Source organism: Pristiophorus japonicus, chromosome 9 (assembly GCF_044704955.1).
Source record: "Pristiophorus japonicus isolate sPriJap1 chromosome 9, sPriJap1.hap1, whole genome shotgun sequence".
NCBI classification, from domain to species: Eukaryota; Metazoa; Chordata; class Chondrichthyes; family Pristiophoridae; genus Pristiophorus; species Pristiophorus japonicus.
In genome coordinates, this window is record NC_091985.1 from 217,781,673 (window position 1) to 217,914,604 (window position 132,932).

General features: G+C 47.0%; 2 protein-coding genes and 1 long non-coding RNA gene across 12 annotated transcripts; 2 read left to right on the forward strand and 1 right to left on the reverse strand.

Annotated features, from left to right (window-relative positions):
* Window positions 1-8,037: 8,037 nt before the first annotated feature.
* LOC139273712 (uncharacterized) lies at window positions 8,038-83,843 on the reverse strand. Of its 10 annotated transcripts, XR_011595312.1 has the most exons (9): window positions 83,737-83,843; window positions 82,453-82,539; window positions 81,941-82,054; window positions 79,422-79,510; window positions 47,719-47,907; window positions 36,297-36,648; window positions 28,651-28,816; window positions 25,969-26,123; window positions 20,734-22,725 (listed from the first exon to the last, which is right to left on the reverse strand). It is a non-coding gene; the product is annotated as an uncharacterized lncRNA (long non-coding RNA). The 10 variants fall into 10 exon arrangements; XR_011595318.1 differs by lacking the exons at window positions 20,734-22,725; window positions 25,969-26,123 and adding an exon at window positions 8,038-8,076; XR_011595313.1 differs by having other exon boundaries at window positions 25,969-28,816; window positions 36,567-36,648.
* Window positions 83,844-87,472: 3,629 nt separating this feature from the next.
* Window positions 87,473-107,424, forward strand: LOC139273699 (zinc finger protein 551-like). The gene is made up of 3 exons (XM_070890723.1): window positions 87,473-87,597; window positions 88,287-88,452; window positions 103,412-107,424. Exon 3 carries the CDS (start codon window positions 103,752-103,754, stop codon window positions 104,424-104,426), a length of 675 nt encoding a protein of 224 aa, XP_070746824.1. The 5' UTR covers window positions 87,473-87,597; window positions 88,287-88,452; window positions 103,412-103,751; the 3' UTR covers window positions 104,427-107,424.
* Window positions 107,425-107,433: 9 nt separating this feature from the next.
* LOC139273700 (histone H4-like) lies at window positions 107,434-112,267 on the forward strand. Its single transcript, XM_070890724.1, has one exon. It carries the CDS (start codon window positions 109,965-109,967, stop codon window positions 110,277-110,279), a length of 315 nt encoding a protein of 104 aa, XP_070746825.1. The 5' UTR covers window positions 107,434-109,964; the 3' UTR covers window positions 110,280-112,267.
* Window positions 112,268-132,932: the final 20,665 nt, after the last annotated feature.

The window sequence follows — 132,932 nt, forward strand, 5'->3', positions numbered from 1 at the left end:
TATGGCTCGTAGGCTTTCGATGGTGGCAGTGGATGTGCTTACAGACATTATTACACACTCAATCCATTTCGAATAAGCATCCACAACAACCAAAAACATTTTGCCTAGAAATGGGCCCGCAAAGTCAACGTGGACCCTCGAGCATGGTTCGGAGGGCCATTACCATAAACTTAGCGGTGCCTCCCTGGGTGCATTACCCAGTTGAGAGCAAGTGTTGCATTGGCGCATGCATGACTCCAAATCTGAGTCGATGCCTGGCCACCACACATGGGATCTGGCTATAGCTTTTATCATTACTATGCCTGGGTGGATACTGTGTAGGTCGCGCTTGAACATATCCCTGCCTTTCTTAGGCAAAACCACGCGATTGCCCCACAAAAGACAGACTGTCTGTATGGACATGTCGTCTTTGCGCTGCTGGAATGGCTTGATCTCTTCATGCATCTCCGCTGGGACGCTGGACCAGCTCCCATGGAAGACACAGTTTTTTTAGAAGGGACAGTAAATGATCCTGGTTGGTCCAGGTCCTGATCTGGTGGGCCATAACGAGTGACTTTTCGTTTTCCAATGCATCCATCACCAAGAGCAAGTCTGCAGGCTGTGCCATTTCTACCCCAGTGGTGGGCAATGGTAGCCAACTGAGAGCATCAAGCGCAGTTCTCTGTGCCTGGTCTGTGGTGGATTACATAATTATATGCAGACAGCATAAGCGCCCATCTTTGGATGCGAGCAGAGGCATTGGTATTAATCCCTTTGCTCTCTGAGAATGGTGATATGGTTGGTTTCTAACTCAAATTTGAGACCAAACAGATACTGGTGCATTTTCTTCACTCGTAAACGAATGCCAGAGCTTCTTTTTCAATCATGCTGTAGGCCCTTTCGGCCTTGGACAAACTCCTGGATGCATAGGTGACCAGTTGCAATGTTCCCGATTCATTTGCTTGTTGCACACACCTGACCCCATACGAAGACGCATCACAACATAGCACTAAACGTTTACATGGGTTAGAAACATAGAAACATAGAAAATAGGTACAGGAGTAGGCCATTCGGCCATTGGAGCCTGCACCACCATTCAATAAGATCATGGTTGATCATTCCCTCAGTACCCCTTTCCTACTTTCTCTCCATATCCCTCGATCCCTTTAGCCGTAAGGGCCATAGCTAACTCCCTCTTGAATATATCCAATGTACTGGCATCAACAACTCTCTGCGGCAGGGAATTCCACAGGTTAACAACTCTCTGAGTGAAGAAGTTTCTCCTCATCTCAGTCCTAAATGGCCTACCCCTTATCCTGAGACTGTGTCCCCTGGTTCGGGACTTCCTCAACATCGGGAACATTCTTCCCGCATCTAACCTGTACAGTCCCGTCAGAATCTTATACGTTTCTATGAGATCGCCTCTCATCTTTCTAAGCTCCAGTGTATAAAGGCCCAGTTGATCCAGTCTCTCCTCATATGTCAGTCCAGCCATCCCTGGAATCATTCTGGTGAACCTTTGCTGCACTCCCTCAATAGCAAGAACGTCCTTCCTCAGGTTAGAAGACCAAAACCGAACACAATATTCCAGGTGAGGTCTCACCAAGGCCCTGTACAACTGCAGTAAGACCTCCCTGCTCCTATACTCAAATTCCCTAGCTATGAAGGCCAACATACCATTTGCCTTCTTTACCGCCTGCTGTACCTGCATGCCAACTTTCAATGACTGATGAACCATGACACCCAGGTCTCATTGCACCTCCCCTTTTCCTAATCTGCTGCCATTCAGATAATATTCTGCCTTCGTATCTTTGCCCCCAAAGTGGATAACCTCACATTTATCCACATTATACTGCATCTCCCATGCATTTGCCCACTCACCCAACCTTTCCAAGGCACCCTGCAGCCTCGTTGCGTCTCCTCACAGCCCACACTGGGTTTACATGGGTTATACAGAACAAGCAGTTGTTGGAACATAACAGATTTCTGGCTTTCTCAAAAGCAGCTCCTTGTGATTTCCCCCATACCCAGTCATCTCCCTTGCATAGCAGCACGTGTAGGGGTTCTAGCAAGGTGCTTAACCCAGGTAGGAAATTACTAAAATAGTTGAGGAGTTGCAGGAATGTCCGCAGCTCCGTCACATTCTTCGGTCTTGCTGCGTTCTTGTTGGCCTCGTTCTTGACATCAGTGGGTCTGATGCCGTCTGCCGCGATTCTTCTCCCCATGAACTTCACCTCTGGCACCAGGTAAACACACTTTAAGCATTTCAACCTGAGTCCCATGCGATCTAGCCAACTTAGAACCACTTCCAGGTTCTTCAAGTGTTCGATGGTGTCCCGACCTGTGACCAGTATGTTGTCCTGAAAAACTGACTTTAGCAGACTCTCCATGTTCCTTTGAAAAATTGCCACGGCCGATCAAATCCCAAACGGACATCTATTGTAGATGAACAGACCTTTGTGCGTGTTAATGCAGGTGAGCCCTTTTGAAGATTCCGCCAGCTCCTGTGTCATGTAGGTCGAAGTCAGGTCCAACTTGGTGAACGTCTTTCCTCCAGCCAGGGCCGCAAATAGGTCATCTGCCTTGCGTAGGGTGTACTGGTCCTGTAGCGAAAAATGGTTAATCATTACTTTGTAATTCCCACAAATTCTGACCGTGCCATTGCCTTTGAGAACCGGAACAATTGGATTGGCCCACTCGTTGACCTCCACCGACGCGATGATGCCTTCTCGCTGCAGCTTGTACAGCTCAAGTTCCACTTTCTCTCACATCATATATGGCACTGCCCGTGCCTTGTGGTGGATGGGTCGTGTACCGGGAACCGAGTGGATCTGCAGCTTCACCCCCGAGAAAATTCTGCTGCCTGGCTCAAACAACGACAGGAACTTGCTCAGAACCTGGGCACATAAGGCATTGTTGACGGATGAGATTGCTCGGATGTCGCCCCAGTTCCAGTGGATTTTTCCCAGCCAGCTTCTGCCGAACAGTGTGGGGACATCTCCTGGTACAATCCATAGTGGGAGTTCGTGCACTGTTCCATCATAGGAGACTTTTAATACTGTGCTGCCAATTACAGGGATCAGCTCTTTAGTGTAAGTTCTTAGCTTGGTATGAATGGGGCTACGCTTGGGCCTGTGTGCCTTGTTGCACCACAGCCTGTCGAAGACGTTTTTGCTCATGATAGACTGACTCACACCCGTGTCCAGTTCCATGGATACTGGAATTCTGTCCAGTTCGAATTTTAGCATGATTGGTGAATATTTTGTGGTGAAGGTGTGTACCCCGTAAACTTCTGCTTCCTCGGTTTGAGTCTCTAGTTCAGCCTGATCCGCTGTGGATCCATCCTCCTCTGCAACGTGGTGGTTTGCAGGGGTTGCACATTCGCTGGAGGTGTCCCATTGTTCCACAGCCTTTGCACATATAGTGTTTGAAGCGGCATTGATGGGCTCGATGATCACCTCCACCGCGCCAACAAGGTGTTAACTGCCTCGCATTAACGTTTGATGGCAAACGTTTGATGTCTGAGTCATCTGAGGTCGTGCAGCTGCAGGCGTGTACTTTCTGCCATATCCATTTCCTGCCTGAAAACAATGTTACTTTGCGTACAGTACTTGCCGAAACCTCTTTATGCTGCAAAATCTGTTTGGTGTTATCGCTGGTGGACATAAATGTCTGGGCTATCATTATGGCTTTGCTCAGGTTCGTGTTTCAACAGTCAATAGTTTGCGAAGGATAACCTCATGGCCAATGCCAAGCACAAAAAAGTCTTTTAGCATTTGCTCAAGGAATCTATCGAATTTACAATGACCTGCAAGGTGTTTTAGTTCAGCGAAGTAGCTCGCCACTTCCTGGCCTCCAGACCGCTGAAACATGTAGAATCGATACCTTGACATTAGAAAGCTTTCCTTCGGATTTTGGTGCTCCAAGACCAGTGTACACAGTTCTTCATAGGATTTGATTGTTGGCTTCACGGGAGCGAGAAGAGTCTTCATGAGGCCATAGGTTGTTGCCCCGCAGACGGTGAGGAGGATCGCACTTTGTTTGGCAGCGTTCGCATCCCCTTCCAGCTCATTGGCTACGAAGTATTGGTCGAGTCGCTCCATGAAGGCCTCCCAATCATCCCCTTCTAAGAATTTCTCCAGGATACCAACAGTTCTCTGCATTTTCACGTGGTTGTTCGTTATCTCGTCGCCAATTGTTATGCTGATAATAAAGTAATGCAACTGAGTACTGTAGACAATGTGTAAGCATGATCTTAGCTCCTTTATTCAGACTCCAGAGTGCTGGTACAGCGTGGGAGGCCTGCTTATATACAGTGCTCCCAAGGGATGCTGGGATCCCTTGGGACTCCAATAGGTAAGCTCTCTGGTGGCGGTATTATACAGGTTACCTGGGGTTGTATACATGACAGGTGGGCCAAGGCAGCAGCGTGTTCTGCAACCAATTGTGGTGCTTGAGGTTTGGATCCTGAGTCGGTCTGTCAGGTGAATCAGTGTGAACCCCTCTTAAAGAATTTATCTTTTAATAGTTAAATTCAGGTTTCTTTTGTCAACAAAACAGTTTAACATTTGTCAGTATTTTGTTTCCCTGGGGTTCCTATTATGAGTTCCAGACACTTCAGTGCCAAGTGGAATAGATGTTGAAAAGATCATTCATTTCCCTCTTACCATGTCACTGTTAGTTAAAGATACAGATTTTGATTTGTAGTAGTTAAAGTAACATCCTTCCTATTGGTAGTGAGTCACATTCTGTGCTGGAGGAGATGGCTGGTGGCATCAGCCTTTAAAATACTCCTCCACTTGTTGAAATCCCTCCAAAGCCTCACCCCTGCCTATCTCTGTAACCGGCTCCAGCCCACCAACCCTCTTAATAGGTTGGGTTTGTTTTCTTTGGAACAAAGGAGGTTGAGGGGAGATCTTATTGAGGTGTATAAAATTATGAGGGGCCTAGATAGAGTGCATAGGAAGGACCAGTTTCCGTTCGCAGAGAGGTCAACAACCAGGGGGCACAGATTTAAAGTAATTGGTAAGGGGTTTAAGAGGGGATTTGAGGGGAACTTTCTTCAACCAGAGGCTGGTGGGGGTCTGGAACTCACTGCCTGAAATGTTGGTAGAGGCAGAAACCCTCACCACATTTAAAAAGTACTTGGATGTGTACTTGAAGTACTGTAACCTGCAACACTACGGACTAAGAGCTGGAAAATAGGATTAGGCTGGATTGCTCTCTGTTGGCCTGCGCAGACACGATGGGCCTAAATGGCCTCCTTCCGTGCTGTACATTTCTATGCTTCTATAATGAGAAACAATTTACAGTGTCGGGGTCGATAACCAGGTGTTTAAAGATCATTCATTTCCCTCTTTCCATGTTGCTGTTAGTTAAAGGAACTGAGATTGATTTACTCTCATTATGCAACTTCAGTAGTTAAACAAAAATCTTTCCTGTTAGCAGTGAGTCACAGTCTGCACTGGGAGAGACGGTGGCTTCAACCTTTAAAATACTCCTCCTCTTGTCCAAATCCCACCAAGGACTCGCCCCTCCCTATCTCTGTAACCTCCTCCAGCACACCAACTCTCTTAATAAGGAGAAACAATTTTCAGTGTCAGAAGGCTCGGTAACCAGAGGACACCAATTTAAGGTGAGTGGCAAATGAACCAGATGCTACACGAGGGGGAAAAATTAAACAGACAGATGTTATGGCCTGGAACGCACTGCCTGTAAGGGCGATGGAAGCAGATTCACATGCTACTTTCAAAAGAGATAAATATTTGAGTTGGAAAGATTTTCAGGGTTATGAGGCAAGAGCAGCGGAGTGGCTTGCATCCTAGGGTCTTAAGAGAAGTAGAGGCAGGGATAGTGGATGCATTGGTTGTAATTTACCAAAATTCACTGGATTCTGGGGAGGTCTCAGCAGATTGAAAAACTGCAAATGTAATGCCCCTATTTAAAAAAAGGTGGCAGACAAAAAGTGGGAAACTAGTTAGCCTAACATCTGTGGTTGGGAAAATGTTGGAGTTCATTATTAAAGTAGTAGCAGGGCATTTGGTAAAGCAAAATTAGGTCAAGCAGAGTCAGCATAGATTTATGAAGGGGAAGTCATGTTTGACAAATTTGCTAGAATTCTTTGAGGATGTAATGAACAGGGTGGATAAAGGGGAACCAGTGGATCAGGTGCATTTGGACGTCCAGAAGGCATTTGACAAGGTGCCACATTAAAGGTTACTGCATAAGGTAAAAGTTCACAGGGTTGGAGGTAATATATCAGCATTGAAAGAGGATTGGCTGACAAACAGAGAACAGAGAGTCGGGATAAATGGGTCATTCTCTGATTGGCAATCAGTAACTAGTGGAGTGCCGCAGGGATCAGTGCTGGGGCCTCAACTATTTACAATTTATATTAATGACTTAGATGAAGGGACCGAGTGTAATGCGGCCAAATTTACTGATGATACAAAGATGGGTGGGAAAGCAAGTTGTAAGGAGGACGCAAATAATCTACAAAGGGATATAGATAGGCTCAATGAGATGGCAAAAATCTGGCAGGTGGACTATAATGTGGTAAAATGTCAGGTTATCCACTTTGGTAGGAAAAATAAAAAAGTAAATTATTTAAACGTGACAATTACAAAATGCTGTAGTACAGAAGGATCTGGGGGTTCTTGTATATGAAACTCAAAAAGTTAGTATGCAGTTGCAGCAAGTAACCAGGAAGGCAAATGGAATGCTGGCCTTTGTTGCAAGGGGGATGGAGTATAAAAGTAGGGAAGTCCTACTACAACTGTACAGGGCGTTGGTAAGACCACACCTGGAGTACTGCGTACAGTTTTGGTCTGGACTTGTCTCCATTCCCATGCCGAGGGGATTGCTACACCAGAGGGGAGGGGCAACATTTGGGGACACTGATTCCCCACCAATTCCCATTCTCCTTCTTTCTGGTGGATAATGGAGGGGCCACTGTGTGTAATGTGCAAGTCAGTAAGAATTGTGAGCAAGCTCTTTCTAATTAGAGATTTTATTCAGTAGAAACTTTCACACACTATTGTAGATATTGTACCAAAGATCAATTTAGAATTAAAGTAAAAGTTCATAATTTTATTCCAAATTGAATTTCTGTTGTGAGTCGCTAAATTAAGGGGAAATATAATACACAGCGTTTCTTAAATGGACACTGCAGCCCTGAGAACACAATCAGCAATATATCCAGAATATTAAAGTCCAGCCCAGCCCATCAACAGAAACAAACCATAACTGTCAGAATGAACATGGTTCAGTCGGGATGTGATTAACAGCAGCAATAACAGCAGATTCCAACCCCTGCAGTAATGTGAACTCGCTGGTGTGTCAGCAGGGTGGATGAATGAGTGAATCCCTTCCCACACTCAGAGCAGATGAACGGCCTCTCCCCAGTGTGAACTCGCTGGTGTATCAGCAGGTTGGATGACTGAGTGTATACTTCCTCACACTCAGAGCAGTTGAATGGCCTCTCCCCAGTGTGAACTCGCTGGTGTATCAGCAGGTTGGATGACTGAGTGTATACTTCCTCACACTCAGACCAGTTGAATGGCCTCTCCCCAGTGTGAACTCGCTGGTGTGTCAGCAGCGTGGATGAATGACTGTCTCCCTTCCCACACTCAGAGCAGGTGAATGGCCTCGCCCCTGTGTGACTGCGTCGATGAATTTCCAGCTCAGGTGGTTTTCTGAATCCCTTCCCACAATCACATTTCCACGGTTTCTCCGTGGTGCGGGTATCCTTGTGACTCTCCATGGTTGGACGATCAGTTGAAGCCTCGCCCACACACAGAACACATTTACAGTTTCTCCCCACTGTGAATGGTGCGATGTTTTTTCAGTCTGTAACTGGTTAAAGCTCTTTCCACAGTCAATGCACTGGAACACTCACTCGGGTGTGTGTGTGTCTCGGTGCTTTTCCAGTCACACTGATGTTTGAAATCTTTTCCCACAGACAGAACAGGCAAACATTTCTCCTTCCACTTTCAAAGGCCGATGAGATTCACGTCCTGAAGAATCGATTGACTCCGTCAGATCTTGACGTGTGGTTTGGTTTGTGTTTCCTGTCGGAAAATCTCCTCTTCTAAAATGCTGTAAAAGGAGATAACAAAACTCATCACTGTCAGTACAAGACAAAAATTCAGGATAGACACATCTAGTTTCCATGGAACATTCTTTCCTCTCTTGTTCTTCCAAAGCTGTAAATTCCTGTCCCACACATTGTCCCTCCTGCTGTGCTGAAATCCAAATCAACACACATTTCTAGACTGTTTCTCCAACACTTCCAGTTTTCACCATCAATTCTGGTTGGGTACAGTTATACACTCACTGGTTCCCCTCCCTCTTCTCCCCTGAAGGTGCTGACTCTGGCTGGGTTCAGTTTCACACTCACTGGTTCCCCTCCCCTGAATGTACTGACTCTGGCTGGGTTCAGTTTCACACTCACTGGTTCCCCTCCCCTGAATGTACTGACTCTGGCTGGGGTCAGTTCTACACTCACTGGTTCCCCTCCCCTGAAGGTACTGACTCTGGCTGGGTTCAGTTCTACACTCACTGGTTCCCCTCCCCTGAAGGTACTGACTCTGGCTGGGTTCAGTTCTACACTCACTGGTTCGCCTCCCCTGATGGTGCTGACTCTGGCTGGGTTCAGTTCTACACTCACTGGTTCCCCTCCCTCTCCTCCGCTGAAGGTTTTTATTTTCTCTGATAAGTTAGTACTTAGTCTTTAAATAAAGGTTAGTTAAATCAGCCGATTGCTGAGTAGTTGTTGGGTGTGTTTTCTAAGGTTTAGAGTTTAGTTCTACTTGATAGTTCCGAGTGTAACTAGAGGGACGGCAGGATAGCCCAGTCCCGTGAATTGCGCATACTGTAGCATGTGGGAAATCCTGGATGCTTTGTGCTGTCGGGACGACCACGTGTGCAGGAGGTGTCTTCAGCTGCACCAAGTCGAGCTGTGTGTTTTGGAGCTTGAGCCGCGTCTGGAATCACTGCAGTGCGTACGTGAGACTGAGAGCTTGTGGATAGCACGTTTCTAGAGATAGTCACCCCGCAGCTTTAGAGTGTGCAGGCAGATAGGGAGTGGGTGACCACCGGACAGAAGAGGAAGACCAGGCAGGAAGTGCATCTCGCTCTCCAACCGGTACTCTGTTCTGAGTACTGGTGAGGGCGATGGTGGCTCTGGGGAGTGCAGCCAGAGCCAAATCCATGGCACCACGGGTGGCTCAGCTGCACAGGGGGGAAGGAAGAAGAATGGAAGAGCTATAGTGGTAGGGGATACAATAGTCAGGGGAGCAGACTGGCATTTCTACGGCCGCAGACGTGACTCCAGGATGGTATGTTGTCTCCCAGGTACCAGGTCCAGGATGTCACCGAGCGGCTCCAGGGCATTCTGGGGGGAAGAGGATGAACAGCCAGAGGTCGTGGTCCATATCGGTATCAATGACATAGGTAGAAAGAGGGAAGAGGTCCCTCAGGCAGAGTTTAGGGAGCTCGGAGCAGGACCTCAAAGGTAGTTATCTCCGGATTACTCCCGGTGCCATGAGCTAGTGCGTACAGAAATAGGAGGATAGAGCAGATAAATGCGTAACTGGACAGATGGTGTATGCAGGAGGGCTTTTGTTTCCTTAGGCATTGCGACCGCTTCTGGGGGAGGTGGGACCTGTGCAGGCCAGAAGGCTTGCACCTCAACAGCGCCGGGACCAATATCCTCACCCGGGGGAGGGGGGAAGGGGGGGCGGGGGGTATGCTCGTATGTAGGAACATAAGAAATAGGAGCAGGAGTAGGCCATACGGCCCCTCGAGCCTGCTCTGCCATTGATTACAATCATGGCTGATTCGATCGTGGACTCAGGTCCACTTCCCTGCCCGCTCTCCATGACCCTTTATTCCCGTATCATTTAAGAAACTGTCGATTTCTTTGTTACATTTTTTCAATGTCCCAGCTTCCACAGCTCTCTGAGGCAGTGAATTCCACAGATCAACAACCCTCAGAGAAAAAAATTCTCCTCATCTCAGTTTTAAATGGGTGGCCCCTTATTCTAATATTACGCCCCCTAGTTCTAGTCTTCCCTATCAGTGGATCCTCTCTGCATCCATCTTGTCAAGTCCCCTCATAATCTTATACTTTTCGATAAGATCACCTCTCATTCTTCTGCATTCCAATGAGTAGAGGCCCAACCTACTCAAACTATCCTCATAAGTTAACCCCCTCATCTCTGGAATCAACTTTGTGAACCTTCTCTGAACTGCCTCCAAAGCAAGTAAATCCTTTCGTAAATATGGAAACCAAAACTGCACGCAGTATTCCAGGTGTGGCCTCACCAATACCCTGTACAACTGTAGCAAGACTTCCCTGCTTTTATACTCCATCCCCTTTGCAATAAAGGCCAAGATACCATTGGCTTTCCTGATCACTTGCTGTCCCTGCATACTAACCTTTTGTGTTTCATGCGCACGTACCCCCAGGTCCCGCTGTACTGCAGCACTTTGCAATCCCCCAACAATGTGAACTTTTATCTTGTGCAGTAACCTTTTTTGTGGTACATTGTCAAATGCCTTCTGGAAGTCCAAATACATCACATTTACTGGTTCTTCTTGATCCATCTTGTTCGTTACATGCTCAAAGAATTCCAGCAAATTTGTCAAACATGACTTCCCCTTCATATAGCCATACTGACTCTGCCTGACCAAATTTTTTTTCCCAAATTTCCTGCTACTACTTCTTTAATAATGGACCCCAACATTTTCCCAACCACAGATGTTAGACTAACTGGTCTATAGTTTCCTGCTTTTTGTCTGCCTCTTTTTTTAAATAGGGGCGTTACATTGGCAGTTTTCCAATCTGTTGGAACCTCTCCAGAATCCAGGAAATTTTGATGAATTACAACCAATGCATCCACTATCCCTGCCGCTACTTTTTTTAAGACCCTGGGATGCAAGCCATCAGTTCCAGGGGATATATCCGCCTTTGTTACCATTATCTTACTGAGTACCACCACCTTAGTCATTGTGATTGTGTTAAGTTCCTTCCCCCCCCCCCCCCCCTGTAGCCCCTTGACTATCCACTGTTGGAATATTATTAGTGTCCTGTACTGTAAAGACTGATACAAAATATTTGTTCAGAGTTCCTGCTACCTCCATGTTCCCCATTACTAATTCCCCGGTCTCGTCCTCTGAGGGACCAACATTTACTCTAGCCAATCTTTTCCTTTTTATATACCTATAAAAACTCTTGCTATCTGTTTTTATATTTCATGCTAGTTTACTTTCATAGTCTATCTTCCATTTCTTAATCATTTTCTTATTCATTCTTTGTTAGCTTTTAGAAGCTTCCCAAACCTCTGTACTACTACTTGTTTTGGCCACATTGTATGCCTTGTTTTTAATTGGATACTGTCCTTTATTTCTTTGTTAGCCACAGATGGCTATCTTTTCTCATACGACCTTTCCTCCTCACTGGAATATATTTTTCTTGAGAGTTGTGAAATATCTCCTTTAATGTACACCACTGTTCATCAACCATCCTATACTTTAATCTATTTTCCCAGTCCACTTCAGCCAACTCAGCCCTCATTCCTTTGAAGTCTCTTTTATTTAAGCTGAGTGCACTGGTTGAATTCCATCTTTCTCACCCTCCATCTGAATTTGAAATTCAACCATGCTATGGGCTTTCATTCCAAGGGGATCCATTATTGGGAGAATGTTTATTAATCCTGTCTCATTACACAGGACCAGATCCAAAATAGCCTGCCCGCTGTTTGGTTCAGTTACATACTGCTCAAGGAACCCGTCCCTTATGCACTCTATGAAATCTAGGAGGACAAGACCGGGGAATTAGCATTGGTTGTAATTTACCAAAATTCTCTGAATTCTGGGGAGGGCTCAGCAGATTGGAAAACTGCCAATGCAACGCCTCTATTTAAAAAGGAGGCAGACAAAAAGCAGGAAACTATAGACCAGTTAGCCTAACATCTGTGGTTGGGAAGATGTTTGAGTCCATTAGTAAAGAAATAGTAGCAGGACATTTGGAAAAGCATAATTTGGTCAGGCAGGGTCACCATCGATTTATGAAGGGAAAGTCATGTTTGACAAATTTGCTGGAATTCTTTGAGGATGTAATGAACAGGGTGGATAAAGGGGAACCAGTGGATGTGATGTATTTGGACTTCCAGAAGGCATTGACAAGGTGCTACATAAAAGGTTACTGCACAAGATAAAATATCACCGGGTTGGGGGTAATATATTAGCATGGATAGAGGATTGCCTAACTAAAAGAAAACAGAAAGTCAGGATAAATGGTTCATTCTTGGGTTGGCAATCAGTACCTAGTGGGGTGCCGCAGGGATCAGTACTGGGACCCCAACTATTTACAATCTATATTAGCGACTTGGAAAAAAGGACTGAGTATAACGTAGCCAAGTTTGCCGACAATGCAAAGATGGGAGAAAAATCAATGTGTGAGGATGACACAAAAAACCTGCAAAGGACACAGACAGGCTAAGTGAGTGGGCAAAAATTTGGCAGATGGAGTCTAATATTAGAAAGTGTGAGGTCATGCACTTTGGCAGAAATAAATCAAAGAGCAAGTTATTATTTGAATGGACAAAATTGCAAAGTGCTGCAGTACAGTGGGACCTGGGGGTACTTGTGCATGAAAAACAAAAGGTTAGTATGCAGGTACAGCAATTGATCAGGAACGCCAAAAGAATCTTAGCCTTTATTGAAAAAGGGATTGAGTATAAATGCAGGGAAGTCTTGCTACAGTTATACAGGGTATTAGTGAGGCCACACCTGGAATACTGCATAAAGATTTTGGTTTCCATATTTACGAAAGGATATACATGCTTTGGAGGCAGTTCAGAGAAGGTTCACTAGGTTTATTGCAGAGATGAGGGGTTGACTTATGAGGAAAGGTTGAGGAGGTTGGGCCTCTACTCATTGCAATTCAGAAGAATGAGAGGTGATCTTATCGAAACGTATAAGATTAGGAGGGGGCTTGAGAAGGCCATTGCAGAGAGAATGTTCCACTGATAGGGGAGACTAGAACTAGGGAGCATAAACTTAGAATAAGGAGCCACCCAATTAAAATTGAGAAGAGGAGGAATTTCTTCTCTCAGAGGGTTGTAAATCTGTGGAATTCGCTGCCTCAGAGAGCTGTGGAAGCTGGGTCATTGAATAAATTTAAGACCGAGCTAGACAGTTTCTTAACCGATAAGGGATTAAGTGGTTATAGGGAATAGGCAGCGAAGTGGACCAGAGTCCATGATCGGATCAGCCATGATTGTATTAAATGGTGGAGCAGGCTCGAGGGGCCGTATGGCCTATTCCTGCTCCTATTATGTTCTTATGTTCCCTTCCCTCTCTTTCCCTTAAGTGCTGATTCTAGCTGGATTCAGTTTGACTCACTGGTTCCCCTCTCCCCCGCTGAAGATGCTGACTCTGTTTGAGTTCAGTTCTATACGCACTGGTTCCCCTCCCCTGAAGATACTGACTCTGGCTGGGTTCAGTTCTACACTCACTGGTTCCCCTCCCTTGAAGGTGCTGACTCTGACGGGGTTCAGTTCTACACTCACTGGTTCCGCTCCCCTGAAGGTACTGCTCTGGCTGGATTCAGTTCTACACTCACTGGTTCCCCTCCCTTGAAGGTGCTGACTCTGGCTGGGTTCAGTTCTACACTCACTGGTTCCCCTCCCTTGAAGGTGCTGACTCTGGCTGGGTTCAATTCCAGTACCAAAATGGGCGCACATGCGCTGTGCTAATCACTGAATCAAGATGGCAGAGTGCTGAACCTGCCTTCCTATACCAAGATGGCCGCCGTTAGCCTGGGCCAGTGACCTGGAGAAAGCCCCGAAGTTGCAACCCCCGATATTCCGGTTATTATTCCAGGCTTGCGGTGCGCACCGGCTGTTTATGAAGCCTCCCCGGCTCCCCGCTGGTCCATTACTCCGCTCCGTCCCGCTGAAAGAGACACTCTGTGGAGCCTGTCCAAAACGTGTCGCCTCCGCCATTACACGCACCGCGCATGCTCCAAACACAGCCAGGGCCTGTGCCTGCGCACTGAGCTCCTGTAGTCTTGGGGAGGCACATTCTCCCCGCGGAGCATGCTGGGTACATAAGACCATGAGAAATCGGAGCAGGAGTGGGCCACCCGACCCCCAGAGCCTGCTCCCCATTCAATAAGATTTGAAGGGACAGTGTAGAAACATAGAAAATAGGTACAGGAGTAGGCCATTTGGCCCTTCGAGCCTGCACCACCATTCAATAAGATCATGGCTGATCATTCCCTCAGTACCCCTTTCCTGCTTTCTCTCCATACCCCTTGATCCCCTTAGCCTTAAGGGCCATATCTAACTCCCTTTTGAATATATCCAATGAACTGTAGAGGGAGCTTTACCCTGTATCTAACCCCGTGCTGTATCTGTTCTACAGTGTCTGATGGGACAGCGTACAGGGAAATTAACTCTGTATCTAACCAATGCAGTAACTAACCTGGGAGTGTTTGGGACAGGCTAGAGGGAGATTTAATCTTTGTGTTACCCATGCTGTACCTGCCCTAAGAATGTCCGGTGAGACAGCGTAGAGGGACCTTTACTCTGCATCTAACCTGTGTTGCACCTGCCCTGGGAATACTTGATGGGACAGTGTAGAGGGAGCTTTACTCTGTATCTAACCTGTGCTGTACCTGCCCTGGGATTGTTTGTTGGGATAGTGTAGAGGAAGAAATTACTCTGTAATTATTCTGTGCTGTCCCTGCCCTGGAGTCTTTGGGGGAGATATACTCTGTGTCTAACCTGGCTGTACCTGCCCTGGGAGTGTTTGATGGGACAGTGTAGAGGGAGCTTTACTCTGTATCTAACCCCGTGCTGCACCTGCCCTGGGAGAGTTTGATGGTACAGTGTAGACGGAGCTTTACTTTGTATGTGAGTCGGGATAAATGGGTCATTTTTCTGTTGGCAAACAGTAGCTGGAGGGGTGCCGTAAGCCTTGGTGCTCGGTCCTCAACTATTTACAATCTATATTAATGACTTGGATGAAGGGACCAAGTGTAATCTAGCAAAGCTTGCTGATGATACAAAGATGGATGGGAAAGAAAATTGTCAAGTGAACACAAAAATCTGCAAAAGGATATAGGCAGGCTAAGTGAGTGAGCAAACATTTGGCAGATGGAGTATAATGTGGGAAAATGTGAGGTTATCCACTGGGGAAGAAAAAATAGAAAAACAAATTATAATTTAAATGGAGTAAAATTGCAAAGTGCTACAGCAGAGTCGCACCTTGGGGTCCTTGTGCATGAAACACAAAAAGTTAGTATGCAGGTACAGCAAGTAATCAGGAAGGCAAATGGAATGTTGGCCTTCATTGCAAAGGGGATGGAGTATAAAAGCCGGCAAGTCCTGCTACAACTGTACAGGATATTGGTGAGGCCACACCTCAAATACTGCATACAGTTTTGGTCTCTGTATTTAAGGAATTATATACTTGCATTGGAGGCTGTTCAGAGAAGGCTCACTAGTTTGATTCTGGAGATGAGGGAGTTGACTTATGAAGATAGGTTGAGTAGGTTGAGCCTATACCCATTGGAGTTCAGAAGAATGAGAGGCGATCTTATCGAAACATATAAGATAATGAGGGGGCTCGACAACGTGAATGCAGAAAGGATATTTGCACTCATAGGGGAAACTAAAACTAGGGTTCATAGTCTCAGAGTAAGGGGCCGCCCATTTAAAACTGAGATGAGATGTAATTTCTTCTCTGATGGTTGTAAATCTGTGGAATTTCTGCCCGAGAGAGCTGTGGAGACTGGGCCATTGAATATATTAAAGGCAGAGATAGACAGATTTTTGAGCGATAAGGGAATAAGGGAATAGTGTTATGGGGAACAGGCAGGGAAGTGGAGCTCAGCCCTAGATCAATCAGCCATGATCTTATTAAATGGTGGAGCAGTCTCGAGGGGCCAAGTGGCCTACTCTTGCTCCTATTTTTTATATTATAATCTACCCTGTGCTGTACCTGCCCTGGGATTGTTTGTTGGGACAGTGTAGAGAGAGCTTTACTCTGTATCTAACCCATGCTGTACCTGCCCTGGGAGTGTTTGATGGGGGCAGTGTTGAGGGAGCATTACTCTGTATCCAACCCCGTGCTGTACCTGCCCTGGGAGAGTTTGATGGGACAGTGTTGAGGGAGCTTTACTCTGTATCGAACCCGTGCTGTACCTGCCCTGGGAGTGTTTGATGGGACGGTGTAGAGGGAGCTTTACTCTGTAGTTAACCTGTGCTGTACCTGCCCTGGGAGTGTTTGATGGGACAGTGGAGAGAGAGCATTATGCTGTAGTTAACCTGTACTGTATCTGCCCTGGGAGTGTTTGATGGGGCAGTGTAGATGGATCTTTACTTTGTATCTGAGTCAGGATAAATGGTTCATTTTTCTATTGGCAAACAGTGACTAGTGGGGTGCCACAGAGATTGGTGCTGGGTCCTCAATCTACATTAATGTCCTGGATGAAGGGATCAAGTGTAATGCAGCCAAGTTTGCTGATGATACAAAGATGGGTGGGAAAGAAAATTGTGAGGACACAAAATATCTGCAAAGGGATATAGACAGGTTAAGTGAGTGGCCAAAATTTTGGCAGATGGTGTACAATGTGGGAAAATGTGAGGTCATCCACCTTGGCAGAAAAAATAGAAAAGCAAATTATAATTTAAATGGAGAAAAATTGCAAAGTGCTACAGTACAGTGGGACCTAGGCCTCCTTGTACATGAAACACAAAGTTAGTATGTAGGTACAGCAAGTAATCAGGAAGGCAAATGGAATGTTGGCCTTTATTGCAAGGAGGGATAGAGTATAAAAGCAGAGAAGTACTTCCACAACTGTATAGGGTATTGGTGAGGCCACACCGAGAGTACTACCTACAGTTTTGGTCTCCGTATTTAAGGAAGGATTTACTTGCATTGGAGGCTGTTCAGAGAAGGTTCGCTAGGTTGATTCCGGAGATGAGATGGTTGACTTATGAAGATAGGTTGAGTAGGTTGGGCTTATACCTATTGGAGTAGAGAAGAATGAGAGGTGATCTTATCGAAACAGATAAGAAAATGAGGGGGCTCGATAAGATGGATGCAGAGAGGATATTTCCATTCATAGGGGAAACCAAGTCTCAGAATAAGAGGCCGCCCGTTTAAAACTGAGATGAGGAGGAATTTCTTCTCTGAGGATTGTAATTCTGTGGAATTCTCTGCCCCAGAGAGCTATGGAGGCTGGGTCATTGAATAAATTTAAGGCGGAGATAGACACATTTTTGAGCGATAAGGGAATAAAGGGCTATGGGGAGCGGGCAGGGAAGTGGAGCTGAGTCCATGATCAGATCAGCCGTGATCTTATTAAATGGAGGAGCAGGCTCGAGGGGTCAAGTGGCCTACTCCTGCCCTTGGAATGTCTGGTGGGACAATGTTGATGGAGCTTTACTCTGTATCTAAGCAAGACAAGTATATCCTTCTTCGATAAGGAGACCAAAACTGTGCACAGTACTCCAGGTGTGGTCTCACCAAGGCCCTGTACAATTATGGAGTGAAGTTCGAGAGAGAATTACACTGTATCTAAATTATGCTGTCCCTGCCCTAGGAGTGTTTATTTGGACACTGTAGAGGGAGCTTTACTTAGTATCTAACCAATGCAGTATCTGCCGTGGGATTGGTTGATGGGACAGTGTAGAGGGAGCTTTACTCTGTATCTAACCCCGTGCCGTACCTGCCCTGGGAGTGTTTGATGGGACAGTGTAGAGGGAGCTTTGCTCTGTATCTAACCCGTGTGTAACTGCCTTGGGAGTGTTTGGGATATTGTAGACCTGAGATTTACTCTATCAACCCTGGTAGTGTTTGGGACAGGATGGAGTGAGATTTACTCTGTATCAAACCCGTGCAGTACCGGTTGTCCTGACATCAGTAGTAGGGAAAATGCTAAAATCTATTATTAAGCACATAGTAACAGGGCACTTCGGAACTAATAACAGGATTGGGAAGAAACAACATGGATTTAAGAAAGGGAAATTGTTCTTGACAAATCTGTTAGTGTTTTTTGAGCTTGTAACTAGCAGGATAGATAAGGGGGAACCACTGGATGTGGTGTATTTAGATTTACAGCAGGAATTCGATGAGGTGCCACACAAGATTATTAAACAAAATTAGGGCTCATGGGATTGAGGTAATTTACCAGCAACGATTAAGGATTGGTTAACGGACAGAAAACAGAGAGTAGGAATAAACGGGTCATTTTCAGGTTGACAGGCTGTAACTGGTGGGGTGCTGCGAGGATCGGTGCTTGGGCCCCAGCTATTCACAATCTATATCAATAATTTGGATGAGGGGACCAAATGTAATATAATGAAGATTGCTGAGGATACAAAGCTAATTGGGAATGTAAGTTGTGAGGAGGATAAATATATGTTTCAAGGGGATATATACAGGCTCAGTGATTGGGCAGGAAGATGGCAAATGGAATATTGTGTGAAGAAATGTTAAGTTATACACATGGTAGAAATAGAAATGCAGAGTATTTTTTTAAATGGTGAGAGATTGGGAAATGTTGGTGTTCAGAGGGACCTGGGTGTCCTTGTACACAAATCACTGAAAGTTAACATGCAGGTACAGCAAGCAATTAAGCAAGCAAATGGTATGTTGGCCTTTATTACAAGAGGATTTGAGTATAAGAGTAAAGACGTCTTACTGCAATTATACAGGGCCCTGGTGAGACCATACCTGGGGTACTGTGCACAGTTTTGGTCTCCTTACTAAAGGAAAGATAAACTTACTATAGAGGGAGTGCACAAAGATTCACCAGACTGATTTCTGGGATGGCGGGATTGTCCTATGAGAGATTGAGTAGACCAGGCCAATATTCTCTAGCATTTAGAAGAATGAGAGGTGAGAGGCCACGCCCACATCCCATGAACAAATTTAAAAAGAGATGTGAGGTGTTTAAATTTGATCAAGGACACCAGCCAAATTATTAGAGACACTCCCTGTCCTTCAGGACCTGTGTCCAAGGGAGAAGCTGATGGGTTTATCTGATCATCTTTGGATTAAATGTTGTGCTCATTGAGCTAAGCATCCCGTGCCAGCATCAAACACTCTCCAGTCAGGCACAGCACGGGCTAGATATAGAGTGAACTCATCGGTCGCTCCCCGACACAGATACTGAGGGACAGGGAGTGTCCGGGACACTGACATTTCTCACTCAATAAGGTATAAATTGATCCTGTACTTCTCCCCATTAATCTTGGACTCCACACGGGCCGAGTCCTGCTCCTGTTTCCCTTCCTGTAGCAGCACTGAGCTCAACCCAGCCCATAATAAGCAGGGCTCAAGGAGATCGGTTGCTCGGCACTGTAGTGATGTCATAAAGAAGGGCCATTCAGCCCAGCGGGTCCTCTCCGTGTCTCTTTAAAGGAGGAGAGCTGAGACATCCTGTCTCAACACAATCCCCCCTGTTCATACTGAGAATCCCCAGGGAAGGCCCAAGGCCCAAGGCCCAGAGTGTGAAACACAACCCAGTGGGAAAGAGGAGGAGAGCTGGGACATCCTGTCTCAACACACAGCCCCCTGTTCATACTGAGAATCCCCGGGAAAGGCCCAAGGCCCAGAGTGTTGAACACAACCAAAAGGGAAAGAGGAGCAGAGCTGGGACATCCTGTCTCAACACACATCCCCCTGTTCATACTGAGAATCCTCAGGGAAGGCCCAAGGCCTAGAGTGTGAAACACAACCCAGGGGGAAAGCGGAGGAGAGCTGGGACATCCTGTCTCAACACACATCCCCCTGTTCATACTGAGAATCCCCGGGAAAGGCCCAAGGCCCAGAGTGTGGAACACAACCCAGGGGAAAAGAGGAGGAGAGCTGGTGCAGTGTGGAAGATGAGGGAGGAGTCTGCTCATTCCCAGGGCAGATTAGACAAAGTGCTTTGAGTGGTGAGTCCAGCAGTGAAACTGAAATGAAACCATCGGGAATAAATAAATATCCAATCCAAGGGAACAAGCAACGGGTCATTGGGCAGAAATCACAACCGGCCCAGAATTATTCAATGGGCGAGCATCGATTGCTTTTTGTGGGAAGTTCTACACTCCAACCATCCATTGAGTGAAGAAGTGTTTGCTAACATCTCTCCTGAATGGCCTGGCTCTGATTTTAAGGTTATGTTCCCTCGTCCTAGACAACCACCGCAGCAGAATCAATTTCTCTCTATCTACCCTAGCAATTGCTTTCAAAATCCCACTAAATTCCCACAGACTAGGTAGAGTATGATTTGATACAGAGTAAAGTTCCCTCTACACTGCTGCAGGGCAAACTTCGGTGTCCATCCCGACTGCGCTGCTGGCAGCTTATCAATTAAAATTCAGCAGCAGTACGATCTGCCACTGCACTGAAAACTTTCCACCTGCAGCTCCTGATCAGTTTCAGGTTAAAGCTCCCTCTAAACTGTCCCATCAAGCACTCCCGGGGCAGGGGCAGCACGAATTAGATACACAGTAAATCTGTGTCAGAGGAAACTGTACCCCAGTGAGAGTCAGTGCCAGAGGAAACTGTACCCCAGTGAGGGTCAGTGCCAGAGGAAACTGTATCCCAGTGAGTCAGTGCCAGAGGAAACTTTACCCCAGTGAGAGCCAGTGCCAGAGGAAACTGTACCCCAGTGAGAGTCAGTGCCAGAGTGTTAGGGAAATAAATTCCACAACAAGTCCAAGTACGGTGAAGGAAAACGTCACAGTTTATTCGTACAGAGCGCTCTCGGAGAAGTGGGGAAACTCCGCAGCTTCGCCACACCTCCTCTCCGAGCGAAGTTTCCAAGTTACAATTATACCTTTGGCGGCGGTCCCGCCCCCTTACACCATTGTCCAATTATCTAACATTTTTGTAACGTCTTACCGTATATGGTAATGCTATGACAATCTATCTTTACATTGTGGTAAGTCAAAGGTTAACTAGCATACGCACACACAAATGGGGTTATTTTCCTCGCATCAGCAGAAAAACAAGGAACTATCTTCCTGTTATTAATACAAGCGATATACATCTGTTTGCCTCTCCAACCATCCATTTCCCTACTTCCCCTATCTTCATGACTCAGGGTCAACGAACTTTGGAGACTAAATGTGTCTTTTGTTTTAAGCAGGCAATTTGTTGCTTGAACGTTTACATAGTACAGTACCAAAAACAAGAGTATTATAAACTAAGAGATAATTCTTCCACAACAGTCCCTTCTGTTGATCTTTTCCCATCTCATGCGGATAAGAACAATCCAATCTTATATCCGAGCTGCCTCATCGTCTTGTGCCAGGGTCCTTGGGCAAGCCTGGAGCTGGTGCTACTGCTGCAAATGGAGGTGCTGCTTCTGATATGTTGCGGGTGGAAGTCGGGTTGTTGTATCATTGATGTAAATTCCGGCAGCTATGGGTATCGTGATACATAACTTGGACATACATATCTTAATCATCATTACCGCAAGGTACAAGGCCAGGCATATGCCCACAATCAAAATCAGCCCCTGTATAATACTCTGTCCCAACTTACAGACATCCATCCCCCCAGCCAGCCAACTTCACCATCCGGGGTGGTTAGTTTCCTCACTTCTCTCCTTATATGGTCGGCTAGGTTGGTTATATTCTCCGAATTATCGGGAATATAAGTGTAACATTCGGCCCCAATCAATGCGCAAGTGCCTCCGTTCTGGGCCAATTCGTAATCTAGGGCCATTCGGTTCTGAAGTACGGTAGTACATATGGCTACCATTTCAGCTGTTATGCTCTCCATCACCTCGGCAGTGTTGTTAGCTATTTGTTCCAGAACCCTCTCTACGTTTCTTAGTTCATCCATGGTGCGCTCTATCCTGTATGGGAACATCACAACTCCAAAGAGTCTTTTTACCGGGGTAATCGCTCGTCTTCGTCGACCTGGTGTACGCACCTCTGCCAGGGTACATACCTGTCTGACAAAGGGGACCACATATCCCAAATAACAGGACCCTGTCCATCACCTGGGTAACCATAATATGTGGCGTTATACGCTGCCATTTCATATATTGTGTCGGGGTCCCAAGACTGGGCCCACAGACCTCCACCTGTTTTATTCGGAAGGCGTGAGAGGATAGTGACCCGTGCGCCTGTTGTGATATTGAGGTTGTGTGGGCAATTGCTGTACCCTACGACACGTTCCCTTCCGCTGGTGTCATTTCGGGTTAAACATATGGTCCCGGTTGGTCCCCCAATCCCCGAGGTATTGGTCAGAACTAGGTGTGGGGGTTCCCTTTTAAGGTCATAGGGTGGTTGGTACCATCCCTGGAATGTTTGACTAATGGGGTACCCAGCACTCTCCCACTCGGTGACGTCCCCGTAGTTGTCCACACGGTAGCGGTATGATGGTCCTCCTCCTATCTGTGCCGTTCTGGCTCAGAAGCCACTTAACAGTCTCAGTTAGGGTCAGTGGAACGGGGCGGAAAGGAATTCCCCCTTTGGAATATATAGGGATATGTGAGCAGAACCAGCAACTAGAAAAGTTCCCATTTTGCGCATAAACATAAGACATATTCAAAAAGGTGTTTACATGGAGCTCTCGCTTCCGTCTCGCTTCCCACGCGCTGCACTTGACGTACACCAATGCTACTATACAGACTGTGGCACACAGTTTCATCTTATCACTTTATATTAACAACTAGTCAAAGGCAAAATGGCCGTATATGTTGCTTGTAGTGTCTCTATTGACCTGTGGGCGAATCAAAGAATGGTGGATACTACAGGCATTAATTTTTCGGCTCAAAAACCTTAAGCTGGGTTCTATGTTTCCATTGTCCTTTTCCCCTAATATCAATACAGGCGCATGTATCTCCACTAATCATAACCTCGTACGGCCCTATCCACTTCGGGGCGAACCCGGGTTTTCCTGGGAGAACCTTCACCATCACGTGCGTTCCTGCTTGAGGTATGTCCGGGAAGGCGGCGGACTCCAGTTTTTTTTAAAATCACATTGAGCCTGCCTTTCTCTGGTTTGCTTTCACATTTCCTGGAGACTATTACTAATCTCCAATATATATGTCTCCGAATTCTATCCCGTAGGGGTCCTACATCCGCTCCTCCCATAAAAATTCCTTCTGGGAGTTGCATCGCCCTTCCCGTCATTAACTCATAAGGGGATAAGCCCGTTGTTCGATTAGGGACCGCCTTTAGTTTCATCAGAATGATGGGTAACACATCAACCCATGTAGTCCCCAGTTTCTCGGATTGCCTTTGCGATCATTATCTTAAGGGTTCGATTCATCCGTTCTACCATTCCTGAACTTTGGGGATGGTATGGTATGTGGAATTTCTGTTTTATTCCCATTAGTTGATATACGACCTTTATTACCTTCCCGGTGAAGTGGGTGCCTTGGTCCGAGTCCATTTGCAATGGTACCCCCACATCTAGGGATTATTTCTTCCGCCAGAATTCTAGCTACCGCAGTGGCCGTACAGTTCCTTATTGGGTAAGCTTCCACCCATCGGGTGAACTGGCCTATTACCACTAAGCAATGTCATTTTCCCCGTTGTGACGGACCCCCTGCGTCCCCATGCTATCATATAATCATGTACAACTCCAAACGCATAGCGACTATCTGTATAGATATTAACAGTCTTGCCCCCTGCCAGCTTCAAGGCTTCGGTTAAGGCCACAATCTCATCAACTTGGGCTGAGAGTCCCCCATCTAATCTGCCAGATGCCACGGTTCGTAACTGGCTATTTACCACGGCCCACCCGGTCCGTGGTGTCCCTTCGACATACTTTCTAGACCCATCCACGTAGAGGGTCATCTGTGCCCCGGTTAAGGGTTCGTCTGCTAGGCGACCTTTTGTATTCTCACTATGCACTTCCTCACACTGCTGCGGCTTCACTGCCCCCAGGAGGCCTCTGCCGGGTTTTCTCCTATGTCCCTCATGTTCGGGCCCTGGGACGTTAACCGGCGTCATGTCAACGAGGCCCGTGTCCTGCTTTGTTTTGGCCCATACCGTCTCTAGGGCCTCGCATATCACCCCGTCTACCCCCGACTCTTATCCCTAATCCCGGACCAGTGGTTTAGCACTGCCTATTTTCGCAATGTTTCGTAAGGGCGCGGAGTACTTGCTTTTACGTCCATCTGCTTGTGGCCAGATTATTTTGTTATGCTCGGTGTCTAAGTTCCCTTATTAAGTCTGTTCCTAGAATAATTCTTTCATTATTTGTATCAGGCGAGTATTATTACATGGGCTAGTTCTGTTTTATTTTATTCTGACTATCCCACCATTTCCTTTATCTGTCAGGTGAGTCTTCTTTATTCTATTAAGAAATTCAAATGAATAATGTCCAATATAAAACAGTTGTCAATGGAAAGGGTTAACTTCTTTACAGGTTTGTAAGAAGGCCTGATGTCATTACGTGACTTCACGTAATCATCCGAATTTAATTTTTTTTAAGTCTTTGTGCTTTCAAAACTTGCTTAGAAATTAGGAATCCGTTAAAACAGCAGAAATCATTAGTAAAGTCGTCATAATAGAAGTCTTCTCATCAGGACAGACAGCATTTTAGATTAAATTTCAATTTTTTCCTTAACTTCGAATTCAAGTACTTACCAAAGATTTTTTTTTTAAATTCATTTAAAACGATACCACACATTTTCAATAGTTATTTTGTTTACTGAACTTCAATTTTCACACAAGCTGTATACATTCCAACATTTCCTATAAGAATTTTAAAATCAGTAAAATTTTCTAATTCCCAATTTTTCTTTCTGTGCTGAGTTCTCATAGCTTAGATCTCTTCTTGTTATTTTGAAAAACTCCTGCTTGTTTAGACTGTTCGGGACTTTTCTTGATAAACACGTCTATTCTGGAAATCTTTTCAAACTGCAATGAAACTTTCTTGTAATTTAAAATCATTTTCAATGGAGAGTGTCTTTTACCTCTTCCAAAAATCTTTTCAATTAAACCAATATCTTTTTTTTTCACAGCCAATATCAACGAGTATTTAGTAAGTTATGTCCTTTTTTAAAATCTCCTTTCTTCAAATTAGGTTTTGGTATTTTACACAGAGGGCTCATCTCTCGGTAACTTCGTTAATTCAGACAATCAAAGACACTTTATCTTTCAATTTCGTTCAATTTCTTTTCTTTCAAGGCTGCATCTTTATCCTTCCTTTTCATAACTAGAATGGAGTCTAGCACGCAGGCTTTGAGGGCTGCTTTTCGTCCTCTCAAATGTCCCAGTTTTTCTTTCTGCTTCTGCATCTCCCACCACTCTCTCTGTTCTTTCACACTTTTTTTTTTCACGTCGGGGCCCATCCCTCCTTTCGGTCCTGTATAGTCTGGTGAGGGACCCTAGGCGGGGCCCTCTCCGTTTCCTTACCACTCATCGTAGTCTCACGTCATGGTCTCACGATTGTCAGAGGTACGCCTGGTCTTACTCACTTCTACCAGGCGGACTTGCAATCTTTATCGTCAGAGGTATCTGATTACAAGTGCGATTCTTACCACTCATCGTAGCCACACGTCACGGTCTTACTACTGTCAGCGGTCCGTTCGGGACTTGCAGTCTCTATCGTCAGAGGTGTTTCAACACACTTGCGATTCGTTAAAAATGGCGCCTCCGGGACCCACTATGATCTTTTCCAACTGCACCCGCAACTTACTACAACCACATTAATTGTTCTACACACGACCCCCAATGTCCCGACCTGTGTGACTCAAAGTCGCAAGGAGATTAGTCCCTACTTCACTCACTGTTCCACTTTTCCGTCGCCACTTTATCCTCTCGTTTGTTCCCTTCGACCTTAATCCTTGGCCTTCACGTGGGGCATTCGCCCTCTTAATTCCGGCTCAAGTTAGGTGACTGAGAAAGTTTGTGACAATCGAAGTGGCGGGGAACACTCGTTTCTTTCACACATCACTCATACCAAGCTAGCTTAGACTCTAACCCACGGCTCAACTGTGGTTTTTCTCACCGTTCACGGATGTTTTGTTCTTTGGTGAATCGTGGCTCAGGGGTCACCCTGTTCCGGGGCCCAATTGACTGGATGGTCAAACCTTGACTACTCATCCCTCTCCACCAGCTAGGCGACCCAAAGCGACCGTATTCACATTGCTCACAGCGCCAAATCTGTTCGGGAAATAAATTCCACACCAAGTCCGAGTACGGTGAAGGAAAACGTCACAGTTTATTCGTACAGAGCACTCTCGGAGAAGTGGGGAAACTCCGCAGCTTCATCACACCTTCTCTCCGAGCGAAGTTTCCAAGTTACAATTATACCTTTGGGGGCGGTCCCACCCCCTTACACCATTGTCCAATTATCTAACATTTTTGGAACGTCTTACCCGATTTGGTAATGCTATGACAATCTATCTTTACATTGTGGTAAGTCAAAGGTTAACTAGCATACACACACACAAGTGGGGTTATTTTCCTCGCATCAGCAGAAAAACAAGGAATTATCTTCCTGTTATTAGTACAAGCGCTATACATCTGTTTGCCTCTCCAACCGTCCGTTTCACTACTTCCCCTATCTTCATGACTCAGGGTCAACGAACTTTGGAGACTAAATGTGTCTTTTGTTTTAAGCAGGCAATTTCTTGCTTGAACGTTTACATAGTACAGTACCAAAAACAAGAGTATTATAAGCTAAGAGATAATTCTTCCACAACACAGAGGAAACTGCACCCCAGTGAGAGTTAGTGTCAGAGGAAACTGTACCCCAGTGAGAGTGAGTGCCAGAGGAAACTATACCCCAGTGAGAGTCAGTGCCACAGGAAACTGCACCCCAGTGAGAGTCAGTGCCAGCGGAAACTGTACCCCAGTGAAAGCTAGTGCCAGAGGAAACTGTACCCCAGTGAGAGTCAGTGCCAGAGGAAACTGTACCCCAGTGAGAGTCAGTGCCAGAGGAAACTGTACCCTAGTGAGAGTCAGTGCCAGAGGAAAATATACCCAGAGAGAGTCAGTGCCAGAGGAAACTGAATCCCAGTGAGAGTCAGTGCCAGAGGAAACTGTACTCCAGGGGAAGTCAGTGCCAGAGGAAACTGTACCCCAGAGAGAGTCATTACAATTCGAAATATCTTCAGTTATCAGCAACAAATTGCATTTGTAAAGCGCCTTAAACGTAGTAAAATGTCCTAAGGCACTTCACAGGACCGTTATCAAACAAAATTTGACACCCAGTTAAATAAGGAAATATTAGCACAAGTGACTAAAAGCTTGTTCAAAATAGTAGGTATTAAGGAGTATTATAAAGATCGAGAGGTTTAGGGAGGGGATTCCAGAGCTTATAGCCTCGGCAGCTGAAGGTAAGGCCATCAATATTGGAGGGATGAAAATTTGGGCTGCTCAAGGAATGCAAAGATCTCTGAGGGTTGTAGGGCTGGAGGATATTACAGCAATAGGGAGGGGCAAGATCCTGGACTGATTTCAAAACAAGGATAAGAATTTTTAAATTGAGGCATTGATGGAGCAGGAGCCAATGTAGTTCAGCGAGCTCAGGGGTGATGGGTGAACGGAAATTGGTACAAGTTGGGATGCGAGGGCTGAGGACAGATTGATTAGAATAGGCCTATATTCTCTGGAGTTTAGAATGGAAGGTGATATCATTGAAACTTAAAATTCTTAGTAGAATTGACAAGGACTGTATAGTCTCGAAGTAGGGATCCTAGTATTAGGATAAGAGATCGCCCATTTAAGACTGAGATGAGGAGATATTTCTTCACTAAAGTTGTGAATTTTTGAAATTCTCTATTGAATAGAGATCTTACTGAATTGTGGAGTAGATGGGAGGGGTCGTATGGCCTACGCCTGCTGCTATTTCTTGTGTTCTTGAGTAAGGATTACGGGCAGGAGTGTTTTTGATGAGCTTAAGTTTGCTGAGAGTGTGAGGACGATCAGAAGAGCATTGGAATAGTCCAATGTAGCGGTAACAGAGGCATGGATGAGGGTTTGAGTAGATGAGCTGAGGAAGGGGCAGAGACTGGCGATATTATTGAGGTGGAAGTAAGTGTACTTGGTGATTGAGTGAATATGGGTTCAGAAGCTCATCTCAGGAACAAGTACGATGCCAATCAATAAACTGGAACTCTCCATATCTGTGTTTCAGTATATTAGAGTACTACATATCTCTAGTGATCAATGAATCAGAAATGCTTCAATATTAGTAGTTATCAATATATTTACTTATAATTCTAAATATTGATGAATGAATAAATGATTCTATGGGCGATAGGCCGTGCTGGTGTTTCAGATGGGTCTGTGCATCGTGATCAGTGAATTGTCTGTGTGCTTCTGCTTCAATCATTCCATTGGCTTTCTCACCAGATGGGAAATATTTGAACATTGAGATCTGATGGTGTCGGTGTGAGTTCAGCCCCACCGAATGTACAGAGACGGGTCCATCTGCTGGGCTCTGCCTCAAACTGGAGTCACCTCTTAGATCAAAGCCCTTTACTCTAAAACACACACGTGATTCACTGTGACTGTGTTTAGAGACAGAAAGTGATCTCACTTCACATCCCATTGCACGGCCTCATGCTGGATAATTGTGCTCGGTGGTCAGACTCTCCCAGTCTCATTTCCTGACTTACCTTGTAACCTGTGTGTACTGTCTACAGGACCGGTGTGTATCTGAGTAAATGGCACTTTCTCTTACCTTTCTCCCCAGTCGATCTATTGAAGCGCTTTCAATCGGAAGGGGCTCCATGGTTGGTGCTCTCACAATCCTGTGCTGGTTCACCGGCTGTTGTTCCTCAGTCCACAATCCCTGTTTCCTTCCAGCCGTGGAACTTTGTCAATCACTCCGCCATTCACCGGGAGATCTAATTATGACAGGGCAGAAAATGAGAAGAATATTAATATCGTGAAGTGGAATGTAGTGTAAAGTATATTCCCAACATTTCAGCAAAGTACATGTCCAGTATTTATTTGATTTTATCCTTTTCCTCAGATCTCTGTCCCGCTTTTGTGGGCTTAGAGAAAAACACCAGACTTCTCCCCGGGTTACACACTGTCTGATCTCACATGGCCCCCGGGTTACACAGTGTCTGATCTCACTGGGCCCCCGGGTTACATACTATCTGATCTCACTGGGCCGCCGGGTTACACAGTGTCTGATTTCACTGGGCCCCCCGGGTTACACACTGTCTGATCTCACTGGGCCCACCCCCGGGTTACACACTGTCTGATCTCACTTGGCCCCTGGGTTACACACTGTCTGATTTCACTGGGCTCCTGGTTACACAGTGTCTGATCTCACCGAGCCCCCGGGTTACACAGTGTCTGATCTCACTGGGCCCCCGGGTTACACACTATCTGATCTCACTGGGCTCCTGGTTACACACTGTCTGATTTCACTGGGCTCCTGGTTACACAGTGTCTGATCTCACTGGGCCCCCGGGTTACACACTGTCTGATCTCACTGGGCCCCCGGGTTACACACTATCTGATCTCACTGGGCCCCCGGGTTACACACTGTCTGATTTCACTGGGCCCCCGGGTTACACACTGTCTGATCTCACTGGGCCCACCCCCGGGTTACACACTGTCTGATCTAACATGGCCCCCGGGTTACACAGTGTCTGATCTCACTGGGCCCCCGGGTTACACACTGTCTGATCTCACTGGGCCCCCGGGTTACACACTGTCTGATTTCACTGGGCCCCCCGGGTTACACACTATCTGATCTCACTGGGCCCCCGGGTTACACAGTGTCTGATTTCACTGGGCCCTGGGTTACACAGTGTCTGATCTCACTGGGCCCCTGGGTTACACATTGTCTTATCTCAGGGCCCCCGGGTTACAAAGTGTCTGATCTCACTGGGCCTTCGGGTTACACACGGGAGGCGGCAGGGGGAGGCGGGTGGCGGGGGGGTGGGGGGAGGACGGTTACAGGAGTCCCTCAGCTTTCCCAGAAACCCCCCGACTCCTCCCTCCCCAGTCATTTTGGTGGGGTGTCTGTGTGCATGTGTCTCTTCCTAAGGAGGATTCAAACAACCTTCCGTATATAAAAGGGATCAGAGGGTCGAGTATGAAGGAGGAACTGAGGGTAATTCTTATTAGTCGGGAAATTGTGTTGGGGAAATTGATGGGATTGAAGGCCGATAAATCCCCACGGCCTGATGGACTGCATCCCAGAGTACTTAAGGAGGTGGCCTTGGAAATAGCGGATGCATTGACAGTCATTTTCCAACATTCCATTGACTCTGGATCAGTTCCTATGGAGTGGAGGGTAGCCAATGTAACCCCACTTTTTAAAAAAGGAGGGAGAGAGAAAACATGGAATTATAGACCGGTCAGCCTGACATTGGTAGTGGGTAAAATGATGGAATCAATTATTAAGGATGTCATAGCAGCGCATTTGGAAAGAGGTGACATGATAGGTCCAAGTCAGCATGGATTTGTGAAAGGGAAATCATGCTTGACAAATCATCTTGAATTTTTTGAGGATGTTTCCAGTAGAGTGGACAAGGGACAACCACTTGATGTGGTGTATTTAGACTTTCAGAAGGCTTTCGACAAGGTCCCACACAAGAGATTAATGTACAATGTTAAAGCACATGGGATTGGGGGTAGTGTGCTGACGTGGATTGAGAACTGGTTGTCAGACAGGAAGCAAAGAGTAGGAGTAAATGGATACTTTTCAAAATGGCAGGCAGTGACTAGTGGGGTACCGCAAGGTTCCGTGCTGGGGCCCCAGCTGTTTACAGTGTACATTAATGATTTAGACGAGGGGATTAAATGTTGTATCTCCAAATTTACGGATGACACTAAGTTGGGTGGCAGTGTGAGCTGCGAGGAGGATGCTATGAGGCTCCAGAGTGACTTGGATAGGTTAGGTGAGTGGGCAAATGCAGGGCAGATGAAGTATAATGTGGATAAATGTGAGGTTATCCACTTTGGTGGTAAAAACAGAGAGACAGACTATTATCTGAATGGTGACAGATTAGGAAAAAGGGAGGTGCAACGAGACCTGGGTGTCATGGTACATCAGTCATTGGAGGTTGGCATGCAGGTACAGCAGGCGGTTAAGAAAGCAAATGGTATGTTGGCCTTCATAGCGAGGGGATTTGCATACAGGGGCAGGGAGGTGTCACTGCTGTTGTACAGGCCCTTGGTGAGGCCACACCTGGAATATTGTGTACAGTTATGGTCACCTAACTTGAGGAAGGACATTCTTGCTATTGAGGGGCGAAGGTTCACCAGATTGATTCCTGGGATGGCGGGACTGACCTATCAAGAAAGACTGGATCAACTGGGCTTGTATTCACTGGAGTTCAGAAGAATGAGAGGGGATCTCAGAGAAACGTTTAAAATTCTGACGGGTTTAGACAGGTTAGATGCAGGAAGAATGTTCCCAATGTTGGGGAAGTCCAGAACCAGTGGTCACAGTCTAAGGATAAGGGGTAAGCCATTTAGGACCGAGATGAGGAGAAACTTCTTCACCCAGAGAGTGGTGAACCTGTGGAATTCTCTACCACAGAAAGTTGTTGAGGCCAATTCACTAAATATATTCAAGAGGGAGTTAGATGTAGTCCTTACCACTCAGGGGAATCAAGGGGTATGGCGAGAAAGCAGGAATGGGGTACTGAAGTTGCATGTTCAGCCATGAACTCATTGAATGGTGGTGCAGGCTCGAAGGGCCGAATGGCCTACTCCTGCATCTATTTTCTATGTTTCTATGTTTCTAACTCTCTGATCTTATTTGACTTATTTAAATTTGCTCGTGGCTCGGGTAGTAATCCAGAGATTATTACCTTTGTGGTTCATCTTTTTAATTTGGCCCCTAGCTGCTCATAATCTCTTAGCAGAACCTTCTTGTCTGTCCTATCTATGTCATTGGTACCCACGTGGACCACGACAACTGGATCTACCCCCTCCCACTCAAATTCCTCTCCAGTCCTGAGGAGATGTCCTTAACTCTGGCACCGGGCAGGCAACACAGCCTTCGGGACGCATGCTCTTGGCTGCAGAGAACAATATCTACCCCCTAATGATACTGTCCCCTACTACTACAATGTTTCTTTTTATTCCCCCGCTTGAATGTGCTCCTGTACCACGGCGCTGTGGTCAGTTTGCTCATCTTCCCTGCAGTCCCTAGTCTTGCCCACACAGGGAGTAAGAGCCTCGAACCTGTTGGACAAGAGCAAGGGCCGAGGCTCCTCCATCACTATCTGGATCCCCATACCTTCCTCACTCGTAGTCACACCCTCCTGTCCTTGATCGCTGGCCAAATCTGAGTTTGTTAACCTAAGGGGTGTGACTATCCCCTGGAACACAGTGTCAGGTATCATCCCCCATCCATGATGTGTCGCAGTGTCTGTAGCTCGGACTCCAGCTCATGAATGCGGAGCCGAAGTTCCTCGAGCAGCCAACACTTACCGCAGACGTGGCCACCGTGGATCTCAATGGGGTCCACAAGCTCCCACATGTTGCAGCACTGACACATCACCCATACTGCCATCTTAATGTATTTAATTAATTAATTATATTTTATTTTTAGTCCCAATGCCACAGAATTTTAACCCTTAGTAAAATACATACTACAGCTATTTAGTAAACAGTTGATTAAATAATTAAGCAAGAAAAGCAAGAGAGAGATAACTCATCAACCAATCACTTCCCTGTTTTCTTGTTGCACTTTGTCTCAGTCACCAACCTGCTCGCGCTGCTCCCTGGAGTATCTAGGCACCACCGCTGCATTTAAGCTGCCTGAGGGAGGGAGGGGGTGGGGGGGGGGGAGGTGCTTACCTGAGATCACGGTGATCTGGGGCCCTTACTGACTGTATCTGTACTGATGTTAATCCAGCTCCCTCACACTGTCACTCAGTAACCCCTTCCCCAGCACCCTTTATTCATCATCATAGGCAATCCCTTGGAATCGAGGAAGACTTGCTTCCACTCTTAGAATGAGTCCTTAGGTGGCTGAACAGTCCAACACGAGAGCCACAGCCCCTGCCATAGGTGGGACATACAGTCATTGAGGATAAGGGAGGGTGGGACAGGTTTGCCACACATTCTTTCCACTGCCTGCCCTTGTTTTCTGCATGCACTCGGCGATGAGACTCGAGGCACTCAGCACCCTCCCGGATGCACTTCCTCCACTTAGGGCAGTCTTTGGCCAGGGTCTCCCAGGTATCGGTGAGGATGTTGCACTTTATCAGGGAGGCTTTGAGGGTGTCTTTGTAATGTTTTCTCTGTCCACCTTTGGCTCGTTTGCCATGAAGGAGTTCTGAGCAGAGCGCTTGTTTTGGGAATCTCGTGTCTGGCATGCGGACAAAGTGGTCTGCCCAGCAGAGCTAATCAAGTGTGGCCAGTGCTTCGATGCTGGGGATGTTGACCTGATCGAGAACACTGACATTGTTGCATCTGTTCTCCGAGGGGATTTGTAGGATCTTGCGGAGGCATCGTTGGTGGTATTTCTCCAGCAACTTGAGGTGTCTACTGTATATGGCCCACGTCTCTGAGCCATATAGGAGGGCAGGTATTACTGCAGCCCTGTAGCCAATTTTATACATCTCAATAAGGTCTCTCCTCAGCCGCCTCTGTTCCAAAGTAAAAAACCCAGCCTATCCAATCTTTCCTCATTGTTAAAATTCTCTAGTCCAGGCAACATCCTCATAACTCTTCTCTGTCCCCTGTCTAGTGCAATCACATATTTCCTGTAATGTGGTGACCACAATTGCACGCAGTACTCTAGCTATGGCCAAAGTAGTGTTTTATACAGTTCATAAGAACATAAGAAATAGGAGCAGGAGTCGGCCATTTGGTCCCTCGAGCCTGCTCCACCATTCAATAGGATCACGACTGCTTTAATCTTGGGCTCAGCTCCACTTCCCTGCCCGCTCCCCATTACTCTTCACTCGCTTGTCGTTCAAAAATCTGCCATATCTCTACCTTAAATATATTCAATTCATCCAGGCCTGGGAATTTATCCACTTTCAAAGCTGCTAAACTCCTTCATACTTCCTCTCTCACTATGTTTATTTCATCTAATATTTCACACTCCTCCCTGATTGAAAACAGATGCAAAGTATTCATTAAGAACCATCCTCATGCATTCCGCCTCCACACACCGATTACCTTTATGTTCTCTCAGAGGCCCTACTCTTTTTTTAGTTATCCTCTTGCTCATAATGTATTTGAAAAACATCTTTGGGTTTTCCTTGATTTTACTTGCCAAAATGTTTTCATGTTTTCTCTTTGCTTTCCCAATTTCCTTTTTAATTGCACCCCTGCACTTTCTATACTCCTCTAGAGTGTCTGCAGTATTGAACCCCCGGTATCTATCAATAAACCTCCCTTTTTTTTCTTTATCCTATCCTGCATGTCCCTTGACATCCAGGGGGCTCTAGGGATGGGCAATAAATGCCGCCAATGCCAGCAACACCCGCATCCCGTGAACAAATTTTAAAAAAGCTCACGAGAACACAAATTTTCTTTCCAGGGTTTATTAAGTGCGCTGCCTAAGACAGAGTGGGTGATAATTTGCTCAATCTGGAGAACAGAAGTACACTGGATTCATGCACGATCTTCTTGAGTCTGTTCCAACCGACAATGGTTTAAGTGGCACTGGGTGCAGCGTCCAAGTAACCCCAGCACCGAGTCCGAGTGACCCCGGCACCGAGTCCGAGTGACCCCGGCACCGAGTCCGAGTGACCCCGGCACCGAGTCCGGGTGACCCCGGCACCGAGTCCGAGTGACCCCGGCACCAAGTCCGGGTGACCCCGGCACCGAGTCCGGGTGACCCCGGCACTGAGTCCGAGTGACCCCCGCCACCGAGTGCCCCACCGGCACTGAGCGTCCCCCAGGCACCAAGTCCCAATGACCCGGCACTGAGTGCACCCCCGGCACCGAGTCCCAGTGACCCCGGCACTGAATGCCCCCCGGCACCGAGTCCCAGTGACCCTGGCACTGAATGCCCCCCGGCACCGAGTCCCAGTGACCCCGGCACTGAATGCCCCCGACACCGAGTCCGAGTGACCCCGGTACTGAGTGCCCCCCGGCACCGAATCCGAGTGACCCTGGCACTGAGCGCCCCCCTTGGCACCGAGTCCCAGTGACCCCGGCACTGAGTGCCCTCCGGCACTGAGTCCGAGTGACCCCGGCATTGAGTGTCCCCCGGCACCGAGTCCGAGTGACCCTGGCACTGAGCGGCCCCTGGCACCGAGTCTGAGTGACCCTGGCACTGAGCGCCCCCCGGCACCGAGTGCCCCCCCGGCATCAAGTCCGAGTGCCCCCCGGCACTGAGTCCAAGTGACCCTGGCACTGAGCGCCCCCCCGGCACCGAGTCCAAGTGACCCCAGCACTCAGTGCCCCCCGGCACCGAGTCCGAGTGACCCCGGCACTGAGTGCCCCCACGGCACCGAGTCCGAGTGACCCTGGCACTGAGTGTCCCCACGGCACCGAGCGCAGAGTCCGAGTGCACCCCGGCACCGAGCGGTGCGGATTGAGCGGGTGCAGCATGGGGTCTTCTGCAGGGACCATGGCTGGGCCACATGATCCACACCACAGCGGTGACTGACGTGAGCTCTGACCAATAGGGAGAGAGCGGGCGGGGCTTGGAGGACTGAGGTGGCGGCGGGTCATCCAACCATTCGGGGGGTCCGAGACTTCCACCGCCTGCTTCTCCCACTGCTGAGACATGGAATAGCTTTTTGTTAATTGTTCCTGAGATGCGGGCGTTGTTTGTACGGCCAGCATTTATTGCTCATCCCTACTTGCCTTCAGAAGGTGGTGAGCAGTACGTGTATTTAAATAAGCTTGTGTTGCGAAGCTGCTGTCCATCTGGCCCTTTGAAAGGCTGCTCACTGTGGCCCCTCTCCCAGATTCCAGCCCTAGCTCTGTGCTCACTGTGGCCCCTCTCCCAGATTCCAGCTCCAGCTCTGTGCTCACTGTGGCCCCTCTCCCAGATTCCAGCCCTAGCTCTGGGCTCACTGTGGCCCCTCTCCCAGATTCCAGCCCTAGCTCTGGGCTCACTGTGGCCTCTCTCCCAGATTGCAGCCCTAGCTCTGGGCTCACTGTGGCCCCTCTCCCAGATTCCAGCCCTAGCTCTGGGCTCACTGTGGCCCCTCTCCCAGATTCCAGCCCTAGCTCTGGGCTCACTGTGGCCCCTCTCCCAGATTCCAGCTCCAGCTCTGTGCTCACTGTGGCCCCTCTCCCAGATTCCAGCCCTAGCTCTGTGCTCACTGTGGCCCCTCTCCCAGATTCCAGCTCCAGCTCTGTGCTCACTCAGCTGCTCTCACCTGGGGTCAGCATGTCACAATCGGCCCACACGCACCTGAGCTGGACACCAGGCCTCACCTCCTTGCTGCAGCGCCATTGGTTGGAGGACCCGCCACCAGCTCACTTCACTCATCTCCGCCGGGCTCTTCGTATTGGTCAGTGCTCCCGTGAGTCAGGCCGGCCCCAGGATCACATGCCCCAGTTCACTCCGTCCCTCGCAACACCAGGTGATCGGTGTGGCTGATCCCTTCGGTGTCCGGGGAGCTGCCAGCCAACTCCCCGGTTTGGATTTTACTTTATTTTCTCTCTCTGCCCCCACCTCGAGTTAAATCGGTTCCGAAAACTCACTTTCCGTCGGTGATTCGGCATCTAAACGGCCGACCTTTCCCAGGACACTAATACAAATTCAAAATACTACGGATGTTGGAATCTGAAATAAAAACAGAAAATGCTGGAAATCTCAGCAGACCAGGCAGCATCTATGGAGAGAGAAACAAAGTTAACCTTTCAGGTCAATGACCCTTCGTCATAACTGGCGAATGTTCGAGCCCGGTGTGCAGGCGCAGGAGAGGGCGGATTGTGGGAAGCCTGAGAATGCGCGGCACCGAGCAGGTGAGCCGGACATTTGAAGGAACCCTGTCTCTGTCTGTGTTGTGGTTAATTCTGCCAACTCTGTTCCAGTCATTCTGGAATGCAAAGATAAACCCCAGCTGCTATTCTCCAATGCTAACCTTCTTCGTAAACCCCTCTCCCTTCCACCCTCACCACTGACAACAATATGAAGAACTTATGGACTTCTTTCAAAGAGCCGGCACCAGCACGATGGGCCGATCAGCTGCCTCTGCCACTTCCCTTCCTTCCCCAGCCCAAAGTTTCTGTGACTGTGACAAAGGTAAACTATCCCTCCTGGAGCTTCTTGACTTGGTTGGAGGGCCCACCGCCAGCTCGCTCTGCCGACCTCCGCCCAGGCTCTTCCTATTGGGCAAATCTCCGTATTTAAGGAAGGATATACTTGCATTGGAGGCTGTGAAGAGAAGGTTCACTAGATTGATTCCGGAGAGGAGGGGGTTGACTTATGAGGATAGCTTGAGTAGGTTAGGCCTATACACACTGAAGTTCAGAAGAATGAGAGCTGATCTTATTGAAACATATAAGATAACGAGGGGGCTGGACAAGATGGATGCAGAGAGGATATTTCCACTCATAGGGGAAACTAAAACTAGGGGACATAGTCTCAGAATAAGGGGTCGCTCATTTAAAACGGAGATGAGTAGGAATTTCTTCTCTCAGAGGGTTGTAAACCTGTGGAATTCTCTGCCCCAGAGAGCTGTGAAGGCTGGGTGATTGAAGATAGTTAAGGCGGAGATGGACAGATTTTTGAGCGATAAGGGAGTAAAGGGTTATGGGGAGCGGGCAGGGAAGTGGAGCTGAGTCCATGATCTTGTTGAATGGCAGAGCAGGCTCGAGTGCCAAATGGCCTACTCCCGCTCCTATTTCTTATGTTCTTCTGTCTGATCTCCCGTCAGTCAGGCCGGGCCCACGTGGTGCTGGGCGGGGCCGAATCCGCATCCGCTCCATTCGTTTCAGTTTGAGGCGGTTTGTTCTGCAACTTTCCTCCAGCCGGATGTGACCATAATCCCGCAGGTCTGAAACAGAGGGACTGGTTAGCAGTTCATTGAGGGCCCGCGTCCCGGGGGTGAGAAGCTGCTGCAATCCCGGGGGAACCACTGCGGTCCCACTGGGTGGGGCCCAGCCCTGCCCCTCGCCCACTCTGATTGGTTGGAGGACCAACCGCCTGCCAGAACCTCCAGCCCCGCCCCCGCTCTTCCTATCGGTCCGGAGCTGCCATCAATCACCCGGTTGAGAGATGGGCGGAGAGAGGGAGTGGGTTAATAAACCTGGGGGAGTGCTGCTGGCTTCAACTGCGGACGAAAGCCCCGCCTGCCCGAGAGACAACACTCCGCATTCAGGAGGTGGGTGGGGAGGGTTGACCCATCCACCTCCACGGAGGTGTGTGGGGGACCTGACCCATCCACCTCCATGGCACGAACCTGGTATTGCAGTACTTCCAGGAACGGTGCAGTGGCTCTAGGCCTTTTGGCTAAGAGCATTGGCGCAGAGTGATCCTTGAATGGGCCCAAGGTGACCTCTGGCGTTTGTGATTTGACAAAGAATTGGAACGATTGGCTACGAATTAAAAAAAAAAACACTCCGCATTATCCGCTTCACACACTCCCGGGCTCGGCACCAGGCTCTGTGTTTGCCCTCTGATTCCAGGCCCGGTCGGTGAGCGCTCGGGGGAAGGGGGAATCACCGACCGCCATCTTGGTCAGGGCGGGTCTCGCCGCACATGCGTACTCCTTTGGGCAGGAACAAAGGGTGGGCGGGGTTTCAGGGTGGCTGTGAGTTTGATTGGTCACCTGTTTGTGCCCAGGTCAGTGACCCCTGAGAGGGAGCCTTGTTGTGCTGATTGTTGTCTGGTGACCCTGGGCCCAGGCTCCCCCTATTGAGCCAGCCCGGGGCTCATCCTATTGTGCCAGCCCGGGACTTACCCTATTGTGCCAGCCCGCAGCTCACCCTCGTGGGCCAGCCTGGGGCTCACCCTATTGGCCTAGTGGCGAGCAGAGAAAATCAGCAGTCCATTGATTTTCTTCTCACTCTGGGCACAGCGGGTGCAGAACCAAACCCAACCTGAGCAGAGGGAACGGTAAAACTGGGAGCGGGGGAGAAAATGATGGAGAAGGTGCGATGGGTTTGGATTTCAGTACTGGGAGGAGGGAAGAGTGTATTGGGTGGGGATTTACAGCTTTGGGGCAACTAGCGAGGAAATGGTTTTACGTAGAAACTAGAATTATCTGGTCTTAATATCTATCCTGTATTTACCGGCGAGTTCACAGGAAGGAGCCAGTGTGTGAAGTTCCCTGTGGGGTCAGAATGTTCAGTGTCTGACCCTGAGCTGCCCCAGGGAGGATGCAGTGTGTGATGTCCCTGTGGGGTGCAGTGTGTTCAGTGTCTGACCCTGAGCTGCCCCAGGGAGGGGGCAGTGTGTGATGTCCCTGTGGGGTGCAGTATGTTCAGTGTCTGACCCTCAGCTGCCCCAGGAAGGGACAGTGTGTGATGTCCCTGTGGGGTGCAGAGTGTTCAGTGTCTGACCCTGAGTTGCCCCAGGGAGGGGGCAGTGTGTGAGGCCGTTGTGAGATGCAGTATGTTCTGTGTCTGGCCCTGAGCTTCCCCAGGTAAAAATTAATGTGTCCCCAGTATTCCGTTGAAAAGGGGATTAAATCACACCGAGGATAATGAGCAGCTACCCACCAGTCTCTGCACTTTATTGTCCAGTAATCACCTCACCATCATATAGAAGCTCCTGATCTTTAGCTCCAGTGTGTGATGATTGGTGCCAGTGCTGGTAAAACTGAAACTGACATGAGGTTAGTTTGGAAAGGAATGAACCACTTGCAACTCTCTTTCCATAACCATTTTTCTGACTGTTACCTCCCCAACCACTTGCAAGCTTGTAGGCATCATCCAGCACAGTAATAACTAAGACAGGGTCTGGTGTAATATAAACAGAGACCGGGCCTAGTGTAATATAAACAGAGACCGGGCCTAGTGTAATATAAACAGAGACAGGGCCTAGTGTAATATAAACAGAGACAGGGTCTGGTGTAATATAAACAGAGACCGGGTATAGTGTAATATAAACAGAGACAGGGTCTAGTCTAATATAAACAGAGACAGGGTCTAGTCTAATATAAACAGAGACAGGGTCTAGTGTAATATAAACAGAGACAGGGTCTAGTGTAATATAAACAGAGACAGGGTATAGTACAGTAATAACTGAGACAGGGTCTAGTTTTACACTAGAAACAAATCTTTAATAATTGAAACAGTTTTTTTGCAATAACTGAAAGATGATAGACCCGGCTTCTGTTAGTGTGACACTATTTTACCAGAATACCAGAAACATACTCGATTGAATACAGTAGTGACATGGTTCAGAATTATAATAATAGAGATGTGCACTAGAATGGGAATAACAGGGGCAGGTTATTTTCCAATCATAGCAGAGGCCAGGTCTAGTGTAACAATTCCAGAGACAGGATCCCATATAATCAGAGTGGAGACAGGATCCCGAGTAATAACAGCAAATGCATAGCCCACTGTGAGTAACATCGACAGTGCTGGATCCAATAATAATAGAGGCAGACTCTAGTGTCATACTGAACACAATGCTGGATCGAGTGTGATGGTCACACAGCCAGTATCTAGTGCACTCAAACCAAGATTGGGTCTCATCTAATAGTGTGTGCAAGTCAGGGCCTATTGTTATAATTTCAGTCACCCTGCAGCCTTTTAGCGTCCTCCTCACAGCTCACACTGCCACCCAGCTTAGTATCATCTGCAAACTTGGAGATATTACATTCAATTCCTTCATCCAAATCATTAATATATATTGTAAATAGCTGGGGTCTCAGCACTGAACCTTGCGGTACCCCACTAGTCACTGCCTGCCATTCTGAAAAGGACCCGTTTATTCCTACTCTTTGCTTCCTGTCTGCCAACCAGTTCTCTAGCCACGTCAATACATTACCCCCAATACCATGTGCTTTAATTTTGCACACTAATCTCTTGTATGGGACCTTGTCAAAAGCCTGTTGAAAATCCAAATACACCACATCCACTGGTTCTCCCTTGTCCACTCTGCTAGTTACATCCTCAAAAAATTCTATAAGATTTGTCAAGCATGATTTCCCTTTCATAAATCCATGCTGACTTGGACCGATCCTGTCACTGCTTTCCAAATGCGCTGCTATTCCGTCTTTAATAATTGATTCCAACATTTTCCCCACTACTGATGTCAGGCGAACCGGTCTATAATTCCCTGTTTTCTCTCTCACTCCTTTTTTTTAAAACGTGGGGTTACATTAGCTACCCTCCAATCCAGAGGAACTGATCCAGAGTCCAAAGAATGTTGGAAAATGAGCACCAATACACCCACTATTTCTAGCGCCACTTCCTTAAGTACTCTGGGATACAGACTATCAGGCCCTGGGGATTTATCGGCCTTCAATCCCATCAATTTCCCCAACACAATTTCCTGACTAATAATGATTTCCTTCAGTTCCTCCTTCTCGCTAGACCCTCCGTCCCCTAGTATTTCAGGAAGGTTATTGGTTATTTGTGTCTTCCTTAGTGAAGACAGAACCAAAGTATTTGTTCAATTGGTCTGCCATTTCTTTGTTCCCCATTATAAATTCACCTGATTCTGACTGCAAGCGACCTACATTTGTCTTCACTAATCATTTTCTCTTTACATATCTATAGAAGCTTTTGCAGTCAGTTTTTGTGTTCCCTGCAAGCTTCCTCTCATAATCTATTTTCCCCTTCCTAATTAAACCCTTTGTCCTCCTCTGCTGAATTCTAAATTTCTCCTGGTCCTCAGGTTTGCTGTTTTTTCAGGCCAATTTATATGCCTCTTCCTTGGATTTAACACTATTCCTAATTTCTCTTGTTAGCCACGGTTGAGCCGCCTTCCCCGTTTTATTTTTACGCCAGACAGGGATGCACAATTGTTGAAGTTCATCCATGTGATCTTTAAATGTCTGCCATTGTCTATCCACCGTCAACCCTTTAAGTATCATTCGCCAGTCTATCCTAGCCAATTCATGTCTCATGCCATCGAAGTTACCTTTCTTTAAGTTCAGGATCCTAGTCTCTGAATTAACTGTGTCACTCTCCATCTTAATGAAGAATTCTCCATATTATGGTCACTCTTCCCCAAGGGGCCTCGCACAACAAGATTGCCAATTAATCCTCTCTCATTACACAACACCCAGTCTAGGATGGCCTGCTCTCTAGTTGGTTCCTCGACACATTGGTCGAGAAAACCATCCCTTATACACTCCAGGAAATCCTCCTCCACTGTATTGTTACCAGTTTTGTTAGCCCAATCTATATGTAGATTAAAATCACCCATGGTAATTGCTGTACTTTTATTACACGCATCCCTAATTTCTTGTTTGATGCTGTCCCCAACCTCACTACTACTGTTTGATGGTCTGTACACAACTCCCACTAGCGTTTTCTGCCCTTTTGTATTCCGCAGCTCTACCCATACAGATTCCACATCATCCAAACTAATGTCCTTCCTTACTATTGCGTTAATCTCCTCTTCAACCAGCAATGCTACCCCCATCTCCTTTTCCTTTCTGTCTATCCTTCCTGAATATTGAATACCCCTGGATGTTGAGTTCCCAGCCTTGGTCACCCTGGAGCCATGTCTACATAATCCCAATTACATCATATCCGTTACAGCTATGTGCACAGTTAATTCATCCACCTGATTACGAATGCTCCTCGCATTGAGACATGGAGCCTTCAGACTTGTTTTTTTTAAACACACTTTGTCTTTTCAGAATTATGTTGTAATGTGGCCCTTTTTGATTTTTGCCTTTGATTTCTCTGCCCTCCACCTTTCCTTATCTCCTTTCTACCTTTTGCTTCTGCTCCCATTTTACTTCCCTCTGTCTCCCTGCATAGGTTCCCATCCCCCTGCCATATTAGTTTAAACTCTCCCCAACAGCACTAGCAAACACTCTCCCTAGTACATTGGTTCCGGTCCTGCCCAGGTGCAGACCATCTGGTTTGTGCTGGTCCCCCAGAACTGATTCCAATGTCCCAGGAATTTGAATACCTCCCTCTTGCACCATTCCTCAAGCCACATATTCATCTTAACTATCCTGCTATTTCTACTCTGACTAGCACGTGGCACTGGTAACAATCCTGAGATTACTACCTTTGAGGTGCTACTTTTTATTTTAACTCCTAGCTCTCTAAGTTCAGCTTGTAGGACCTCATCCCGTTTTTTACCTTTATCATTGGTACCTATATGCACCACGACAACTGAATGTTCACCCTTCCCCTCCAAAATGCCCTGCAGCCGCTCCGAGACATCCTTGACCCTTGCACTGCCCATCTCTTGTTGGGCTTGGTACGTATTGGGTAGAAAAGTTCACCTGAATGCATTTTAAGAATTCTTCTCCCTCTACACATTTCACACTAAATCTATCCCAGTTAATATTAGAGTAATTGAAATCCCCTACTATTACTGCCTTATTGTTTATGCATCTGTCAGAAATGTGCCTACATATTTGCTCTTCTATCTCCCTCTGACTGGGGGTCTATAGTACATCCCTAGCAGTGTGATTGCCCCTTTTTTGTTCTTCAGTTGATCCCACATGGCCTCCTTTGATGACCCCTCTAACTTATCATCCCTCCTCAGAGCTGCCATTGTTTCTTTAATCAATACTGCAACACACCCTCCCTTTCCCCCACCCCTCCTCTCTATCTGGTCTTAAAACCCTGTAACCAGGAATGCTGAGCTGCCATTCCTGCCCTTCTTTCAGCCATGTCTCACTAATAGCTATAAACAGCTTCCCACTAGTTCTGTAGTTTAGTTCCATTCCAGCGGGGAGCTTGTTGACTGTGAGTTGGAGCATGGCAGCAAGGAAGATTGAGGAGGGATCGAGCGATGACACAGCCTTGCTTGACCCCGATCCAGATGTGAATTGGGTCTGTAATGGATTTGTCGGTAAGGATCACGTTGTCGTTGAGATGCAGTACGCGGATGACGCCTGCGTCTGCGCACATTCTGAAGCTGACCTCCAGGATACAGTCAATGTATTCACTGAGGCATATGAAAGCATGGGCCTTACGCTTAACATCTGTAAGACAAAGCTCCTCTACCAGCCTGTCACCGCTGCACAGCACTGCCCTCCAATCATCAAGATTCACCACGCAGCCCTCGACAACATGGACCATTTCCCATATCTCGGGAGCCTTTTATCAACAAAGGTAGACATTGATGCGGAAATTCAACATTGCCTTCAGTGTGCCAGTGCAGCCTTTGGCCGTCTGAGGAAAAGAGTGTTTGAAGACCAGGCCCTCAAATCTACCACCAAGCTTATGGTCTACAGGGCTGTAGTAATACTCGCCCTCCTGTATGGATCAGAGGCATGGACGATGTACAGAAGGCACCTCAAGTCGCTGGAGATATATCACCAACGATGTCTCCGCAAGATCCTGCAAATCCCCAGGGAGGACAGGCGCACCAACATCAGTGTCCTCATCCAGGCTAACATCCCCTGTATTGAGCACTGACCACGTTTGATCAGCTTTGCTGGGCAGGCCACATAGTTCGCATGCCAGATACGAGACTCTCTAAGCAAATGCTTTATGCGGAGCTCCCTCATGGCAAACGAGCCAAAGGTAGGTAGCAGAAACGTTACAAGGACACCCTCAAAGCCTCCCTGGTAAAGTGCGACATCACCACTGACATCTGGGAGACCCTGGCCGAAGACCGCCCGAGGTGGAGAAAGTGCATCCGGGAGGGCGTTGAGCACTTCGAGTCTCAATGCAAAGAGCGTGAAGAGATCAAGCGCAGGCAGCGGAAGGAGTGCGCGGCAAACCAGCCCCAACTACCCCTTCCCTCGACGAATGTCTGTCCCACCTGTAACAGGGTCTGTGGCTCTCGTATTGGACTGTTCAGCCACCAAAGAACTCACTTTGAGAGTGGAAGCAAGTCTTTCTTGATTTCGAGGGACTGCCTCTATCATCATAGACGGTCCTCATATCGAGGAGTTCTTGCTTCTGATGACGATGATAATGATGAATAATAGCTATAATATCATACTCCCATGTGTCTGTCTGTGCCCTCAGCTCATCTGCCTTATTCCCTAGACTCCTTGCATTGAAGAATATACCATTTAGCACTGCCAAACTGCCTTGTTGTCTATTTTCTAGCTGCCGTTTCCTCTGCCATCCAAACTCGCTTTCAAATTTCTGACTCCTAATCCAGCTTTTCTTCTCTCCCTTTTGAATCTACTCTCAGGTTCCCAGCTCCCTGCTAAGCTAGTTTAAACCCTCCCCAACAGCAGTCGCAAACCCCACAGTGAGGATATTGGTCCCAGTCCGGTTGAGGTGCAACCCCCAGCTTGTACAGGTCTCACCTTCCCCAGAAATGGTCCCAAAGCCTCAGGAATCTAAAGCCTTTCCTCCTGTACAATCTCTCCAGCCATGCATTCATCTGCTCTATCTTCCTATTTCTGTACTCACTAGCATGTGGCACCAGGTGTAATCAGGACATTACGACCTTTGAGGTCCAGCTTTTTAATTTCTTTCCTAGCTCCCTAAAATCTGTCTGTATGACCTCATCCCGCTTTCTACCTAAGTCATTGCTGCCGATATGGACCACGACCTCTGACTATTCAGCCTCCACCCCCTCAGAATGTCCTGCAGCCGTTCAGTGACAACCTTGACCCTGGCATCAGAGAGGCAACATACCATCCCTGGAGTCACGTCTGCGGCCGTAGAAGCATCTGTCGGTTCCCCTAACTATCGAATCCTCTACCACTATTGCTCTTCCACTCTTCTTCCTTCCCTCCTGTGCAGCTGCACTTCCCAGAGCAACCATCGTGCTCACCAGTACTTTCCAGACTGAAAATCGGTTCGAGAGTCAGGGGACTCCTGCCCTACCTGCCTGGTCCTCCTTGTCTGCCTGATGGTCACCCATTCCCTCTATGCCTGCACACTCTTAAGCTGCGGAGTGAACACCTCCTGAAACGTGCTATCCACGAAGTTCTCAGCCTCGCGGATGCACTGCAGTGAGGCCAGCCGCTGCTCAAGCTCCGAAACCCGGAGGCTCAAGCTGCTTTAGCTGGCGACACGTCCCACAACATAAGAAATAGGAGCAGGAGTAGGCCATACGGCCCCTCGAGCATGCTCCGCCATTTAATATGATCATGGCTGATCCGATCATGGACTCAGGTCCACTTCCCTGCCCGCTCCCATAACCCCTTATCGGTTAAGAAACTGTCTAGCTCTGTCTTAAATTTATTCAATGACCCAGCTTACACAGCTCTCTGAGGCAGCGAATTCCACAGATCCACAACCTTCTGAGAAAAGAAATTTCTCCTCATCTCAGTTTTAAATGGGCGGCCCCTTATTCTAAGATCATGCCCCCTAGTTCTAGTCTCCCCTATCAGTGGAAACATCCTCTCTGCATCCACCTAATCAAGCCCCCTCATAATCTTATACGTTTCGATAAGATCACCTCTCAGCCTTCTGAATTCCAATGAGTAGAGGCCCAACCTACTCAACCTTTCCTCCTAAATCACCCCCTCATCTCCAGAATCAACCTTGTGAACCTTCTCTGAACTGCCTCCAATGTATATCCTTTCATAAATATGGAAACCACAACTGCACGCAGTATTTCAGGTGATTGTCCAGGTCACGGGAAATGTCCAGGACTTCCCACATGGCACAGGATGTGCATTCCTTGGGACTGAGTTGCCCTGCCATGATAGAAATTCTGAGCAGACAGTTCTAGTTTCTCTGGAACATTCTTTCCTCTCTTGCCCCTCTTAAGTATGTAGAATTTGTCCCACTCCCCTGCTCTTGCCTCATAAGCCTGCAAGTATTTCTAACTCAAATATTTATCTCTTTTGAAACTAACTAGTGAATCTGCTTCCACCACCCTTTCAGGCAGTGTATTCCAGGTCATAACAACTAACTGCTTAATATTTTTCCCTCATGTTGCATTTGGTTCATTTGCCAATCACCTTAAATCGGTGTCCTCTGGTTACCGACCCTTTTGACACTGAAAATTGTTTCTCCTTATTATAGAATCATAGAAATTTACAGCACGAAAGGAGGTCATTTCAGCCCATCGTGTCCGTGCCGGCCAACAAAGAGCTATCCAGCCTAATCTCATTTTCCAGCTCTTGATCCATGGCTTTGTATGTTACGGCACTTCAAGTGCACATCTCAGTACTTTTTAAATGTGGTGAGGGTTTCTATCTCTACTGCCCTTTCAGGCAATGAGTTCCAGACCCTCACCACCCTCCGCATGAAGAAATTTCCCCTCAAATCGCCTCTAAACCTCCTACCAATTACTTTAAATCTATGCTCTCTGGTTGTTGACATCTCTGCGAAAGGAAATAGGTCCTTCCTATCCACTATATCTAGGTCCCTCATAATTTTATACACCTCATTAAGGTCTCGCCTGAACCACCTCTGTTCCAAAGAAAATAAACCCAGCCTATTCAGAGGGTTGGTGGGTTGGCGGAGGTTACAGAGATTGGGAGGGGTGAGGCCCTGGTGGGATTTGAACAAGAGGATGAGTATTTTAAAGGCTGATGCCATCAGGCATCTCACTCAGCACAGAATGTGACTCACTACCAACAGGAAGGATATTATTTTAAATACTACAGATGAATTATGAGAGGAAATCAATCTCTGTGGCTTTAACTAACAATGACATGGAAAGAGGAAATTGAATGATCTTTAAACACCTGGTTCACTTGGCACTGAAGTGTCTGAAACTCATAAGAACTCCAGGGAAACAAAATACTGACAAATGTTAAACTTTTTTGTTGACGAGACAAATCTCGATTTAACTTTTAAAAGATAAATTGTTCAACAGGGGTTCACACTGACTCACCCGACAGGCCGACTCAGGATCCAACCCTCAAACACCGCGATTGGTTGTAGAACACGCTGATCCCTGGGCCAACCGGCCTCTGAGCTCTCTTCCTGTTGGTTCCCAGGGCAATCAATCACCACTCGCCAACATTACGCTTCCAGATGAAGTTGAGGGGCTCAGAGGGAGAAATAAAATGAGGCAGTGAATCTGAGTTAAGAAATAAAATTGGAGAAGTATGATTAAATGAACAAGGAGAGGCAATATAAACTAAAGGGTACAATCCGAAAGGGGCTGCATGAACATTGAGACCTGCGGGTATATGTGCACAAATCGTTGAAGGTGGCAGGGCAGGTTGAGAAAGCAGTTAAACAAGCTTACGGGATCCTGGGCACCAAAAAGGCATAGAGTACAAAAGCACGGAAGTTATGATGAACCTTTATAAAACACTGGTTCGGCCTCAACTGGAGTATTGTGTCCAATGCTGGGCACCGCACATTAGGATCCGAAGGCCTTAGAGAGGGTGCGGAAAAGATTTACAAGAATGATTCATGAGATGAGGGACTTCAGTTACATGGATAGACTGGAAAAGGTGGAGTTGTTCACCTTGGAGAAGAGAAAGTTGAGGAGATTTGATAGAAGTGTTCCAAATCATGAGGAGTCTGGACAGAGTGGATAGGGAGAAACTGTTCCCATTGGTAGAAGGGTCAAGAACCAGAGGAGATAGATTTAAGGCGATTGGCAGAAGAATCGAAAGGTGACGCAAGCAAAAGCGTTTTTATGCAGCGAATGGTTAGGATCCGGAATGCATGGCCTCAAAGGGCAGTGGAGGCAGATTCAATCACAGCTTTCAAAAGGGAATGGATAAGTATCTGAAAGAAAAACATTTGAAGGGCTTGGGGGAAAGGGTGGGGGAGTGGCACGAGCTGGGAGCCGGCATGGCCCCGACGGGCCGAATAGGCTTCTTCCATTTTGTAACCATTCTCTGATTCTGTGAGCAGAATCATTCTCAATCTAACTCAATCTAAAGTGACTGTGACTGCTCCAAGTATAACCACTTCAGCTGCTGCAGTTTTATTCATGTCACTGGTCACCACTGGTCTGGATGTACTAGGGGACCGAGGGTTGAGTGAGAAGGAGAAACTGATGGATATCCTTATTAGGCGGGAAATTGTGTTGGGGAAATTAATGGGATTGAAGGCCGATAAATCCCCGGGGCCTGATTGTCTGCATCCCAGAGTACTTAAGGAGGTGGCCCTAGAAATAGTGGATGCATTGGTGATCATTTTCCAACAGTCTATCGACTCTGGATCAGTTCCTATGGACTGGAGGGTAGCAAATGAGGGTAAAAAAGGAGGGAGAGAGAAAACAGGTAATTATAGACTGGTTAGTCTGACATCAGTAGTGGGGAAAATGTTGGAGTCAATTATTAAGGATGAAATAGCAGCGCATTTGGAGAGCAGTGACAGGATCGGTCCAAGTCAGCATGGATTTGTGAAAGGAAAATCATGCTTGACACATCTTCTGGAATTTTTTGAGGATGTAACTAGTAGAGTGGACAAGGGACAACCAGTGGATGTGGTGCATTTGGACTTTCAAAAGGCATTTGACAAGGTCCCACATAAGAGATTGGTGTGCAAAATCAAAGCACATGGTATTGGGGGTAATGTACTGGCGTGGATAGAGAATTGTTTGGCAGACAGGAAGCAGAGAGTCGGGATAAACGGGTCCTTTTTCGAATGGGAGGCAGTGACTAGTGGAGTGCCACAGAGCTTAGTGCTGGGACCCCAGCTCTTTACATTATACATTAATGATTTGGATGAAGAAATTGAGTGTAATATCTCCAAGTTTGCAGATGACACTAAACTGGGTGGTGGTGTGAGCTGTGAGGAGGAGGCTAAGAGGCTTCAGAGTGATTTGGACAGATTGGCTGAGTGGGCAAATGCATGGCAGATGCAGTATAATGTGGATAAATGTGAGGTTATCCACTTTGGTGGCAGAAACACGAGGGCAGAGTATTACCTGAATGGTGGCAGATTAGGAAAAGGGGAGGTGCAACGAGACCTGGGTGTCATGGTTCATCAGTCATTGAAAGTTGGCATGCAGGTGCAGCAGGTGGTGAAGAAGGAAAATGGCATGTTGGCCTTCATAGCTAGGGGATTTGAGTATAGGAGCAGGGAGGCCTTACTGCAGTTGTACAGGGCCTTGGTGAGGCCACACCTGGAATATTGTGTTCAGTTTTGGTCTCCTAATCTGTGGAAGGACGTTCTTGCTATTGAGGGAGTGCAGCGAAGGTTCACTAGACTGATTCCAGGGATGGCTCGACTGTCACATGAGGAGAGACTGGATCAACTGGGCCTTTATTCACTGGAGTTTAGAAGGATGAGAGGGGATCTCATAGAAACGTATAAGATCCTGACGGGATGGGACAGGTTAGATGCGGGAAGAACGTTCCCGATGTTGGGGAAGTCCAGAAACAGGGGACACAGTCTTAGAATAAGGAGTAGGCCATTTAGAACTGAGATGACGAGAAACTTCTTCACTCAGAGAGTTGTTAACATGTGGAATTCCCTGCCGCAGAGACTTGTTGATGTCAGTTCATTGGATATATTCAAGAGGGAGTTAGATATGGCCCTTATGGCTAAAGGGATCAAGGGGTATGAAGAGAAAGCGGGAAAGTGGTACTGAGGTGAATGATCAGCCATGATCTTATTGAATGGTGGTGCAGGCTCGAAGGGCCGAATGGCCTACTCCTGCACCTATTTTCTATGTTTCTATCCTGTACCTGATGGCCTTCCTGTACCAAGCTGGCCGCCGCGCATGCTCCCTGCCCTGCAGCGGGACAATGGGAAGCGCTGTGACGTTGAGCAAGCCCCGCCCCTCTGGCTCCCTGCTCCCCGCGGGCGGCCGAACTCTTTCCCCACAAACCGCCATCCCTCCCACCCCCACCAGGAACCAAGGCCCGTCGCCGCCCGAAGCTCTCCAGCAACCGCCACGTGACCGACCACGCGGCGGCCCGAACCTCGACAATGGGCTGGCCCCTCCCCCGCTGCTGCTCTCGGAGCCCGCCGACAAACTGCAACCGCTCTCCCGCGCGCCGCCGCCACTCAGCCCGCAGCCAATGGCGAGGCCGCGCCACTATTCCGCCCACTCCACACGCGCTGCTCTGCGCCAATCAGCGGCAGGAGGCGGGGCTACGGCACCAATCAATCAAACGGTGAAAAATACAGGGCGCGCTCTTCTTAAAGGGGCAAGGTCACCGTGCCTGTTTAAAGGGGCAGCATCCTCTGAAGAAGTCCCTCGGATCGAGGATGACTTGCTTCCACAGTAAAAATGAGTTCTCAGGCGGCTGTACAGTCCATCGGGGGACTTACAGTCTATGTCACAGGTGGGGCAGACAGTGGTTGAAGGAACGGGTGGAGGAGAGCCTGGGTTGCTGTGCGCTCCTTCCACTGTTGACGCTTGATCTCTGGTTGCTCGCAGCGAAGAGATGCAAGGTGTCCAGCGCCTTCCTGGATGCTTTTCCTCCACTTAGGTTGAGCTTAGGCCAGGGACTACCAGGTGTCGGTGGGGATGTTGCACTTTTTCAAGGAGGCTTTGAGAGTGTCATTGCCTGTTTAAAGGGGCAGTGTCTCTGGGACAGTTTAAAGGGGCAGTGTCCCTGTGCCTGTTTAAATGGACAGTGACCCTGTGCCTGTTTAAATGAGCAGTGTCTCTGTCCATGTTTAAAGGGAGAGGGGGTGACATTTTGCTACTTTGCATCTCCTGTTAATGCCCCCAGCTCGCAAAATGGGGTGAAAATGAGTTTGTGACTGGGCGTGGTGACAACAGCGCTTTCCGCTAAAGTTGACAGGAACTTTGCAGCGACAGTAAGACGTTGCACCTCGCTCTGCTGCATTCCGTGATGCTGAAGTCATCACCATGGACAGCGCCCCAGACCAAGAATTGGCCCTCACACGCTGGTCCTGTGCCTGGCACTGACAACCACAGCTTCAGCAGTTGGGTTTCAGTCGGATGTCGGCTGGTGGAGCACTACTTACTGGTGCCGTAGTAATACCTGCCCTCCTGTATGGCTCAGAGATGTGGGCCATGTACATTAGACACCTCGCTGGACAAATACCACCAACGATGTCTTCGCAAGATCCTACAAATCCCCTGGGAGGACATTCGCAGCAACATTAGCGTCCTCGTCCAGGCCAACATCCCCAGCATTGAAGCACTGAGCACACTTGATCAGTTCTGCTGGGCAGGCCACATAGTTCACATGCCAGACACGAGACTCCAAAAGCAAGCGCTCTACTCGGAACTCACCCACGGCAAACAAGCCAAAGGTGGGCAGCAGGAATGTTACAAGGACACCCTCAAAGCCTCCCTGCTAAAGTGCAACATCCCCACTGACATTGGGGAATCCCTGGTCAAAGACCATCCTAAGTGGAGGAAGTGCATCCGGGAGGGCGCCGAGCTCCTCGGGTCTAATCGCCGAGAGCATGCAGAAATCAAGCGTAGGCAGTGGAAGGAGCATGCAGCACACCAGACTCCCCGCTCACCCTTTCCTTCAACCACTGTCTGTCCCACCTGTGACAGGGACTGTGGTTCTCATATTGGACTGTTCAGCCACCCAAGAACTCATGCTAAGAGTGGAAGCAAGTCTTCCTCGATTCCGACGGACTGCCTATGATGACTTACAGGCACCAGCTTCTGGTTTACTTTTAGTCAGCCAATAATGCTTCTTTCTTAGTTTCACATAGTCTCTGTGCCTGTTTAAAAGGGAGCGAGTCTCTGTGCCCATTTAAAGGGACAGTTTCTTTGGATTCTCTTATTACTTCAAACAGGTATGCTCTGCTTTGTGATTTGGAGAACACAACAGGCAGTGATGTCAGCAGTGACACCAAACCTCAATGCTCATATCACCATCTTGGAAAAGATAAGAGGAAGGCTGCAAAGTCCAAGAGGACGTCGTTTGAACAGCCAAGGAAGAGCAAGAGGCAAGGGGCAATCCTCATTGGGGACTCTATCATCAGGCACACAGAGAACACCCTATATAGAGGTAAGGCCCTGTCAATTGCAGTCTTCTGTTTTCCAGGGGCCAAGATAGCTGATCTCCGGGATCGTGTGGATGAACTAATGAAAGGTGAGTGTTAAGATATCAGTGTAGGTTTAGATATTGGAACTAACGATATCATGGATAGAAGTCCATTTGATTTGCAGGATTCCTACAAAAGCCTCATAGATGTCCTTCAGCAAAAGGGTGCAAGGATAGTAGTCTCCGAGCTATTACCAGTCATATTCAGATCGATGGAGAGGAATAGCCGAATCGCAGGATTCAACATTAGCTTCAGGACCTCTGCAAGAAGAAACTTCACTTCATCGATAATTGGGAGGTGTTCGCTGGACAAGGTAAGTTGTTTAGGAGGGACAGCCTCCATCTTAACTTCTTGGGAGTTTAAAAGCTGGTAGAGGGTGCTGAATTATCCCCGACTTCAGCAAGGGGTTAGTGTAGATAAGTTCAAGGTTAGGCTTACTCCACGTGATAATTACATAGAAGCAAAGCATGAAGATAAACCAGCTATAAGCAAACAATAATTAATAACTAAGAAGTAGACGGGAGATCTTTAAATTGCTTGCATGTAAATGCAAGGAATGTTAGAAGCAAAGTGTTAGAATTGCAACCGATGCTGTGTTGGAGAATTTAGACGTATTGTGTATTTGTCAGACATGACTAGATGACAACGATGGCACAGAAATTCACCTAAAGGGCTACAAGGGTTTGAGAAAGGATAGGATAGGTCAAAGGGGAGGTGGGGTTGCTATTTTTATCAGTGAGAATCTAACAGCTAGAGAGAGACTTGATATTGCCTCATTAGGCACAGCTGAAGCTATCTGGGTTCAAGTGGACCAAGCTGACGGGCAGGGATTAATTATCGGTAATTGCCTGTATTTTTAATTGCTCACTGCACTCTGGAATGGTTCCTAAGATTGGAAGGAGACTAATGTAGTCCCCATTTTTAAAAAAGGTGACAATGCAGACCCGGGTAGCTATAGGCCCATCAGTAATAGGTAAAACTCCGGACACCATGAAGTCTCATGGCTTCAGGTCAAGCATAGGAAAAGGAAATCTCCTGCTGATTCCCACCTACCGCCCTCCCTCATGATGAATCAGTGCTCCCCCATGTTGAACACCACTTGGAAGAAGTACTGAGAGTAGCAAGGATACAGAATGTACTCTGGGTGGGGGACTTCAGTGTCCATCATTAAGAGTGGCTCGGTAGCACACCAACATGATGTAAAAACCTATTTGACCTCGTCCTCACCAATCTACCTGTTGCAGATGCATCTGTCCATGACGGCATTGGTAGCAGCGACCACTGCACAATTATTGTGGAGATGAAGTCTCATCTTCACACGGAGGACACCCTCCATTGTGTTGTGTGGCACTACCACCGTGCTAAATGGGATATATTCAGAATAAATCTAGCAGTTCAAAACTGGACATCCAGGAGCCAATGTGGGCCATCAGCAACAGCAGAATTGTATTCCATCACAATCTGTTACCTCATGGCCCGGCATGTCCCTCACTCTACCATTACCATCAAGCCTGGGGACCAACCCTGGTTCAATGAAGAGTGTAGAGGAGTATGCCAGGAGCAGCACCAGGCATAGCTGAAAATGGGAAAGCTGCAACACAGGACTACATGCGTGCTAAAAAGCGGAAGCAGCATACTATAGACAAGGCTAAACGATGCCACAACCAACGGATCAGATAAAAGCTCTGTAGTCCTGCCACATCCAGTCATGAATAGCGGTGGACCATTAAACTGTTAACGGGAGGAATAGGCTCCATGAATATCCCCATCCTCAACGATGACGGAGTCCAGCACGTGAGTGCAAAAGAAAAGGCAGAAGTGTTTACAACCATCTTAAGCCAGAAGTGCCAAGTGGATGATCCACATCGGTCTCCTCCTGAGGTCCCCACCATCACAGAAGCCAGTCTTCAGCCGATTTGATTCACTCCACGTGATATCAAGAAACGGCTGAATGCTCTGGATACAGCAAAGGCTATGGGCCCCGACAACATCCCGGCTGTTGTGCTGAAGACTTGTGCTCCAGAACTAGCTGTGCCTCTAGCCAAGCTGTTCCAGTACAGCTACACACTGGCATCTAGCCAACAATATAGAAAACTACCCAGGTATGTCCTGTCCACAAAAAGCAGGACAAATTCAATCCGGCCAATTACTGCTCCATCAGTCTACTCTCAATCATCAGCAAAGTGATGGAAGGTGTCGTCAACAGTGCTATCAAGCGGCACTTACTCACCAATAACCTGCTCACCGATACCCAGTTTGGGTTCCCCCAGGACCACTCTGCTCCAGACCTCATTACAACCTTGGTCCAAACATGGACAAAAGAACTGAATTCCAGAGGTGAGGTGAGAGTGACTGCCCTCGACATCAGGACAGCAATTGATCGAGTGTGGCATTAAGGAGCCCTAGTAAAACTGAAGTCAATGGGAATCAGGGGGAAAACTCTCCACTGGCTGGAATCATACCGAGCACAAAGGAAGATGGTTGTGGTGGTTCGAGGTCAATCATCACAGCCCCAAGACATCGCTGCAGGGGTTCCTCAGGACAATGTCCTAGGCCCAACCATCTTCAGTTGCTTCATCGATGACCTTCCTTCCATCATAATTTCAGAAGTGGGGATGTTTGCTGATGATTGCACAGTGTTCAGTTCCATTCGCAACTACTCAGATAATGGAGCAGTCCATGCCCACATGCAGCAAGACCTGGACAACATTCAGGCTTGGGCTGATTAAATGCCAGGCAATGACTATCTCCAACAAGCAAGAATCTAACCACCGCCCCTTAATATTCAATGGCATTACCCTCAACGAATCCTCTACATCCCGGGGGTCACCATTGACCAGAAGCTTAACTGGATCAGCCACACAAATACTTTGGCAACAAGAGCAGGTCAGAGACTGGGTATTCTGCGGTGAGTGTCTCACCTCCTGACTCCCCAAAGCCTTTCCACTATCTACAAGGCACAAGTCAGGAGTGTGATGGGAATACTCCCCACTTGCCTGGATGAATGCAGCTCCAACAACACTCAACTAGCTCAACAGCATCCAGGGCAAAGCAACCACCACCTTAAACATCCACTCCCTCCATCACCAGCGTACCGTGGCTGCAGTGTGTACCATCTACAAGATACAGTGCAGTAACTCGCCAAGGCTTCTTCGGCAGCACCTCCCAAACCCACGACCTCTACCACCTAGAAGGACAAGGGCAGCAGGCGCATGGGAACAACACCATCTCACGTTCCCCTCCAAGTCATACACCATCCTGACGTGGAAGTATATCGCCATTCCTTCATTGTCACTGGGTCAAAATCCTGGAACTCCCTCCTAAACAGCACTGTGGGAGTACCTTCACCACATGGACTGCAGCCGTTCAAGAAGGAGGCTCACCATCATCTTCTCAAGGGCAATTAGGGATGGGCAATAAATGCTGGCCTTGCCAGCGACGCCCATGAACGAATTTAAAAAAAACCCACAGCCCAGCACAGAATGATCCCACACAAATCTATTCCCACTAACACTGTCCACATTCATTCACCAGAAACAGCCCAGTGCCCGTGAGTAACTGCAGCCCTGTGTCTGACTTCAGTTAAACATACAACTCAAAACATTGTAAAGAGAAAACAAACCCCATTATAGTTCAACAGTCTATTCATGAGCAGTGAACCCCCTCACCCCAACTCCTCTTTCACCCCTACTCTCCAACCCCCCCTCACCCCAACTCCCCTTTCACCCCTACTCTCCAACTCCCCTCACCCCAACTCCTCTTTCACCCCAACTCTCCAACACCCTCCTCACCCCAACTCCTCTTTCACCCTACTCTCTAACTCCCCTCACCCATACTCATTCACCCCTACTCTCCAATCCCCTCACCCCAATTCCTCTCTCGTCTTCCATTGATCGTATACTGTCAATTGATGTGTCAGGATTTGAAAGATATTTACAAATGCATCGAGGGGTTTTTAGAGTTTGGATCTTTCTTTATTCTGTCCACTCGAGGCGTTCGATAAACAACTTTCTCCTGTGAATAAAAAGCTGGAGTATTGGGCCATGATGTGTTTACTTGTTCATCTTATTGTCTCTAAATATTTAATCTTGTGGTTTCAGCCACATAATATTAAAGCTCATAACAGATGGTCTTTTACTAATGTTATTAACAGCACTGCAAAATACAGACTGTATAGTTACCTGATCCGACGAACGGGGATAATACAGTGGATTCAGAGCTCTCTGCTCCCCAGGTCTGTTCCAACAAGCTGCGGCTACACTGGTGATATTTATATTTAACTTGTTTACTACATTCATGATCTGACCCTCTTCAAACCATAACCAGGATATCGGTGCATTGTTCTGACTGTGGCCACAAGGCTGTGTCTCGATCACACACAGATACCGTTTCCTTGTTTCACATCTCCATACACAGACCGTCTCTTTACACATCCCCTTTCTATATAATTACAGCCGACATGAGCAAGGACGTGAGGCTCATTTAAACACACACATTTCATAACAACACAAGTTACTCTGGGGTAAATGTTCAGTCCATTTTCATTACAGGCACAATACAGAGCAACTCACTGGCACCTTAACAGAGTCCCATCGGCCTACAATATAGAGCTGTAGGATTGGGCCGTGATCTGTTTACTTGTTCATGTCTTGCTCACTACATTTCCTGAGTGCATTTAAATTTAAAACCAAGTTTGCAGCGTGAGGCACGATTCACACTTCAAAGGTAAGAGCGATTCTGTAGGGCACACGCTAAGTCCAGTCGCTGAAAGTGATTAACAGTCTGGGTTTTGTGTTTAGTGATCCCTGGCGTGTTACCGATACCTTCCCTGGATACCAAGGCTAGGAGAGGCACTCGAAGATATGAGGAGCTGGGACTGAGAATCAAATTATCTGGAGTTAGAAAGGAGAAAAGGGCCAAAAATACAGCAATCTGCAACAGGACATCAATTAGTCTGCTTTTATCTTGGCGACATCAAATACTTGACACACACTGTTTGAAACAAGGCTGACTTATTTTGCATTGATCCAGAATATTAATCTCCAGCCAACCATAGGGGTTATTAACATCAAGAGAAACAATGCCCGACTGTCAGAATGAACATTGTTCAGTCCTGGATTTGATCATCAGCAGCAATAACAGCAGAATTCAACTTCGGCAGTTACGTGTGAACTCGCTGGTGTCTCAGTAGGTGGTGTGATAGAGGGAATCTCTTCCCACGCATGGAGAAGGTGAACGGCCTCTCCCCAGTGTGAACTCGCTGGTGTCTCAGCAGGTTGGATGAATCAGTGAATCTCTTCCCACACACGGAGCAGGTGAACAGTCTCTCCCCAGTGAGTGTGCACTGGTGTCTCAGCAGGTGGGATGATGTAGCAAATCTTTTCTCGCACACAGAGCAGGTGAACGGTTTCTCCCCAATGTGAGTGCACTGGTAAATCAGCAGAACATTATTTCTTTTAAAGGTCTTCTCACAGTCAGAACATTTAAAAGATCTCTTATCAGAGTGAACTTGCTGGTGTATCAGCAGGGTTGATGACTGAGCAAATCTCTTCCCACACACGGAGCAGGTGAATGGTCCCTCTCCACTGTGAGTGAGTTGGTGTCGCTGGAGGCCGGATGACTGAGTGAATCTCTTCCCACACACGGAGCACGTGAGTGGCCTCTCCCCAGTGTGAACTCGCTGGTGCGTAGTGAGGTTGGATGAATAAATGAATCGCTTTCCACAGACGGAGCAGATGAATGGCCTCACCCCAGTGTGAACTCACTGGTGTGTCAAAAGGTCGTTTGAACGGGTGAATCGCTTCCCACACACGGAACATGGGAATGGCCTCTCCCTTGTGTGAACTCGTTTGTGTCTCAAAAGGTGAACTGAACGAGTGAATGCCTTCCCACACATAGAGCAGTAGTATGGCAAATCATCAGTGTGAATACCCTCATGTGTGAAAAAGGTGGGCTAATCGAGTGAATCCTTTCCCACACACGGAGCAGTTAAATGGTCTCTCCTTGCTGTGAACTCGCTGGTGTTCAGCGAGTTGCAATGACCGGGTGAACTTCTCCCCATAGTGAGAGCAACTGAATGGACTCTCATGAGTGTGAAGGAGCTGGTGTTCAGCCAGACAGAATGACTGCCGGAACCTCTTCCCGCAGTGAGAGCAACACAACGGTCTCTCGTCAGTGTGAACTCGATGGTGTTTAATCAGGTCCTCAGAGGTTGTAAAGCTGTTCCCACAGTCAGAACATTTAAAAGGTCTCTCATTAGCGTGATCAAGTTGGTGTGTAGTTGATTGGATGAACAGGTGAATCCCTTCCCACACATGGAGCAGGTGAACGGCCTCTCTCTATTGCCAACTCGCTGGCATGTCAGCATGTTGGACAACTGAGTGAATCCTTTCCAACAGAAGGAGCAGGTGAACAGCCTCTCCCCAATTTCCAGCCGGGATGGTTAATTGAATCCCTTCCCACAGTTGCCACATTTCTCCATGGTGGGGGTGTCCTTGTCTCTCTCCAGGTTGAACGATCAGTCGAAGCCTGAACACATGTCCGGTTTCTCCCCGCTGTGAATTTTCGGGCTGTGTAACTGGTTAAAGCTCTTTCCACAGGCAGTGCGCTGGAACACTCTCCCTCGGGTGTGTGTCTCGGTGCTTCTCCAGTCACACTGATGTTTGAAATCTTCTTCATCAGACAGAATAGGCAAGCATTTCTCCTTCCACATTCAAAGGGTGATGATATTCAGGTCCTGATGAACTGAGTGACTACAGATCTTGACATGATGTTTGGTTTGCGTTTTGCATGTATGTATTTTCCCCTTCTAATATCCTGCAAAAGCAGTTTACAAAAGTAATCACTAAGTTCAGGATAGAAATTCAGAACAAACAATTCCACTTTCTATAAGAACATAAGAATGAGGAGTAGGAGTAGGCCATACGGCCCATCGAGCCTGCTTCACCATTTAATAAGATCATGGCTGATCTTCAACCTCAACTCCACTTTCCCACCCTGTCTCCATAATCATTGATTCTCCTTGAGTCCAAAAATCTATCTATCTCAGCCTTGAATATACCCAACTCCTCAGTATCCAGAGAGTTGGGGTAGAGAATTCCAAAGATTCACAACCCTCTGAGTGAAGAAATTCCATCTCATCTCAGTCTTACATAGCCGACCCCTTATCCTGAGACGAAGCCCACTAGTACTCGACTTGCCAGCCAGAGGAAAAAACCTCTCAGCATCTACCCTGCCAATCCCCCTCAGAATCTTATGTTTCAATGAGATCACCTCTCATTCTTCTAAATTCCAGAGAATATAGGCTGAATCTACTCAATCTCTCCTCATAGGACATTGCCCCCATTCCAGAATCCTGCAAATCTCCTGGGAGGATAGACGCACCAATGTCAGTGTTCTCCATCAGGCCAACATCCCCAGCATCGAAGCACTGACCACACTCGACCAGCTCCGTTGGGCGGGCCACATTGTCCGCACGCACGACACAAGAATCTACTCAGAACTTGTACACGGCAAGCGAGCCCCAGGTGGGAGGACATTTCAAAGACACCCTCAAAGCCTCCTTGATAAAGTGCAACATCCCCACCGACACCTGGGAGTCCCTGGCCAAAGACTGCCCTAAGTGGAGGAAGTGCATCCGGGAGGGCGCTCAACACCTTGAGTCTCGTCGCCGAGAGCATGCAGAAAACAAGCGCAGGCAGCAGAAGGAACATGTGGCAAACCAGTCCCACCCACCCTTTCCTCCAACCACTGTCTGTCCCACCTGTAACACAGATTGAAATTCCCGGATTGGACTGTTTAGTCACCTGAGAACACACTGAGTGGACCAAGTCTCCCTCGCTCCAAGGGTCTGCCTGTGATGATGACACTGGGGCCACAAGCTCCGCCTATCACACTCTAATTGGTTGGAGGACCAACTGCCCGTTCGGTCCTCCAGTCCCGCCCCTGCTCTTCCTATTGGTCCGGAGCTGCCGTCAATCATCCGGGCAGTGTGAGCTGAGCATGCCGTGGGCGGTGAAAGCCTCAGGCCCCGAATAAGAGCCTGCGGCTCCGGCCTTTCCCCGAGCGGGGCTCCCGGGGGGCAGCTGCGGGTCTTTCTCCCGGTGACAGGCCCGGGAAACGGCCACCATCTTGGCAGGCTGAGGGGGCAGCAGGGCGCATGCGCGGCCTTTCCCTGGGCCAGGAACCAGGAGGAGAGAATGTTGTGAATTTCTATCCTGGACTCTCAGTCAGGGCTTTTGTAAACTGCTGTTCCAGGCTGTGAGAGAAGGGGGGCAGCATTTACAGGCCGCAAACTCACACCCAATATCACATCCAGGTCTGACACACTCACTCCATTCATCAGGGACCCAATATCATCGGCCTTTCAATGTGGAAGGAGAAATGTTTGTTCTGTCTGTGGGAAAAGATTACAAACATCAGTGTGACTGGAAAAGCACCGAGACACACACACCCGAGTGAGAGTGTTCCAGTGCACTGACTGTGGAAAGAGCTTTAACCAGTTATACAGCCTGAAAAAACATTGCACCATTCACAGCGGGGAGAAACTGTACACGTGTTCTGTGTGTGGACGAGGCTTCAACTGATCGTGAACCTGAAGAGACACAAGGACACCCGCACCATGGCGAAACCGTGGAAATGTGGGGACTGTGCAAAGGCATTTAATTTCTCGTCTGAGCTGAAAAATCACCAACGCAGTCACACCGGGGAGAGGCGATATCATCAACGATGTCCCTGCAAGATCCTGCAAATCCCCTGGGAGGACTGGCGCACCAACATCAGTGTCCTCAACCAGGCTAACAATCCCTGTATTGAAGCACTGACCACACTTGATCAGCTTCGCTGGGCAGGCCACATAGTCCACATGCCAGATACGAGACTCCCTAAGCAAATGCTTTATGCGGAGCTCCTCCATGGTAAACGAGCCAAAGGAGGACAGCGGAAACGTTATAAGGACACCCTCAAAGCCTCCCTGGTAAAGTGCGACATCACCACTGACATCTGGGAGAGCCCGGCGGCCGACCGCCCGAGGTGGAGAAAATCCATCTGGGAGGGCGTTGAGCTCTTTGAGTCTCGACGCAAGGAGCATGAAGATGCCAGGCGCAGGCAGCGGAAGGAGCGCGCGCGGCAAACCAGCCCTACCGACCCCTTTCCCCGATGAATGTCTGTCCCAGCTGTAACGGGTCTGTGGTTCTCGTATTGGAGTGTTCAACCATCAAAGAACTCACTTTGGGAGTGGAAGCAAGTCCTCATCGATTCCGAGCGACTGCCTATGATGATGCTTCGTGTGTCAGAAGGGATTCACTAATTCATCCGACCTTCTGACACACCATCGAGTTCACACTGGGGAGAGGCCATTCACCTGCTCCGTGTGTGAAAAGGGATTTAATCGATCATACAACCTATTGACATACCAGCGAGTTTACATGTGTCTGCAGGGTTGGATTCTGCTCTTCGTCACATCTAAGACTGAACCATCTTCATTTTGACAGTTGGGCTTTGTTTTTGCTGATATTAATAACCCTATAACTGGATTAGAGTTTAATATTCTGGATAAAAAGCTGATTGACTTGTCGGGCTGCTGTGTTCATTTAAGAACCACTGTCTGATCTATCCCCGTAATTTCTGATGAGAGTCCCTGAATTATTTTACAATAAAATTATGACCTTTTACTTCAATCCTAAATTGATCTTTGGTACAAAATCTACAATTCTGTGCCTGAAAGGTTCCATTGATTAACATCTCCAATGAGAAAATGCTGATTAATCCTTTGCAGACAATTCTTACTGACGTGCACATTACACACAGTGGCACTTCCATTATCCACCAGAAAAAAGGGGAATGGGAATTAGAGACCCTTAAGTGTTGCCCCTCCCGTCTGGTACAGCAATCCTGTTGGCTGGGAATGGAGACATGTCCAGTCAAAGTAACGGGATGAGTTAAAGGTATTTACTCAGATGGGCGGGTGGTGGGAAGTGGTGTTCCACAGGGATCGCTTGTGGGACCACTGTTCACCATTTACATAATTGATTTGGATTTGAGAACCAGAGGTACAATTTCAAAATTTGAAGATGGCACAACATTGGGTGGTGTAGTTAATACTGAGGAAGACTGCGATAGCATCCTTGTAGAATTATTTAGTTGTGTTAAGTAAATAGCAGCATCTTTTGATTTGCTTTGACTGATCACATTACTATATAGTTATGTGTAAAACAAAAATCATATAACAGCTCCCAATTTCAGAATTGTCAGATTCAAACTCAACTTTTTCCAAGTACAATCTAACATTTCAAATATTATAATGGATGTAGGCGAGATATTAGGACTGTTGTCTAACACAATCCAAACACAGTGACACACAGAGAGATGGGCAAGTGTAGCTTCACAGCGAAACCTTTCAAGCCTCACTAAAAACTGGCAGACTGGCAATCCATTGTTAACTAATGGAGTTGTGATCTTTGTAAATTAAGAAAGGAAATGCATGGAAATGTGTCAAAGAGTTCATTTACAGAGTAGGGCATCATCTCCTGTTGATTTCTGTTTCTGATACTATGCAACAGAAAAAGATAATTACAACACGACAAGTCCTCTGTGATAGGGGGATGTTTCCTCTCTTTAAAGAGCCATGAAAGAATCCTTCCGTACCTTGCACTCCCTGCATGGTCTGTATGGATTGACAGCCGGATCCTCTGCTGGGATCCACTGTGGCGTCTCACAGGAGCCACCACAACCATCAAAGATTTACTGATAGATTAAGTCCTGTGCCCTCAGCCCCACAGGTTTAACTCTATGGACAGTAAGTTCTGGAATGTAATCCTATTTAATCAGTGGCATTTCTCTATTTGGAGTTCCAGCTCCTACTCCCTCCCCTAGTTTACCAGGAGTTCACTGATCAGGTGTCCCTTCATTTCTTTGCGACGGTTGTTATTTTCCCCATCCTGGTATTCCGGGTCTGCAGCAGCAGTCACGGTCCATGGTTATAATGGAATGGACAGCAGATTGGAAAGTCTGTCATTCTATATCCGCCCTTCTGTCTGTTTCCTCTGCCCCGCATAGCTGTATGAGTGGGATGTATTTGCACTTTCGGGAGCACAGCCATTGGTCAGTTTTACCCTCCTGCCCATAACACAATTATTCTGAGACCATTCATCAAGTTCCCTCCAAACTCTCCAGGACTCTGGCATTATAATGTGGCACAATACACACAACAATGCCTTGTTATTATCTCATGTATGTCCTTAATGTGGACTGTTACAGACTGGGATTGCTGTTTATATGTTTTAACAGACCAGTTTTTCTATTCAGTAACATTTCACCAGTGCACCGTGGCTGCAGTGTGTACCATTTACAAGATGCAGAAACTCGCCAAGGCTTCCAGCACCTAGAAGGACAAGGGCAGCAGGCACATGGGAATACCATCATCTCCAAGTTTCACATCATCCTGACTGGGAAATATATCACTGTTCCTTCATAGTTGCTGGTTCAAAATCCTGTAACTCCCTATCTAACAGCACTGTGGGAATATATTCACTAAACGGACTGCAGTTGTTCAAGGAGGCAGCTCACCACCATCTTCTCACCGGTTTTATGTATGTAACTATGTAATACTTGCCACCAGAGGGCGCGACTGTTGGAGTCCTAATGGTCACCTGCACACATGTGTAGGGCCAGTATAAAAGGTTGGCTGCCATGTTGTTTAGGCACTCTGGAGTTGTAATAAAGAAGACTAAGGTCACACTAAGTTTAGGTCACAGTACTCACCCTCGTGGAGTTCTTCTACACAACAATTGGTGACAAGTAACAGAATACGAACCTTCACGCAACCATGGCTGCCGTTGGAATATTAGAGAGATTCGTAGAGGGTGATGATTGGGAAGCTCTCGTCGAGCATCTCGACCAGTACTTCATGGCCAACGAGCTGGAAGGAGACACTAATGCGGTGAAGTGCAGGGCGGTTCTCCTCACCAGCTGTGGGCCTAAAATATACGGCCTCATCAAGAATCTGCTCGCACGGACAAAACCCATAGAGAAGGAATATACAGAGTTGTGCACCTCAAGTCGAAGGAGAGTATCCTCATGACCAGGTATCATTTTTACACGCACCATCGCTCCGGGGGCCAGGACGTGGTGGATTATGTCGCCGACCTGAGATGCATCGCGGGACCGTGCGATTTTGGAGCTGCGTTGGGGGAAATGCTGCGGGACATTTTCATGCTGGGCACCAGCCACGAGGTCATTCTTCGAAAGCTGCTGGCTGCCGAAACCTAGACCTGAGCAGGGCCTTCGCGATCGCCCAGGCATGCATGGCCATGGACGATAACACCAAACAGATATCTTCTCAACATCGAAGCTCACAGACAAGTGCATAAAATGATGTTGCCAGCAGGCTGAACTGCATATGGCAGGGCCTATACGTCTGCGGCTGCAACACCCGTGATGACTCAGAGTCTGCCATCGGGGGTGAATGTGAATCCATTAGCACCGTGTTGGTGCTGCGGGGGTAATCATCGGGCCCATCAATGTCGATTCAAGCACTACGTGTGCAAAGGCTGCGCAACAATGGGGCACCTCCAGCAAATGAACAAACGTGCTGCGACACACCACGTGGCAGATGATGATTGATCCGGCACCGATCACGCAGCACAGGCAACTCAACCCAAGGAATAAGTGTATGGAGTTCATACCTTCACCACCAAGAGCCCTCCTATAATGCTGGAAGTCAAATTAAATGGAGTTCCAGTATCAATGGAGTTGGACACGGGTGCAAGTCAGTCAATAATGAGCCAGTAGGCTTTCGAGAAACTGTGGGACAATAAGGCACAAAGGCCCAAACTGAGCCTGATTAATGTAAAGCTGCGTACCTACACCAAAGAGCTCATACCAGCCATTGGAAGTGCGGCAGTGAAGGTATCGTATGATGGAGCTGTGCATGATGTATCACTGTGGATTATTCCAGGCAATGGCCCAACGCTGTTCGGCAGAAGCTGGCTAGAAAAGATTAGATGGAATTGGAACGACATCAAAGCACTATCTTGAGTGGATGACGCCTCATGTGCTCAAGTGCTGAGCAAGTTTCCCTCGCTATTCGAACCAGGCATCGGCAACTTCACTGGCTCCAAGGTACAGATCCATCCAGGCCCCGATGCACGGCCCGTCCATCACAAGGCTCGGGCAGTTCCATCCATGATGAGGGAGAAAGTCGAGATCGAACACGAAAGAATCATATTGCCAGTCGAGTTCAATGAGTGAGCCAGTCCAATTGTTCCTGTGTTGAAAAGCGATGGCACGGTCAGAAACTGCGGAGACTACAAGGTAACGATTAACTGAATCTCACTCCAGGACCAGTAGCCGCTGCCCTAGGCGGATGACCTGTTTGCAACTTAAGCGGGGGGGCGGGGAGGAGGGGAATTCGTTCACCAAGTTGGACCTAACCTCCGCCGACATGACACAGGAGCTGGCTAAATCTTCGAAAAGACTGACGTGCATCAACACACACAAAGGGCTGTGTATATACCACAGATGCCCTTTCAGGATTCGCTCGGCTGCAGCCATTTTCTAGAGAAACATGGAGAGTTTGCTGAAATCTGTTTCGCGCACCGTTGTGTTTCAAGATGAAATCCTGATCACCGGTCGTGACACCATCGAACACCTACACAACCTGGAAGATGTTCTGAGTCGCCTAGACAGAGTGGGACTCAGGCTGAAACGCTCCAAGTTTGTTTTCCTAGCGCCAGAAGTCGAATTTTTGGGAGAAAGATTGCAGCAGACGGCATCAGACCCACAGACTCAAAGACAGAGGTCATCAAGAATGCACCCAGACCACAGAATGTGATGGAGCTGCGTTCGTTCCTGGGACTCCTCAACTATTTCAGTAACTTTCTACCTGGCTTGAGCACGTTGTTAGAACCTTTGCACATGTTGCTATGTAAGGGTGATGACTGGGTTTGGCGCAAAAATTAAGACACAGCTTTTGAGAAGGCCAGGAACCTGCTATGTTCAAATAAGTTACTTGTACACTATGACCCATGTCAACATTTAGTGCTAGCTTGTGACGCCTCATCGTACAGGGTCGGCTGTGTGTTACAGGAAGCCAATGTATCAGGCAACCTCCAACCGGTTGCATACACGTCTAGAACTCCGTCTAAGGCTGAGAGAGCCTATAGTATGGTCGAGAAAGAGGTGTTAGCATGTGTATATGGGGTTAAGAAAATGCACCAATACCTACTTGGACTTCGGTTTGAGCTTGAAACTGACCACAAGCTGCTCATTTCGCTGTTTTCAGAGAGCAAAGGTATTAACACCAATGCTTCGTCCCGCTTCCAAAGATGGGCACTAACATTATCTGTTTATGACTATGTTATCCGCCACAGACCAGGCACTGAAAACTGTGCCGATGCTCTCAGCCGGCTACCATTACCCCCCACTGGGGTTGAAATGGCGCAGCCCACAGACTTACTACTGGTCATGGATGCTTTTGAGAGCGAGGGGTCACCCGTCACGGCTCGCCAGGTCAGGACCTGGACCAGCCAGGATCCTGTGCTATCGTTAGTAAAGAGTTGCATCCTAAATGGGAACTGGTCGGCCGTTCCCAGGGAAATGCAAGATGAAATTAAGCCAGTCGGATTGTCTCGTATGGAGTAATCGCGTGATTTTGCCAAAAAAAGGCAGAGAAACGTTTATACGTGACCTACACAGTCCCCACCCAGACATTGTCATGATGAAGTCAATTGCCAGGTCGCATGTTTGGTGGCCCGGCATTGACTTGGACTTGGAGTCATGCATGCATCAGTGCAACACTTGCTCGCAACTGAGCAATGCAGCAAGGGTGGCTCCATTGAGTCTGTGATCATGGCCCTCCAAACCGTGGTCCAGAACCCACATAGATTTTGCCGGCCCCTTTCAAGGAAAGATGTTTTTAGTAGTAGTGTACGCTTACTCCAAATGGATTGAATGCGTAATCATGTCACCCAGCACATCCACAGCCACCATTGAAAGCCTCTGGGCCATGATCGCCACCCATGGCTTGCCCGACGTCCTTGTCAGCGACAATGGACCATGTTTCACCAGCTTGGAATTAAACGAGTTTATGACCCGCAATGGCATCAACCATGTCAGGTCTGCTCCATTTAAGCCCGCGTCTAATGGTCAAGCGGAGCGGGCAGTCCAAACAATCAAGCATAGCATGAAACGCGTGACAGACAGCTCCCTGCAGACCCGCTTGTCTCGCATTCTATTCAGTTACCAGATGCGACATCAGTCACTTACCGGGGCTCCCCCAGCAGAATTGTTAATGAAGAGAGCCCTCAAAACCAGGCTCTCTCTCGTTCTCCCGGATCTTAATGATCATGTGGAAACCCAGCGATACCAGCAGAACATGTACCACGATCGCGCAGCTGTTTCACGTGACATTGATGTTAACGATCCTGTGTTTGTCCTGAATTACAGTCATGCACCCAAGTGGGTTGCTTACACTGTTTTGGTCAAGGAAGGGAATAGGGTGTTTATAATCAAACTGTTAAATGGCCAAATGTGCAGAAAGCATTTAGATCAGATCAAATTGCGATTTACTGACAACCAGGAACGACTTGAAGAGGACATCACCAGCGAAGTTCCACCAACACACACCCAACCAGCAATCGACCTCTCTGTCAATCACAAGGATTCCTGACAGTCCGGTCAGACCAGCTACAGTGCAGTGCATTAATGGTCCAACCAACTCACAACACGCCATGGTTTGAACTTAGATGATTAACCAGGGAGTGAAGAGCTCCGGATCGCCTCAACTTGTATATAACTTGACTGAAGACTTTTGGGGGGGGAGGGGGGGGGGGGAGTGATGTTATGTATGTAAATATAATACTTGCCATCAGAGGGTGCGACTGTTGGAGTTCTAATGGTCACCTGCGCACACGTGCAGGGCCAGTATAAAGGCTTGTCTGCCATACTGTTTAAACACTCTGGAGTTGTAATAAAGAAGACTAAGGTCACACTAAGTTTAGCTCACAGTACTCAGCCTCGTGGAGTTCTTCTATACACAACAACAGGCAATTAGGGATGGCCAATAAATGCTGGCCTTGCCAGCGATGTCCTCATTCCATAAATGAATAAGATTGGGGAATTAATAATGGGGAACAGGGAAATGATGTTGAACAAATATTTTGTATCGGTCTTCATGGTAGAAGACACGAAGAACATCCCAATAGTGGATAATCAAGGGGCTTATAGGTACTAATGAAGTTGGGGAGGGGTTAAACAAATATGACAGGTGGATGGAAACCTCTGCAGGGAGAGAGAGAAGTAGAATGGGGGCAGAAGCAAAAGATAGAAAGAAGAAAAGTAAAAGTGGAGAGAAAAGAATGGGGCTGCGGAATACCAAAGGGCAGAAAACGCTAGTGGGAGTTGTGTACAGACCATCAAACAGTAGTAGTGAGGTTAGGGACAGCATCAAACAAGAAATTAGGGATGCATGCAATAAAGGTACAGCAGTAATCATGGACAACATTAATCTACATACAGATTGGGCTAACCAAACTGGTAGCAATATGATGGAGGAGGATTTCCTGGAGTGTATTAGGGATGGTTTTCTGGACCAATATGTCGAGGAACCAACTAGAGGGTTGGCCATCCTAGACTGGGTGTTGTGTAATGAGAGAGGACTAATTAGCAATCTTGCTGTGCGAGGTCTCTTGGGGAAGAGTGATCATAATATGGTAGAATTCTTTATTAAGATGGAGAGTGACACAGTTAATTCAGAGACTAGGATCCTGAACTTAAGGAAAGATAATTTCGATGGTATGAGACGTGAATTGGCTAGAATAGACGGGCAAATTATACTTAAAGTGTTGACGGTGGATAGGCAATGGCAAACATTTAAATATCACATGGATGAACTTCAACAATTGTACATCCCTGTCTGGAGTAAAAATAAAATGGGGAAGGTGGCTCAACCTTGGCTAACAAGGGAAATTAAGGATAGTGTTAAATCCAAGGAAGAGGCATATAAATTGGCCTGAAAAAGCAGCAAACCTGAGGACTGGGAGACATTTATAATTCAGCAGAGGAGGACAAAGGGTTTAATTAGGAGGGGGAAAATAAAGTATGAGAGGAAGCTTGCCGGGAACATAAAAACTGACTGCAAAAGCTTCTATAGATATGTGAAGAGAAAAAGATTAGTGAAGACAAATATAGGTCCCTTGCAGTCAGATTCAGGTGAATTTATAATGGGGAACAAAGAAATGACAGACTAGTTGAATAAATACTTTGGTTCTGTCTTCACGAAGGAAGACACAAATAACCTTCTGGAAGTACTAGGGGACCGAGGGTCTAGCGAGAAGGAGGAACTGAATTAAATCCTTATTAGTCAGGAAATTGTGTTAGGGAAATTGATGGGATTGAAGGCCGATAAATTCCCAGGGTCTGATAGTCTGCATCCCAGAGTACTTAGGGAAAGTGGCCCGAGAAATAGTGGATGCATTGGTAATCATTTTCCAACAGTCTATCGACACTGGATCAGTTCCTATGGACTGGAGGGTAGCTAATGTAACACCACCTTTTAAAGAAGGAGGGAGAGAAAACAGGTAGTTATAGACTGGTTAGCCTGACATCACTAGTGGGGAAAATGTTGGAATCAATTATTAAAGATGAAATAACAGCGCATTTGGAAAGCAGTGACAGGATCGGTCCAAGTCAGCATGGATTTATGTAATTTTTGTAATTTTTTGAAGATGTAACTAGTAGAGTGGACAAGGGAGAACAGGTTTTTGACAAGGTTCCACACAAGAGATTGGTGCGCAAAATTAAAGCACATGATATTGGGGGTAATGTACTGACGTGGATAAAGAACTGGTTGGCAGACAGGAAGCAGAGAGTCGGGATAAACGGGTCCTTTTCAGAATAGCAGACAGTGACTAGTGGGGTGCCATAGGGCTCAGTGCTGGGACCCCAGCTATTTACAATATACATTAAGAATTTGAATGAAGGAACTGAGTGTAATATCTCCAAATTTGCAGATGACACTAAACTAGGTGGTGGTGTGAGCTGTGAGGAGGATGCTAAGAGGCTGCAGAGTGTCTTGGACAGGTTAGGTGAATGGGCAAATGCATGGCAGATGCAGTATAATGCGGATAAGTGTGAGGTTTTCCAGTTTGGGGGCAAAAACACAAAGGCAGAATATTATCTGAATGGCGGCAGATTAGGAAAAGGGGAGGTGCAACGAGACCTGAGTGTCATGGTACATCAGTCATTGAAAGTTGCATACAGGTACAGCAGGCGGTGAAGGCGGAAAATGGTATGTTGGCTTTCATAGCTAGGGGATTTGAGTATAGGAGCAGGGAGGTCTTACTGCAGTTGTACAGGGCCTTGGTGAGGGCTCACCTGGAATAGTGTGTTCAGTTTTGGTCTCCAAATCTGAGGAAGGTCGTTCTTGCTATTGAGGGAGTGCAGCGAAGGTTCACCAGACTGATTCCTGGGATGGCGAGACTGACATATGAGGAGAGACTTGATCGACTGGGCCTTTATTCACTGGAGTTTAGAAGAATGAGAGGGGATCTCATTGAAACATATAAAATTCTGACGGGACTGGATAGGTTCGATGCAGGAAGAATGTTCCTGATATTGGGGAAGTCCAGAACCAGGAGACACAGTCTAAGGATAAGGGGTAAGCCATTTCGGACTGAGATGAGGAGAAAACTCTTCACTCAGAGAGTTGTTAACTTGTGGAATTCCCTATCGCTATGAGAGTTGTTGATGCCAGTTCATTGGATATATTCAAGAGGAAGTTGGATATGGCCCTTCGGGAACATTCTTCCTGCATCGAACCTGTCCCATCCCATCAGAATTTTATAAGTTTCTATGAGATCCCCTCTCATCCTTCTAAACTCCAGTGAATACAGGCCCAGTCGATCCAGTCTCTCCTCATATGTCAGTCCAGCTATCCCAGGAATCAGTCTGGTGAACCTTCGCTGCACTCCCTCAACAGCAAGAATGTCTTTCCTCAGATTAGGAGACCAAAACTGTACACAATATTCAAGGTGTGGCCTCACCAAGGCTCTGTACGACTGCAGTAAGACCTCCCTGCTCTTCTACTCAAATCCTCTCGCTATGAAGGCCAACATACCATTTGCCTACTTCACCGCCTGCTGAACCTGCATGCCTACTTTCAATGACTGATGAACCATGACACCCAGATCTCATTGCACCTCCCCTTTTCGTAATCTGTTACCATTCAGATAATATTCCGCCTTCCTGTTTTTGCCACCAAAGTGGATAACCTTACATTTATCCACATTATACTGCGTCCGCCATGCATTTGCCCACTCACCTAACCTGTCCAAGTCACCCTGCAGCCTCTTAACATCCTCCTCACAGCTCACTCTGCCACCCAGCTTAGTGTTATCTGCAAACTTGGAGATATTACACTCAATTCCTTCATCCAAATCATTAATGTATATTGTAAATAGCTGGGATCCCAGCATTGAATCTTGCGGTACCCCACTAGTCACTGCCTGCCATTCTGAAAAGCACCCATTTATTCCTACTCTTTGTTTCCCGTCTGCCAACTAGTTCTCTATCCACATCAATACATTAACCCCAATACCATCTGCTTTAATTTTGCACACTAATCTCTTGTGTGGGACCTTGTCAAAAGCCTTTTGAAAGTACAAAAATACCACATCCACTGGCTCTCCCTTGTCCACTCTACTAGTTACATCCTCAAAAAATTTCAGAATATTTGTCAAGCATGATTTCCCTTTCATAAATCCATGCTGACTTGGACCAATTCTGTCACTGCTTTCCAAATGCGCTGCTATTACATCTTTAATAATTGATTCCAACATTTTCCCCACTAGTGGTATCAGGTTAACCGGTCTATAATTCCCTGTTTTCTTTCTCCCTCCTTTTTTAAAAAGTGGGGTTACATTAGCTACCCTCCAATCCATAGGAACTGATCCAGAGTCTATAAAATGTTGGAAAATGACCACCAGTGCTATTTCTAGGGCCACTTCCTTAACTTCTCTGGGATGCAGACTATCAGACCCTGGGGATTTATCAGCCTTCAATCCCATCAATTTCCCTAACACAATTTCCTGACTAATAAGGATTTCCTTCAGTGCCTCCTTCTCGCTAGACCCTCGGTCCCCTAGTATTCCGGAAGGGTTATTTGTGTCTTTGTTAATGAAGACAGAACCAAAGTATTTGTTCAATTGGTCTGCCATTTCTTTGTTCCCCATTATAAATTCACTTGATTGTGACTGCAAGGGACTAATCTTTTTCTCTTCACATATCTATAGAAGCTTTTGCAGTCAGTTTTTATGTTCCCTGCAAGCCTACTCCCATACTCTATTTTCCCTCTCCTAATTAAACCCTTTGTCCGCCTATAATGAATTCTAAATTTCTCCCAGTCCTCAGGATTGCTGCTTTTTCTGGCCAATATATATGCCTATTCTTTGGATTTAACACTATCCCTAAGTTCCCGTGTTAGCCACGGTTGAACCACCTTCCCCGTTTTACTTTTACGCCAGACAGAGATGTACAATTGTTGAAGTTCATCCATGTGATCTTTAAATGTCTGCCACTGCCATCCGCCGTTAACCTTTTAAGTATCATTCATCAGTCTATCCTAGCCAATTCACATCTTACCATCGAAGTTACCTTTCCTTAACTTCAGGATCCTAGTCTCTGAATTAACTGTGTCACTCTCCATCTTAAATGAAGAATTCTACGATATTATGGTGACTCTTCCCCAAGGGACCTCGCACAACAAGATTGCTAATTAATCCTCTCTCATTACACAACACCCAGTCCAGGATGGCCAGCTCTTTGACATATTCGTCTTGAAAACTATCCCTTATACACTCCAGGAAATCCTCCTCCACCGTATTGCTATCAGTTTGGTTAGCCCAATCTATATGTAGATTAAAGCCACCCATGATAACTGCTGTAGCTTTATTGCACGCATCCCAAATTTCCTGTTTGATGCCATCCCCAACCTCACTACTACTGTTTGGTAGTCTGTTCACAACTCCCACTAGCGTTTTCTGCTCTTTGGCGTTCCACAGCTCTACCCATACAGATTCCACATCATCCAAGCTAATGTCCTTCCTTACTCTTGTGTTAATCTTCTCTTTAACCAGCAACGCTACCCCACCTCCTTTTCCTTTCTGTCTATCCTTCCTGAATATTGAATACCCCTGGATGTTGAGTTCCCAGCCTTGGTCTCCCTGGAGCCACATCTCCGTAATTCCAATTACATCATATCCGTTAACAGCTATCTGCGCAGTTAATTCATCCACCTTATTACGAATGCTCCTCACATTGAGACACACAGCCTACAGGCTTGTTTTTTTTAAACACTCTTTGTCCTTTTAGAATTATGTTGTAATGTGACCCTTTTTGATTTTTGCCTTTGATTTCTCTGCCCTCCACTTTTCCTTATCTCCTTTTTACCTTTTGGTTCTGCCCCCATTTTACTTCCCTCTGTCTCCCTGCATAGGTTCCCATTCCCCCTACCATATTAGTTTAAACCCTCCCCAACAGCACTAGCAAACACTCCCCCCTAGGACATTGGTTCCGGTCCTGCCCAGGTGCAGACCGTCCGGTTTGTACTGGTCTCACCTCCCCCAGAACCAGTTCCAATGTCCCAGGAATTTAAATCACTCCCTCTTGCACCATTCCTCAAGCCACGTATTCATCTTAACTATCCTGTAATTCCTACTCTGACTAGCACGTGGCACTGGTAGCAATCCTGAGATTACTACCTTCGAGGTCCTACTTTTAAAATTTAACTCCTAGCTCCCTAAATTCAGCTTGTAGGGCCTCATCCCGTTTTTTACCTATATCGGTACCTATATGCACCACGACAACTGGCTGTTCACCCTTCCCCTCCAGAATGCCCTGCAGCCGCTCCAAGACATCTTTGACCCTTGCACCAGGGAGGCAACATACCATCCTGGAGTCTCGATTGTGGCCGCAGAAACGCCTATCTATTCCCCTTACAATAGAATCCCCAATCACTATAGCTCTCCCACTCTTTTTCTTGCCCTCCTGTGCAGCAGAGCCACCCATGGTGCCATGAACTTGGCTGCTGCTGCCTTCCCCTGATGAGCCCCTCATCTCCCCCAACAGTACCCAAAACGGTATATCTGTTTTGGAGGGAGATGACCGCAGGGAATCCCTGCACTATCTTCCTTCCACTGCTCTTCCTGCTGGTCACCCATTCCCTATCTGCCTGTGTAACCTTTACCTGCGGTGTGACCAACTCACTCAACATGCTATTCATGACATCCTCAGCATTGCGGATGCTCCAAAGTGAATCCATGTGCAGCTCCAGTGCCGCAATGCGGTCTGTCAGGAGCTGCAGTTGGACATACTTCCTGCACACATAGTAGTCAGGAACACTGGAAGAGTCCCCGATTTCCCACACAGCACAGGAAGACATGACAAAGGTAATCATGTTTGACAAATTTGCTACAGTTCTTTGAGGATGTAACGAGCAGAGTGGATGAGGGGGAACCAGTGGATGTGGTGTATTTGGATTTCCAGAAGGCATTCGATAAGGTGCCACATAAAAAGTTACTGCACAAGATAAAAGCTCACAGGGTTGGGGGTAATATAATTAGCCTGGATAGAGGATTGGCAAATAGTGACTAGTGATGTTCTGCAGGGATCAGTGCTGGGTCCTCAACTATTTACAATCTATATTAATGACTTGGATGAAGGGACCGAGTGTAATGTAGCCAAGTTTGCTGATGATACAAAGAAGGGTGGGAAAGCAAATTGTGAGGAGGTCACAAAAAATCTGCAAAGTGATATAGACAGGCTAAGTGAGTGGGCAAAAATTTGGCAGCTGGAGTATAATGTAGGAAAATGTGAGGTTATCCACTTTGGCAGAAATAATAGAAAAGCAAATTATAATTTAAACGGAGAAAAATTGCAAAGTGCTGCAGTACAGAGACCTGGGAGTCCTTGTGGATGAAACACAAAAAGTGAGTATGCAGGTACAGCAAGTAATCAGGAAGGCAAATGGAATGTTGACCTTTATTGCAAGGGGTTGAAGTATAAAAGCAGAGAAGTCCTGCTACAACTGTACAGAGTATTGGTGAGGTCACACCTGGAGTATTGTATATAGTTTTAACCTCTGTATTTAAGGAAGGATATACTTGCATTGGAGGCAGTTCAGAGAAGGTTCACTAGGTTGATTCCGGAGATGAGGGGGTTAATTATGATGATAGGTTGAGCCTATACTCATTAGAATTCAGAAGAATGAGAGGCGGTCTTATTGAAACATAAAAGATTACGAGGGGGCGCGACAAGGTAGATGCAATAAGGATATTTCCACTCATAGGGGGAAACTAGAACTAGGGGACATAGTTTCCGAATAAGGGGTCACCCATTTAAAACTGAGATGAGAGGAATTTATTCTCTCAGGTGGTTGTAAATCGGTGGAATTCTCTGTCCCAGAGAGCAGTGGCGGCTGGGCCATTAAATATACTTAAGGTGGAGATATACAGACTTTTGAGCATTAAGGGAATAAAGGATTATGGGGAGCGGGCAGGGAAGTGGAGGCGAGTCCATGATCAGACCAGCGATGTTCTTACTAAATGGCAGAGCAGGCTCGAGGGGCCAAATGGCGTGCTCCTATTTCTTATGTTCTCATTACACAGTACCAGATCTAAGATAGCCTGCTCCCTGGTTGGTTCTGCAAAGTACTGTTAAAGGAAATTATCCCGGATACACACTGTGAATTCTTCCTCAAGGCTACCTTGGCCAATTTGATTTGTTCAATCAATATGAAGATTAAAATTGCCCATGATTATTCCAGTTCCTTTTTTACAAGCCTCCATTATTTCTTAATTTATATTCCATCCATCAGTGTAGCTACTGTTAGGGGGCCTTTCGACTACACCCACCAGTGAGTGTAGTATTTATGTTGTATCTGTCAGTCTCTGGTTAGCGAGTGTGGCTTTTTCTTTATACCTGTAAGTTTATGGTATGGAAGAGAGATTTTCACTCTGTACCTGTCACTTACTGGTAAGTGAGTGTGGGTTTCATTCTGTATCTTTCATTCTCTGGTATATGAGTGTGAATTTTACTCTGTATATAACAGTTTTTAGTGTGTGTGTGTGTGGATTTCACTCTATACTGGTCAGTCTCTGGTATGTTAGTTTGCGATTCCTCTATCCCAGTCAGTTTCTGTTATGTATTCTGTACCCATCAGTTTCTGAAATGCGAGTGTGCATTTTACTCTGTTCATGTCTGTTTCTACTCTGTGATTGTGGGTTTTCCTCCGGCACTGTCAATTTTTGGAATTTGAGTGTTGATTTTCTTTGTGAGTGTGGTTTTACTCTTTATTTGTCAGTGTTTGATATGTGAGTGTGGGTTGTAATCTGTATCCATCAGTTACTGGTGTGTGTGTGTGTGGCTTTCACTCTCTGGTATATGTGTGGATTGTATCTGTAAATTTCAATCTCTGGTAGGTGAGTGTGGGTTTTACTCTCGGTTAGTTTCAGGTAATGTGGGCTTTTGTCTGTATCTGTCTATTTCTGGTATTTGAGTGGGGCTTCATTCTGCAACTTTCAGTTTCTCTGATGTGAATGTGGGTTTTAGCGCTGTACCTGTCAGTTTCAGGAATGGGAGTGTGGGGTTTTACACTGTACCTGTCAGTTTGTGTTACATGAGTAAGTGTTCAATCAGTACAATAACTCCCAGTTTCTGGTAAGGGAGTGCATATTTCAGTCTGTATCTATTACTCTCGAGGATGTGTGTGTGAGTTTTATTCTTTATCTGTCAGTCTCTGGGATTTGAGTGTGGGTTTTTCTCTGTATCTGTCAGTTTTTGGGTATTATCTGTATGTATCAATCTCAGTAACATGATTGTGTATTTTTGTCAATCTTTCACTCTCTGGGATGTGAGTGCAGGTTTTATTCTTTATCTGTCACTCACTTTTATGTGTGTGTGGATTTTACTCTACAGTGGTCATTCTCTGGGATGTGAGTGTGATCTTCACTCTGTATCTATTAGTCTTTGGTGTGAGTATGGGGTTTACTCTGTATCCATCAGTCTATGGTATCGGAGTGTGGGTATTATTCTGTGAATGTCAGTCTATGGTATGTGTATGTGGGTTTTCCTCCTGTCAGTTTCTGCTATGCGAACGTGTGTTTTATTCAAGTGTGTGAATGTGGATTTCACTCTGTACCTGTCAGTCTCTTGTGTGTGCGTGTGGCACTTTTTAGCTGTACCTGTCTGTTTCTGTTATGAGTGGGGTTATATTCTATATGTCACAGTTTCTGTTATGTGAGTGTGCAGTTTACTACATTCTACCTGTCTGTCATTGGTATGTTAATGTGTGTATGTTTTCTGTACCCATCAGTTGCTATTATATGAATGTTGATTTCATTCTGTGCCTTTAAGTGTCTGGTACAGCTGTGGTATTGTGGGTTTGACATTAAATCAGTCAGTCACTTTCAGGTGAGTGTTGATTTTGCTCTGTCACTCTCTGATATGTGTTTTATTCTGTATCTGTCCGTCTCTGAGAAATGAGTGTGGGTTTCATTCTGTATCTATCGGTGTCTGATATTTGAGTTAGGGTTTTAATCAGTACCTGTAAGATTCTGTTACAGGGGTGTGGGTATTACGCTGTATCTATCAGTCTCTGGAATGTGAGTGTGGGTATTACTCTGTATCTATCGGTCTCTGGAATGTGAGTGTGGGTATTACTCTATCTATCAGTCTCTGGAATGCAAAAGTGTTTTTTTTCTGTACCTGTCAGTTTCTGGTGAGTGACTATGGAGTTCACTCTCTAACTATCTGTCTCTGGTATGTGAGTGTGAGTATTTGTCTGCAGCTGTAAGTGCCTGGTACGGGAGTGTGGGTTTCACTGTCAGTCAGTCAGTCAATCTCAGGTATTGGAAATGATTGAAAAAGAATCACAATCTGTCATTCAATGTGTCGGAGTGTATGAATCATTATGTTTCTCTCAGTCTCTGGTACTGTTTGAGAGTGTGGGATTGATTATGTATCTGTTAGACTGGTGATATGTGAGAGTGTGAGATTGATAATGTATCTGTTAGACTGGTGATGTGTGTGAGTGTGGGATTGATTATGTATCTGTTAGACTGGTGATATGTGAGAGTGTGGGATTGATAATGTATCTGTTAGACTGGTGGTGTGTGTGAGTGTGAGATTTATTATGTAATTGACAGTCTCTTGTACTGAGCTATTCTTGCTCTGTGTGACTGTTGGATTTGGTTCCTTCTCCACCTGCTGTAGGTGGATGATAGTTTGCGATTATCGATGACTGTCTCAGGAGGAGGTTTGGTTCAGTCCATTACCTCCATTTCTCTGCTCTTGTATGTTAGCTGTTGGGTTTGAGAGTCATTGTACAGACACGAGTGTGAACTGACACCGTGCCAGTGTCTATCCGTTCGTGTGTGTGAGTAAGGGTGTGAAATTGGATCTGCCTTTCAATGCGATATGATTGGACTTTGAAACAACACATTATTGTACTGCTCCAAGTGACTGTGGGATTCATAATATAACTCTGGAAATTTGGATCACTGTGGGACTGACAGCTTCTGCTGCCTGTGACAATAGGATTGAGGTCAGTTCTGTGTCTCTGCATTCTGAGAGTGATAATGTACTTACTGTGTGCGAGAAGGAGCTGCCTGCACTGTTCCTTGTGTTCTGGGTTGAGGAAAGATCAAATTTATTCTGGCTTGGTGAAGTATTTTGCTCTGAGAATAATAATAGGAAAACACTATTAGTTATGATATGGACAGCCAATGGAGAGAATATAAAAATAAAGTTATAATTCATGTGTTTGTGTTCAATAAAGTAAAGTATCTGGAGAGAGGAATCTGCGATACAAACAGTGTCCTTGTCTGATCTCACTGCAGTACAGCAGCACTCAGGTGAGTAAGGGACTTTGTATAGGATGGTTCTATAGTAAGTTATCAGCATCCAGACACAACCCAAACCCAGTACTGGTCCATGAATGGGACCACCCGATTGGCACAGTTCAGGTTGATATCTCCCGCTTCCATGGGACTACCTGTAAAATTCTGAATTGCTTCCTGGAATATAACCACAGGTACCTGTACAACAATTGTTCTCAGTCTATTGAAACAGAGTTAATGGCCTGTGTCATTAACAGAATGTCACAGTTACCAGATGCTGATGTATCTGAGGGGGCGACAATGTATCGCTCGATCACCAGCAACATGGTTCTGAAGAATTCAATGCACCAAAACAAAATAACCCATTTTTGAAATGACTCCAATCACATTCCTCTTCTGGTGCCTGCAATAGATGCACTTTGTGACACTCCTCACATCCTCACTCTCAGGCTGTGTTTCCACTGTTCAATGTCCAAGAACAACAGACACGGTGAGATTGGAACTGAATCAGGAACATTCACTACTGATTTGGGGAAAGAAAGCAGCACTGATTTGAAAGAGCGAGGTGATTTACTTTCTCTGTTACCTTGCACCATACACACACAGCCCGAGAATGGGCTCCTCCTTCCCCCACTCACTCCATGCTCCAAAACTAGTTCCTCCTCCACTCTGCCTCTTACAGACAGCCCCCGACTGCCGCTGAATTTACCCCGACTCAAAGCCCATCTGCGGACACAGTCCCAATGTGATGAGCTGCTGTAAGGTGGCTGCTGTTTGCTCCCTTACTTGGACCTGGGATATCTCCGCTCCCTGATGTGTTCAACGATCATCAGCCCGGCACAGAGGAAACGGCAGCCGCTGACAGAGCTGGAGGAGGGGAGTTCGCATGGGCCCTTCCTGTCAGTTTAAACACTGTGTGTGGAGGGGAGGAGCAGCATGTATTTAGCACATGCTCAGACCATCTTTTTGTCACAAATTAAATTAGCAAAAATGGGATTGTTTCACAAGTTGCTTTTATCACTAATTAAATGGGCCACATTGAAAAAAACGATTGTGTGAGCCTGACACTGGAGAAAGGGTGCCTAAACTGTTCTACTCGTTCCATCAGTCGCTGGTGTGTGTATGTTTCCCGGTCAGTTTCCAATAGGCGAGTATGGGTTTTACTTGCATATTATTGCTCAGATACGTGGGTGTGGGTTTCATACTGTACCTGTCAGTTTCTGCTATGTGAATGTGGGATTTATTCTGTACCTGTCAAGTTTTGATGTGAGTGTAGGTTTTATTCTGTATCTGTCAGTTTCTGGTATCTAAGCGAATCTTTATCTGTACCTGTCAGTTTCTGTTATGTGAGTGTGTGTTTTATCATATACCTGTCAGTTTCTGTTATGTGAGTGTGTACTTTAACCTATATCATCAGCTTCTGGTATGTGAGTGGATATTGACCAGTATGTCAGTTTTTCGGATCGGAGTGTGGATTTTATTCTGTACCTATCAGATTCCGGTATGGGAGTATGGGGTTGAATCGGTACCTGTCAGTTTCTGATATGTGACTGTGGTTTTAATCTGTACCAGTCACTTTCTGGTATCTAAGAGTGGATTGCATTCTATACCTGTCAGTTTCTGGAATCTGGGTGTTGATTGTATTCTGTACCTGTCAGTTTCTGCTTTGTGAATGTGGGTTTTATTCTGTACTTGTCAGTTCCTGCTGTGTGAGTGTAGGAATGAATATGTACCTGTCAGTTTCTGGGATGTGATTGTGTTTTTTTTTCTGTACCGTCAGTTTGTAGTAGATGTGTGGGGTGTCAGTTTCTGGTATCTGAGTGTGGATTTTTACCTTTATATGTCAGTTTGTGCAATGTGAATGTGGGATTCATTCTAGATCTCTCATTCTGGGGTAAGCGAGTGTGTGGTTCCTCTGTACCTGTTAGTTTCTGGTATGAGAGTGTGGGATTTATTCTGTACCTGTCATTTTCTGGTATGAGAGAGTGGGTTTTATCCTATATTTGTGAAATTTACAGATCAGAGATGACCCCAACAGACAATAGTTTTGCACATTATATTGGACGAATGCGATTCAGAAATATTTGGAGTAGAGACGAGCTATTAGTACATTACATAAACCATATCTGTCAGTGATGCAGTGAGTGTGGGATTCATTCTGTATCTGTCAGTCTGTGGTACAGTGAGTGAGTGTGGGATTCACTCTGTATCTGTCATAAATGCAAGTGTTTGTTGTTGCTGTAGAAATGAAGATTTTCAGTTACTTACGTGGTTAACATTTACGCAGAAGAAAATGTCAGAAGCAGCCTCTTGGATAACAGTCGGGAAAGTGCTGTTACTGGTGAGATCACGATTTGCTTGATGCAAACTTGGCTAATAACCCTAGAGGTGATGGAAAAGAAAGCAACATTTTGGGACGTTTGAGCGAGATGAGAAAATATAATCAGCGTGAGGAGCCCGATCAGAGAGCTGATGGGCAAGAAGCATTGAGCTCCTGTTTACTGCCGATGCTATTTCCAAAACAACGGAGAAGAACAGTCCCTGGATCTGGGAACTTGAGGAGGCCTTTCAGCACATGGAACCTGTTAGAGAAACAGAACTCCCTCCCTAACAGCACTGTGGGAGTACCATCATCACACGGACGGCAGCCGTTGATGAAGGTGGCTCACCACCATCTTCTCCAGGGCAATTAGGGATGGGCGATAAATGCTGGCCTTACCAGCGACACCCACATCCAGTGAACAAATAAAAAAAAGGCAAATCATCCCTTCTGTACCTACTGTGTGTGAGGAGGAGCTGGTTGCACTGTTCCTTATGTCTCAGGTGGTGAAAATTTCACATTTGTTCCGGTTCCTTCAATTCCTTGCCTGTAGGAGGAGAAGGTATCTCTGATCATTCAAGAATAGGAGAGGTAGAAAAGACTAAAGTGATGAATGTAATCGTTCAATTAGTAATCATTATGAACATTCACAAAGGGAAGCCAGCGATACAAACAGTGTCAGTGTCTGACTCCACTGCAGTATTGCAGCACTCAGCTTCTGCACACCAAGTGTGTTGGGCAGATTTACAGCAATTTACTGACATCCAGACACAACCCAACCCCTGCCCTGCTTCAGGAATGGGACGACCCGATGGAGCATGGACTTTTACACAACTCAGATTGCTGCTCCCCTCTCCCAGGGCACTAACCGTTCAACCAAAAACAAAGAGCCGCTGTTTAAAACGTGTCCTTTACATTTCTCACCCAGTGCCTGCAATAGATGCTCCTTGTATAAATCCTCAGTGTCCGGCTCTGCTTCCACCGCTCACTGTCCAATGATCATCATCATAGGCAGTCCCTCGGAATCGAGGAAGACTTGCTTCCACTCATGAAGTGAGTTCTTTGGTTGCTGAACAGTCCAATACGAGAGCCAGAGTCCCTATCACAGATGGGGCAGATAGTCGTTGAGGGAAGTGGGGTGGGGGGGGCGAGACCGGTTTGTCGCACACTCTTTCCGCTGCTTGCGCGTGATTTCTGAATGCTCACGGCGATGAGAGTCGAGGTGCTCAGCGCCCACCTGGATGCACTTCCTTCACTTAGGGCGGTCTTGGGCCAGGGCCTCCCAGGTGTCAGTGGGGATGTCGTACTTTATCAGGGAGGCTTTGAGGGTGTCCTTGTAATGTTTCCGCTGCCCACCTTTGGTTCGTTTGGGGTGAAGGAGTTCCGAGTGGAGCACTTGCTTTGGGAGTCTCGGACAACAAACACGGTGAGACTGGAACTAAAGCAGGAACGTTCACTACTGGTTTACAGGGAGAAAGCAGCAATGATTGTAAACAGCAGATCCTTCCCATTCTGTCTCCCTTACCCGGGACACACACTGTCCACACACAACTCGAGAATGGCCTCTCCCTTCCCCCACTCACTCCACGCACTGAGACCAGTTCTTGATCCACTCCGCCTGTTACACACAGACCCCGACTCTCCCTGAACTTCCCCCGGACTCAGTGCTGATCTCTGAGCCCATCTGCGGACACGCTCCCAAAGCGATGTGCTGCTGTAAGGAGTCTGCTGCTCACTGTCTTACCCCGGGGCCGCGGTGTCTCTATTCCCGGCTGTTTAAAGCATCTTCTTCCGCTCACTGAGTGAATGACGATCACAGGCAGGGCTGGGGGAGGGGAGGGCGCATGTGCTCTTCTGCTCACTGGAAATCGACACGGGGGCGGGGCTTATCCACGCATGCGCAGTCTAGAATCAGCAAAGTGAACTTTCCCAATTCACTTTAATCAGAGTATGAGCAAAGGAACTGGGCCTGGGGGTAAAGGACAGAAAATGTTTAAATTCCCTCTGAGATGCTCAATTTGGGATCATTCCGTGCACATTGTTTTTCTATTCATGAGCCTGTCCTCACAAAGCAATCCTGCAGAAACATCAGAGGGACAGGGGAAGTAGGAGTGTTTGCTGGGACTGTGCAGGAGTTAATATCTGACAGAAACTGTCCCAGTTTAGTTTAATTAGAGTGAAACACTGGGTCACAGAGTAATACCGAACGGCCCTTAGCTGCAAGATTACAGAGAGTACAACAGGCAAGTGAGGGTTAAATGTGGGACGTTGTTTCTCTCACTCTCTGACACTGTCCCGCAGTGTGGGATTAATAATGTGTCTGTCTGTGGTACAATATCAGTGAGAGACTTTAACTTCTGTCCCTCCAATGGGAAAATTCAGGATAAAAGTAGACTTCACAGGTCAGTCTTGAACTGATACTGTGCATGTTTCTGTGTCTCACCGTCCTGCCTCGATCTCGATCTCTCTCTCTCGATCTTGTACTGTTTGTGAAGGCGGGATACTGTTATTTCACGTGATGTGGACACACTTGTGAGTACAACACTGGCACATAGAAACAAAGAAAATAGGTGCAGGAGTAGGCCCTTCGAGCCTTCACCGCCATTCAATGAGTTCATGACTGAACATGCAACTTCAGTACCCCATTCCTGCTTTCTCGCCATACCCCTTGATCCCCCTGGTAATAAGGACTACATCTAACTCCTTTTTGAATATATTTAGTGAATTGGCCTCAACAACTTTCTGTGGTAGAGAATTCCACAGGTTCACCACTCTCTGGGTGAAGAAGTTTCTCCTCATCTCGGTCCTAAATGGCTTACCCCTTATCCTTAGACTGTGACCCCTGGCTCTCGACTTCCCCAACATTGGGAACATTCTTCCTGCATCTAACCTGTCTAAACCTGTCAGAATTTTCAACGTTTCTATGAGATCCCTTCTCATTCTTCTGAACTCCAGTGAATACAAGCCCAGTTGATCCAGTCTTTCTTGATATGTCAGACACTGTTTCTCTCTCTGGTGCTGTACATGACAGTGTGGCACTGTTACTGAGTGTAATATGGAGACACTGATGCCAAGTGTAAGACTGATAATGTGTGTGCTCTCTCCCCCCAACTGGTGTTATACATGAATGTGTGATACTAGTGTTGACCCTAATATGCAGACACAGTTCGGGTGTTTAAGGCCCGTCTCTCTGCCGCTCACTCTGATAGCCATCTCTGGGTGATGAGGATGGGATGGATAGATCACAGTTAAATGTCCCTCAGTTTAGGAGGAGAGAGAGACAGACAAAGAAAGGCTGGTGGGGCGGTGAACACAATTTATATTTTCACGTTAATCAAACATATTTGCATATATGAAGGGGAAGTAATGTTTGACAAATTTGCTAGAATTCTTTGAGGATGTAACGAGAAGGGTGGATTAAGGGGAACCAGTGGATGTGATGTATTTGGACTTCCAGAAGGCATTTGACAAGGTGCCACATAAAACATTACTGCACAAGATAAAAGTTCACGGGGTTGGGGTAATAAATTAGCATGGATAGAGGCTTAGCTAACTAACAGAAAACAGAGAGCTGGGATAAATGGTTCATGCTCTGGTTGGCAATCAGTAACCAGTGGCGTGCTGCAGGGATCAGTGCTGGGACCCCAACTATTTATAATCTATATTAACAACTTGGAAGAAAGGACCAAGTGTAACGTAGCCAAGTTTGCTGATGATACAAAGATGGGAGGGAAAAGCAATGTGTGAGGAGGACACAAAAAATCTGCAAAAGGACATAGACAGGAAACGTGGGTGGGCAAAAATTTGGCAGATGGAGTATAATGTTGGAAATTGTGAAGTCATGCACTTTGGCAGGAAAAAAAATCAAAAAGAGCAAGTTATTTTATAAATGGAGAAAAATTGCAAAGTGCTGCAGTACAGCAGGACCTGGGGGTACTTGTGCATGAAACACAAAAGGTTAGTATGCAGGTACAGCAAGTAATCAGGAAGGCCAATGGAATCTTGGCCTTTATTGCAAAGGGGATGGAGTATAAAAGCAGGGAAGTCTTGCTACAGTTATACAGGGTATTGGTGAGGCCACACCTGGAATACTGTGTACAGTTTTGGTTTCCTTATTTATGAAAGGATATACTTGCTTTGGAGGCTGTTCAGAGAAGATTCACGAGGTTGATTCCGGAGATGAGGGGGTTGACTTATGAGGAAAGGATGAGTAGGTTGAGCCTCGACTCATTGGAATTCAGAAGATTGAGAGGTGATCTTATCGAAACGTATAAGATTATGAGGGGGCTTGACAAGATGGATGCAGAGAGGATGTTTCCACTGATAGGAGAGACTAGAACTAGGGGGCATAATCTTAGAATAAGGGGCCACCCATTTAAAACTGAGATGAGGAGAAATTTCTTCTCTCAGATTGTTGTAAATCTGTGGAATTCACTGCCTCAGAGAGCTGTGAAAGCTGGGACATTGAATAAATTTAAAACAGAGATAGACAGTTTCTTAACCGAGAAGGGAATAGGGGGTTATGGGGAGCAGGCAGTGAAGTGGACTTGAGTCCATGATCAGATCAGCCATGATCGTATTAAATGGCGGAGCAGGCTCGAGGGGCCGTATGGCCATACTTTTGCTCCTATTTCTTATGTTCTTATGTAAATTTGAGGTCATCCAAAACTTGGCACCCCATGTCCTAACTTGCACCAAGTCCTGATCACCCATCATCCCTGTGCTCGCTGACCTACATTGGCTCCCAGTTATGCAACGCCTCGATTTCAAAATTCTCATAATTGTTTTCAAATCCCTCCATGGCCTTGCCCCTCCCTGTCTCTGTAATCTCTTTCAGCCTCACAATGCCACGTGATGTCTGTGTTCCTCAAAATTAGCCCTCTTGAGCATTCCTGATTAAAACTGTTCAACATCGGTGGCTATGCCTTCAGCTGCCTGGGCCCCGAGCTCTGGAACTCCCTCCCTAAGCCTCTCCGCCTCTTTCCTACTTTCAGACCCTCTTTAAAACCTACCTCTTTGACCCAGCCTTTGGTCACCTGCAGCAATTTGTTCTTTTGTGGCTCGGTGTTAAATGTATGTGTTGTGTCCTGTAACACTGCTGTGAAGCGCCTTGGGACGTTTTACTACGTTAAAGGCGCTCTATAAAGAAAAGTTATTAATAATACTGCAGGAGTGAAGGATTGAGTGACCTAAGAATCCGGCGCAGGCGCAATACGAACAACGACGTCACAAGCGATGTGGGCAGGGCTGTGACATCCCCCGCCTGGCGCGCGGTGAGGCGGTTGAACGGTTTTCAAATCAGGAGCCACGTGACTCCCGAGCTGCCCTGAGTTCCTTCAACACAGTGGGCAGGGCTCCTTGGCGCTGCCGGCTCCTATTGGTGGGAGTGGCTGGCAATCTGCTGCGTGCAGCCAATAGACTGTCGGGACTATGCACCGAACGCGCTCTGTGGCGGCAGTGCGCATTCTCGGTACCGCCCTCCCCACCCTCAGTCCCCGGATGCCGCGCAGTTTGCTGCAACCAACGGTTGGATAATGTGAGGAACCGGGGGCCGCAGGGAACCGGACTGATGGTGGGCGGCTGGGGCCGGGGCAGAGCGGGCGCGGTGAGTCTGTGAGGGAAAACACCGGACTGAACACACAGCCCTGCAGCTCAGTGTTTGGGGACATGCGGGAGATAGACTGAAACTTCCAGTGAGATCAGACAGTGTGTAACCCGGGGGCCCAGTGAGATCAGACAGTGTGTAACCTGGGGGCCCAGTGAGATCAGACACTGTGTAACCCGGGGGCCCAGTGAGATCAGACAGTGTGTAACCCGGGGGCCCGGTGAGATCAGACAGTGTGTAACCCGGGGGCCCAGTGAGATCAGACAGTGTGTAACCTGGGGGCCCAGTGAGATCAGACAGTGTGTAACCCGGGGGCCCGGTGAGATCAGACAGTGTGTAACCCGGGGGCCCAGTGAGATCAGACAGTGTGTAACCCGGGGGCCCAGTGAGATCAGACAGTGTGTAACCCGGGGGCCCAGTGAGATCAGACAGTGTGTAACCCGGGGGCCCAGTGAGATCAGACAGTGTGTAACCCGGGGGCCCGGTGAGATCAGACAGTGTGTAACCCGGGGAGAATTCTGGTGATTTTCTGTAAGTCCAAATGGGCGGGACAGGAATCTTGAGGAAAAGGATAAAATCAAACAGAAATACTGGACATAGACTTTTCTGAAACATTGGAAAAACACTTTACACTACATTCCACTTCACAACATTAATATTCTTCTAATTTTCTGCCCTGCCATAATTAGATCTCCCGGTGAATGGCGGAGTGATTGAGAAAGTTCCACAGCTGGAAGGAAACAGGGATTGTGGACTGAGGAACAACAGCAGGTGAACCAGCACAGGATTGTGAGAGCACCAACCAGGGAGCCCTTTCCGATTGAAAGCGCTTCAATAGATCGACTGGGGAGAAAGGTAAGAGAAAGTGCCATTTACTGTCCTGTAGACAGTACACACAGGTTACAAGGTAAGACAGGAAATGAGACTGGGAGAGTCTGACCACCGAGCACAATTATCCAGCATGAGGCCGTGCAATGGGATGTGAAGTGAGATCACTTTCTGTCTCTGAACACAGTCACAGTGAATCTTGTGTGTGTTTTAGAGTAAAGGGTTTTGATCTAAGAGGTGACTCCAGTTTGAGGCAGAGCCCAGCAGATGGACCCGTCTCTGTACATTCGGTGGGGCTGAACTTACACCGACACCATCAGATCTCAATGTTCAAATATTTCCCATCTGGTGAGAAAGCCAATGGAAAGATTGAACCGGAAGCACGTCGTCAATTCACTGATCATGATGCACAGACCAATCTGAAATACCAGCACGGCCTATCACTGACAGAATCAATTATTCATTCATGAACATTTAGAATTATAAGAAAATATATTGATAACTACTAATATTGAAGCATTTCCGATTAATCGATCACTAGAGATATGTAGTTTTCTAATATACTGAAACAGAGATACGGAGAGTTGCAATTTATTTATTGGCGTCGTACTTGACCCCAAGATGAGCTTCTGAACCCATATTCCCTCAATCACCGAGTACGCTTACTTCCAGCTCCATAACATCGCCGGTCTCTGCCCCTTCCTCATCCATGCCTCTGTTACCACGACATTGGACTATTCCAATGCTCTCCTGATCGGCATCACACCACGCACTCTCCGTAAACTTAATCTTATCAAAAACACTCCTGCCCGTATCCTTACTCAGGAACACAAGAAATAGCAGACGTAGGCCATACGACCCCTCCCATCTACTCTGCCATATAGTAAGATCTATATTCAATAGAGAATTTCAAAGATTCACAACTCTAAGTGAAGAAATATCTTCTCATCTCAGTCTTAAATAGGCGATCTCATCCTAATACTAGGATCGATCCCTAGTTCAAGACTATTCAGCCCTTGTGAATTCTTCTAAGAATTCTATGTTTCAATGATATCACATTCCATTCTTCTAAACTCCAGAGAATATAGGCCTATTCTACTCAATCTGTCCTCAGCCCTCTCATCCAAATTGTATCAATTTCCCTTCACCCATCACCCCTGAGCTCGCTGAACTACATTGGCTCCTGCTCCATCAGTGCCTCAATTTCAAAATTCTTATCCTTGTTTTGACATCCGACCAGGACCTTGTCCCTCCCTATTGCTGTAACCTCCTCCAACCCTTCAACCCTACAACCCTCAGAGATCTTTCCATTCCTCCAATTCTGGCCTCTTGAGCAGCCCCAATTTTCATCCCTCCAATATTGGTGGCCATACCTTCAGCTGCTGAGGCCATAAGCTCTGGAATTCCCTCCCTAAACCTCTCTATAATATTCCTTTAATATCTACCCTTTTGAACAAGCTTTTAGTCACTTGTGCTAATATTTCCTTACGTGACTGGATGTCAAATTTTGTTTGATAATGGTCCTGTGAATTGCCTTGGGACATTTTTCTACTTTTAAGGTACGATATTAATGCAATTTGTTGCTGATAACTGAAGATATTTCGAATTGTAATGACTCTCACTAGGGTACAGTTTCCTCTGGCACCGACTCTCACTGGGGTACAGTTTCGTCTGGCACCGACTCACTGGGGTACAGTTCCTCTGACACAGATTTACTGTGTATCTAATTCGTGCTGTCCCTGCCCTGGGACAGTTTAAAGGGAGCTTTAACCTGAAACTGATCAGGAGCTGCGGGTGGAAAGTTTTCAGTGCAGTGATAGATCGTACTGCTGCTGAATTTTAGTTGATAAGCTGCCCAGTGCACTTGGGGTGGACACTGAAGTTCGTCCAGTGGCAGTGTAGAGGGAACTTTACTCTGTATCCAACCCATACTCCACCTAGTCTCTGGGAATTTAATGTGAATTTGAAAGCAACTGCGAGAAATTTATTCTGCAGTTTGGGGTGTCTAGGACGAGGGGACATAACCTTAAAATCAGAGCCAGGCCATTCAAGAGAGATGTTAGGAAACATTTCTTCACTCAATGGATGGTTGAAGTGTGGAACTTCCCACAATAAGCAATCGATGTTCGCCCATTGAATAACTTTAGGCCGGTTGTGATTTCTGCCCAATGACCCGTTGCTTGTTCCCTTGGATTGGATCTTTATTTATTCCCTTTGGTTTGTTTTCAGTTTCATTCTGGACCCAGCACTCAAAGCACTTTGTCTGATCTGCCCCTGGGAATGAGCAGACTCCTCCCTCATCTCCCACACTGCACCGTCTCCTTCTCTTTCCCCCTTGGTTGTGTTCCACATTCTGGGCCCTGGCCCTTCCCCGGGGATTCTCAGTATGAACAGCGGGATGTGTGTTGAGACAGGATGTCCCAGCTCTCCACCTTTAAATGGCCCTGCTTTATGACATCACTGCAGTGCTTTATGACATCACTGCAGTGCCTAGTGACTAACCTCACTGACCCCAGCTCATTATGGGCTGGCAGTGTCTGATGGGACAGTGTAGAGGGAGAAAGACTTGGATTTATTTGGTGCATTTCACGACCACCGGACCTCTCAAAGTGCTTTACAGCCAATGAAGTACTTTTGGATTGTAGTCACTGTTGTAATAAGGGAGATTTACTCTGCATCTGACCCATGCTGTACTTGCCCTGGGAGTGTTTGATGGGATAATGTCGATGGAGTTTTACTCTGTATCTGACCTGTGCTTTACCTGTCCTGCAAGTATTTGATGGCTCAGTGCAGAGGGGACTTTACTTTGTATCTAACCCATGCTGTACCTGCCCTGGGTGTGTTTGATGGGACGGTGTAGAGGGAGCTTTACGCTGTATCTAACCCATGCTGTACCTTCCCTGCGAGTGTTTGTTGGGATAGTGTAGAGGAAGATTTCCTCTTTATCTATCCCGTGCTGTACTTGCCCCTGGGACTGTTTGATGGGACAATGGATAGGGAGCTTTACTCTGTATCTAACCTATGCTGTACCTGCCCTGGGAGTGTTTGTTGGGTCAGTGTAGATGGAGCTTTACTCTGTATCTAACCAGTACCGTACCTGCCCTGGGAGTTTTTGACGGGACAATGTAAAGGGAGCTTTACGCGGTATCTAACCCATGTTGTACCTGTTTAGGCAGAGTTTGACGGGACAGTTTAGAGGGAGATTTACACTGTATCTAACCCTTGCTCTACCTGCCCTGAGAGTGTTTGATGGAACAGTTTGGAGGGAGCTTTTCTCTGTAACTAACCCGTGCTGTACCTGCTCTGGGAGTGTTTGATGGGATAATGTAGACGGAGATTTACTGTGTATCTAAACTGCTAACCTCGCAAGTTGTGATGAGGACTCTAATAATCTACAAAGGGATATAGATAGGCTCAGTGAGTGGCCAATACTTTGGCAGATGGAGTATAATGTGGGAAAATGTGAGCTTATTCACTTTGGTAGGAGAAATAAAAAAGCAAATTATTATTTAAATGGGGAGAGAATACAAAATGCCGTGTACAGCGGGATCTGGGGATCCTTGTACATGAAACACAAGAATTTAGCATGCAGTTACAGCAATTAATTAGGAAGGCAAATGGAATGGTGGCCTTTATTGCAAGGGGGATGGAATATAAAATTAGGTAAGTCCTGCTGCAAATGTACATGGCATTGGTAAGACCACACCTGGAGTACTACGTACAGTTTTGGTCTCCTTATTTCAGGAAGGATATACTTGCACTGGAGGCAGTTCAGAGAAGGTTCACGAGGTTCATTGCTGAGCTGAAGGGGTTGTCATAATGAGAAAGATTGAGCAGGTTGGGCCTGTACGCATTGGAGTTTAGAAGACTTAGAGGTGATCTTATTGAAACGTATAAGATTCTGAGGGGGCTTGACAGGGTAGATACAGAGAGGATGTTTCCCCACGTGGGGGAATCTAACACTGGGGGGCATAGTTTCAGAATAAGTGCTCGCTCATTTAAAAGGGAAATCAGGAGCAATTTCTTGTCTGAGGGACGTGAATCTTTGGAATTCGCTACCTCAGAGAGCTGTGGGGGCTGGGTCATTGAATGTATTTAAGGTGGGGATAGACAGATTTTTGAACGATAAGGGAGTCAAGGGTTATGGGGAGTGGGCGGGGAAGTGGAGTTGAGGCCTGGATCTGATCAGCCATGATCTTATTGAATGGCGGAGCAGGCTCGAGGGGTCAAATGGTCTACTCTGCTCCTATTTCTTATGTTCCATACCTGCCCTTGGAGTGTTTGATGGGACAGTGTAGAGGGAGATTTGCTCTGTACTTAATACTTGCTGTACCTGCCCTTGGAGTCTCTAATGAGACAGTGTAGTTGGAGGTTTACTCTGTATCTAACCCATGCTGCACCTGCCCTGGGAGCGATTCGTTAGACAGTACATAAGAAATAGGAACAGGAGTAGGCCATACGGCCCCTCGAGCCTGCTCCGCCATTCAATAAGATTATGGCTGATCTGATCATGGACTCAGCTCCACTTCCCCGCCTACTCCCCATAACCCCTTATCCTCTTATCGTTTAAGAAACTGTTAATTTCTGTCTTAAATTTATTCACTGTCCCAGCTTCCACAGCTCTCTGAGGCAGCGAATTCCACAGATTTACAACCCTCAGAGAACAAATTTCTCCTAATCTCCTTTTTAAATGGGCGGCCCCTTATTCTAAGATCATGACCTCTAGTTCTAGTCTCCCCCATCAGTGGAAACATCCTCTCTGCATCCACCTTGTCGAGCCCCCTCAAAGTCTTATACGTTTCGATAAGATCGCCTCTCATTCTTCTGAACTCCAATGAGTAGAGGCCCAACCTACTCAACCTTTCGTCATAAGTCAACCCTCCCTCATCCCCGGAATCAACCTTCTCTGAACTGCCTCCAAAGCAAGTATATCCTTTCGTAAATATGGAAACCAAAACTGCACACAGTATTCCAGTTGTGGCCTCACCAATACCTTGTATAGCTGTAGCAAGACTTACCTGCTTTTATACTCCATCCCCTTTGCAATAAAGGCCAAGATACCATTGGCCTTCCTGATCACTTGCTGTACCTGCATACTACCCTTTTGTGTTTAATGCACAAGTATCCCCAGGTCCCGCTGTACTGCGGCACTTGGCAATCTTTCTCTATTTAAATAATAACTTGCTCTTTGATTTTTTTTCTGCCAAAGTGCATGACCTCACACTTTCCAACATTATACTCCATCTGCCAAATTTTTGCCCACTCACTTTGCCTGTCTATATCCTTCTCAGATTTTTTTGTGTCCTCCTCACACGTTGCTTTTCCTCCCATCTTTGTATCGTCAGCAAACTTGGCTACATTACACTTGATCCCTTCCTCCAAGTCGTTAATATAAATTGTAAATAGTTGGGGTCACAGCACTGATCCCTGCGGCACCCCACTAGTTACTGGTTGCCAACCAGAGAATGAACAATTTATCCTGACTCTGTTCTGTTAGTTAGCCAATCCTCTATCCATGCTAATATATTACCCCCAACACCGTGAACTTTTATCTTGACACTTTTACGTGACACCTTGTCAAATGCCTTCTGGAAGTCCAAATACACCACATCCACTGGTTCCCCTTTATCCACCCTGTTCCTTACATCCTCAAAGAACTCCAGCAAATTTGTCACACATGACTTCCCCTTCATAAATCCATGCTGATTCTGCCTGACCAATTTTGCTCATCCAAATGAACTGCTACTGCTTCTTTAATAATGGACTCCAAAATTTTCCCAACCACAGATGTTAGGCTAACTGGTCTATAGTTTCCTGCTTTTTGTCTGCTTCCTTTTTCAAATAGGGGTGTTACATTTGCAGTTTTTCAATCTGCTGGGACCTCCCCAGAATCCAGGGAATTTTGATAAATTACAACCAATGCATCCACAATCCCTGCCGCTACTTCTCTTAAGACCCACAGATGCAAGCCTTCAGGTCCAGGGAATTTATCTGCCTTTAGTCCCATTATCTTACTGATTACCACCTTCTTAGTGATTGTGATTGTGTTAAGTTCCTCCCCCCATATAGCCCCTTGACTATCTACTGTTGGAATATTGTTAGTGTCCTCTATCGTAAAGACTGATAGAAAATATCTGTTCAGAGTTTCTGCCATCTCCATGTTCCCCATTACTAATTCCCCGGTCTCGTCCTCTAAGGCACCAACATTTACTTTAGCCACTCTTTTCCTTTTTATATTCCAATAGAGACTGTTTTTATAGTTTGTGCTAGTTTACTTTCATGGTCTATCTTCCCTTTCTTAATCATTTTTTTAGTCATTCTTTGCTGACTTTTAAAAGCTTCCCAATCTTCTGTCCTCCCACTAGTTTCAGTTACTTTGTATGCCCTTGTTTTTAATTGAATATCATCCTTTATTTCTTTAGTTAGCCACGGATGGCTATCTTCTTTTACACTTGCTATTGAGGGAGTGCAGCGAAGGTTCACCAGACTGATTACCGGGATGGTAGGACGAAAGACATATGACAAAAGACTGTATCGACTAGGCTTATATTCACTGGAATTTAGAAGAATGAGAGGGGATCTCATTGAAGCAAATACAATTCTGACGATTGGATAGGTTAGATGCAGGAAGAATGTTCCCGATGTTGGAGAAGTCCAGAACCAGGGGTCACAGTCTTCAGGATAAGGGGTAAGCCATTTAGGACCGAGATGAGGCGAAACTTCTTCACTCAGAGAGTTGTTAACCTGTGGAATTCCCGACCGCAAAGAGTTGTTGATTCCAGTTCATTGGATATGTTCAAGAGGGAGTTAGATATGGCCCTTACGGCTAAAGGGATCAAGGGGTATGGAGAGAAAGCAGGAAAGGGGTACTGAGGGAATGATCAGCCATGATCTTATTGAATGGTAGTGCAGGCTCGAAGGGCCGAATGGTCTACTCCAGCACCTATTTTCTATGTTTCTGTGTCACTTATCAGCCCCAGCCTGAATGTTGTCCAGGTCTTGCTGTAAGCGGGCATGGACTGCTCCATTATCTGAGGAGTTGCGAATGAAACTGAATACTGTGCAGTCATCAGCGAACATCCCTAGTTCTGCTTTCATAGCTTTGCAGTCGCCTTTATTTAGAATCAGGACACTGGTTTGAGATCTGACTTTCTCACTCTCCAACTGAATTTGAAATTCAACCATGTTATGTTCACTTTTTCCCAGAGGATCCTTTACTATGAGATCATTTATTAATCTTGTCTCATTACACAATACCAGATCTAAGATAGCCTGCTCCCTGGTTGGTTCTGCAACGTACTGTTCAAGGAGACCATCCCAGATACAGGGCCCAAGTTTCCACACGATAAAAAACGGGCGCCCCTCCGAGCTGGGCGCCCGTTTTTCGCGCCTAAAACGGCGCCTAAAAAAAAAAATTGCGATTCTGGAGCGCTTTGCAGCTCCTTGTCTGTTTGGCGTGGCGCCCAGGGGGGCGGAGCCTATACTCGCGCCGATTTTGTAAGTGGGAGGGGGCGGGTACTATTTAAATTAGTTCTTTTCCTGCCAGCAACGCTGCTCATGCGCGTTGGAGCGTTCGCGCACGCGCAGTGTGAAAAAAACATTGGCACTCGGCCATTTTTGTAGTTCTTTGTAGCTGTTTAATTTTTGAACATTTTTTTAATAAAAGCACATTGCCATCAGCACTTGCAGCCTTTTCACTGTCTTCCCCCCCCCCCCCCCCGGCGGGAAAGAACGGGTGCCTCCTCTCTTCCCCCCCCCCCCCCCCACTTGCGGGAAGAACGGGCGCCCCCCCCCCCCCCCCCCGGAACAGGCGCCTCCTCCCTCCCCCCCCCCCCCCCCCGAAGAACGGGCGCCTCCTCCTCCCCCCCCCCCCCCCCGCCACGGGAAGAACGGGCGCCTCAGGCTGACTGCAGCATTCTCCAGAAGCACTTTCACATAGGTAGGAAGATGGTTTATTTAATCTTTTCTTTGCTTATTGCTTATAAATGTTTATTCAGGTTGGATTTATTTGTAGAAGTATAAATAAGGATTTATTGTAGAATTTAATGACTTCGCTTCCTCCCCCCCCACCTCGTTCTAGACGCCTAATTTGTAACCTGCGCCTGATTTTTTTAATGTGTAGAACAGGTTTTTTCAGTTCTACAAAAATCTTCACTTGCTCCATTCTAACTTAGTTTGGAGTACGTTTTCACTGTGGAAACTTTGAAATCAGGCGTCAGTGGCCGGACACGCCCCCTTTTGCAGAAAAAATTCTGTTCCAAAGTAGAACTGTTCTACCTGACTAGAACTGCAGAAAAAAAAATGTGGAGAATTGCGATTTCTAAGATAGTCCGTTCTCCACCAGTTGCTCCTAAAAGAAACTTGGGCCAATACTCTTATAAACTCTTCCTCAAGTCTACCTTGGCCAATTTGATTTGTCTAATCAATATGAAGCTTAAAATCGCCAGTGATTATTGCCGTACCTTTCTTACAAGCCTCCATTGTTTCTTGATTTATACTCCATCCAACAGTGTAGCTACTGTTAGGGAGCCTATAGACTACGCCCACCAGTGACTTCTTACCCTTATTATTTATTATCTATACCCAAATTGATTCTACATCTTGATCTTCTGAACCCAAATAATTTCTCACCACTGCACTGATCCCATCGTTTATTAACAGAACTACCCCACCTTTTCCTTTCTGTCTTATCCTTCTGAATTGTTAAATACCCCTGAATATTTAGTTCCCAGCCTTGGTCACCTTGCAACCTCGTCTCTGTAATGGCTATCAGATCATACCTATTTGTATCTATTTGTGCCGTCAACTCATCTATCTTGTTACGAATGCTGCGTGCATTCAGATAAAGAACTTTTAATTTTGACTTTTTACCATTTTCCCCTGCTTTGACCCTACTTTCTGTTACACTCTTATTTTTATACATTGTCTTTTCCTGTCACAGTCTGATTCTCATTTCCCACAGTGCTACCCTGCTCTATTGCCTTCTCCTTGCTCTTTGACTTTTTAAATTTCCTCTCACCTGAACCCTCCCCCCCCCCCCCCATCCACCGCTCCCCCCCCGACCTATTTAGTTTAAAGCCCTCTTTACAGCCCTAGTTATTCGCTTCGCCAGGACATTAGCACCAGCCTGGTTCAAGTGAAGCCCATCCCAACGGAACAGCTCCCTCTTGCCCCGGTACTGGTGCCAGTGCCCCATGAATCGAAACTCATTTTTCCCACACCAGTCTTTGAGCCACGTGTTCATCTCTCTGATCTTATTTACCCTATGCACATTTGCACGTGGCTCAGGTAGTAATCCAGAGATTATTGCCTTCATGGTTCTGCTTTTTAATTTAGCCCCTAGCTACTCAAATTCCCTCAGCAGAACCTCTTTCTTTGTTCTACCTATGTCATTAGTACCTACGTGGCCCACGACAACTGGATCTTCCCCCTCCCACTCCAAGTTCCTCTCCAGCCCAGAGGCGATGTCCTGAACCTTGGCACGTCGCAGGCATCACAGCCTTCGGGACTCACGCTCTCGGCTGCAGAGAACAGTATATATCTCCGAAACTATACTCTTTCCTATCACTACAACATTTCTTTTTACTCCCCCCACTTGAATGTCCTCCTGTACCACGGCGCTGTGGTCAGTTTGCTCATCCTCCCTGCAGTCCCTGCCCTCGTCCAAGCAGGGAGCACGAATCTCGTACCTGTTGGACAATTGCAAGAGCTGAAGCTCCTCCATCGCTACCTCCAGGGTCCCCACAGCTGCCTCGCTCATAGTCACACCCTCCTGTCCCTAACCATGGACCAAATTTGAATTAATTAATCTAAGGGGTGTGACTGCCTCCTGGAACACAGCGTCCAGGTAACTCTCCCCCTCCCTGATGTGTCGCAGTGTCTGCAGCTCGGACTCCAGCTCATCAACGCGGAGCTGAAGTTCCTCGAGAAACCAACATTTACTGCAGATGTGGTCGCCGTGGACCTCAATGGGGTCAACCAGCTCCCACCTGCAGCAGCAGTAACACAGTCAGATTCGGGTGAATTTATAATGGGGAACAAAGAAATGGCAGACCAATTGAACAAGTACTTTGGTTCTGTCTTCACAAAGGAAGACACAAATAACCTTCCGGATGTACTAGGGGTCCGAAGGTCTAGTGAGAAGGAGGAACTGAAGGATATCCTTATTAGGTGGGAAATTGTGATCGGGAAATTGATGGGATTGAAGGCCGATAAATCCCCCGGGCCTGATAGTCTGCATCCCAGAGTATTTAAGGAAGTGGCCCTAGAAATAGTGGATGCATTTGTGATCATTTTCCAGCAGTCTATCGACTCTGGATCAGTTCCTATGGACTGGAGGGTAGCTAATGTAACACCACTTTTTTAAAAAAGGAGGGAGAGAGAAAACAGGTAATTATAGACCGGTTAGCCTGACATCAGTAGTGGGGAAAATGTTGGAATCAATCATTAAGGATGAAATAGCAGCACATTTGGAAAGCAGTGATAGGATTGGTCCAAGTCAGCATGGATTTATGAAAGGGAAATCATGTTTGACAAATCTTCTGGAATTTTTTGAGGATGTAACTCGTAGAGTGGACAGGGGAGAACCAGTGGATGTGGTGTATTTGGACTTTCAAAAGGCTTTTGACAAGGTCCCACACAAGAGATTGGTGTGAAAAATCAAAGCACAGGGTAATGTACTGACGTGGATAGAGAACTGGTTGGCAGACAGGAAGCAGAGAGTCGGGATTAACTGGTCCTTTTCAGAATGGCAGGCAGTGACTAGTGGAGTGCCGCAGGGCTCAGTGCTGGGACCCCAGCTCTTTACAATATATATTAATGATTTGGATGATGGAATTGAGTGTAATATCTCCAAGTTTGCAGATGGCGGTGTGAGCTGTGAAGAGGATGCTAAGAGGCTGCAGGGTGATTTGGACAGGTTAGGCGAGTGGGCAAATACATGGCAGATGCAATATAATGTGGATAAATGTGAGGTTATCCACTTTGGGGGTAAAAACACGAAGGCAGAATATTATCTGAATGGCGGAAGATTAGGAAAAGGGGAGGTGCAGCGAGACCTGGGTGTCATGATTCATCAGTCATTGAAGGTTGGCATGCAGGTACAGCAGGCGGTGAAGAAGGCAAATGGTGGCCTTCCGAGCTAGGGGATTTGAGTATAGGAGCAGGGAAGTCTTACTGCAGTTGTACAGGTCTTTGGTGAGGCCCCACCTGGAATATTGTGTTCAGTTTTGGTCTCCTAATCTGAGGAAGGACATTCTTGCTATTGAGGGAGTGCAGCGAAGGTTCACCAGACTGATTCCTGGGATGGCAGGACTGACACATGAGGAGAGACTGGATCGACTGGGCCTGTATTCACTGGAGTTTAGAAGAATGAGAGGGGATCTCTTAGAAACATATAAAATTCTGACGGGACTGGACAGGTTAGATGCAGGAAGAATGTTCCCGATGTTGGTGAAGTCCAGAACCAGGGGTCACAGTCTTAAGGATAAGGGGTAAGCCATTTAGGACTGAGATGAGGAGGAATTTCTTCACTCAGAATTGTTAACCTATGGAATTTCTTACCGCAGAGAGTTGTTGATGTCAGTTCATTGGATATATTCAAGAGGGAGTTAGATATGGCCCTTGCATCTAAAGGGATCAAGGGGTATGGAGAGAAAGCAGGAACGGGGTACTGAAGGAATGATCAGCCATGATCTTATTGAATGGTGGTGCAGGCTCGAAGGGCCGATTGGCCTACTCCTGCACCTATTTTCTATGTTTATACATCGCTTGCCCTGACATCTCTAATGTATTGAATTAATTTTTCACATTTTGAAAGTTTAGATTTTTAATCCCAGCTCTTAATTGAAACCAATGCCCAAGAAAAGAGAGAAACCTTGCCGGCGACGCCCACATCCCGTGAATGAATTTTTTTGAAACAGTTCTAAACTTGGCCAGGATAGAATGTGAATGTTTGAGGAGAGGGGTCATTAGCGTTACCTAGCTACTTACAGCCAGGGCAGCTTGTAACCATAGTTCCTGAACAGAATTGTGCCATGTGTGATCTGTGTCAAATGTTAATGCTTGCGTAGCACTTACTCTGAGCTAAAGCACTGTTTGGCTCTCTTCCCCCCCCCCCCCCCCCCCCCACCCTGCCAGTTGGAAGTAAGGCTTTGAATGTGCCCAATTGAGCAATGCCAGGTAAGAGATTTAAGGTTTGTCACTGTGTCGACCTAAGGGTCCTTGATGACCCAGTCAGTGCCATACTGACATATTTGTCTTTACTATTAACCTTTGATGGAACTGGAGAGATGTCGACTGTGACTCCAACAGTTTTGGCAACAGACTGTTTAGAGGAGCCGATCCCAAAAACTGCCCCAAAGTTAATACAGCCCCTTTGATCTGCTGGAGTATTTTCCCATGAATTGTTCTCATGTTGATTACCAAAGCAATTGGTGACATAGCCTGACAAGTCTTTGAACGGTGGGGGGGGGGGGGGGCAATTTTATCCTGAGCCGCCCTACCCCCGCAGGGAACTGCCGGGATGGACGGATGGGGGGCCAGCGCTGACTTTACAGCCCGGAGTCAGTATCGGGAGTGGGGTAATACTGGCGTCCCATCCCATCCTATGGTGATTCCTGCCCGGCGAGTTTGGTAAAAGTGATACCCCCCACTCCCGGGTCTCTGTGTGGCAGCCTCTTCAGGGGTTTTAATTTCTCCAGCCTCCCTGCGCACGGTTTCAGCGGGTCCCCCAAGTCAGGGGGTCCCCCGTTACTGGCTGATGCTTGGCAGTGCTTACGGTCTTGTATGCATTGTCGCCATCGGGTTAATCAAGATCTGGTCAGTTACAAGCAATCTGTAAAGATACAATGGGTTTTCCTGAATTTGTTAAGGCCCCTAGTTAATACGCAGTGAGGTTGTTACCATTCATCTGGACTTGGTTGGCTGTGAGGACGAGTGTACCCACTGTAGCCGAACTCCCTCCTCCTGCTCCAGGCCAAGCAATGGAAGATACGTTCAGGAAAGGGGTACTGAGGGAATGATCAGCCATGATCTTATTGAATGGCGGTGCAGGCTCGAAGGGCCATATGGCCTACTCCTGCACCTATTTTCTATGTTTCTATGTTTCTATAACACAATCACTTCCCTGCTTTCCTGTGACATCACATTTTGAATCTTTTTACTTCTTATCCTCCCAGGTCACGTGGTGCTGTTTCGGCTGTCTGCTCGGCTGACTCACGCCCTTTGTAGGCTTGCCGCTGCTCCCGCTCTCGTGCCCTTTCCGAAGGAATGGGCGCAAGTAGGTTTTTCCCCTCGCGTTGCTTCTCTCACCACCTGCTGCAGGCCCAGTCTGGCAGCTATGTCCTTCAGGACTTTGCCAGATCGATTAGTAGTGGTGCTACCGAGCCAGTCTTGATGGACATTGAAGTCCCCCACACAAAGTACATTCTGTGCACCTTGCTACTCTCAGTGCTTCTTCCAAGTGGTGTTCAACATGGAGGAGTACTGATTCATCAGCTGAAGGAGGGCGGTAGGTGGTAATCAGCAGGAGGTTTCCTTGCCCATGCTTGTCCTGAAGCCAGGAGACTTCATGGGGTCTGGAGTCAGTGTTGAGAACTCCCAGGGCCACACCCTCCCAAATGTATACTACTGTATCGCCACCAGTGGGACAGGACATACCCAGGGATGGTGATGGAGGAGTCTGGGACATTGGCTGAAAGGTATGATTCTGTGAGTATGACTATGTCAGGCTGTTGCTTGACTAGTCTGGGCCATCTCTTCGAATTTTGGCACCAGTCCCCAGATGTTGGTGAGAAAGACTGGGCTGGGTGTGCCGTTGTCGGGTCCGTAGCCGGTGCGGAGGTCGATGCCAGGTGGTACGTCCGGTTTTATTCTTATTATTGTTTTTCGTAGCGGTGGATCAATTGATGAATCAATATGATCTTATTGAATGGCGGAGCAGGCTCGAGGGGCCAAATGGCCTACTCCTGCTTCTAATTCTTATGTGCTTATTCCCTAGCCCAGATCCTGTCTCTATATTAAGAGCAATGGTCCCAACACTGACCCTGGGGACACTACTGTTTCCATCCCTCCAGTCTGAAGAACATCCATTTACCACTACTCTCTGTTTTCTGCCCTTTACCCAACTTCCTCTCCACGCGGCCCCACTCCCTTTAATACTGTGAGCCTTAATTTGATCAACAAGCCTCCTGTCCGGCACCTTATCAAACACCTTTTGACAATCCATCTGCACAACATCCATTGCATTTCCTTTCTCACTGCATTGTGTTATTTCCTGCAATAATCCCTGCTGTCTGTCCTGACTTAATCATTTCACTACAAATGTTGCAACGTTTACTTCTGTAGTTAGAATCCCCCGCGGAGGGGTAAAGTGCTCTATCAATGACACCAGGAGCCCAGACACGGGACCAGGCTGTGCTCTGAGCAGGCGCAGTGCCAGTGGTGGAGGTGGTCTGAGGCGGAAGAGACATTCCGCGAGTCAGTAGGAGCTTGTGAGCTCAGCGGAGGAATTGGATCCCTGGGTGGGCTGGGCAGCTTCATAAACACCTGCTGTAGGCCTCAGGCCCCGAATATGAGCCCGCAGGCTCCATGTTTGACCTGCGATGATAGACCCGACCGCTCGGGGTAACTAGCTGAATTCTTGGACAGGATCAGGGCGCCTGCGCGGCCATCTTGGTACAGGAGCAGAGGGTGGGTGGGGTTTAGGGTTTCAGTGACCAGGAGAGAAAATAATTTCCTTGTTTCTTCTCAGTCTGCGCACTAGGGATGTAGAACTGAACCCAACCAGAGAAGAGGGAGTGAGAAAATTGCAGATGGAGGAAAGAAATGATGGAGGTGGTGCGATGAGTTTGGATTTCAGCACAGGGTGGAGGGAGAGTGTGTGGGATGGGAATTTACAGCTTTGGGGAACAAGAGAGGAAAGAATGTTCCATAGAAACTGGGATTGTCTGTCCTCAGTGCTGACTTTTGTAAACTCCTTTTACAGGATATTAGAAAAGGAGGATTTACAGACGGGAAACTCGAACCAATCACAGTCACTCGATTCACCTGTATATCATCAGCCTTTGAATGTGGAAGGAGAAACGGTTGTCTGTTCTGTCTATGAGAAAAGATATTAAACATTAGTGTGACTGGTAAAGCACCGAGACACACACACCCGAGTGAGAGTGTTCCAGTGCAGTGACTGTGGAAAGAGCTTTAACCAGTTACATAGCCTGAAAAAACATCGCACCATTCACAGCGGGGAGAAACCGTACACATATTGTGTATGTGGACGAAGTTTCAATTGATCATCCAACCTGGAGAGACACAAGGACACCCGCACCATGGAGAAACCATGGGAATGTGGAGACTGTGGGAAGGCATTCAATTGCCCCTCTGCGCTGGAAACTCATCGACGGCATCACAACGGAGAGAGGCCATTCACCTGCCCCGTGTGTGGGAAGGGATTCACTCAGTCATCCAACCTGCTGGTACACAAGCGAATTCACACTGGGGAGAGGCCATTCACCTGCTCCATGTGTGAGAAGGGATTCACTCGTTCATCCGACCTCACTGAACACCAGCGTGTTCACACTGGGGAGAGGCCGTTTACCTGTCCCGTGTGTGGGAAAGGATTCACTCGATCATTTGACCTGTTGACACACCAACACGTTCACACTGGGGAGAGGCCATTCATCTGCTCTGAATGTGGGAAGGGTTTCACTCGATCATCCCACCTGCTGACACACCAACGCATTCATACTGGGGAGAGGCCGTTCATCTGCTCTGAGTGTGGGAAGGCTTTCAATCGATCGTCTTACCTGCTAGCACACCAGCGAGTTCACACTGGGGAGAGGCTATTCACCTGCTCCGAGTGTGAGAAGCATTTCACTCGATCATCCAACCTGCTGAGACACCAGCGAGTTCACACTGGGGAGAGGCCATTCACCTGCTCTGAGTGTGGGAAGGGATTCACTCCGTCATCCAACCTGCTGACACACCAGCGAGTTCACAAGTGACTGCAGGGGTTGGACTCTGCTGTTATTGTTGCCGTTAATCACATCCAGGACTGAAACATGTTGCCGCTGGTGGAATTAATCCCTATATCTGGGCTGGAGTTTAATTTTCTGGATATCATTGAATCATAGAATGGTCACAGCACAGTAGGAGGCCTTTTGGACCATCGAACCCATGCCGGCTCTCTGCAAGAGCACTTCAGCTAGTCATAAGAACATAAGAAATAGGAGCAGGAGTAGGCCACACCACCCCTCGAGTCTGCTCCACCGTTCAATAAGATCATGGCTGGTCTGATCGTGGACACTGCTCCACTTCCCTGCCCACTCTCCATAACGCTTTATCGTTTAAGAAACTGTCTATTTCTGTCTTAAATTTATTCAATGTCCCAGCTTCCACATCTCTCTGAGGCAGCGAAGTCCACAGATTTACAACCCTCTGAGAGAAGAAATTTCTCCTCATCTCTGTTTTAAATGGGCGGCCTCTAGTTCTAGTCTCCCGCATCAGTGGAAACATCCTCTCTGCATCCACCTTGTCAAGCCCCCTCATATATGTTTTGATAAGATCACGTCTCATTCTTCTGAATTCCAATGAGTAGAGACCCAACCTACTCAACCTTTCCTCATAAGTCAACCCCCTCATCTCCGGAATCAACCTAGTGAAACTTCTCTGAACTGCCTCCAAAGTACCCACAGGTCCTGCTGTACTGCAGCACTTTGCAATCTTTCTCCATTTAAATAATAACTTGCTCTTTGATTTTTTTCTACCAAAGTGCATGACCTCAGACTTTCCAACATTACACTCCATCTGCCAAATTTTTGCCCACTCACTTAGCCTGTCTATTCCTTTTGCTAATTTTTTGTGTCCTCCTCACACATTGCTTTTCCTCTCATCTTTGTATCATCAGCAAACTTGGCTACATTACACTCAGTCCCTTCTTCCAAGTCGTTAATATACATTGTAAATAGTCCCACTCCCTGCCCTTTCCCCGTGGCCCTGCAAATGTTTTATTTCATGTACTTATCAATTCCCTTTTTGAAAGCCACGATTGAATCTGCTTCCACCACCCTTTTAGGCCGTGCATTCCAGATCCTAACCACTCGCTGCTTAAAGAAAAGTTTTTTCTCATGTCGCCTTTGGTTCTTCTGCCAATCACCTTGAATCTGTGTCCTCTGGTTCTGAACTCTTCCGCCAATGGGAATATTTTCTCTCTACTCTGTCCAGACCCCTCATGATTTTAGAGCACCTCTATCAAATCTCCTTTCAACCTTCTCTGTTCTAAGAAGAACAACCCCAACTTCACCAGTCTATCCATGTAACTGAAGTCCCTCATCCCTGGAATCATTCTTGTAAATCTTTTCTGCACCCTCTGTCAAACAACTGTCAAATAAATCAGCTTTGTTTCCTACATACAGTGAGTCGATTCCTTGATTTCTCCAAGAGGAGGCTAATTGATGTCCTGTTACCGACTGTCCCATTTTTGAGCCTTTTCACGGCTTCTGTTTTAGTGATGTTCGTTGAGGGATAAATGTTAGCCAGGACACCGGAGATCTCTCTTTTCTTCGAAATAATGTCATGGAATCTTTAACGCCGACTTGAGAGGTCAGATGGTTCTGATTCTTTTTTTTTATTCGTTCACGGGATGTGGGCGTCGCTGGTAAGGCCAGCATTTATTGTCCATCCATAATTGCCCTTGAGAAGATGGGGGGGGGGAGCCATCTTCTTGAACTGCTGCAGTGCGTGTGGTGAAGGTACTCCCACAGTACTGTTAGGGAGGGAGTTCCAGGATTTTGACCCAGCGATAATGAAGGAATGGCGATATGCTTTCAAATCAGGATGGTGTGTGACTTGGAAGGAAACGTGGAAATGGTGGTGTTCCCATGCGCCTGCTGCCCTTGTCCTTCTAGTTGGTAGAGGTCGTGGGTTTGTGAGGTACTGCCGAAGAAGCCTTGGCGAGTTGATGCAGTGTATCTTGTACATGGTAAACACTGCAGCCACGGTACATCGATGATGGAGGGAGTGGATGTTTAAGGTGGTGGATGGGTGCCAATAAAGCGGGCTGCTTTGTCATGGATGGTGTCAAGCTTCTTGAGTGTTGTCGCAGTTGCATTCATCCAAGCAAGTGGAGAGTATTCCATCACACTCCTGACTTGTGCCTTGTAGATGGTGGAAAGGCTCTGGGGAGTCAGGAGGTGAGACACTCGCCATAGAATACCCAGCCTCTGACTTGCTCTTGTTGCCACAGTATTTATGTGGCTGTTCCAGTTAAGTTTCTGGTCAATGGTAACCCCAAGGATGTTGATGGTAGGGGATTCGGCTATGGTAATGCCATTGAATGTTATGGGGTGGTGGTTAGACTCTTGCTTGTTGGAGATAGTCATTACCTGGCACTTGTGTCGTGACTGTTACTTGCCACTTATCAGCCCAAGCCTGAATGTTGTCCAGGTCTTGCTGTACGCAGGCATGGACTGCTCCATTATCTGAGGAGTTGCGAATGGAACTGAACACTGTGCAGTCATCAGCGAACATTCCCACTTCTGACCTTATAATGGAAGGAAGGTCATTGATGAAGCAACTGAAGATGGTTGGGCCTAGGACACTGCCCTGAGGAACTCCTGCAACGATGTCCTGGGGCTGTGATGATTGACCTCCAACTACCACAACTATCTTCCTTTGTGCTAGGTATGACTCCAGCCAGTGTAGAGTTTTCCCCCAGATTCCCATTGACTTCAGTTTTACTACAGCTCCTTGATGCCGCACTCGGTCAAATGCTGCCCTGATGTCGAGGGCAGTCACTCTCACTTTGCCTCTGGAATTCAGCTCTTTTGACCATGTTTGGACCAAGGCTGTGATGAGGTCTGGAGCCGAGTGGTCCTGGCGGAACCCAAATTGGGTATCGGTGAGCAAGTTATTGGTGAATAAGTGCCGCTTGATACCACTGTTGGTGACAACTTCCATCACTTTGCTAATGATTGAGAATAGACTGATGGGGCGGTAATTGACCAGATTGGATTTGTCCTGCTTTTTGTGGCAGTTTTCCACATTGTCGCATCGATGCCAGTGTTGTAACTGTACTCGAACAACTTGGCTAGAGGTGCGGCTAGTTCTGGAGCACAAGTCTTCAGCACAACAGCCGGTATATTGTCGGAACCCATAGCCTTTGCTGTATCCAATGCATTCAGCTGTTTCTTGATATCACGTGGAGTGAATCGAATTGGCTGAAGACTGGCTTCCTTAGGAGGAGGCCGATATGGATCATCCTCTCGGCACATCTGGCTGAAGATGATTGTAAACACCAGCCTTTTCTTCTCAGAAGATCAAGATGTAGAACCAGTTTGTGTCAAGATAAGAAATAATAAGGGAAAGCAATCACTGGTAGGAGTAGTCTATAGGCCCCCTAACAGTAGCTACACTGCAGGACAGCATATAAATCAACAACACATGGAGGCTTGTAAGAAATACTGCAATAATCATGGGTGATTTTAATCTTTTTGATTGGACAAATCAAATTGGCAAAGGTAGCCTTAAGGAAGAATTCATAGAGTGTATTCGGGATGTTCTTAGAACAATACGATGTGGAGCCAACCAGGGAGCAGACTATTTTAGATCTGGTAATGTGTAATTAATGATCTCATAGTAAAGGATCCTCTTGGGAAGAGTGATCATAACATGGTATAATTTCAAATTCAGTTTGAGGCTGAGAAACTTGGGTCTCATACTCGTGCCCTGAACTTAAATAAAGGCAATTACAAAGGAAGGGTAAGATGGTAGATAAGCAGTGACAGACATTTAAGGAGATATTTTATAACTCTCAGCAAAGATATATTCCAGTGAGAAAGAAAGACTCTTAAGAAGAACCAGCCATGGCTAACTAAGAATTGTTTGAGGATGTAACTGGTAGAGTGGACAAGGGAGAACCAGTGGATGTGGTGTATTTGGACTTTCAAAAGGCTTTTGACAAGGTCCCACACAAGAGATTGGTGTGCAAAATTAAAGCACATGGTATTGGGGGTAATATACTGACGTGGATAGAGAATGTTGGCAGATAGGAAGCACAGAGTCGGGATAAACGGGTCCTTTGCAGAATGGCAGTGACTAGTGGGGTGCCGCAGGGCTCAGTACTGGGACTCGAGCTATTTTCTGATGTTGGGGAAGTCCAGAACCAGGGGTTACAGTCTCAGGATAAGGGATAAGCCATTTAGGACTGAGAAGAGAACTTCTTCGCTCAGAGAATTGTGAACCTGTGGAATTCTCTACCACAGAAAGTTGTTGAGGCCAGTTCGTTAGATATATTCAAAAGGGAGTTAGATGTGGCCCTTACGGCTAAAGGGATCAAGGTGTATGGAGAGAAAGCAGGAATGGGGTACTGAAGTTGCATGATCAGACTTGATCATATTGAATGGCGGTGCAGGCTCGAAGGACCGTATGACCTACTCCTGCACCTACTTTCTATGTTTCTGACCTCACTGCAGTACAGCGGCACTCAGATTTTCCACACCAGTTGTGTCGGGTAGTTTTATAGAAAGTTATCAGCATCCAGTCACAATACAAATCCGGCACTGGTTCATGAATGGGATCACCCGATTGATACAGTCGAGATTTATAACTTCCTCTCCCACAGGGCTACCTGTAAAATTCTGAATCGCTTTCTGGATTATATCCACAGGTACCTGGGCTGTACCACAATTGTTCTCAGTCTATGAGAACCAAGTTAAGGGCCTGTTCTCGATCACCTTCAACACTGTTCTGGAGAACTCAATGCACCAAAACAAAATTACCAAATTTGAAATGTCCACTTTCACACTTCTGTCTTGGTGCCTTCAATAGATGCACTTTGTGACACTCCTCACATCCTCACTGTCAAGCTGTGTTTCCACTGTTCAATGTCCAAGAGCAGACACGGTGAGATTGGGAATCAGGAACATTTACTACTGATTTGTGAAAGAAAGCAGCAATGACTTGAAAGAGTGTGGTGATTAACTTTCTCTGTTGCCTTACACTGTACACACACAACCCGGGATATCTCCGCTCCCTTCCCCCACTCACTCCATGTTCCCAAACTACTTCCTGCTCCACTCTGCCTCTTACAAACAGCCCCCGATACCCCGACACAAAGCCCATTTACGGACATAGTCTCAATGTGATGAGCTGCTGGAAGGAGGCTGCTGTTTGCTCTCTTACTCGGGCCCAGGATATCTCCGCTCCCTGATGTGTTCAACGATCATCAGCCAAGCACAGAGGAAACGGCAGCCGCTGGCAGAGCTGGGGGAGGGGAGGTCGCAAGGGCCCTTCCCGTCGGGTTAAACACTGGGCGGGGAGAGGGTACCGGGAAGGAGCAGGCAAGTATTTCAATGCTGGAGCGTGAAGTCTGGAGGCAGATCTGGAAGCTCAGAGGCTGCTGTCTCTGCTCAACCTGTCACTCTGATTCTGGTTCCTCCTTGCCTCTCTCACACTCTGCCTTCCTCAACCAGGTCCGGGCTGGCTTCATAAACACATCTGGATGGCGAGAGTTTATCATTCAATTTATGTTCCTGTGAAGAATTATGATGTCTGGCCGAGGTAAAGGAGGCAAAGGACTGGGTAAAGGTGGAGCCAAACACCACCGTAAAGTGCTCCGTGATAACATCCAGGGCATCACCAAACCTGCCATCTGCCACCTGGATCGCTGTGGCGGTGTCAAGTGGATCTCGGGTCTGATCTACGAGGAGACCCGCGGGGTGCTGAAGGTTTTCCTGGAGAATGTGATCAGGGATGTGGTCACCTACACTGAACACACCAACCGCAAAATGGTCACAGCCATGGATATAGTGTACGCTCTGAAGCGGCAGGGCCGCACTCTCTATGGATTCGGCGGCTGAACAACGTGACCCTGGGGCAGTTTGACTATTTTTCTGATCATTTACTCACCAGATTGACAATCATAGAATCATGGAAATTTACAGCACAGAAGGAGGCCATGTCCATGCCAGCCAACAGGAGGCTATCCGACCTAATCCCACTTCCCAGCTTTAGGTCCGCAGGTTACAGCGCCTCAAGTGCACATCCAAGTACTTTTTAAAACGTGGCGAGGGTTTCTGCCTCAGCCACCCTTTCAGGCAGTGAGCTCCAGACCCCCAACACCGTCTGGGTGGAGAAATCTCCCCTCAAATCACCTCTAAACCTTCTACCAATTACTTTAAATTTATGCACCTAGTTGTTGACCCCTCTGCTCGGAAATAGGCCCTTTCTATTCACTATATCTAGGCCCCTCATAATTTTATACACCTCAGTCTCCTCTGTTTCAAGGAAAACAAACCCAGCCTATCCAATCTGTCCTCATAGCTAAGATTCTCCACTCCTGGCAACATCCTCGTAAATCTCCTCTGTACCCTCTCCAGTGCAATCACATCCTTCCTGTAATGCGGTGACCAGAACTGTGGCCTAACTAGTATTTTATACAGTTCAAGCATAATCACCCCTGCTCTTGTATTCTATGCCTCAGCTAATAAAAACAAGCATTCCGTATGCCTTCTTATCCACCTTATCTACCTGGCCTGCCAGCTTCAGGGATTTGTGGACATGCACTTGCTTTGTTCTTCTACACTTTTCAGTGACCTACCATTTAATGTGTATTCCCTTTCCTTGTTAGCCCTCCCCAAATGTATTACCTCACACTTCTCTGGATGGAATTCCATTTGCCACTGTTGTGCTCAATAAGATCACCTCACATTCTTCTAAACTCCAATGAATATAGGCCTAAACTGCTCAACCTTTCTTCATAACCCCTTCATCTCACGAATCAACCTCGTGAACCTTCTCTGAACTGCCTCCAATGCAAAGAGACCAAAACTGTATAAAGTACTCCAGGTGTGGTGTCACCAACACCCTGTACAGTTGTAGCAGGTCTTCCCTACTTTTATACTCCATCCCCCCTTGCAAAAGAGGCCAACATTCCATTTGCCTTCTTAATTACTTGCTGTACCTGCATGCTAACTTTTTGTGTTTCATGTACAAGGACCCGCAGATCCCTCTGTACTGCAGCATTTTCTAATCTTTCCCCATTTAAATAATTTGCTTTTATATTTTTCATACCAAAGTGGATAACCTCACATTTTCCCACATTATACTCCATCTCCCAAATTTTTGCTCACTCACTTAGCTTATCCATATCCCTTTGTAGATTCTTTGCGTCTTCCTCACAAATTGCTTTTCCACCTATCTTTGTATCATCAGCAAATTAAACTACATTATTCTTGGTCCCTTCATCCAAGTCATTAATATAGATTGTAAATAGTTGAGTTCCCAGCACTGATCCCTGTGGCACCCCACTAGTTAGTTTGCCAACCTGAAAATGACCTATTTATCCCAATTCTGTTTTCTGTTAGTTAGCCAATCCTCTATCCATGTCAATATATTACTCCCAATTCTGTGAGCTCTTATCTTGTGCAGTAACCTTTTATGTGGCACCTTATCGAATGCCTTCTAGAAATCCAAATACATGACACCTACTGGTTCCCCTTTATCCACCCTGCTCATTACATCCTCAAAGAACACCAATAAATTTGTCAAGCATGATTTCCCTTTCATAAAACCATGCTGACTCTGCTTGACTGTACCATGATCTTCTAAATGTCCTGCTGCTACTTCATCAATAATGGACTCCAGCATTTTCCCAATGACTGATGTTAGGCTAACAGTTTCCTGCTTTCTGTCTCCCTCCTTTCTTAAATAAGGGAATTACATTTGCTGTTTTCCAATCAAAAATCCAGGATCCAGGGATTTTTGGCAGATTACAACCAATGTAGCCACCATCTCTGTAGCCACTTCTTTTAATACCAGAGAGAGAAACAGTGTCTGACCTATCAAGAAAGACTGGATCAACTGGGCTTGTATTCACTGGAGTTCAGAAGAATGAGAGAGGACCTCATAGAAACGTTTAAAATTCTGACGGGGTTAGACAGGTTAGATACAGGAAGAATGTTCCCAATGTTGGGGAAGTCCAGAACCAGGGGACACAGTCTAAGGATAAGGGGGAAGCCATTTAGGACCGAGATGAGGAGGAATTTCTTCACCCAGAGAGTGGTGAACCTGTGGAATTCTCTACCACAGAAAGTTGTTGAGGCCAATTCACTAAATATATTCAAAAAGGAGTTAGATGAAGTCCTTACTACTAGGGGAATCAAGGGGTATGGTGAGAAAGCAGGAATGGGGTACTGAAGTTGCATGTTCAGCCATGAACTCATTGAATGGCGGTGCAGGCTAGAAGGGCCGAATGGCCTACTCCTGCACCTATTTTCTATGTTTCTATGTATTGCTTCCAGCTTGGTTAGCCCAATCTATATGCATATCAAAGTCACCCATAATAACTGCTGCACCTTTATTGCATGCACCCCTAATTTCCTGTTTGATGCCCTCCCCAAGGTGTGGCCTCACCAAGGCCCTGTACAACTGCAGTAAGACCTCCCTGCTCCTATACTCAAATCCTCTCGCTATGAAGGCTAACATGCCATTTGCCTTCTTCACCGCCTGCTGTACCTGCATGCCAACTTTCAATGACTGATGCACCATGACACTCAGGTCTCGTTGCACCTCCCCTTTTCCTAATCTGTCACCATTCAAATAATATTCTGCCTTTCTGTTTTTGCCACCAAAGTGGATAACTTCACATTTATCTACATTCTACTGCATTTGCCATGCTTTTGCCCACTCACCTAACCTGTCCAAGTCATTCTGCAGCCTCTTAGCTTCCGCCTCAAAGCTCACACTGCCACCCAGCTTAGTGTCATCTGGAAACGTGGAGATATTACATTCAATTCCTTCGTCCAAATCATTAATGTATATTGTAAATAGCTGGGGTCCCAGCACTGAACTTTGCGGTACCCCACTTGTCACTGCCTGCCATTCTGAAAAGGACCCGTTCATTCCTACTCTTTGCTTCCTGTCTGCAAACCAGTTCTCTATCATGTCAATATATTAGCCCCAATACAATGTGCTTTAATTTTGCACACTAATCTCTTGTATGGGACCTTGTCAAAAGCTTTTTGAAAGTCCAAATACACCATATCCACTGGTTCTCCCTTGTCCACTCTACTAGTTACATCCTCAAAAAATTCTAGAAGATTTGTCAAGCCTGATTTCCCTTTCATAAATCCATGCTGTCTTGGACCGATCATGTCACTGCTTTCCAAATGCGCTGCTATTACGTCTTTAATAATTGATTTCAACATTTTCCCCACTACCGATGTCAGGCTAACCGGTCTATAATTCCGTGTTTTCTCTCTCCATCCTTTTTTAAAAATTGGGGTTACATTAGCTACCCTCCAATCCATAGGAACTGATTGAGAGTCTATAAAATGTTGGAAAATGACCACCAATGCATCCACTATTTCTAGGGCCACTTCCTTCAGTACTCTGGGATGCAGATTGTCAGGCCCTGGGGATTTCTCGGCCTTCAATCCCATCAATTTCCCTAACACAATTTCCTGACTAGAAACATAGAAAATAGGTGCAGGAGCAGGCCATTCAGCCCCTCCAGCCTGCACCGCCATTCAACGAGTTCATGGCTGAACATGAAACTTCAGTACCTGCCTCCTGCTTTCTCGCCATACCCCTTGATCCCTCGAGTAGTAAGGACTTCATCTAACTCCCTTTTGAATATATTTAGTGAATTGGCCTCAACTACTTTCTGTGGTAGAGAATTCCACAGGTTCACCACTCTCTGGGTGAAGAAGTTTCTCCTCATCTCGGTCCTAAATGGCTTACCCCTTATCCTCAGACTGTGACCCCTGGTTCTGGACTTCCCCAACATTGGGAACATTCTTTCTGCTTCTAACCTGTCTAAACCCGTCAGAATTTTAAACATTTCTATCAGGTCCCCTCTCATTCTTCTGAACTCCAGTGAATACAAGCCCAGTTGATCCAGTCTTTCTTGATAGGTCAGTCCCACCATCCCGGGAATCAGTCTGGTGAATCTTCGCTGCACTCCCTCAATAGCAAGAATGTCCTTCCTCAAGTTAGGAGACCAAAACTGTACACAATACTCCAGGTGTGGCCTCACCAAGGCCCTGTACAACTGTAGCAACACCTCCCTGCCTCTGTACTCAAATCCCCTCGCTATGAAGGCCAACATGCCATTTGCTTTCTTAACCGCCTGCTGTACCTGCATGCCAACCTTCAATGAATGATGTACCATGACACCCAGGTCTCGTTGCACCTTCCCTTTTCCTAATCTGTCACCATTCAGATAATAGTCTGTCTCTCTGTTTTTACCACCAAAGTGGATAACCTCACATTTATCCACATTATACTTCATCTGCCATGCATTTGCCCACTCACCTAACCTATCCAAGTCACTCTGCAGCCTCATAGCATCCTCCTCGCAGCTCACATTGCCACCCAACTTAGTGTCATCCGCAAATTTGGAGATACTACATTTAATCCCCTCGTCTAAATCATTAATGTACAATGTAAACAGTTGGGGCCCCAGCACAGAACCTTGCGGTACCCCACTAGTCACTGCCTGCCATTCTGAAAAGTACCCATTTACTCCTACTCTTTGCTTCCTATCTGACACCTAGTTCTCAATCCACGTCAGCACACTACCCCCAATCCCATGTGCTTTAACTTTGCACATTAATCTCTGTGTGGGACCTTGTCGAAAGCCTTCTGAAAGTCCAAATATACAACATCAACTGGTTCTCCTTAGTCTACTTTACTGGAAACATCCTCAAAAAATTCCAGAAGATTTGTCAAGCATGATTTCCCTTTCATAAATCCATGCTGACTTGGACCTATCATGTCACCATTTTCCAAATGCGCTGCTATGACATCCTTAATAATTGATTCCATCATTTTACCCACTACTGAGGTCAGGCTGACCGGACTCTAATTCCGTTTTCTCTCTCCCTCCTTTTTTAAAAAGTGGGGTTACATTGGCTACCCTCCACTCGATAGGAACTGATTCAGAGTCAATGGAATGTTGGAAAATGACTGTCAATGCATCCGCTATTTCCAAGGCCACCTCCTTAAGTACTCTGGGATGCAGTCCATCAGGCCCTGGGGATTTCTCGGCCTTCAATCCCATCAATTTCCCCAACACAATTTCCCGACTAAGAAAGATTTCCCTCAGTTCCTCCTCCTTACTAGACCCTCTGACCCCTTTTATATCCGGAAGGTTGTTTGTGTCCTCCTTAGTGAATACTGAACCAAAGTACTTGTTCGATTGGTCTGCCATTTCTTTGTTCCCCGTTATGACTTCCCCTGATTCTGACTGCAGGGGACCTACGTTTGTCTTTACTAACCTTTTTCTCTTTACATACCTATAGAAACTTTTGCAATCCGCCTTAATGTTCCCTGCAAGCTTCTTCTCGTACTCCATTTTCCCTGCCCTAATCAAACCCTTTGTCCTCCTCTACTGAGTTCTAAATTTCTCCCAGTCCCCGGGTTCGCTGCTATTTCTGGCCAATTTGTATGCCTCTTCCTTGGCTTTAATACTATCCCTGATTTCCCTTGATAGCCACGGTTGAGCCACCTTTCCTTTTTTTATTTTTACGCCAGACAGGAACGTACAATTGTTGTAATTCATCCATGCGGTCTCTAAATGTCTGCCATTGCCCATCCACAGTCAACCCCTTAAGTATCATTCGCCAATCTATCCTAGCCAATTCACGCCTCATACCTTCAAAGTTACCCTTCTTTAAGTTCTGGACCATGGTCTCTGAATTAACTGTTTCATTCTCCATCCTAATGCAGAATTCCACCATATTATGGTCACTCTTCCCCAAGGGGCCTCGCACAATGAGATTGCTAATTAATCCTCTCTCATTACACAACACCCAGTCTAAGATGGCCTCCCCCCTAGTTGGTTCCTCGACATATTGGTCTAGAAAACCATCCCTGATGCACTCCAGGAAATCCTCCTCCACCGTATTGCTTCCAGTTTGGCTAGCCCAATCTATGTGCATATTAAAGTCACCCATTATAACTGCTACACCTTTATTGCATGCACCCCTAATTTCCTGTTTGATGCCCTCCCCAACATCACTACTACTGTTTGGAGATCTGTACACAACTCCCACTAACGTTTTTTGCCCTTTGGTGTTCTGCAGCTCTACCCATATAGATTCCACATCATCCAAGCTAATGTCTTTCCTAACTATTGCATTAATCTCCTCTTTAACCAGCAATGCTACCCCACCTCCTGTTCCTTTTATTCTATCCTTCCTGAATGTTGAATACCCCTGGATGTTGAGTTCCCAGCCCTGATCATCCTGGAGCCACGTCTCTGTAATCCCAATCACATCATATTTGTTAACGTCTATTTGCACAGTTAATTCATCCACCTTATTGCGGATACTCCTTGCATTAAGACACAAAGCCTTCAGGCTTGTTTTTTTAACACCCTTTGTCCTTTTAGAATTTTGCTGTACAGTGGCCCTTTTTGTTCTTTGCCTTAGGCTTTTCTGCCCTCCACTTTTCCTCATCTCCTTTCTGTCTTTTGCTTTTGCCTCCTTTTTGTCTCCCTGCATTGGTTCCCATCCCCCTGCCATATTAGTTTAACTCCTCCCCAACAGCACTAGCAAACACTCCCCCTAGGACATTGGTTCCGGTCCTGCCCAGGCGCAGACCGTCCGGTTTGTACTGGTCCCACCTCCCCCAGAACCGGTTCCAATGCCCCAGGAATTTGAATCCCTCCTTGCTGCACCACTGCTCAAGCCACGTATTCATCTGCGCTATCCTGCGATTCCTACTCTGACTAGCACGTGGCACTGGTAGCAATCCTGAGATTACTACTTTTGAGGTCCTACTTTTTAATTTAGCTCCTAGCTCCTTAAATTCGTTTCGTAGGACCTCATCCCTTTTTTTACCTATGTCGTTGGTACCAATGTGCACCACGACAACTGGCTGTTCTCCTTCCCATTTCAGAATGTCCTGCACCCGCTCCAAGACATCCTTGACCCCGCACCAGGGAGGCAACATACCATCCTGGAGTCTCGGTTGCGGCCGCAGAAACGTCTATCTATTCCCCTCACCATTGAATCCCCTATCACTATCGCGCTCCCACTCTTTTTCCTGCCTTCCTGTGCAGCAGAGCCAGCCACGGTGCCATGAACTTGGCTGCTGCTGCCCTCCCCTGATGAGTCATCCCCCCCAGCAGTACTCAAAGCGGTGTATCTGTTTTGCAGGGGGATGACCACAGGGGACCCCTGCACTACCTTCCTTGCACTACTCTTCCTGCTGGTCTTCCATTCCCTATTTGGCTGTGGACCCTTCTCCTGCGGTAAGACCAACTCACTACACGTGATACTCACGTCATTCTCAGCATCGTGGATGCTCCAGAGTGAATCCACCCTCAGCTCCAATTCCGCAACGCGGACCGTCAGGAGCTCGAGGCGGATACACTTCCTGCACACGTAGTCGCCAGGGACACCGGAAGTGTCCCTGAGTTCCCACATGGTACAGGATTTACTTCAGTTCCTCTTTCTTGCTAGACCCTCGGTCCCCCAGTATTTCCGAAAGGTTATTTGTGTCTTCCTCAGTGAAGACAGAACCGAAGTATTTGGTCAATTGTTCTGCCATTTCTTTGTTCCCCATTATAAATTCACCTGATTCTGACTGCAAGGGACTTACATTTGTCTTCATTAATCTTTTTCTCTTCACATATCTATCGAAGCTTTTTCAGTCACTTTTTATGTTCCCAGCAAGCTTACTCTCATACGCTATTTTCCCCCTCCTAATTAAACCCTTTGTCCTTCTCTGCTGAATTCTAAATTTCTCCCAGTCCTTAGGTTTGCTGCTTTTTCTGGCCAATTTATATGCCTCTTCCTTGGTTTTAAAACTATCCCTAATTTCCCTTGTTAGCCACGGTTGAGCCACCTTCCCCATTTTATATTTATGCTAGACAGGGATGTACAATTGTTGAAGGTCATCCATGTGATCTTTAAGTGTCTGCCATTGCCTATCCACCGTCAACCCTTTAAGTATCATTTGCCAGTCTATCCTAGCCAATTCACGTCTCATACCATCGAAGTTACCTTTCTTTCAGTTCAGGACCCTAGTCTCCGAGTTAACTGTGACAAGGACACTGTTTGTATCATGGTTTCCTCTCTCCAGATACTTTACTTTATTATAAACATTTCCATTCGTTACAACTTTATTTTATATTCTCTGCCTCAGTCGTCCATATCATAACTAATATTTTTCTGGTATTATTATTCACAAAGCAAAATACTTCATTGAGCCAGTATAAATCTGATATTTCCTTCACCTGGAATACAAGGAAAAGTGCAAGCAGCTCCTTCTCACAGTGAGTGCATTATCATTCACAGAGCGCAGAGACATAGAACTGGCCTCAATCCTATTATCACAGGCAGCAGAAGCTGTCACTCCAACAGTGATCCGAAGTGGCTGAGTTACATTGTGAATCTTACGGCCACTGGAGCGGTAGGATCCGATGCTGTTTCACCATTGAAACAGATCAGATTCATATACGAGATACTGAAATATACAGAATAAAACCCACACTTGCACACCAGAAGCTGATAGGTATAGATTAAAACCCACACTCATAGACCAGAAACTGTCAGGTACAGATTAAACCACACACTTTTTAGCAGAAACTGATGGTTACATATTAAACCCACACTCATACCAGAAACTGACAGCTATGGGATAAAACCAACACTCCAATACCAGAAACTAACAGGTACAGATTAATCCCACATTTTTTTTTACCAGAAACTGACAGATACAGAATAAAACCCACACTCATATACAGAAATGACAGTTACAGATTAAACCCACACTCGTATACCAGAAACTGACAGGTACAGGTTAGACCCACACTCATATACCAGAAACTGACAGGTACAGATTAAACACACACTCATTTACCAGAAACTGACAGGTACAATTTAAACACACACTCATATACCAGAAACTAACAGGTACAGATTAAACGCACACTCATATACCAGAAACTGACAGGTACAGAATATCATGCACACTCACCTACAGAAACTGCCAGGTACAGATTAAACCTCACACTCATATCAGAAACTGACAGGTATCGAATAAAATACACATACATATTCCAGAAACTGACAGGTCCAAATTAAAACACACACTCACATACCAGAAACTGACAGGTATAGATTAAACACACACTCACATCCCAGAGATGGGCAGGTAATAAAATACACACTCATATACCAGAAACTGACAGGTACAGAATAAAATACACACTCGCATACCAGAAACTAGTAGGTACAGATTAAACCCCACACTCACATACCAGAGATTGAAATGTATAGAATAAAATGCACACTCACACATCATAAACTGACAGTTACAGAAAAAAAGAACACACTCACATACCAGAGACTGACAGGTACAGAATAAAATACACATTAATATATCAGAAACTGACAGGTACAGAACAAACACGCACTCATATACCAGAAACTGACGGGTACAGAATAGTAACCCACACTCATATAGCAGATACTGACAGGTACAGATTACACCCTACACTCATACCAGAAACTGACAGGTACAGATTAAAATATCCACTCGCATATTAGAATCTGATATGTACAGATTACACCCCACACTCACATACCAGACACTGACAAGTACAGGTTAAAACCTACACTCACACATCAGATACTGACAGGTACAGATTAAACCCACACACATATGGCAGAAACCGACAGTTGCAGAATAGAAACCCACACTCACATACCAGAAACTGACAGTTCCAGATTAACCCCACAGTCATACATCAGAAATTGACAGGTACAGATTAAAGACCACACTCGCATACCAGAAACTGATATGTATAGATTAAATCTCACATTCACATATCAAAAACTGACAGTTAGATATTAAACCCACATTCATATACCAGAACCAAGAGGAACAGAATAAAATCCACACTCACAAAGCAGCTGACAGGTGCAGATTAACCCCACAGCCATACCAGAGACTAACAGGTACAGAATATTTATTCATAGGCAGTCCCTCGGAATCGAAGAAGACTTGCTTCCACTCTAAAAATGTGTCCTTAGGTGACTGAACAATACAATACGAGAACCACAGTCCCTGTCACAGGTGGGACAGATAGTCATTGTGGGAAAGGATGGATGGAATTGGTTTGCCACATGCTCTTTCCGCTGCCTGCGCTTGATTTCTGCATGCTCTCGGCGATGAGACTCGAGGTGCTCCACTTAGGGCCATCTTTGGCCAGGGACTCCCAGGTGTCAGTGGGGATGTTGCACTTTATCAGGGAGGCTTTGAGGGTGTCCTTGTAACGTTCCCTTTGTCCGCCTTTGGCTCGTTTGCCATGAAGACGTTCTGAGTAGAGCGCTTGCTTTGGGAATCTTGTGTCTGGCATGCGAACAATGTGGCCTGCCCAGCGGAGCTGATAAAGTGTGGTCAGTGCTTCAATGCTGGGGATATTGGCCCAGTCAAGGACATTAACGTTGGTGAGTCTGTCCTCCCAGGGGACCTGCAGGATCTTGTGGAGACATAGTTGGTGATATTTCTCCAGCGACTTGAGGTGTCTACTGTACATGGTCCATGTCTCTGAGCCATACAGGAGGGCGGGTATTACTACAGCCCTGTAGACCATGAGCTTTGTGGCAGATTTGAGGGCCTGGTCTTTGAACACTCTTCTTCAGACAGCCGAAGGCTGCATGGGTGCACTGGAGGCGGTGTTGAATCTCCTCATCAATGTCTACTCTTGTTGATATGAGGCTTCCGAGGTATGGGAAATGGTCCATGTTGTCCAGGGTCACACCGTAGATCTTGATGACTGAGGGGCAGTGATGTGCAGTGGGGACAGGTTGGTGGAGGACCTTTTGTCTTACGGATGTTTAGTGTAAGGCCCATACTTTCGTACTCCTCAGTGAATACGTCGACTATGTCCTGGAGTTCAGCCTCTGTATTTACGCAGATGCAGGCGTCGTCTGCGTACTGTAGCTTGATGACAGAGGTTGGGGTGATCTTGGATTTGCATGCCAGACACAGAATTCCACAGATTCACAACCCTCTGGGAGAAGGAATTTCTTCTCCCAGAGGGTTGTGAATCTGTGGAATTCTTTGCCCAAGGAAGCAGTTGAGGCTAGCTCATTGAATGTATTCAAATCACAGATAGATAGATTTTTAAACAATAAGGGAATTAAAGATTACGGGAAGCGGGCGGTTAAGTGGAGCTGAGTCCACGGCCAGATCAGCCATGATCTTGTTGAATGGCGGAGCAGGCTCGAGGGGCTAGATGGCCGACTCCTGTTCCTAATTCTTATGTTGGACCTGACCTGGAGTCGACGAAGGTTGAACAGGTTCCCACTGGTTCTGTAGTTTAGTTCCACTCTAGTGGTAAGCTTGTTGACTGTGAGGTGGAGCATGGCAGCGAGAAAGATTGAGAAGAGGGTTGGGGTGAAGTCCCAGCCCTGTTTGACCCCAGTTTGGACATGGATTGGCTCTGTGATGGATCTGTTGGTAAGGATCACGGCCTGCATCTCGCGGTGGAGCAGACAGAGGATGGTGACTAATTTTTGGGGGCATCCGAAACAAAGGAGGACGCTCCATAGACCCTCGTGGTTGATATTGTCAAAGGCCTTTGTAAGGTCGAAGAAGGCCATGTACAAGGTACAGAATAAACACCACCCTCACATATTAGAGAGTGACCGGTACCGATTAAAACCCACAATCACATAACCGAAACTGAGAGGTACAGAATAACCCCCACAATCATATACCAGTAACTGACGGGTACAGATTAAATGCCACACTCATATACCAGAGATAGATAGGTACAGAATTAAATACACACTCACATACCAGAATCTGACACCATCAGTTCCCGGGTGATCCAGACCGCCGTGCGCCTGCTGCTGCCCGGGGAGCTGGCCAAGCACGCCGTGTCGGAAGGGACAAAGGCGGTGACCAAGTACACCAGCTCCAAGTAAAACTCCACGCTGTCCTGACAGAACAAACCCCAAACACAACGGCTCTTTTAAGAGCCACCCACAGCCTCTCTGAAAGAGCTGCACAAGCGCATCACCCTTTAGACTCAATTTACTGTAATTATTTCCTGAACATGTGTGTTTGAGAACCTTTGCAGTTCCAGCTGTGGATTTAGTTTTGATTTCTCATAAGCAGCTTCACTGTCCGGTTCGACGTTAGGCCGCTGTTGAATTTCCCGCCATTCAATCTACAAACACGGTTCCTTGTCGCTCGTTCCCATTTACAGCGCCTGTCGATGAATTAGGAGCTTGTTTAGGGGATGAGACTCACATTTCAGTCACCTCATTCGCAAGCCCCTTTCGAATTTATTTTTCAATTCCTGTTGCAGGTCAATCCGTGTATTAACCCGGGACTCCCCGCAGTGTAAAAACCGAGAATGGGAGTTCGTACAGAGACCAGAACGGGAGCAGTGTGAACACTCTGTCCCTCTTCCCTTTTCACAGAAGGACTTCCAGTTCTGGTCTCACTTCCCCCTGTGCGGAGGATCGATCCATGATCTGTGATTCCCAACTTTTACACAGTTTGAGCTGGAATGTGTCCCGTTACAGAGTCAGTGGGGATTGATTGCCGTCCGTTACAGACAGATTGACAGTGAACGCGAATTTAATCCTGATTTTAACAGTCTGGAATTTGTAAGGGAAATATGGAATAAAATAAAAGGAAGTAAAACCTGTTTGTAAACCTTTGGCTAATGGTGAATTTATTAACATAATCCGCACTTAAAAAAATTATTGGCGGTGTTTTTGAAATTAAAAATCGTTCAAGGTCTGACTGTTGACAGGAATTTCCGCCCTCGTTTCATTGGTGGTCTCAACAGACAATGGGTAAGGCGAGAGATTAACATTCAGCGGTGATTTGAGTAAAGAATCACCATGACTGGATGAGGAGGCAAAGGATTGGGTAAAGGCAAAGTCAAGCGAATCTCGGGCCTGATCTACGAGAAGACCCGCGTGATACTGAAGGTTTTCCTGGAGAATGTGATCCGCGATGCGGACACCGACACTGAGCACGCCAAGCGCAAGACGGTCACTGCCATGGATGTGGTCTACGCTCTGAAACAGCAGGGCCGCACTCTCGATGGGTTCGGCGGCTGAACAACGCGACCTTTCCCCCAAGCACAACACAAAGGCTCTTCTCAGAGCCACCCACCGCCTCACAGAGAGAGCAGTGACCCGGGGAACAGGGGCGAGATAGTTGATTTACATTTTGTTCTGCATAGATATGTTTTTTTGCCAAAATCGATATTGTGGTGTTAGGTGTTTTAAATCAGCATATACACGATGGACAGAATGTCCTTTTAGTTTTCGAATCATAGACATTTACGGAGCATTCCAGATGAAGGTAATACTGAAACAACTAATGTAGTTAGAACATAAGAACATAAAAACATAAGAAATAGGAGCAGGTGTAGGCCATACGGCCCCTCGAACCTGCTCTGTCATTTAATACGATCATGGACTACTTCCCTGCCCCATAAACCCTTATTCACTTATCGTTTAAGAAACTGTCTGTTTCTGTCTTAAATTTATTCAATGTTCCAGCTTCCACAGCTCTCTGAGGCAGCGAATTCCACAGATTCACAACCCTCAGAGAAGAAATTTCTCCTCATCTCAGTTTTAAATGGGCGGCCTCTTATTCTAAGATTAAGACCTCTAGTTCTAGTCTCCCCTAGCAGTGGGAACATCCTCTCTCGTTCACCTTGTCAAGCCCCCTCATAATCTTATATGTTTCGATAAGATCACCTCTCAATCTTCTGAATTCCAATGAGTCGAGGCCCAACCTACTCAACCTTTCCCCATAAGTCAACTCCCTCATTCCGGAATCAACCTTGTGAACCTTCTCTGAACTGCCTCCAAAGCAAGTATATCCTTTTGTAAATATGGAAACCAAAATTGCATGCAGTATTCCAGGTGTAGCCTCACCAATACCCTGTACAACTGTAGCAAGATTTCCCTGCTTTTATACTCCATCCCATTTGCAATAAAAGCCAAGATTCCATTGGCCTTCCTGATCACTTGCTGTACCTGCATACTGACCTTTTGTGTTTCATGCACAAGTACCCCCAGATCCCGCTGTACTGCAGCACTTTGCAATCTTTTGCCATTGAAATAATAACTTGCTCTTTGATTTTTTTCTGCCAAAGTGCATGACCTCACACTTTCCAATATTATACTCCATCTGCCAAATTCTTGCTCACTCACTTAGCCTGTCTATGTCCTTTTGCAGAATGTTTGTGTCCTCGCACATTGCTTTTCCTCCCATCTATGTATCGTTAGCAAACTTGGCTGTGTTACACTCGGTCCCTTCTTCCAAGTCGTTAATATAGATCATAAATAGATGGGGTCCCAGCACTGATCCCTGTGGCATCCCATTGGGTACTGATTGCCAACGTGAGAATGAACCATTTAGCCCGACTCTCTGGTTTCTGTTCGTTAGCCAATCCTCTATCCATGCTAATATATTACCCCCAACCCCATGAACTTTTATCTTGTGCAGTGAGTAACCTTTTATGTGGCACCTTGAAAATGCCTTCTGGAAGTCCAAATACACCACATCTACTGCTTCCCCTTTATCCACCCTGTTCGTTACATCCTCAAAGAATTGCAGCAAATTTGTCCAACATGACTTCCCCTTCATAAATTCGTGCTGTTACATCCATGTTACAGCAGTGGCAGATAAGAACAGTGTTGAATTAAACGATGGGAGAAAGGCAGCATCAGGGCGGAAAGACAGTGAGGGCCCCTTGCCCTCAGAGAAGGACTCCCAAGTCCTGATCAGAAGTGACCCTCAGGCAATCTCGGTTACAAACCGGTCAATGTCTCGAACATATAAAAATCTAGATCGACAAACACAGCAGCGAGTTTGCTGTTCAGATATATATATAGGAAAAGATGTGAATGAAACTTGCTCATAAGTCCGGCCGTCATTAACCATTTTTACCTGAGAGCAGAACAGAAACATAAAGAACAGAGTACAAATCGGGAGGGGATGCAATTGATGACCTCATTTAAGAATTTGAGATTGTGGCGAGCAATAAATCTGATTGGATGTTTAAAGAGACCAATCAGGGAGATACAGAACAATGGAAATTGACAACGCAGCCAATGAACCAATCATAGTTATTGCCTTCAACAATTCCTCATTAGCATAGGGCTGTGGGCGGAGTGTGGGGCTGCCTATATAATGCTAGCCTGGAGCAGAATTTGTTTCATATCTGTGCCCGACTGAACAAGACGATGCCTGAGGAAAAGAAACCAGCTTCAAAAAAGGGTGCCAAGAAAGTTATCAAGAAAACACCACCAAAGGGCGGTAAGAAGCGCCGAAAGTCGAGGAAGGAGAGTTACTCCATCTACATCTACAAAGTGATGAAGCAGGTTCACCCCGACACCGGGATCTCCTCCAAGGCCATGGGCATTATGAACTCGTTTGTGAACGATATTTTCGAGCGCATCGCGGGTGAGGCTTCCCGCCTAGCCCATTACAACAAGCGCCGCACCATCAGCTCCCGGGAGATCCAGACCGCCGTGCGCCTGCTACTGCCCGGTGAGCTGGCCAAGCACGCCGTGTCGGAAGGGACAAAGGCGGTGACCAAATACACCAGCTCCAAGTAAAACTCCACACTGTCCTGACAGAACAAACCCCAAACACAACGGCTCTTTTAAGAGCCACCCACAACATCATTAAAAGAGCTGCACAAATACATCTCCCTTTAGACTGAATTTACTATAATTATTTCCCGAACAACTGTGTATGAGAACCTTTACAGTTCCAGCTGTAGATTTAGTTTTGAATTCTCATAAGCAGCTTCACTGAGGGGTTCGACCTTGGTGTCGCTGGAATTTCCTGCAGAGTCAACTACAAACACGTCCCTGGTCGCTTTCACTTTGTTCTCAGACCCGTTCATTAACAGCGCCTGCCGACGAATTTATTTTGGGGGGCGAGGAAACTCCGATTTCAGTCACATTCTCACTCAAGCCCTTTTCACGTTTTGTTTTATTCCATTGCGCTCAGTCTGTTTATTAACCCGAGACTCCCCGCAGTGTAACAACCCAGAATGGGAGTTCTTAGAGACTAGAACAGGGGCAGTTTGAACACTCTGTCCCTCTTTTTTCACAGAAGGACTCCGTTCTGGTCTCACCCCCACAGCAGCTCCTGTGAAAACAAGTTCACTTTTACAAAGCTGGAGCTGGAATGTGTCCCGTTACAGAATCAGTGGGGACTGAGTCCCGCCCGTTACAGACAGTTTGAAGCTGAAGCCGAATTTAATCTTGATTGTAACAGGCTGGAATTTGCAAGGCAAACATGGAATAAGACAAAAGGAAACAAATTGTTTAGAAATATATGGCTAACGGTGAAGTTACTAACATAATCCGCAATTTTAACAATTATTGGCGGGATTTTTGAATTTTAAAAATCGTTAGATTCTGATTGTTGGGAACCAGTAATTTCCGCCCTCCTTTCTTTGGTGGACTAAACAGGCTGTGATTGGTCATCGGAAACGGCCAATGAAATCCACCACAGAGTGACCAATCACAAGTTGGCTCCCTGCATCCCTCCAGAAGGTATAAGAAGGGCAGATATGGGAGGAGTTTCTCATTCCTTGTCTGAACCTGCGGATTGTGGAAATGTCTGGAAGAGGAAAAACCAGCGGTAAAGCTCGGGCCAAGGCCAAGTCTCGCTCCTCCCGGGCTGGACTGCAGTTCCCTGTGGGCCGTGTTCACAGGCTCCTGCGAAAGGGGAACTACGTTCAGCGTGTGGGTGCCGGAGCCCAGGTCTACATGGCTGCTGTGCTCGAGTATCTGACCGCTGAAATCCTGGAGCTGGCCGGCAACGCGGCCCGCGACAACAAGAAGACCCGCATCATCCCCAGACACCTGCAGCTGGCCATCCGCAACGACGAGGAGCTCAACAAGCTGCTGGGAAAGGTGACCATCGCTCAGGGTGGGGTGCTGCCTAGTGCTGCCCAAGAAAACCACCACTTCGTCCAAGAGCAAGTAAAGCGGATAAGATTTAATCTAATAACCCAAAGGCTTTTTTCAGAGCCGCTCACAGTATCTGAAAGGGCTGCTTACTGTATTATTGGAGACCTTCAGTTCAGGTACCGATAAATTGGTCTGTTTCAGACCTGTGTGCGGGAGTTTTCAGTTCCTGGTATCTGCATTACGGTTCTCTGCTCACCCAAACTGTTCGAGTTAGCAGCTAATAATTAAACTACAGTTGTCAGAGCCTCAAAACTTGTATAAATACTGCAACCGGTTCCTTAAATATTCTTTAGTCTATCAATGAAAGCTGTATGAAGAGAGTCGGCTGTTATTAAAAGGGCCTAGTTTAATTATGGTCTGGTTTGAGAGTTTGAATGCTGGTTCTGTTCCCGGGAGCTCCGGCCGTTCCCGGGCTGTGTATTTCTCTTCCTTAGCCGGCCAGTTTAGACCTACACTGAGCAGCCAAGCGCAAGACGGTCACTGCCATGGATGTGGTGTACACTCTGAAACGGCAGGGCCGCACTTTCTATGGATTCAACGCGACCTTCTCCCCCAAGCACAAAGCAAAGGCTCGTCTCAGTGCCAACCACCGCCTCACAGGGAGTGGGGGAGGGGCGGGGAGCTGGAGGGAGATATCGTTGATTTATATTTTGTTCTGTATAGATAGATATTTTCGCCAAGGTCTATATGTTTTAAATCAGCATATGCACGATGGATGGTATATCCTTTTAGTTTCAGAATTATAGACATTTATCATCGAAGCTTCCAGGACGGAAGGATGCCACTTCGGCCTATCGTGTCCGTGCCGGCCAACAAAAGGTTATCCAGCCTAATCCCACTTTCCAGCTCCAGGTCCGTAACCCTGCAGGTTATGGCACTTCAAGTGCACATCCAAGTAGTTTTAAATGTGGTGAGGATTTCTGCCTCGACCACCCATTCAGGCAATGAATTCCAGATCCCCACCCTCTGCGTGAAGAAATTTCCCCTCTAAACCTTCTGCCAATTACTTTAAATTTCTGTCCCCTGTGCTAAGGGAAATAGGCCCTTTACAGCACAACTCTTTTGGGGAAAACATCATAAATTAATCCAAGTGCCCCCAGATCTGGGGGACACTCCAAACACTTTTCTGTGCCCTTTTTTTTTGGGTTATTTTTGTGGGGTTTTTTTGGGGCAGAAAAACCATAATTTACAAGTGTCCCCTATAAAAGGGAAGGGAGACACTAAAACCCAGCAATTAAAACAAATCAAACTTCAAAACATATAAAATCATAGTAAAATTTGGTGCCGGGGGTGACAATGCACTCCAGTCCCTCCGGCACCTACCTCTCGCAGAAGGCCGCGAGCGTACCGGTGGACACCGCGTGCTCCATCTCTAGGGACACCCTGGCCCGGATGTAAGCACGGAAGAAAGGCAGGCAGTCAGGCTGAACGACCCCCTCGACCGCCCGCTGCCTGGACCGGCTGATGGCACCCTTGACCGTGCCCAGGAGCAGTCCTACAAGAAGGCCTTCGGACCTACCCGCTCCCCTCTGCACAGGGTGCCCAAAGATCAGGAATGTGGGACTGAAGTGCAGCCAGAAATTGAGGAGCAGCCCCTTTAAATAATGGAACAGGGACTCTTCCAGACCGCAGAAATTGCAGGCGGCCTGGGAGCCCGTGAACCAACTTAAACATTTATTGCATGGGACTGCTCCGTGTACCACCTTCCAGGCCAAGTCCCCGATAAATAATGGGAGAACTCCCGCATAGAGTGCATTCCATCGGGGACCCCTGCCTCCTCCAGATGGCAAGATGGTACGCCATGGAGTGTCCGGATGGCAGACGAGGATGGCAAAGTTGAGTGTGCAGGAGCAGCCTGTACAGGAAACCCCTCCATGCAGAACTGAAAGGCACGGAGGGGATTTCCCCGAGGTGGCTCAAGTTGTGAGGCGCCGGCTCCCAAGGGAGGTTCCGCGGTTTGGCACCGATGAGGAATTCTGTCCGGACGGGGGGCAGTTCGGACGGGATCTCCTCACGTGCTTGAGCCTCCTCGACACACCTAATGGAGTCAGGGCCCAGAGCTGTTTTTAGCGACTCAATGGCATTGGCCATGCAGCGGACTTCGGCCGAATTTAGGTGCCAAGCCAGCATGTCTGGCGTCATCCAGCCTGCTCCTCCATCATTGAGCAGGTCCCTGACCCTGGTCACCTCGCCAGCCGCAGCCCTCTTGTTCGACTGCCACCTGAAACCTCGGTCGTGGAGGTACGGATTCCCGAGCAGCGGCTCCTGCAGGACAGCTGCCACTCCAGCCGGTGGAGAGCTGCGCTTGGTGGAAACTTTGTCCAGACCCTGATGAGTTCCTGGTAAAAGACAGGCAGCCCCTCGACGGTGGTCCTGATGCCCCCCAAGCTCACAAACAGGAGCTGCATGTTGTAGTTGAGGCTGTGCTGCTGGCGGAAGAAATGCGTCACCAGTGCACGCCACCTGGGAGGGGGCTCAACGTAAAGGTATCTCTGCAGGGTCTGAAGACGGAAAGTCGCTAGCTGGGTGCTGACGCACACCAACAACTGACCGCCCTCCCTAAGCGGGAGACTCAAGACCGCCGCAGAGACCCAGTGCTTCCTGTTGTTCCAGAAGAAGTCCACCAGCTTCTTCTGTATCTTGGCGACAAACGCAGGGGGAGGGGTCAAAGTGACCAGCCGGTACCACAGCATAGCGGCCACCAGCTGGCACTCGACCCCTGTAGGACAGCACTTCGAGCAGTCCTGTCCAGCGCCCGAGGCGAACGGCGACCTTGGCCTCCAGCTCTTGCCAGTTCGCCGGTCAGGCTTCCTCGTCAGGGCTCAGGTAGACTTCCAGATAGAGGAGATGGGTCGTGCTCCAGGCAAAAGGCCTGAGCTCCTCTGGCAGGGAGTCCACTCACCACTGACCCACCAGGAGTCCGGAACATTTCTCCCAGTTGATACTGGCGAAGGATGCGGCTGAGTAAATCTGCTGGCACTCACGCATCCTCCGCAGGTCAGTGGGATCCTCTACCGTGAGGAGCACATCATCGGCGTAAGCTGAGAGGACGACCTCCATGCCCAGCCCTTGCAGAGCCAGTCCTGTCAACCTCGTCCGCAGGAGGCACAGGAAAGGCTCCACGCAGATGGCATATAACTGGCTGGACATGGGGCATCCCTGGCGCACCCCACTCCTAAAGCGAAGGGGCACCATCAAGGACCCATTAACCTTAATCAGACACTCCGCGGTGGCATACAAAAGTCGGATCCGGGTGACGAAATGCGTCCCGAACCCGAAAGCGCGCAGAGTTCCGAACAGATAGTCGTGATCCACCCTGTCAAACGCCTTCTCTTGGTCGAGGGATAGGAAGGTGACCGACAGACCAGCCTCCTGGGAATGATGGATGAGGTCCCGAACCAGATGGATGTTATCGTGGATTGTCCGGCCCGGGACTGTGTAGGACTGGTCGGGGTGGATTATGTGGTCCAGCACAGTGCCAAGGCGAGCAGACATCACCCTGCCAAAGATTTTGTAGTCCGTGCTGAGGAGGGAGACTGAGCGCCAGTTCTTAAGTAGGCGGAGATCGCCCTTCTTAGGCAGCAGGACGATGACTGCCCTGCATCTCCCCAGTTGCCAGACTTTCCCCCAGGACCCGCACGTTGTCACCCCCCAGGACGTCCCAGAACGCCCTGTGGAACTCCATGGGTCAGCCCGTCCAGCCCTGGGGCTTTTCCCCTCGATAGCCAGTGGAGGGCGCCAGGCTTAGCGGAGCTTCCAGATTTTCGGCGCCCTCCGGGCCGACCTTCGGTAGGTCCTCCCACAAAACTCTACGCACTTCCTAGCTGGACGGCTCCGGAGAGAACAGAGCCCCATAATATCCTCGGGCCCTGTTGCTGACGCCCTCCAGATCTGAGACAGAGAGCCATCATCGGCCAGCAACGTCAAGAGCTGCTTACGGACACCCTGTCTTTTTTCCAGCGAGTAGAAGAAGGGGGAGCCGCGGTCCAGATCCCGCAGGAACCGGATCCGCGACGTCACGAACGCGCCTCGGGACCTGACGAACTGCAGTCCTTCAGCGCGGCCTTCTACGCTTCGTACACCATCCGCAGGGCCAGGTCCTCGACGACCTGACTGAGACGGGATTCCAGGTCGAGCACCTCTTTTTCTAGGCCCGCACCTTGGTCGACCCCCTCGCATACTCTTGGTAGAAGACACGGACGTGAATCTTGCCCATGTCCCACCATAACCTCAAGGAGGGGAAGTCCCCCTGCTTCCTTCTCCAGTCGGCCCAGAAATGACGGAACAAGTCCTGGAACCGCTCGTCCTCCAGCAGCTGGTTGTTAAAATGCCAGTACGCGGATCCCGTCCTCGCGTGGAGCGAAGCGAGCTCCACCCACACCAGGTGGTGGTCTGAACACGGCACCAGCCGCATGGAGGCCGCCGGAACACAGGAAACGTATGCCCGAGACACGTAAAGGCAGTCGATTCTGGACCATCCTCTTCCAGGCCTCACCCAAGTAAAGGCGCTGGAGTCGGGATGGCGATTTCGCCAGACGTCCACCAAGTCGAAGGACCCGACCAGGTCCCTCAACTTCTCGATCACCGTCATGCTCTGCGGGGCACCGGAGCGGTCCCTCACCTCGAGGGTGCAGTTGAAATCCCCTCTGAGGACAATGCAGTTGCCGACAGCGACAGAGCCAAGAAGAGCGGACACTTCATCGAAGAAGCGCGTTTGCTGCGGGCCGGGCTGAGGTGCGTACACATTCATGAGATGGAGCGGCACGTCCCCCAGGTGAACCGTGACGTGCAGCAAGCGGCAAAATGGCCACCCCACAAGAAGTGGCAGTGTGGTGACTCATGCGGACCTCTCCTTGCCATTCCAGGAGCCACGTTCGTCTCCCGGAACGGTGTGGGTTTCTTGCAGGAAGCACACCGCGTATTTCCCCTCCCGCAGGAGCAAAAAATTGTTAAATCTACGGCGTGCCTCTCTGCCGCCGTTGATGTTGAGCCTGGCTATGGTTATCTTCATGACAACCTCTACTTAACCTATTGTGGTGGGGGGGGAGTGGAGTCGTTTGTTGACCTCCACTCCCTCAGCAGCCCAGCGAGCAATGTTTTGAGCCGACGCAGCTCAAGGCTTTACGCCTTTGATAAGGGACCACCCGCGGCCATGGTTTTAGCGGCAGCGCAGATGGACCTGATGAGGAGCGCCGGCTCGGACCATTTTTCCAGGGCCAGATGGGCTCAGTTGTGGCGATCCTGGCTCTGGACCATAAAGTCCCGGAGTTCCTTTACAGGAATGAGGGGGGACTCAGCAGCGGGCATGAGGAGATCCACCACCTCACTGGCGATGGACTCCAGATCTTCTCCCGCACCCTCCACCGAGTCCCCATCCCCCTCCGGGAGTTCACCGCTAGCAGCCGGTCCATCGACCACCCGAGGTGCGACAAACGGCCCGGCCACTCCATCCGGCCCTGGCTCTGCCCCGATCCCACCACCATGATCGTCGGCAGACGAGTCCCCACTGGGCTATTTTAATTG

What these genes read in the sequence shown, in the direction of transcription:
- LOC139273699 (XM_070890723.1), top strand. Translation starts at nt 103,752, where the DNA reads ATGGAGAAACCATGGGAATGTGGAGACTGTGGGAAGGCATTCAATTGC.
- LOC139273700 (XM_070890724.1), top strand. Translation starts at nt 109,965, where the DNA reads ATGATGTCTGGCCGAGGTAAAGGAGGCAAAGGACTGGGTAAAGGTGGA.